Source organism: Equus asinus, chromosome 12 (assembly GCF_041296235.1).
Source record: "Equus asinus isolate D_3611 breed Donkey chromosome 12, EquAss-T2T_v2, whole genome shotgun sequence".
In the NCBI taxonomy this organism is placed as follows: Eukaryota; Metazoa; Chordata; class Mammalia; order Perissodactyla; family Equidae; genus Equus; species Equus asinus.
The window spans coordinates 33,720,529-33,864,707 of NC_091801.1; positions in this window are offsets into that span (position 1 = coordinate 33,720,529).

The following is a 144,179-nucleotide window of genomic DNA, read 5'->3' on the forward strand; positions in this document are numbered from 1 at the left end:
TCGTACAGTTGTAGGAGTTCTTCATATAGTCTGGATATCAAGCTGTCATATCAGAAAACATTTCCTCTATGTTTTATTACAAGATATTTACAGTTTTAGGGACTTTCTTTGAAGTCTCCATCAATTTTGAGTTAATTTTTATATAAGGTTCAAGGCAAAGATCCAACTTCACTCCTTTGCATGTGGATATCTAGTTTTCCCAGTATCATTTGCTGAAAAGACTGTTGTTTCCCCATTGAGTGGTCATATAACCCTTGTTGAAAATTAGTTTAACCACATACAAAAGTGTTTATATCTGGGCTCACTATTCTATTCCTTTGGTCTGTCTATGTGTCTTGATTTATGCCAATACAATCTCGTCTTGATTACCATAGTTTTGTAGTATGTTTTGAAGTCAGGAACTTTGTTATTTTTCAAGATAGTTTTGGCTATTCAGGGTCTTTGACAGTCCACGTGAATTTTACAATGGATTTTCCATTTTTTATTAAAAGTCCATGGTATTTAGTAGGAATTATATAGCTTGTTTTATAGTATTGCTATCTTAACCACATTTATTAAGTCTTCCAATTCGTGAACACAGAAAATTTTTGCATTTATTGGTGTCTTTATTTTTAGCAATATTTTTTATTTTTCAATATACAAATCTTTTGTCTCCTTGGTCAAGTTTATTATTTTTCACGTTATTGTAAATGGGTTTGTTTTCTTAACTTCCTTTTCAGATTGTTCACTGTTAGCATATGGAAACACAACTGATGTTTGCAGACTGATTTTCTATCTGCAACTTCGCTGAATTCATTTATTATTTCAAACAGTTTTCTTGTGGAATCTTAAAGGAATATTTAATGTGAGATTATGTTGTCTCTAAACATGAAATTAGAGATAATTTTATTCTAATTTGGATGTCTTTTATTTATTTTTGTTGCCTAGTGTCTCTGACTAGGAATTCTAGTACACTGTTGAGTAGAAGTGGCCAAAGTGGGCATTCTTGTCTTATTCCTGATGATAGATGAAAAGCTTTCAATCTTTCACCATTGAGTATGATGTTAACTGAGTTTTTTACACACGGTCTTTATTCTGTTAAGGTAGTTTATTTCTGCTCTTAGTCTCTTGAATATTTTTTTGTTATGAAAGAGTGTTAAATTTTGTCAAGTGCTTTTTCTGCATTTATTAAGATGTCATGTGGCTTTTTTTTCATTCTGTTAAGGTGATGTATTACATGGATTGATTTTCATATGTTGAACCATCTTTACAATCCAGGAATAAGTTCCATTTGGTCATTTTGTACAATTCTTTCAATATGCTGTTGGGTTCAGTTTGCTAACATTTTGTTGAGGATTTTTGCATCAATATTTATAAGGGATATTGGTCTATAGTTTTCTTGTGTTTTCTTTGTCTGACTTTGGATTTGGGTACTGTTGGCCTCATAGAATGAATTAGAAAATGTTACATTCCTTTCAAGTTTTTGTAAATGTTTGATGTTAATTATTCTTTAAATGTTTGGAAGAATTCACCAGTGAAGCCATCTGCTCCTGGGTTTTTCTTAGTTGTGAGATTTTTGATACTTATTCACTTTTCTTACTTGTTACAGGTCTATTCAGATTTTCTTTTTCTTTGTGATTCAGTCTTGGTAGACTGTGCATTTCAAGAATTTGCTCATTTCATGTAGGTTCTCCATTTTGTTGGTGTACAATTGTTCATAGTGTTCATTTATAATCCTTTTTGTTCCCCTGCAAAACTAGTTATAATTTTACCAACTCATTTCTTATTTTAGCTATTTTTGTCTTCTCTCTTTTTTTCTAAGCTATCTAGGCAAAGCTTTGTCAGTTTTACTGATGTTTTCAAAGAACCAACTCTTGGTTGCATTGGTTTGCTCTGTTGTTTTTCTATCCTTTGATTTATTTATCTCTACTAGAATATTTTTTATTTCCTTCATTCTGCTAGCTTTGGGTTCTGTTCTTTTTATTTATATAGTTCCGTAAGTGTAAAGTTAGCTTGTTGATTTGAGATCTTTGTTCTTTTTTAATTTAAGAATTCACAGTCTAAATTTCCCTCTTGGTACTGCTTTCATTGCATTCCTTAGGTATTGGTGCGTTGTGTTTTTATTTTCATTTGTATCAATGGATTTTACAAATTCTCTTTTCATTTTTTACATATTTATTGTTTATAGTTTAATATTAATTATTAATTGTTTCACAAATTTTACTTTGTTTTCTGTTTCTTTTCTATTTCTTTTTCTAATTTCTCTGTCTCTTTTTTCTGCCTTCCTCTGGGTTATTGAACATATTTTTAGAATTCCACTTTGATTTATCTATAATGATTTTGAGTATATCTCTTTAAGATATTTTAGTTGTTGCTCTAAGTATTATATTATACATATCTAACTTATCACAGTCTGCTAGTGTCAAGATTTTATCAATTTCAGTGAAGTATAAAAATTTTACTTCACATTATATCCTTTTTTCCTTTTACCATTTAGACTTGTTTCATATGTTTATCTGTATATATTAAAAATTACAGACAATGTTGTAAGCTTTTGCAACTGTCAAACATAATTTTGAAAACTCAAAGTAGGGAAAATTTATTGTATTTACCCATATTTTTGTTCTTTAACATGTAGTTTCTTCCTTCTGTATATTCCAAAAGTTTCTTTTTCATTGTTTCCTTTCTATTCTGAAAGTGTCCTTTACTCATGTTTTTTCGCATAAGTCTTTTGGTGAGAAATTCTGTTAGTTTTCCTTTATATGAGAATGTCTTGATTCCTTCTTTATTTGTGAAGTTTGTTTTCACTAGATATAAAATTCTAGATTGATGGTCCTTTCCTTCAGCATTTGTAAAAATCTGTGCCATTTCCTTCTTACCATGGAAGATTTCAGGTGAAAAATTCATTGTTAGTCAAATTGTTTTTTACTTTTTGCTGAGGCATCATTTTCTGTGGTTGCTTTTATAATTTCATTTTTTTCTTTTTTAAATTTTTAGGTGTTTGACTATGATGTATCTTGGCATGAATTTTCTTGTGTTTGTCTTGCTCGTGGTTTGCTCATCGTGAATCTGTAAGTTTAGATTTTTTGACAAATTTGGGAAATTTCTGACCATTATTTCTTTAAATAGTTTTTCAAACCCACTCACTTTTTCTTCTCCTGGGACTTTGAAGACACAATGTTACCTATTTTATTTTGGTCTCACAATTCCATAAACCTCTGGGTTTTTTCTAGTTTATTTTCTCTGTTTTCTTTTGATTGTGTAATGTATATTGTGTTATCTTCAAGTTTACTGATTATCTCCTCCATCCTCTTTATTCTGCTGTTGAGCCAATCTATTGAGTTTTTTCTTTCTATCATTAAATTTTTCAGCTCTAAAATTTCAATTTGATTTTTCTTTATATCTTTTATGTTTTCCAGTGAGACATGATTTCTTTGCTGAAACTTTTTAACTTTTTTATTTGATTTGGCATATTTACTCATTGAAGCATGAAAGATGCAGTTTTAAAATTTTTGTCACATATTTTTAAGATTTGCATTATCTTGGTGTTGGCATCTGTTAATTTTTTTGACTCTCAATCTTTTTGAGGATTTCCTGGTTCTTATTATGAAGAGTGATTTTCCACTGAAATATAGATTTTTAAATTTTTTATGAGGCTTTGGCATTATTTAAATCTTGTGTTTTAGCAGGCCCTCTTACACCACTCCAGAGAAGGGGAAGAGCTGTCACCTCATTACTGCAAGGTGTGTCTGTAAGCCCAGGTTTTCCATTTGGCCTCACTGAAACCTGGGGTGGGCGAGGTAAAAGAACCTGCTCTTTGCTGAATGAGTTTGGTACTACAAGTCTCCACTGAACTTCTTCTGATACCACCCCCAGCAAGAAGAGGAAGAGGTGTCTCTTTAACAGTGGGTTGTGTGGAGGTCTCAGGTTCCCATGTGGTCTCTACTGATCACGGTAGAAGGAGGTTTCTTATCCCTCAGCAGGGATAAAAGTCCCAGCCTCTCACTTGGCCTTTCAGGCATCTCCTTAACAGCTGAACAAGGGTGAAATCCAGGCTCCTCTTTCAACCTTTGCTGGTATGGGTAGAGTGGGGGTGCAGTTTTTCCATGGTGCTTGGCTGAGGTGGAGTCATTATTGTCTAAAAGTTTTCTGCTTTGCTAGGCTGTCCCTTTCCTGGTCTTTTGGCTGAAGACAGTAAGCTTCTATGGGCATTTTTTGGTCTGTGCTGTTGATGTTTCCTCCTTGTTGGCTTCTCTGCACTCAGAATGGAAAATATAAAGCAAAGAGAACACCAGGGAACTCTCTACTATGCATTCTCCAAATCCCTTATTTTATCTACTTTTCAGAGTATTTTGATGTTTGTTTTATACAGAATGTCCAGGGATTTTAGGTGTATTAGCAGGAGGTATATGGAAAGTATTTCTATTCCATCTTTCCAGAAGTTTGCTTTTTGGAATAGCTTTGAAAAGCAAGATATTTAATGAGTTCTTAATCTGAATGACTTTGTTAGTACTATTATTTCAGAACTGCTTTTATTTTCTAACGTGTATCACCAACTTTAATTTTTAATGATGACTGATTTTGTAGTCTTTAAAATTTGGTTATAAAGTCACTTCTATGAAGACCATGATTCTCAAAAATATTGGTTATTCTATGAAAAGGTTTTTAGGCTCCAACCAAGGTCTTATAGACATGCCAATAATAAGCTTAATTTTATAGAATTATTTTGTATGCAGATGTATTGGTTTATACATTAGCATTTTATTCTATTATCTGGAAGTTTCAAATCATAAGACTAAATTCTTAAGCCTATTTATAATATTATGTTCAAAATTTCTCCCTCTGCTTCAATTTTATTAACTACTTATAAACTCCCATAAGAGTAATCTGAAAGCAGAGAGCTGTGCTATGATTTAAAGAAAGTCAAGAGGCCAGGCCGGTGGCATAGTGGTTAAGTTCAAGTACTCTGCTTCAGCAGCCTGGGGTTCATAGGTTCAAATGCCAGGTGTGAACTTAGCACTGCTTGTCAAACCATGCTGTGGTGGCACCCCACATAAAATAGAGGAAGATTGGCACAGATGTTAGCTCAGGGCCAATCTTTCTCACATACACACACACACACACACACACACACACACACCAAGAAAGTCAATATCAAGTCCTTTCATATTTTGTAACTATAAATGCAAATTAAATACACTGGGCAGAATGAAAAATTTAGCCAGATAATTACATTTTTAATTATTACAAAAGTAATACCTTTGTAAGGAAAAAAAATATTTGCCCACTATTCCTATTTTCACACACCAGGACTGTTAAGTTCCAGGAATTAACTGGATTTTGTATTGTGCTCTTTATGAATGCATCACTCATGTAAGTGCTCACTTTTTTCGTCTTAAGACAACAGAGAAGCAGAATTTGTTATCAGATCCTGTTGCAAATGGGCATTATGTAATGATATTCTAGCAGCCTCAATAAAGCACTATTACTCTATTCAAATTTTTTTGTTTCTCACTAAGATACTTTTGAAGAGTATTGGTAAAATAATTTGAATACATCCCTTAATTTGAATTTGTCTGATGATTTTTGCATGGATGGGTTATACAATTAGAGAAGCATACCACAAAGGTGAAGCATCCTTTTATTACATCCTTTCAGGTGCATGATACCAATATAACTTAATTTGGTTATGTTAAATATGATCAGTTGGATGACAGGGTGTCTTCCTGGTTTTTCCATTGTAAAGTCAGTATTTTTTCCTTTTTCCAAAGATTATTCCTTAGAAATGAGTCACCTGTCTCCAGCGACACCCAAAGTGGATTATGGCCCACCTCCTGAGGGCAGTAATATCTAAGAATTTGTGGACCTATGCTAAAACAATCACAATATGTAATACATATTTGTGGTACTCACCTTGGTGCTACTTAGCTATCCTTTTTCTCCTTAAAGATTTGTCCACTAACTTTAGCATTTATTAGTGGATCTTGGTTGCAGCTACTATTATGATGGTCTTTCAATAGTGATTTTCTACTTCTCTCATTCTTTTCAAAGTTAATATTCATAATTCTCCTGTAAGAATGACTTTTCCTTTCTCCTTCATTTATTTACGTAATCATTTATTTACATCAGTATGGACTCATGGATATTTATTTTACTCTTTAGGTTATAATTTAATACTATCATCATTTATATTTTTGCTCAAATTCTTACAACTTTGGCCATTAAGAGCTCTTTCAGATTGAGTCCTGTGTCCTTTTGACATGACCCCATTACCTGCCTGTCTTTTATTCTTTTTATTATCTCCTTAATTTCTTGTACTATAAGATGTTCCAGGGTCATCTTATATTTTTCTTGCCATAGCCTTAGAGTTAGCATTTCTCCAAAGATTCCTCTTTGCCTTAGTTGAAAAATGGCATTAGAAACCAGTGTCTGGGCTCCAGGTGTTTTCCTTGTTACTGGAGTGTCACCTCTTCTAGGACTACACAGTGACAGAGCTAAAAATATAAGTGTGTATACTAACCCATATCTGTCTATAATTACTTTTGTATTCTCTCTGTCTTTTTATACATTAAGATACACAAGAGTTCATACTAATATGACTGACTCTAACCCAGTTCCACAGGATTCCTTCTAGCATCTCATCCCCCCTTGTTCTTTCATTACTTCTTTCTCTGACAGTAAAAAACTGGGCTCCCATATTCTACTGTATTTACTTATTTTTTCAACACTGTAAAGTAGTGTAGTAATCTACCAAGTAAAGTAGAGTGCACTGTTTATGCATACCTTTTTCTTTTTCTTTAGTCTTAGATGTGTAGTCGATATCCCAATATTCTGGTTGATTTTTAAAATTTACGTACAGTAATATTTTCTGTTTGTGATACACAATGGTATGGAAATTAACACATGAATAATCATATATGCCTCACCTCAGTACCAGTCAGTTTCATCATCCTAAAAAGTCCCCTGTATATCTTTGTTGTAAAGTGCTCCAATCTTTCTGAACCTCTAGCAACTACTGAACCATTTACACCCCTATTTCATATTGCTTTTTCTTAAAGAAATTTCTTTAACTCTCTTTATAGAATGTATTTTGGTAATTAATTTGCTCGTTTTGTTTGTCTGACAAAGTCTTTATTTCTTCACATGGTTTTCTGAAGAGATGCCTTGTGTAATTCTTATCTTCCTTCCTCTGTAGGTAATAATTATGGTTGTAATGCCTGCCTCCCCCGACTGCCCAGTTCCCCTTCAAGATTTTCTCTTCATTATTATATTTATTCTTTGGAAGGAGTGTTTCTTTCATAGTTACCCTTCTTGATGTTTTCTGAGCTTCTGTACTTTGGTCTCTGCCACTAATTTGCAATTCCTGAGCCAATTTTTCTTAATATAGTTCTTAGGTTTTGTTCGCTTCCTCTTCTCCAGGTAGGAATCCAATTTGTTAAACTGTTGATATTGTTCCATAGCTGTTGAGTTCTCTGTTTATTTTTTTCACTTCTTTTTTTCTTTTGCATTTTATTTTGTAAAATTTCTATTAACCTACCTTCTGCTTCACTGATTATTTCTTCAACTGTGTAGAGTCTCTTGATAGGCTTATCAAAAGCATTCTCTATTTGTATTTCTGTGTTTTTTAAATTTCTAACATTTCCATTTCAATTATTCTTATAGTTTACATATCTCTGCTGAAATTACTTATATTAAATCTTGCATACTCTCTACTTTTTCCATTAGAGATTATTGTATATTAATCATAATTATTTTAAATTCACTTTTTGTTAGTTTCACGATGAGCATTTTATTCGACTCTGATTTTCAAAATTGCTTTGTCTTCAGAGTGTTTATTTCTTGCCTTTTGATATGCAATATTATTTTTGGTTGAAAACTTTTTGAGTTATATAGGACAGTAGATATTGAGGGTTTTTTTAATGCTTGAAGATGAGTGTGTCTTTCCTTTTGTTAGGACTCTAGTGTTGGGATTTGTGTTAATGTAGTCAGTTTTGGGGTTGAGTCAGATGTTTGCTATTGCTATAGTTACCCTCAGTGCACCAGAGGTTTCAAATTGCTCCATCGATATCTTGTGTTCATTAATTGAACTAATTTGCCAGAGGGTTTTGTTTAATATTTGCTCCTTGCTTTTCTTTGGGTCTCTCCACCAGGTTGTGTGTCTTCCTCTTGCACTGCTCCTCAGGGAGGATCTGTCTTTAGCAACCAATACAGCTCTCTCAGCTGCTCCCTTTACTCCATATTTATTGGTGTAGTGGTAGAGGTAGAGAAAGAGTTGTTTTCCAGTGCCTGTGTCTTAGCAGACACTATGAAACTGGATGTGGTCTTCACAAATGTCCCTGTCCCTTCTCTAGATATAATGCTGAGGCTGATAACTGTTTCTGTTACTTTCCCTTCTCCTTTTGGCAGTGGGTTTTTACCAGTGCTCTCCCAGCTATGGTTTTTCTTGTCCATCCCCTGCATATTAAGGGTTTCATTACTTGGTGAAGGTGGAGAGCTGTGTCTGGGTAGAGACGCAGCAATAGTTGCTCTATCCCTCCTCAGCAGCACCATGGGTGTAGCCTCTTGAGATTCTCTCTGATCTTCCAGGGAGCAACTCCTCCAAGGATTCCTGGAGAAAAACCCTGTAAGAGATATGATCTGTCAAATGTATACAGCCATGGGGGTTTAATATGCTCACTATAGTCCTTACTAATTCTTAGGCAATTTATTAAAAATGTCTAGATCAATTTTTTTATTAACTTATTTGGTATTCAGCAGCATCTCCACAAAATGTGTTGAGTTGTATTTCCCCTCCAGGTGCTCTTACTAAGTTTGTATATCTCTGAGCTGAAACTTTAAGTCCACGAAAGCATTCAGTTTTATAATGTCAAATATTGAGCATGTTTTCTTTTGCCAAAGATGCATCTTCTCTCATTTTATTGGTCTTAGTCAGTGATATTGATATGGAGTCAATCATTTTAGCCTGGAAACCTAAAGTTGCATTTAACTACTTTCTGTCCACATCTTTCATCCTTACATTCAAAGTCTTGCTAATTTTTGACAATGAATTTTGTTAAAATATATTTCTACTTTCTTTCTCTCTATTTCCAGTTTCTTAAGTGAGACTCGTATAATCTCATTCCCAAATTTCTGTAGTGTCTGCTTTTCCTTGCAGTGGTCTCTCCACAAAACAAGCCATTATCCACCAAATTACTAGTGAAGCTCTTCAAAATCAAAATTTGATCACACTGCACTCCTACTCAATGTTTCTCAGGGATTTTTGTGTGTGTGTCAGGAAGATTCTCCCTGAGGTAACATCCGTTGCCTATCTTCCTCTTTAGTTTTTATTTTGCTTGAGGAAGATCTTCCCTGAGCTAACATCTGTTCCAATCTTCCTATATTTTATATGTGGGATGCCTCTACCACATGGCTGATGAGTGAAATAGGTCTGTGCCTGAGATCCAAACCTGTGAATGCAGCTTGCTGAAGCAGAGTGTGGAACTTTACTTGGCCATAAGGCTGAGTAATGTCGATTTTTTAAATACAAGTATAACATTTAATATTTCTAAGTGGTATGTAAATTCATTGTAGCTACTGATTAGAGTGGCTTCTTAATATCCAAAGACTTATCCATGGACTAAATTTCTGCTCTCTGATCTTGTTTTTCTGACAATTGATGATCTAGATATCTGAACAGCCTGGACAAATGACAGTCTCTCTAGTGATAATAGAAAACATTAATAGAGAAATAGTTTCCGGCAATCAAGTCATTTTAATATAAAGAGACACTTTTGAGAGTGAAAGAGATCACTATTATTATGTTATCACAAAAATTACAAACTGAGTAGATTGAGAAAGTCCCAGGCTAACCCTACTTAATCTAGTATCAGTATAGTTGAGAGGGGTCCACAAATCCATATTAGTGATGCAAAGCATCTCTTACTCTGCCCTTCTTAATATTTATATATTCAGTCTCTCTGCAATTTTCTGCACTACTCAAATGTGCTTTCAATGAATTAAGTTTTATTTTTGTTTATCTGTTTGTTGTTGCTTTTTCTTTATCTAGCCAAGTTGTTCAGTTTTATTCCATATTTTCAGTTTTTTGTTTTGATAATATAAGTGATATCCTGGTCCTCTGTTAGATTTCGAACTAAGCCTTGGTGTTACTAGCTGTTCCTCATGAAGACTGGAGATTTTACTATACCTAAAGGTAATCATTGATACCCTGCTACTTATGAATATCCTCTTATACAGATTGGATCCATGACCATAATACTTTGTTACTTTGTAGAATTCTGGGAAATTGTTGAAGGTTATTCTACTTGCTTATTGTTGGATTTTTGTCTGGCATGATCTGTTAGGGCCCCAAGTAGGATAAAAAAGGCACCCGCAGCTGGGGTTTAAAGAGAATTTAATGAAGTTCCTATTATAAGAGTGTACGAAAAGTTTAGGGAACCAATAAGTCGTCTAAGGGCTAACTACAGCATCAATCCACTTTTTCCCTGGGCCTGAAAGGGAAAGGGTAGGAAATGATGTTATCGGTGCCTTATGAGAGCTGGAATTATGGAAGCAGAGCAACTTCAAAAGGCAGTAACATTGCATGATGGATTTGAAACAATATATCTTCCTCTTCTCCTGTTTTACAGTTGCCTCCTTGTCTCTCTCCTTGGTAGAACTAAAGGAGAACAGGAGGTGTGTGAAGCAGTATGCCATAGTCGGATTTCCAGGGCACAGAAGGTGTGATAAGGTAGAAAATAGATATGGAGGTGGAGCAAATGGAGAATAACTGCCATACCTATAAATTACTCTCATAGCCTTGGATATCATGGGTTTTAATATAGTCAGCATCAAAAGTAGGTCAAATTTCCCTTGAAATTTTCATATCGCAGGGGATGGGTTTGTTTCTAAGACGTGTGTCCCTTTTGTTTATCCTCTATTAGGGTGGTTTAACTGGAGAATTGAAAAAAAAAAACAGACTGGGCAGTGTGATCTTCTGTAGCAAATTTCAGTAGCCTAGAGGTTCATGGAGAGATGATATGCTAGAAGCACATAAAGTAAAGGTAGAGGAAAAATAAAGAATGTGTTTATAACAAATTGTAGGAGTGTATGGGTAACAGGGGGACACTGGTATATTTTAAATATTGGAAGAGGGCAAGGAACTGAAGTCCCTGATATTGGTGTAAAGCAGCTTCAGTGAGGCTTGGTGACTAGATTGGTAGTTAAAAGAAAAAGGGTTGTAGCTAGAGAGAACACAAAGTTCAGTCTATTGGAAGCTAAGTACTTCAAATAATATGTTTCATAAATCTCTATGAGGTTTAGTTTACTCATTTTTAAAATGGGCATAATACTATATACCTCTGTTTCACAAATCTCTGAATGTAGTTATGATATTTAAATAAATGTAATATAACATGATCATGCATAGATGTAAACAGAGTAATAAAGAGTGAAGGCTCTGGAGTCAGAATGCTTTGGATAAAATCCTGGGTTTATTACTTTTCTTATCACACAATCCAGAGAAAATGCACTTAGTATCTATATGCTTAAATTTTGTCATTTTATTTGGAAATTGGAGAAAATAATATGAAATAACTTTAAAACATATAAAACACAGAACATTGCCTGATTGAGAGTAAATGTTAAATAAGTATTCTCTTTACTTTGACATCAGGGAATAAAGCAAATAAAAAGAGAACAATTTGTTTCTGTCTGTGAAGGAGTAAACATTTTGACTTGCCGTCTCAAAAGGTAGAAAATTAGACAAATTATATGAAATTACTGTTTCTGGATATTGGGACCACAAGCAGTACAGATCTGTGCTTCCAAAGAGAAAGGAACTAATCATCACAAGGACAAATTTTGTCTAGACACAATTTACAGACAGAGACTTCAAAGAACGGAAGATCTGAACAGAGACCAGTACTTTTTCTGAATTTAGGAGTAGAAACAACATTCTGGGGAGCCCAGCTATCTAGATTTTGGGGGATAAAATAACGGAGAGACAGAAGTTCTGCAGAAAAAGCTCCAGAAGCCTGCATGGGGTTCCCTCAAGTCTCTGGCTGAACACCAATCTGCAGATGTGTAAACTACAGATCTTCACAGAGAAAATCTATCAAGTAAAGAATAATTACCAAGGATCTATTAGATAAACATTTGCAGAGTTCACAAAAGGCTGAAAATTTTTGAATTCCCACTTGCCAGAGAGGAGTGATCTCATTGAATACACAGAATATATAGTAGATATATCAGAAGGCTTACACTTAGTATAGTGCTTAGCAAGGCTGAAAGACTATTTTAGATTTGCCATAGAAAAAGCTTAATAGCTAGCCAGAAAAACATGTAGCTGTTATACAAGTAACCTAAATGTAGGCTAGAGTATCTTAAACACTCTGTAATGAAATACAACAAACAGAATGCTCAAACTTAAAAAAAAAATTGTCACATCCAATCAAAAATTACTAGACATGCCAAGAGGCAGAAAATATAAATATAAATAATATTAGAAGCAGGAGAAAAAGTAGTTAGTAGGAACAAAAAATAAATAACTAAATAAAGGACAAGCATGATGGAATTAGAAGACAAGAATTTTAAAAGAGCTATTATAAATATTGTTTAAATGCTCAAAAGTTTAAAGGAAAATATGAACATAATGAGAATAGAAATCGAAGATGTAGCAAAGAGTTGAATAAAACGTCTACAGATAAAAAAATACAATATTTGAAGCAAAAATTTCACTTTAAACTATTAATAGCAGATTAGATAGTGCAAAAGAAAAGATTAGAAGATGAGTAAACTCAAAAATGAACAGGGACTCAATGACATGTGGGACAATATCAGGTGGTCTAGTATATGTGTAATTGGAGTCCCAAGAAAGGTAGGGAGTGCTGAAAAAAAAATTTGGAGATAAAATGGTAGAAACTTTTCCAAATTTTATGAAAACTATGAAAGCAGAGCTCATCAAAATTCAAACAACAACAAAGGAACACAAAGAAAAAATACATCAAAAACACACCATAATTAATCTTCTGAAGGCCAATAATGAGAAGAAAAAAGATTAAAGACAACTAGAAGAAAAATAGCCATTATATATAGAAAGACAAATGTAACCATATTTACAAACTTCTCAGCAGAACAACAGAAGCTCTATGACAACGGAAATGGTGGCTTTAAAGTGCTACAAGGAAAAAGGTCTGTCAGTATAGCTCTCCACCACATGAAAATATCTTTAAAAAAGTATTAAAACATTTTAATACTAACAAGAGCTGAGAGAATGCCTCACTAGGAGACTGGCACTACAGGAAAACCTTCAAGCAGAAGAAAATGCTTAATATATAAAACCTTAAATGTATAGTAAAAAATCCTAAAAGAATTGGAAACATTGAATATATAAGTAAATATATAGATAAATTTTTTTCATATTTTAAGATTTCTAAAGGCATGTCAAATGTTTAAAGAAAAAACAAATGAAATTTATTGTGGGCTTTAAAATATCTGAAAAGTAAAATGTATGATAGCAGTAGTACAAAGAATGGGGGTGAGAAATTGAAATATACTGTTGAAAGTTTCTTACATCACACATTAACTTTTCACAATATCATTAAATATTATATGAAACTAAATTGTGATAAGCTAAAATACCACAGAGAACATACAACAAATAGGTATAGCTAAAATTCCAGTAGTGGAGATGAAACTTATTATTCCAAAGAGTAAAATAAGAGCAAAGTGCACATGGGGAAAATAAAACAAAAATGTCAAAATGGTTGACATAAATCCAATAATAGCAATAACTATTCTAAATGTAGACAGTCTAAACACCACAATGAAAAGGCAAGATTGGCAGATTGGATTAAAATGTGGTAAAGAAAACTTCATTTTGTGTATAAAGGCATAGATATGTTAAAAAACAAAAGAATGAAAAAAGGCATACCATGTAAACATTGATAATAATGCTATAGTAGCTACATATTATTATCAAAGTAGACTCTACAGCAAGGTATATTTCCATAGATAAAGGAAACATTTTATAATGATAAATGGGCATTTGACTAATTACAGAGTTTCAAAATACACGAAGGAAAGGTGATAGAGCTGAAAAGAAAAATAGACAAATCAGCAATTATAGATCTTTAAACAATCCTCTCTCAGTGTATCATAGGACAAGTGGAAAGAAAATCCTTACAGATACAGAAAATTTGAACCAAATTAGTAAAAAAGAACAACCTGACATTTATAAAAGGCCCAATTCAATAACAGCTTAATGCAGATTATTTTAAAGATCACATAGAACTTTCACTAAATTAAATGATATACTGGGGCAAAAAATAAATATCAAAGATTTTTGAAGGATCAATCATAGAAAGTATATTCTTTGACTTTAATGGAATTAATATAGGAATTGATGTTAGAAATGCACCTGGAAAGTTTTTAAATATTTGGAAATGAAAAATCACACTTCTTAATAACTCAATACTGGAAGAACAAATCATAAGAAAATATTGTGAATTGAATGAAAGTAAAGACATAACATATGATTCGTGAGATGCAGCTAAGGCTGTGCATAGAGAGAGATGGTAGCTTTAAATGCTTATATTAGTAAAGAAGAAATGTCTAGAATAAATGATCTTCCAACTTGAGTAGCTAAAGGAGAATATTTTAAATCAAAAGTAAGGAGCTAATAAAAACAATAGAAATTAACTAAATGAAGTACAAACAATAACAAAACTGATAAATCTCAAAGCTAACCAGAACTCTAAAATTACAAAACATTGGTGATGTGAAGAATACTTAGAGACATCCTTTGTCCCTGATTTAACAAGCTCAATATTGTTAAGATGCCAACTTTCCCTAAATTATCTACAACTCAATGCAATTCCAAAAAAAAATTGGGCAGCTTGTTTTTTTTGTAGAAATGGAAAAGCTTATTCAAAATTTATGTAAAAATGTAGTGTGCCTAGAAAAGCCAAAGCGATTCTGAAAAGGGCAAAATTATAAGATATTACCCAGTTTTAAGACAACAGAACTATAGTAACCAAGATATAATGTTATTGATAAAAGAATAGCTATATAGATCAATAGAATAGTGAGTCTAGATACAGCTCCACACATATTTGCCAATTAGTTTTTCCTTAAAGATCCCAAGGAAATTCTAGTCTCTTCAAAAAATGATACACAGGTGGGGCTGGCCCCGTGGCCGAGTGGTTAAGTTCGCGCTCTCCGCTGCAGGCGGCCCAGTGTTTCATTGGTTCGAATCCTGGGCTTGGACATGGCGCTGCTCATCAAACCACTCTGAGGCAGCGTCCCACATACCACAACTAGAAGAACCCACAACGAAGAATATACAACTATGTACCGGGGGCTTTGGGGAGAAAAAGGAAAAAATAAAATCTTTAAAAAAAAAAAATGATACACAGGTACGATAAGTCAACATATTCACAAAAGCTATGCACATACTTACAAATTTATGCATAGATATAAGTAAATAAATATTATTTATGTTAAATAATATCAAATAAAATATTCATTAATATATTTTCCTAAGTAATTTTTATTCTAACGTATTATATAGTAAAATATATATTACAGATTATGAAGTATATTATATGTACTTTATATTATTTTATGTAATTAGCATAGAAGCTGAATACCAGATAAATTCAGCTGCTGAAAGTTACTTTTTGAGGTATAATTGCCATACTACATAATACCAATTTCAGATGTACAAAATAATGATTTAATATTTGTATACATTGCAAAATGATCAACACAATGTCTTGTTAACATCTATCACCATGCATAGTTACAAAGTTTTTTCCTGTGATGAGAACTTTTAAGATCTACTCTCTTAACTTTCAAATATGCAATACAATGTTATTAACTATAGCCACCATGCAGTACATTACACCCCCATGACTTATTCATTTTACGGCTGGAAGTTTGTATCTTTTGACCCCCCTTACCCATTTTTCCCACCCCCCCAGGCCCTGCCTCTGGCAACCACAAATCTGTTCTCAGTATCTATGAAGTAGTTTGAATTTTTTGTTTTATTTTTTGTCTTCTTAGATTCCACATATAAGTGATATCATATGGTATTTGTTTTCTCTGTCTAACTTGTCTCACTTAGCATAATGCCCTCAATGTTCATCTGTGTTTTTGCAAATGGCAAGATTTCATTCTTTTTTTATGGTTGAATAATATTACATTGCATAGATAAATCACATTTTTTAAAATCCATTCATCCTTTGCTGGACTCTTAAGTTGTTTCTACATTTTTGCTATTGTAAATAATGCTTCAATAAACATGGGAGACATTTTTCGAATTAGTGTTTTTATTATCTTCACATAAATACCAAGAAATGGAATTTCTGCATCATATCCTACTTCTATTTATAATTTTCTGAGGAACATCCATACTGTTTTCCATAGTGGTGGCACCAACTTACATTCCCACCAACAGTATACAAGTATTCCCTTCTCTTCACATCCTTGCCAAAACTTGTTATTTCTTGCCTTTTTAATAACAGTCATTCTAAACAGGTGTGAGGTGATATTTAATTGTGGTTTTGATTTGCATTTCCCTGATAGTGATATTCAGTATCTTTTCATGTACTTGTTGGCCCGCTGTATATCTTCTTTGGAAAAACGTCTATTCAGATCCTCTGCCTATTTTTGAATTGGATAGTTTGTTTGTATGTTTTTGCTACTGAGTTGTAGTAGCTCTTTATATATTTTGGATATTAACCCATTATCAGATATACGACCTGCAAATATTTTCTCCCATTCAGTAAGTTGGCTTTTTCATTTTGTTGATGGTTACCTTTGCAGTGCATTGTAGCTTTTTAGTTTGATGTAGTCCCACTCGTTTACTTTAGCTTTTGTTGCCTTTACTTTTGGTGTCAAATCCAAAAATTATCACTGAAACCTATGTCAAGGAGCTTATCACTTATGTTTTCTTCTACGAGTTTTATGGTTTCAGGTTTTACATTTCTGAAGCTATCAAATTTAATCCATTTTGAGTTAACTTCTGTGTATGCTGTAACATAATGGTCCCGTCTCATTCTTTTGCACATGACTGTCCAGTTTTCCCAACACCATTTATTGTAGAGACCATCTTTTCCCCATTGTATATTCTTGGCTCCTTTGTCATAAATTACTTGGCCACATATGCATAATTGTATTTCTGGACTCTCTATTCTTTTCCAGTGATCTATGTGTCTGTTTTTATGCCAGTACTATACTATCTGATTACTGTATCTTTGTAATATGGTTTGAAATCAGGAAGTAGAAGACTCTGTTACCACAAGTTCGGTCTCTGATCCCCATGTCAATCCAAATAACAAGAACAGAGTCTTGGGAGAAAAAGTAAAGCTTTACTTTGCCAGGAAGAGGGAGAAAAGCAAGGGCCAGTGCCCCCAAAATTACTTGCTCCCCTTTAAGAAATGGGTAGGGGTTTTTATTTGGGGTTGTAGGTAGAGGAGTGGGGCTGTGGACTTCTTGGTCAGCATTTTCCCATTGGCCTGTGTCTGGGGCTGCTACCAGAGGAGAAGACAAAGGATTTCTCAGATGAATATCCTTGGCTGTTTATCTCCATGGTGGAAGGTAGACCCTGATGTCAGGAAGCCGAGGAGTTGGGCCTGGGAAGCTTCGGTTTCTTGATATTCTCTGGACATTAGTTTCTCTGTGAAAGAACTTCAAGATCCTGGGATTAGCCACAACTTTAGTGGGAGCCCATCTTGAGGTCATTTGGGTTTAACAATATGTAGCTTCTATTTGGTTGTAAAGCTCAGGGAGTTAGAGGTTAAAGACACAAACATTTACATATGAGTGTAACTAAAGAACCAGGGAACTAGGAATGCAGGTTTTTATTTTTAACCCCATACATGCCAGGTTCACTGTAGGAGAACCAAAATCAGGGCTGATATTAACTAAGAGCTGGTAACACCTCCATCTTTGTTCTTCCTTCTTAAGATTGCTTTAGCTAGTCAGAGTCTTCTGTGGTTCCATACAAATTTTAGGATTGTTTTTTCTATTTCTGTGAAAAAAGCCACTGGAATTTTGATAGGGATTCATTGAATCTGCTTTGGGTAGTATGGACGTTTTAATAATATTACTTCTTGCCATCTATGAGCATGGGATATCTTTCATTTATTTGTGTCTTCTTCAATTTCTTTCATCTATGTCTTATAGCTTTTGGTGTACAAGTCTTTCATGGTTTTGGTTAAATTTATTCCTAGGTATTTAATCTTTTTGAAGCAATTGCAAATGGGATTGTTTTCTTACTTTCTCCTTCTGATAGTTCATTATTAAAGTGTAGAAATTGAACAGATTTCCGCACATTGATTTTGTATTCTACAACTTCATTGAATTCATTTTTTACTTCTAACAGTCTTTTGGTTGTCTTTAGGATGTTCTATATATAATACATCATCTGTAAATAGTAACAGTTTTGCTTTTTCCTTTCCAATTTGAATGCTTTTTAAATCCTTTGCTTTTCTAATCACTCTACTTACATCTTCCCAAATTAAGTTGCATGAAAGTGACAAGAATGGGCATCCTTGTCTTGTTCCTGATATTAGAGGACAATCATCCAGCTTTTCACCATTCAGTATGAAGTTAGCTGTGGGCTTGTCATATATGGACTATATTATGTTGATGTACGTTCCTTCTATATCCACTTTGTTGAGAGTTTTTATCAAAAATGAATGTTGAATTTTTCCAAATGCTTTTTCATCTGTTTCAATGATCATATGATTTTAGCTTTCATTTTGTTAATGTGTTATAGCACATTGGTTGATTTCGGGTGTTGAACCATTCTTGTAACCCTATAATAAATCCCAGTCAATCATGGTGTTTGATGTTTTTAATGGATTGTTGAAATCAGTTTGCTAATATTTTGTTGAGGATTTTTGCACCTATGTTCATCAGGGGTATTGGCCTGTAATTTTTGTGTGCGTGAGATGTCCTTGTCTGGTTTTGGTATCAGGGTAATGCTGGTTTCATAAAATGAGTTTGAAAGTGTTCCCTCCTCTTTTTTGGGAAGAGTTAGGGAAGGATTGGTATTACTTCTTTGAATGTTTGGTAGAATTCACCCATGAAGGCATCGGGTACTGGATTTTTGTTTGTTGGGAGGTTTTTAATTACTGATTCAATCTCCTTACTAGTAATCAGTCTCTTCAGATTTTCCCTTTCTTCATGATTCATTCTCGGAAGGTTGTATGTTTTTAGGAATTTATACATTTCTTCTAGATTGTCCAATTTGTCCACATATTATTTGCAGCAGTCTCTCGTGATTCTTTGTATTTCTGTAGTATTGAGTGTAGCATCTTCTCTTTCATTTCTGATTTCATTTATTTGAGTGCTCTCTCTTTTTTTCTTGGTAGTCTAGATAAAGGTCTGTCAACTTTGTTTATCTTTTCAAAGAACCAGCTCTTGGTTTCATTAATCTTTTCTATTGTTTTTTAACTCTCTATTTTATTTATTTTTGCTCTGATCTTTGTTATTTCTTTCCTTTGCTAACTTTGGGCTTTATTATTCTTTTTTAGTTCCTTAAAGAGTAAAGTTAGGTTGGTTATTTGAGATTTCTTTTTGTCTCTTGAAATAGCCATTTTTCACTATGAACTTCACTCTTAAAACTGCTTTTGCTGTATCCTATAAATTTGGTGTATTGTAATTACCTTTTGATTTGTCTCAGGTATTTTTTGATTTTACTTTTGATTTCTTTATTGACCCATTGGTTGTTTAGTAGCATGTTGTTTAATCTCCACATATTTGTGAATTTCCCAGTGTTCTTTTTGCAATTGATTTCTTATTTTATTCCATTGTTGTTGGAAAAGATGCTTGGTATGATTTCAATCTTCTTAAATTTGTTAAAACTTGATTTGTTACCTCATATATGATCTATCCTGAAGAATGTTCCAGGTGCACTTGAGAAGAATGTGTATTCTGTTGCTTTAGGATAGAATATTCTGTATATATCTGTTAAGTCCCTCTGATCTAACATGTTGTTTAAGGCCAATGTTTTCTTATTGATTTTATGTCTTGAAGATCTATCCATTGATGTAAGTGGGATATTAAAGTTCCCTACTATTATTTTATTACTGTCTATTTCTACTTTTAGATCTATTAATATCACCTTTATATATTTAGGTGCTCTTGTGTCAGATGCATAAATATTTACAGGTGCCATATCCTCTTGTTGGATTGACGCCTTTATCATTAAGTAATGTCCTTCTTAATCTCTTATTAAAGTCTTTGTTTTAAAGTCTGTTTTGTCTCATATAAGTATAGCTAAAACAGTTTTCTTTTGGTTTCCATTTACATGGAACACCTTTTTCCACTACTTCCATTTTAGTCTGTGTATGCCCTTACATCTAAAGTGAGTCTCTTATAGGCAGCATATAGATGGATCTTGTTTTTTTCATCCATTCAGCCACTTTACATATTTTCATTGGAGAATTTAGTCCATTTACATTTAAAGTAATTATTGATAGGTATGTACTTATTGACATTTTGTTAATTGTTTTCTGGCTGTTTTGTAATTCCTACGTTTCTTCTTTTACTCCTGCTTTCTTCCTTTGTGGTTTGATGAATTTCTTTGTTTGCATGCTTAGATTCTTTTCTCATTATCTTTTGTGTATTTACTATAATTTTTGCTTTGTGGTTACCATGAGGTTTACGATAACTTATACTAATAATATCCTATTTTAAGTTGATAGCTACTTAAGTTTGAATGCATTCTAAAGCTCTACATTTTTACTCTTCCCTCACCATGTTCTATACTTTTAATGTCATATTTTACATCTTTTTATCTTGTGTATCCCTTAAGTGATTATTGTAATTAGAGTTACTTTTACTACTTTTGTCTTTTCACCTTTATAATAGCTTTATAAGTGATTAATCCACTACCTTTACTGCACATTTACCTTTACATTGAGATTTATACTTTCATATGTTTTCTTTTCCTTCTTTAAAAAAATGAGGTTTTTTTTAAAACATTGGCACCTAAGCTAACATCTCTTGCCAATCTTCTTTTTTTTCTTCTTCTCCCCAAAGCCCCCCAGTACATAGTTGTATATTCTAGTTGTAGGTCCTTCTGGTTGTGCTATGTGGGATGCCACCTCAGCATGGACTGATGAGCAGTGCCATATCTGCACCCAGGATCTGAACCGGTGAAACCCTGGGCTGCCAAAGCAGAGAATGTGAACTTAGCCACTGGGCCATGGGGCTGGCCCTCTCATATGTTTTTATGTTACTAATTAATACCTTTTCTTTTCAGCTTAAAGGGGTCTCTTTAATGTTTCTTATAAGGCCAGTTTAGTGGTGATGAACTCCTTTAGCTTTTGCTCATCTGAAAAACACTTTATCTCTCCTTCAATTCTGGATAACTTTGTTGGGTAGCATATCCTTGGTTGGAAACTTTTTCTTTCAGTACTTTGAATATATTGTGCCCTTCCCTTCTGACCTGCAAAGTTGTGCTACAAAAATCTGATGATAGTCTTATGGAGGTTCCTTTGTATGTGAGAAGTTGATTTTTTCTTGCTCCTTTTAAGATTTTCCTTTTGTCTTTAACTTCTGACACTTTAATTATAATGTGTCTTGATGTGGAGCTCCCTGGGTTCACTTTATTTGTATTTCCCTGTGACCCCTGGCCCTGGACATCTGTTTCTTTCCCTGGTTTAAGGAACTTTTCAGTAATTATGTCTTCAACTATGTTTCCTCCCCTTTCTCTCCCTTGCTCCTTCTGGGACTCCTAGAATGTGGATGTTAGTATGCTTGATGTTGTTTCAAAAGTCCCTTAAGCTATATTATTTTTTTAAATTCTTTTTCCTTTTTGCTGTTCTGATTTGGTGAGTGTCTCTGTCCTGTCTTCAAGTTCACTGATTTTTTCTTCTACTTCATTTGTCTGCAGTTGAAACTCTCTAGTTTATTTTTAAGTTCAGTAATTGTATTCCTCAGCTCTGAGTCTTCTGTTTGGAGCTTTCTGGACATACAAATTGACTTTTTTCTGAGAAAGACTGATGATGTGTTTCAGTTTGCTATCTGTGCAGTGCCCTGGAAGTGACAGTCAGCCAGAGCTGAATCTCTGAATCTAACAGTCCCATGGGACCTCCAGAGTAAGGAAATCAAAGGGCATCCCCTCGGGTGGCAGCTGCAAAAACCAGGTCACCAAATGTAAAACCTAGGGCACCAGAGGTGTCTAGAAGCTCCCCTCTGGGACACACTGGTGCTCTGGAGTGTGGCAGAGGGAGAGGGTGAAGATGGTGCCCACTGGCTGAAGTGAGGTAGAGTGCAAAGATAGCACTTGCTGAAAAAAGAAAAAGGGAAAGAGAAACAAAACAAAACAAAAAGATGGCACACACCTGCTTTAGCAGAGGGAGAGCCATAAAATGGTGCCTGTCAGTTGGAGCATAAAGATGGTCTTCACCATAAACGAAAAAAAATGAAAAGAAAAGATGGCACCCACAGAATCTAGCAAGGCAGAGGGAGAGCAAGAAGATGGTGCCCACCAGTCATCGTACCTGCCAAGTAATCCAGCAGGATCCTCCTTCTCATGCTGATGCTTTAAAATTAGCAAGTGAGTCTTTTTCACATAGAGTCTAGCCACTTTTCAAAGGGTTGCTTCTGTACTGTATGCTGTAGTGGGTGAATCTGTGCAGGAGCCCCATTGGTCTTCAAAGCTAGATGATTTGAGGGCTCATCTTTCAAGTTCTAGTCTTAATAGTTGGGGTGCCTCATGTGAAGCAGGAACCCTTTGCTCCTCAGGGAGAAGCTTGGGGTTTTGAGTTCCCTCCTGATTGTGGGGCACTGGGCCCAGGGTGGGGTTTATGGCAAGATCATGTCTCAACCTTTCTCACCCATTTCAATGTGGTTTCCCTCTTGTTTGCCTGTTGTGAAGGGGTTGTTCAGCCAATTTTTAGTGTTTTTTTTTCAGATAAAACTCTTTCATATATATAGCTGTAGATTCAGTGGGTCCATGGGAGGAGGTGAATTCAAGATCTACCATCTTAAACTGGAACTCTGCTGCTGAAAGTTACTTTTAGGTAAAACGAAATATTACACTGGCTGCTCAGGAGGCATCAAATTTCTTCACCTGTTATTTTGTTTTTCTTACTGATTTTCAATATGATTATTTTTGGGTTTGTCTTTCTGATTTAACTTCTAGGAAAATCTGCACTGGAATTAATCTGAGCTTGTCAATTAAAAATTTCTTGTATATTCTAACAACCTGACAGTGATATCAATGGATGGAATGGTAATAAATATGTCTTTAGATGATAAGCTAAAACATTCAAAAATAATTTTTTAAAGGCTCAAAATATAGGAATTTTCAACTTAACAGACCTTGACATTATGATTTCCTGAGTTAGAGTTAAGATAATGACTTTCATTTATTGACCTGAAGAATGAAGAGAAGCAGATGACACACTGTTCACTCAATCTTCTTTTTGGATCCCAATTAGGCCTTCCACTCAGATTTGTGGCACTAGCAAATTTGATAAGCATGCAATTAGCTTCTTGAAATCCTCCATAAGATTAGCGCATAGAATAGAGCTAAAGGCAAGGTCTTGGCTCTTGCTTCATCTTTTATCTAACTATATAACAATGGTTAACATATTTCAACTATTTATACAGGGTCACAAAACCCTAAGTATATGAATACTTTGAGGCTTATGAGAAAGCATTTTGAAATACAATACACCATCCATGTTACTCTCCTAATTTATTGGCCTTATAAATCTGATTAAAAGTGATCATATGAGATCAGTTTGCTGTGGTCTTTTTCTATGAACCCACACTGGATAATTGTTGTTGTTTGTTCTTTCTAAGACCAGAATGGCACATTAGCCTAATTTAAGAATATGGGATACAAACAAAAAAAAATATGACTTCCTTTTTCTGTTGCTCACAGACTATCCATTTAATAATGTGTCACAGATTTGGCCTAGGATCTATGTTGTGGCTTCTTCAATAGTTAATGGAGTTTACCTTATGTAAGGGCAACAGTTATTTACCTTCATTCTTTTTGTTCCTCTGTTGTTCTAAATCACTCTTCAAAGTTTACACAGAGAAACTCAACCATCATTTGTAGGAGGTCTTGGAGGCTTGGACCAACAGGAATTTCTCTGGACGGAGGGACAAAATCAATCAGAAAAGATAAGTTCTCTCTTCCTGTTCCTCACCTTCCCCAGCTTGATTTCCCCCTCAGCAAGGTCATCTTTCTGTATTTAGGCTAAAAACCGAAATCCAAGAGTAACACATACCTCTCAGTCGGTAAGCCTATACATTCTTTGTTTTATTTTCTATGTGTATAGTTTAAATATGCTCAGACCTCAAAGCTGTCTGTGTTGTTCTTTCTTACACATCCTTGTTTGTATCCACATGCTTTCATGATTCTTTATAAATACTTATAGAAGATTTTTTCCTCAAATTTCCAAAATTTAGAAAATACATTTCACATATTTGAAGAATATGAGATTAAAAAAACAAGGAACATAAACCTCAGATGATCCAATAATGTAGATGTGTCCATTGCATATTTGAATGTCCATATGTAAAATATATTTTATTTGTTTATACATTGTTTATATATATGCACAAATAATGTATACTCAGAAAAATTTTGTGGCAATAAAGAATAAAGAATTTTAATTTACCTTTTTCACTTTTCATTCAATATGTGATAAATGTTTCAATAAATGTTTTTAAACATAAGAAAGACTCATTTCTATAAGATGTACATACACATAAAAAATTATGACTCACATTTTACACTTTAATAATTCTTTGTACTTTTGAAAGATTATGTTTTCTCTGGTTGCAGATCTAACTGAGGGGTCTTGTGGTCAGCAGTAAGCCTGGGTGAAGCAAGGCAGGAAGTCATGTTCATAGTCATTTGGGAAAAAGAGGGAGAAATTTTTATAGGTGGGTGTCTTTTAAGACTTCATTACCAGAACTGGCTCATGGAATTGTGGAGGCTGGCAAGTTCAAAATCTGCAGGATGTACCGGCAGGCTGGAGAACCAGGGAAGAGTTGCAGTTCAAGTCCCAAAGACAGTCTACTGGCAGAACTTCTTCTAACTTGGGGGATGTCAGTCATTGAGCTTTTAAGGGCTTCAACTGATTGGATGAGGCCCACTCACATTAGAGAAGGTGGTATGCTTTACTCAAAGTCCACTGATTTAAATGTTAATCTCATCCAAAAAAACTCCTTCACAGAAACAACTAGAATAATGTTTGATCAAATATCTGGCCATTGTAGCCCAACCAAGTTGACAGATTTAATTAACTATCACAATATAAATACAGCTACTGGTAATTGTGTTCAGGGCAAAAGCTTAATTTAAAAAGAATGAACAGGATCCCAGGTAAGCAACAGCTGGGTTGTATGAAGCATCATCAGATCTAACAAACTCCTTAGCTGCTTGCCTATGGGTTCAGTATGACAACTGGTATATGCTAGGTGGTTCCCTCTACAGGAACTAAGTTGACTACAGTGTTGGATAGTATTGTAGGCAAAAGAAGCTATCAGGTCTGTAAAACTTGCTGCCAGTGGTAAAACTAGATGTAACCTAGATAACTGAGGCAGCATGGATGCAGACATTTCTTCTGGATGTTTCTGTCTCTGTGTTCATCTTAAAATAAAAAAAATAAACTAATTTCACATAAAACTGTCTATAAAAAACAAGATAAATACACACATATACAAAGATACACAAAGATATATACATGCACCACTGTTGAAACAGAAGTACAGATTGACTGTATGTCATAATACTGGAAAATTTTCTCTAACTTTTGTTTTCTAAGGGGCATAAGTTCAAATTAGTTGGTAGCTTAAGAGATAATCACCATCTTTAGCAGAAGGACAGAGGCTGGGAAGCAAAAGACAAAGCTCACTCTCATTGGTGTCACAGTTAGTGATTAAAACCTATAACAATAAAAATTTTTGTGAGGCCTGCCCAGTGGTGCGGCAGTTAAGTGTGCACATTCTGCTTCTCAGTGGCTGGGGGCTCGCCGGTTCGGATCCCGGGTGCAGACATGGCATAGCTTGGCACACCATGCTGTGGTAGCCATCCCACAAATAAAGTAGAGGAAGATGGTCATGGATGTTAGCTCAGGGACAGTCTTCCTCAGCAGAAAAAAAAGATGAGGATTGGCAGCAGTTAGTTCAGGGCTAATCTTCTTCAAAAAGAAATTTTGGCAACTGGCCTCCTTCACCCCTAATCATGACAATTACATGCTGGGCAATCTGAGTTAATTACTGCTGCTTTCTAGTTCCATTTGAAAACTACATTTTTCAGTATTTAGGTATGGATGAGTACAGTTAAGGACTGAAGAATATAGAAGGAATCCTCAGTTACAATGGTAGAGACAAAGTATATTCATGTCTATTGCTGCATAACAAATCACCACAAACTTAGTATCTTAAAACACATGAATGTACTATCTCATAGTTTCCAAAGGTCAGGAGTCTGAGCATGGCTTAGCTAAGGACTCTATTTAGGATTTTAACTGAAATCAAGTTGTTGGCTGGAGCTGCAATCTCATTCATGACTTATAGTGTTCTTCAAAGCTCACTAGTTGTTGGCAGTACTTATTTTTTTGCAGTTATATGAGTGACATCTTGTTTTCATGCTACTGTAGTCCCTCTCATCTACAGACTGCCCTCAGATCCTGCCCACATGGCCCTCTCTTTGCAAAACATGGTTATTTGTTTCTTCTAAACCAACAGGAGAGTCTGTTTCGCTTCAAATCCTCTAACCTCTTTTAAGGGCTCATTTGACTCGGTTAGGATAGGATAATCTCCTCTTTGATTACCTCAAAGTCAACTGATTAGGAGCCTTAATTATATCTGCAAAATCCCTTCTGCCAATAATGTAACATAACCATGGGGTAGTATTCCCTATCATTTACAAGTCCTGCTTAGACAAGAATGGTAGGAAACTAACAAGGCGTGAATACTAGAGGACAGTTTGCATCTCAGAATTCTGACCACCACAGCACGGAGGGAGGAATGAGGAACTCTGAAACTCTGAGAATGGGATATTCAGAAGCAGTACTAGCACCATAAACTGAGGCAGTGAGTGGCAACAACAAGCAGCCCGGATTCTCCAGAACAGATATAATCTTCCTCGTGTCGAAAAACCTGGAAGTTAGGGCAGAAAATCTGTCTTAAATCCATGAATGTCCTGCAAATTAAAGCCTTTGGTGCACATTTTGGTGCTGCCCAAAAATGGGCCGCTCATCTCTACACAGAAATCAATCTGAGAAGGCAAAGATACCAAGGTCAATTGTGAACTTTTTAGTGACTTCTTCAGTTCTACACTTGTTCTTCTTTTGGAGTGCATTTATTTTGTTTGTTGGTTCTTCTCATGACGCGTGACTCATTAGAAGAAATAGCCAATCACTAAAGAATAAGAATCTGAAACCTGAAGAGATTCATAGCTGATCAAAGTGATAGGAAAATTACTTTAAACTGAAAACTTCTGCACAATCAGCAGCCACAGAGAGAAATATTATCTACACTTACACAGAAACTCCTGAAGATACGGCTGCCCTTGACCCCCTCTGAAGGAGTTTCCTGATTTGGGAAAAGACTGATCATTAGCACCTGTATCTGTGAAGCCAGCTGCCCATTAGTATCAAAGAGGACAGTAGAATCTTTCATACTATTCCACTGAAGTCTTGACCGCCCCCCCCCCACCCCGCACCACCTTCTAAGTTAATATATAAACGGTTAACTCTGGCTATTCAGCAAGTGAGTTACTCATTACTTAGCAACTTGCACATGCACATGTAAACAAATTTTCTCTTTTCTCCTGTTAATCTGTCTATTGTCAGTTAACTTGCAGGCCCCAGTCACACAGGCAAGTTGGAAGAGGAAAAATTATTTCCTCTTAAGAAAACTGACAAAAAATAAAGAAATTCAGTGCAAGAAAGGTTGTAATAAGGTTACAGTTATAGAAAGGAATTCTCCTATATTCAGTCTTGCTGAAAATAATTTTCAAATGTAAAATTCTGAAAATAAAAATAAAACATAAAATAATTACAATTAAAATCAACAAAAGTTAAGAATTCAATAATGGGAACTTGGCTGAAAAAAACTATAGGAAAAAAATAGCTAAGTACCAACATCGAATGCTTCTATTTTAATTATTTTTAAGCGGATTCCACAGAATATTGGTCTTTAGAGATATTCCATGAAAAGAAAAAGAAAAAGAGTATATCTAAATAGATTTAGGAAATGCTACTGATGTCTCTGATGTTGAAGAGTCACACTGGTACATAAAATGTTTAAGAGGTTCTGGGCTAAAGAATCCTGCATAGCTTTGCTTCATCTAGTGTTTCCCAGAATCCTTGATCCAAGAACCCCTTTTCGGTTTTCACATAATACCTCCTACACTATTTGTCAGTTTATAAATTCCATTTTTACTCAATTGTGCAAAAATGCTTACCCCTTGTGGTGAACCAAGCAACACAAAATGTCATAGTAATGATGAATATCATTTATTATTAAGCAGTTTTGTAAAATTGGGATAAGAGGCATTTATTTTGGATTATCTTACATTCTGACAATTGTGATATATTGTGAAAATTGCTTCTGTTAACACATTTGGAAGACATTGAACACATAATTTTAGCTATGAAGGAACATTTGGGTGTAAAAATCAAAGTTAAATCTGAAAAGTGCATCTTCAGAATGAGAGAGAAAGGACAGAGAGAGAGTGAGAGAATGCTCTAAAATTTCAGTTAATAAAAAGTGAAATTGACAGAATTTAGGGGATGGAGAGGAGCCTGAAATTATTTCTTGTATCTGAAAGTGGAAGAGATTTTGGTTCATACATGAATAACTCTAATAAATTTTTTAAAATACATGTAAATATGTATATATCTGCATACTAAAGATTTAAATAATATTAGAATTGAGAATTATCAGAAGTATGTAACATTTAAGACCATCACAGATGAGAGGAAAGCAATAAAATGTAGTCAACATTGTCAATGACAGTAATAAATGGTGATAAATCAAGAAGACATCAAATAAGTTAAGAAATCTTTTATATACTTTGATTAAAAAATGTTAATGATTTCAACTTTCCACTAACAAACTAGATTGATAAAATAATGTTTAAATATTCATACACAAAGGAATATTGTTCTCAAGTTGAAAAATTAATAGGCAGGAAATGTTATATGACATCAATAAATCAAAGGATTAAAAATCTGTGGATATCTTAAAAGCTCCTGAAAGAATTTAATAAAGATTGAAACTCATGTTGATAAAAAAAAGCATTATTACTAAGAATAGAATGATACTTCCTCAACCTGATACTTAAAATTTACTGAAGTAATGGAAACGTTCTAATAATTATCAGGAATAAGCATATATACTCCATCAAAATGATTATTTAATATTGGCCTTGAATTTCAGGCAATACAATAGAACATTACACAGAAATAAAAGATATATCTATCAGAAAGGAGGGACAATTATAATTTTCAGATGTATACTATTATCTCAGCTTAAAAGAATTGTTTAAAAATGACAAAATTAATCAATATAATTTGATCTGATATATGTATACTAAATGAAAAGTTTTCTCATATATCAAAATTGCCAGAAAGAAAATATGATAATAAAATGATTTTATTGACAATAGAAAAAGAGCTGATAAACACAATTGCAACAAGTTTTCTAAATATTGTGGAAACAGACATGAAGAGGACTTTAAAAAGTAAATGAGAGAAACTGAACAAATAATAAGAGAATACTGTGCCCCTTGAAGGCAAGTCTGAATGTTGTAAAGACTGTTCAATATTTCACAAATCGGTTTATATTTCTTATAAATCACAATTCCTGTCTTCTTTTTCTTCTATTTTCCTGAGTGGCTCTTTAAAAATGTCATATAATGTTTAGATTTGCAGTCTTCTTTGCCTTATTCTCAATGAACTTCTATCTTACAGAGACGTAGACACTGTAAACTAACCCTTGCCTTAATTTTCTGCCACCAGATCTGCTCTTTCTTCCAGATCTATCTGGTTTAGCAAACAAGGTTATTTTCATCTCAGCCTGGCCAGTGTCCTGGAATGTAATCCCAAATCCATCAGCCTTCTCACGGAGAGTTCTCCGCAGACACTCATGTCCCTATTGTCTTCAGTGATTTCTCTGTCGCTCAATCCAATGCACATCTTTAAGAACACATCTTACTCAATATCTGTGTCAGATCTTGTGTTTTTTGCTATAAGTTTCTCTTTCAAACCATCCCCTTCCAGACACATGGTTAAAATTGGCTATAGACCCCTGTGGTTGGGTGGGGTTTTGTGCCTTGTTATGACCATTGAGTTGTTTGCTAAAGAAACATTGTATTTCTGGGCCTAATATACATTTACAGGTGTACAAATCTGAAAACATTTGTCTCTCTTTGGTGTGGCAACAGTTAACATTCAAGAAGTGAGTGTTCCATAGGCCTGGGTTACCAAGAAAGTATGCTGAGAGTCTGGGAAGAATAACTAGCACACATGGAAGGCACCTTTGTTGCTTATGTCACTGAGATTCAGGGGCTGTTTGTTACCACAGCATAACCTGGCCTATCCTCACTGATACAACTCTTCAGCAAAACTCAACACTGCAGACCAGTCTTTTTTATGGAAAACTCTAATTTTTCATTGCTTCTTATGATATCATATTTTTCCCTCATATATATTTCTGTTCATCCATCTCATAAATTCTTGCCAAGGTTCTGTGCCAAGTCTTTCTCTCATATCAATGGCTTCAATGATCATTTACAAGGAAATAACTTTCCAATGTCTGCCTCTAGATTTGAAAATAAACAAATACAAACGTACACACAGTCTCCCTTTCTCTCCCTCTCACACACACACAGGAAATTTTATATCTAATTGCCTAACAAGAAAATTCTACTATTCCACTTAGACATCTGATGGGCATTCCTGTTCTAAACTAAATTTATGACCTTACCTCATCCAAAACTTTTAGACCATTCTCCCATGTGATTCAAGTTTAGATAAATTAGATAATCCAACATTTACGTGCCAAACACTATGCATGTGTATGGCTTATAGTCTACTGAGAAGGGCAAACTAATCACAATAACAGATTTTCAAGCTTTAATAGTCGCACCCCTCATATGTGAACAGGATAAGGTCATTTCAGTTTTACAGATGAAAATAAGTAAAGTCTACAGGTGCTAAGAAACTTACTCAAAAGACATATGGTAGCAAATGCTAACATCAAGAATAAAATAGGAATCTAGTAATGCACGGCACACACATTTGCTATTTTCTGTTATGCAAGGGAGCAATGTAATTCCTGCCCAGGTGTGTTTCCCGGCTCTGCAGGTTCTACCCCTTCTTTCCTATCCCTGGATTTGGGGGTCTATGACAATATAGAGCAGAATTAAAGACTCCAGTTTTGTGATCCTGACAAGCCTAAACAGTACGTGAGAAGATGAAATACTGATTTTCATAGAATGGCCAGTGCTGGGACACATTTCTTCTAACTGATAAGAAGTCCCCTTTTAAAAAGAGAACGAAAATTAATTATGACTAAATTTGAGTTTCTTGCTATTTCTCACAACCAGGAGTTAAGTGGTTCCTCTATAGAGATTAAAATAAAAAAATAAGTGAATCAAAAATAAGATGCACTTATTTTACAAATCTGCTATTTAATTGTATTTTCATTGGAATAATATTTTTTGTACATAAAGCATTGGTGCTAGATTCTTTACTATTTTGCTTGAAAATCAAATATACATGAAAACATGATGTAAATGGATGAATGTTTTCTGAAATTACTAAGTATAGTAAAAAATGTAAATATAGAGGAAATACAAGTGTGTTAATCATAAATCATGTAGAAATAACAGTATCAGTCTGATGATTTGACTATTTTAATACTTGAAATATATATATACTTTGTCTTTTCAAAGACTTTTAATTTCTTTGTCGTTTAATACTCGTGTGTGTGTGCACAAACATATGTGTGTGTAAATACTACCCACTTAAATCTAATACTATCTTCAGTCTGTATCAGTTGTATAAGACATTCTTGTCTCATTAATTGAAAACACAAATTACAACAATTTATAGCATAACAGACTACTGTACTAAAGCAAGTAACTATTACTCATAACTAGTTCAGGCAGTGAACTGCTAATTGTTTGCTGGATTTCAATTTGAATTAAGGGGGACATTTTATCTCTTTTTCTTGCAGAGATAGACACAATCCATATTTTGTGATAACAATGCCTACGCTAAAAAAGACCTGCGTCTTTGGTAGCTATCAGAGTCTCAAAAATTAAGGGTCAGTGGTAGTAGACCAGCGTGTCAGATACAAATATTTTTGTGTGCCTATTAATTGGTTAAAAAGACAATTGTAGCTGTACTTTATATGAATAGTAATATTCCACTCCAATTTTGACCTTGGTACATTCAAATCTTTTAATTTAATTTTTCAAAACATATAGTATTGACTTTAGGAGATATTCATCAAAGAAAATAATGGGGTTTTTTTCCTATTTAACTAGTGTGTGTATATAAATTATCTACAGAAAAGTAATGACTGTGCCACTGCTAAAACATCAAACAATGTATCTACCTTTATTTATATTGATAAAATTGGAGAAAATTAGCTTAATGTTCATTTATCATTATTGTGTGTTTATTTGATTCTCTCTCGTTTGCAGAGATTATGAGTTCAGACTCACAGCTCTTGAATCACTAGACCAGAAGGGTAAGTTAAGCAAATTTCTATTTCGTTTTCCCCACACAATCATACAAAACAGTCTCACAAGTCTCCACAGCACAGGAGCATTTGGGATGTAATTGGAAGTGCTTTCTGACAACCACATCTGCTCCCATTACCACACGCAGGCTGTGATTTCTGGAGCACTGTTTGGAGGGTACAGAATATTTAGTGTCCTGCTAGGAAAAGCAGTATTTGTCTTTTTGTGGTAGTTTTGTGTTCTATCTTGAGAAGGTATCCAGAGGTAATCTGATCTGACTAGGCAATGTCATACTCAGCATCCAAGTCCACTTCTCTTACTCTCTAGCTCTTTCATCTAGTTAGCTTTCTTAACTTCTCCTGCTAGTTGTTTTTTCTTTTATGCAAAACCTATCATAATTGCACCATTTTCACTTAGTCCAAAATGTTCCCAGTACTTGTACTGATGACCTTAGATATGAAGCTAGTTCCTTAAATGTAGGAATGGTTTATCAGTCAGTCTGTATAATGCAAAAAGTAAAGGGTCAATGGAATATATTTGAAAAATTTCATGACTAGAAAGTTTCTTGAAGAAAAGGGATTCGTGAAAGAATGTAACATGTAAGAACAGCACCAAAATTTATCCTCCCAGACTGCTAAGTTTACTTTTTGCCCTCTGATACTCAGAGATCATTGTTCTTTTCTGGATCTCAATTTTCTTTACAGAATCGAGAACATTTTGCTAGTTACCTTAAAAGCATGTTCTGCTTCAATAACAACAACAATAACCCTAAACCGAGCATTACCCAGCACTAAGTGCCAAGTACTCTTCTCAGTGCTTTGCGTATACTACCTTATTTAAACCTGAAAGCTAATATTGTTATATCATCCCATAAGATGAGGAAGTAGAACACATGACAGTGAGGAGCTGCTCCAGTTCCTATATCTAGTGCTGGGTAGAGCAGGGACATGAGTCAAAGAGCTATGCCTCCAGGTCCTTTACTCAGAGTCCCTGTGCTATACAGTGATTATATGAATTGATTTATTTACATGTTTGTGCCTTTTATAATTCTGGCTTCATTTTCTCAATAAAAACATATCATATTTTTATTATATTTTCTTATCTGTTATATTGGGGAAAAAATGACATTCCTAAATTTATTATTTAAGAATTCTCATTAAAATTATATTTTTAGTTAACGATATTAACTGGTTTCAAATTAGAAAAGAATATGCCATATTTCATCTGTAGTTTTATATTAACAATGTTTTCTATTAAATAAATTATTATTCTATAATTAACCACTATTTTATCATTGTTAGCTTTTCCTTTCATGTATATATTTTCCAGAAATTATGTTTTATAGTTAGATAATGTTTTAATTGTATAATTTCAGTACATCTAGTCTAATTCTGTGCAAAATGTATAAACTTTCTAATGGTTTATATGGTTTGTGTTGATTTTATTAACAAACCTGACATAAGAAGAATATTGTGGTGAATTCTTAATTAGCAGACTGAGGGCAGTGTATATGGATGTTTTCTATCCTGAACTGTGAAATAAAAGACAAGTGAGACAGGGTTGATGAATATGTAAACTGACAGAGTAGAACATAACAATCAGTAATGCTTTGAATCTAGGATCCTTCATGACCAACTGATTTGAAAGAAATAAAATTGAAAGAAAGAAACCAGAGAGGGTGTTCATTGCGAAAGCAGTAGGTGGCATATAGTGTACAACAAACATTCTCTTAATGTTTTAGTAATTTTCCAGATAAGCTTTTTAGCTGTAGTATTTGAATTGCTGTAACATTTCCTGGGAATATTTACCTATTTCGTTACTCAACACAAAATTTCTTAATGGCCTGGTTTATACTATGGCATGCCATTTACCAAAAGGACAAGTGTTGTCTAGTTGCATTTGTAAGAGATAATTTTACTATTCTTTGTTTCTTCTAAAGCTGACACAGAATATAGAGTTTTCTTTTCTTTTTTTTTGTATTGAGTTAATGATAGGTTACAATCTTGTGTGATTTCAGTTGTACATTAATGTTTGTCATTCGTGTTGTAGGTGTACCATTTCACCCTTTTTGCCCACCCCCACCCCACCTTTCCCCTGGTAGCCACTAATCTGTTCTCTTTGTTCACATTTTTAAATTCCTCATATGAGTGGAGTCATACAGACATTATCCTTCTCTAACTGGTTTATTTCACTTAACATAATTCCCTCAAGGTCCATCCATGTTGTTGCAAATGGGATGATTTTGTTCTGATTTGCAGCTGAGTAGTATTCCATTGTATATATATACCACAATTTCTTTATCCGTTCATCTGTTGATGGGCACTTAGGTTGCTTCCATGTCTTGGCTGTTGTAAATAATGCTGCAATGAACATTGGGGTGCATAAGACATTTGGAATTGCTGACTTCAAGCTCTTTGGATAGATACCCAGTAGTGGAATGGCTGGATTGTATGGTAGTTCTATTTTTAATTTTTTGAGGAATCTCCATACTGTTTTCCATAGTGGCTGCACTAGTTTGCATTCCCACCAGCAGTGTATGAGGGTTCCATTCTCTCCACAACCTCTCCAACATTTGTTACTATTAGATTTAGATATTTTTGTCATTCTTATTGGTGTAAGGTGATATCTTAGTGTAGTTTTGATTTGCATTTCCCTGATGATCAGCGATGGTGAGCATCTTTTCATGTGCCTATTGGCCATCCGTATATCTTCTTTGGAGAAATGTCTGTTCATGTTTCTGGCCCATTTTTTTTATCAGGTGGTTTGATTTTTTGTTGTTGAGTTGTGAGAATTCTTTATATATTATGGATATTAAGCCTTTGTCAGATATATGACTTGCAAATATTTTTTCCCAGTTAGTGGCTTGTTTGTTTATTTCAATCCTGTTTTCATTTGCCTTGAAGAAGCTCTTTACTCTGAGGAAGTCCCATTTGTTTATTCTTTCTATTGTTTGCTTTCTCTGAGAAGACATGGTGTCCAAAAAGGTCCTTTTAATACTGATGTCAAAGAGTGTACTGCCTACGTTTTCTTCTGGAAGCCTTATGGTTTCAGGTCTCACCTTTAGGTCGTTGATCCATTTTGAGTTTATTTTGGTGAATGGTGAGAAAGAATGGTCAATTTTCATTTTTACATATGGCTTTCCAGGTTTCCCATCACCATTTGTTGAAAAGACTTTCTTTTCTCAATTGTATGCCCTCAGCTCCTTTGTCGAAGATAAGCTGTCCATAGATGTGTGGTTTTATTTCTGGGCTTTCAATTCTGTTCCATTGATCTGTGCACCTGTTTTTGTACCAGTACCATGCTGTTTTGATTTCTGTAGCTTTGTAGTAAGTTTTGAAGACAGGAATTGTGATGCCTCCAGTTTTGTTCTTTTTTCTCAGGATTGCTTTAGCAATCCGGGGTCTTTTGTTGTGCCATATAAATTTTAGGATTCTTTGTTCTAATTCTATAAGGAATGTCATTGGGATTCTGATTGGGATAGCATTGAATCTGTAGATTGCTTTGGGTAGAACGGACATTTTAACTATGTTTATTCTTCCAATCCATGTACATGGAATGTCTTTCCATCTCCTTATGATGTCATGCAATTCTCTCAGAAGGGCCTTGTAATTTTCATTATATAGGTCCTTCACTTCCTTAGTTAAATTTACCCCAAGGTATTTTATTCTTTTTGTTGCAATTGTGAATGGTATTGTGATCTTGAGTTCTTTTTCTGTTAGTTAGTTAACAGAGAATAGAAATGCTACTGATTTATGCAAATTGGTTTTATACCCTGCAACTTTGCTGTAGTTGTTGATTACTTCTAACAGGTTTACAATGGATTCTTTTGGGTTTTCTATGTATAAGATCATGTTGTCTGCAAACAGTGAGAGTTTCACTTCTTCCCTCCCTATTTGGATTCCTTTTATTCCTTTTTCTTGCCTGATTGCTCTGGCCAGGAGCTCCAGTACTATGTTAAATAAGAGTGGTGATAGAGGACATCCTTGTCTCATTCCTATTTTCAAGGGAATGGCACTCAGTTTTTGCCAATTGAGTATGATGTTGGCTGTGGGTTTGTCATATACGGCCTTTACTATGTTGAGGTAGTTCCCTCGTATGCCCATTTTGTTCAGAGTTTTTATCATAAATGGCTGTTGGATCTTGTCAAATGCTTTCTCTGCATCTATTGAGAGATCATGTGGTTTTTCTTCCTCAATTTGTTGATGTGGTGTATCACGTTGATTGATTTGTGGATGTTGAACCATCCCTGTGTCCCTGGTATGAATCCCACTTGATCATGATGTATGATCCTTTTGATGAATTGCTGAATTCTGGTGGCCAAAATTTTGTTGATAATTTTTGCATCTATGTTCATCAGTGATATTGGCCTGTAGTTCTCTTTTTTTGTGGTGTCCTTGTCAGGCTTTGGTACCAGCGTGATGTTGGCCTCATAGAATGTGTTAGGAAGTGTTCCATCCTCCCTAATTTTCTGGAATAGCTTGAAAAGGATAGGTATTAAATCCTCTCTGAACGTTTCGTAGAATTCCCCAGGGAAGCCATCTGTTCCTGGGGTTTTATTCTTTGGGATGATTTTAATGGCTGTTTCAATCTCTTTCCTTGTATTAGTCTGTTGAAATTGTCTGATTCTTCTTGAGTGAGCTTTGGGAGATTGTAGGAGTCCAAGAATTTGTCCATTTCCTCTAGGCTATCCATTATGTTAGCATAGAGATTTTCGTAGTATTCTCTTATAATCTGTTGTATTTCTGCAGAGTCTGTTGTTATTTCTCCTCGCTCATTTCTGATTTTGTTTATTTGAGCTTTCTCCCTTTTTTTCTTTGTAAGTCTGGCTAGGGGTTTGTCAATTTTATTTATCTTCTCAAAGAACCAACTCTTTGTTTCATTGATCCTTTCTACCACCTTTTTCATTTCAATAGTATTTATTTCTGCTCTGATTTTTATTATTTCTCTCCTTCTGCTGACTTTGGGCTTTATTTGTTATGCTTTCTCTAGTTCAGTTAGGTGTAGTTTAAGATTGCTTATTTGGGATTTTTCTTGTTTGTTAAGATCTGCCTGTATTGCGATGAAGTTTCCTCTTAATACAGCTTTTGCTGTATCCCATATGAGTTGGTATGACATGTTATCATTTTCATTAGTTTCCAAGTTTTTTTATTTCTTCTTTAATTTCTTCAATGATCCATTGCTTGTTCAGTAGTGTATTGTTTAGTCTCCACATCTTTCTGCCTTTCTCAGCTTTATTCTTGTAATTAATTTCTAGCCTTATAACATTATGATTGGAGAAGATGCTTGTTATTATTTCATTTTTTTTTAAATTTGTAGAGGATTGCCTTGTTTTCCCAACATATGGACTATCCTTGGGAACGTTCCATGTGCACTTGAGAAGAATGTGTAATCTTCTATTTTAGGATGAAGTGATCTATATATGTCTATTAAGTCCAATTGTTTTAGTTTTTTGTTTAGCTGCACTATTTCTTTGTTGATTTTCTGTCTGGATGATCTGTCCATTGATGTGAGTGGGGTGTTGATGTCCCCTACTATTATTCTGTTGTTTTTCACATCTTCCTTTAGGTCTGTTAATAGTTGCTTCATGAACCTTGGTGCTCCTATGTTGGGTTCATAGATATTTATAAGCGTTATTTCTTCTTGATGAAGTGTCCCTTTGATCATTATATATTGTCCCCATGTGTCTCTCTTTACGTGTCTTATTTTGAAATCCACTTTGTCTGATATAAGAATTGCAACACCTGCTTTTTTTTCCTAGCTATTAGCTTGAAGTATTGTCCTCCACCCCTTCACTCTGAGCCTGTGTTTGTCCTTGGGGCTGAGGTGTGTTTCCTTGATGCAACAAATTGTTGGATCTTGTTCTTTATTCAATTTTGCCACTCTGTGTCTTTTTATTGGAGAGTTCAATCCGTTTACATTGAGAGTGATTATAGATGCATGTGGACTTAAAGCTGTCAATCTGTTGCTCATTATCTGGCTTTCCTGCTTTACTCTTCCTGTGTGCTTTATCCTACCCATTTGATACTGCAATTTCTTATGCTGGGTTTCTTAGATTTTTGCTTATTTATGTTTTGAGTCTCTGTTCTGTTTTTTAGTTTAGTGTCTACCCTGATGTTTGTATTTAGAATCTCATGTATAATATAGTCTATTCTCTGGTGGTCTCTTACTTACTTGGCCTAGACTAATTTAGTCCCTTTGCTCTTCCCTTCCTAAATTATTATTTTCACTTCTTGTTCCAACTTGTGTTGTGAGTTTGTAGTTAGAGTGATAAGATCGTCTTTGCTTTGGTAGTTTCCTTACCTTTATCCTAATGCTATAGTTGAATATTTGCTATGCTATTCTGATTCTATTTATCTGTCTCCCTACTCTGTGTTTTGTGACCCCTTTCTCTCTTTTTTCTTTTTACAGGTATGAGAGCCTTCTTGAGGATTTCTTGTAGTGGAGGACTTTTGGTTACAAATTCCCTTAACTTTTGTTTGTCTGGAAAAGATTTAATTTCTCCCTCATATCTGAAGGATATTCTTGCTGGATAGAGTATTATTGGCTGAAGATTTTTATCTTTTAAAGCTTTGAATATGTCACTCCATTCTCTCCTAGCTTGTAAGGTTTCTGCAGAGAAATCCACTGAAAGTCTGATAGGAGCTCCTTTGTAGGTAATTCTCTTTTGTCTTGCAGCCTTGAGCATTCTTTCTTTGTCATTCATTTTTGCCATTTGTACTACTATATGTCTTGCAGTAGGTCTTTTTACATTGACAAATCTAGGAGATCTGAAAGCTTCCTCTACGCACATTTCTCCCTCAATCCCCAGATTTGGGAAGTTCTCTTCTATAATTTCATTAAGCACACTTTCTGCTCCATTTTCCTTTTCCACGTTCTTGGGAATTCCTATGATCCTTAAATTCTTTCTCCTCATTGAATCTGCTATCTCTCTAATACTTTCCTCATTCCTTTCAATCCTTGGTTCTCTTTCTTCCTCTGTTTGGAGCCATTCAGCCTGTCTATCTTCGATTATGCTAATTTGCTCTTCTATGGAGTCTACACAGGCATTCAGGGAATCTGTATTCTGTTTTTCTGGTCCATTGTGTTTCTCATCTCTAGTAATTCTGTTTGATTCTTCTTTATAATTTCAATCTCTTTTGTGAAGTAACTCCAGAACTCGGCTTGTTTCTCTTTCTCTCTACCTCATTGAGTTTTTTTATTATAGCTGCTCTGAACTCATTTTCATTTAGTTTATGTAATTCCAAGTCCTCAGGACTTAATTCTATGTTTTTATTCTTTTCCTTCTGGTCTGGAGCTTTTATAAATTGCTGGATGGTAGAGGAGCGGTTTTTTTGCATGATGGTAGAATTTGGTTGCAGTTACAGCCTGTCAGCACTAGATGGGGGTCGAGTGCCGCGCATTCTGAGCTCTCTGCCTTCGGGCAAGATGGCGGCGCCCAGTGTGCTTTGTCGGGATGGGGGGCGGGGGAGGTTTTTCTAGTTCACTGATCTGGAGTCGATCAGTTCTGTTCTCTGGTCTCCCAGGGCCCTGCGTTTATGGGGTCCCCGCATACGGAAGCTTTCCCCCATCAGCGGGTTTCCACTGTACTGGCGCCGGGAGTCCTAGATGATCCCCTGGTGGCGCCCCCCCCCCCCCCCCCCCCCCCCGCCTTCTTCCCAGACCTGCGTGGCAATCCCAGTTTCTAGAGGATGGAGCTATGTTGTCTCCTATCCGGTTCCAGCTCCTCCGAGGTGGGCAGCAGGGGCTCCTTCCTCTGTCTTTTGATACTGTAGGTCTCTGAGTCCTGGCATTAGGTTCATTAGCTGAAATTCAGGGTCTTTTTTCAGTCCTTTGCTGTACTTTGGAGGGGAGAGACTCCTGGGTCAGCTCACCCCACCATTTTGCTCCGCATCCCCTTCAAATATAGAGTTTTCTTATGTGTAATTTGTGAAGAGAAAATTATTTGTGAGGTCAGAAAAAAAGGTTTATTTCTTGAACAAAAACTGAACTTTTTTGGAAATAAATATCACTGGAGGTGGTGGTTGTAGCCTGGTCACCTTTACCCCTTCGCTGATGGTTGTGTAGGCAAGGCTACGTTCATAAGGTTGGGACCAAGATTTGAGTACTAAGCATTTCAAATAAGGCCAAGCATCCTACTTGTGGCAAATAAGTTCCCATAGAAAGATTCAGAGCATTAGTTGGAGCCGAGGCTTTCAGAGACAAGGAAAAAACCTAGGTTTGTTTAGAAAATTCAAAGGCAGTGGCAAGACTAAAGAAGAAATAAACTCAAGGTCCCAAATGGAACATAAGCAAGGAAGGATGCTATTGGAAGTGACTGTTGCTACAGGTGAAGAAATGTCCACAGCTTACCTTTGTGGATGGGAAGGACTACCTCAGAGGTTTGCTTTCTGAGTCAACCTAGGAAGTTCCTCTGGTTTACTCAAGATGCTTAACATTGATCTTAATGCTTTTTAGTTGTCTGGGACACCCTACTCCTAGAGCTCTGTGCTGATACAACCTGTGATATTGTTCAATTTATTCATGCATACATCTAACAGATAATGAGAACCCCAGTGATCAAAGAAATTTCATAGCATCTATTATATAATGATGACTATACTTTTATTATAATAATAAAACAAAAATAATAATAACAGCTAATATTTATGGAATCTTTCATTTGTTCCAGACACTGCAATAAGAATACCTTATGCATTGTCCCTTTTAGTTTTCCTAATACTCTTATGAGGTTGTCATTTTTTTATCATCATCCAGTAGGGTAGATATTATTGAGGCTTATGAAATGGGAATAACCTACTCAAGGTCACACAGCTTGTTAGTGGGGGATCCAGCTTTTGACCTAAATTTTATGACTCTAACATATGTAACAAGTTCTTCTCTTTAGATGTTGATCGTCATTTGGAAGATTGTTACCACAGTACTGTCCCATGGTAGGCACAATAAATTAGTGAATAAATGAATGAATGAATGAAGAACCATTAAATTTGTTTTCTCTTCTCTGGAAAAATAGATTCTATTACCTCTGCCACTCCTTCATGCGAATACTTTAGTAAAGTTTTAAAAATAGTTACTTGTTGCCAGATATGCATTAATTGTGATATGAAGAAGGCACACATGGGGACTCAGGGCTCAGGATAGACTCCCAGCAGTATGAAATGGTAGCATAGAGAGAACGAGCTGACTACAGGGAAATCCAGACAAAGAGTACCACAAAGAGCTGGAGATCATGATTGGAACAGAAGCTCCCTTACTGGTCTGCTCTATAGGAAAATTCAAAAGTATTCCAGGAGAAACTGAACTTGAATTTCCTGCTGTTGAATGTGGACAAAGAACTCAAGTCATTACATTTATAATAAAGGAAATGTCAACACCAATGATCGAGATATGGGGACATCTATGTACAAAAGTATTTACCACTTATTCAGTTTCTTTTATGAAGATGCAGTGTCAACATTTTCTTAGGCTAAAACAAGGAAATCAAACCCTTTCTTGTGTGTTTGAAAAATAATGTTCTAATGTGTGCAAGTATTAAATTTTCCAGAATTAGATTGATGAGATAATGCTTGAATTTTTATTTATCATTTAAACCTAAGGATTTAATTAAGCTTTGATAAATTTTAGCTAATTTTTTAACCCCGAGGAAAGCTTACAAAACAACCCAAAATGCCTTTTTCTAACTAATATGTAGTGTAGTAATAAATTTTTATTTAAACATTCATATGGTTTATTAATATTTAAGACTACTCTTATAGCTGCCAGCTCTCTTTTAATCAAACATAGTGTTTCAAATATATCAAATAAAATTAGAACTTTATTAAATGTTTCTAATATTTGATTGCACTATAAAATTCCCCCACTGAAACATAGCCAGTTTATTCTTAGGCTCTTGAAATTGAGGAGACAATATTTCTTGTCTTCTTACAACTTCATTATTAAGCTATATTATTAAGCTATACTTCACTAATATACATCCATTTCAATGGTTCTATTTAATTATAGTCTTAGTTGTTGTTTCTTTATTATTGTCCCAAGGATCTTTGGACCACTCATAGCATTATGATCATTGTAGATGCTCAGTGAATGCCAGAATCAAAGAATTTAACTATCTCATGAGATGTTAAACATTACCTCGTTCAATGACCCACACAATGTTTGAAACCCACTTAGTTAATTTTGACTCAGTGAAACACTGAAATAGTGCCCACAACAAAAGAACAACTCAATAAATCTCTGTAATATACCAACTTTACTAGGCAGTTTAAACTGGCCAAACTAACTTGATCATTTTCTTTGTTCCTGTAAAAGTTTAAAAGGCTTCCAGTTTTAATCTATTGCTGAAAATGGCTGAAACAATTAACAGTTTGAGTGAGTTGATAATTATTTACAATCTAGAAAATTCAGAGGTATAAGACAGATTCCTGAGAGTGTGATAGGGACTGAATGTTTGTGTCCCTCCGAAATTCCTATCTTGAAGACATGACCCCTAATGTGATGGTATTTGGAGGCAGAGCAGTTGGGAAGTCATTCGGTTTAGATAAGGTCATGAAGGTGGAGCCTCCATGATAGGATTAGTGTCCTTACAAGAGGAAGAAGCCAGTGCTCTCTCTGAATCTCTCTAAGTAAGCACAAAGAAGAGGTCATGTGAGCATGCAGAGAGATGGTGGCCACCTTCAATCCAAGTGAAGAGGCCTCAGAAAAAATCTACTTCTTTGGTACCTTGTTGTTGGATTTCCAGTCTCCAGAACTGTGGGAAATAATTGCTTGCTGTTTAAACAACAATTGACTAAGACACAACCTGAGCTGACCGGGACTGAGGGATAAGAATGAAAACTCAGAAGGCAGAATTTGATTAAAAAATGATACACAAACTTCTGAACCATAAGTTGAACAGAAACTGAAAGTAAAACAGGCTACAAAGAGAACAAGAAGAATTCTGAGAAACAAATAAAGCAGCTTATTCAAATAGAGCTCAAGTAGCTGAGTAGTTCAGACTAACATAAAGGTAAATAACTGAATTAGTTCAATTCAAAGAAGTCTCAGAGAAAAACATGAATTAAATTATTAAATGGAGTAGTTGATAGAAATAACGCTTGACCCTGAAAAACTTTCTTTTTTTTATATGGACATGTGGCCAAACTTGAATTAGTTGTTTTAACTAGTATGTCAGGATACGGTGATATATACTTTACATGTTTTTGTTCTTTTTGGTCTGAAATTATTGCTTAAAATAGTAAAGATATATTCTGCATATAGCTATGCATTCAAATTATTTTTTAGAATTATTCATAACTACTATTTTCTAAAAAGAATTTGGGATGATTCAGAAAGAGAGCGATATAAGGATACATATGAATAATTTAGAAGCAAGTAAAATATATAAATGCATAATTTTTCTTAAATTGCATTTACTGTGTTGGTAATAACTGAAGAAATCTAATAGATTTCATTGGAAACATGTTTACTACCTACTTCCAATTCATTAATTTTCTCCCCTACTGTGTCTATTTTGTTGTGAAATCCATCCTTTGAGTCCTTAATTATTACATTCTTCACATTGTAATCTCTCTTCTAGAATGTGTTAATCACAGCTATTTATAAGTTTGCTCTCAATATCTCTGATAAGTGAGTCATAATTATTATTTTCTTTGCATTTTATCTGACTTTTCTAGTTATTTTTAGTGAGAGTACTTTGCTGCTACCTCTTCCAACAGAGCAAGGCGCACATGTCTTTCCTTACTAACACTCTCTAGAGTGAATCTTAGTTTGGTTTTGATTGTCATGCAGGTATTAGTTGAGATTTTACTATTCTCACAGCTCTAAAATTCAGATTCTTTGAAAGACAACTATCTTCAGTTACTTTGAAATATTTCCATTGTTTTAAAATACCTACAAAACTAGAATAATTCCAGATCAAGTAATGGCTTCTAGTCAATGCTTTCACTTGGTAAATTCCTGTATGAATTATTTGAAAAGGCAACCCATGGTTTTTCTATATAATAACGCTATTTTCCCCTTGAAACAAATCTCTGTGGGCAGATATTTCAAGTTGTTGATGTGTGAATTCCACCTTCTTAGTCATTTAGTGTACTTGCCATAGATTCTATATCTTTCTTAAGTCTGAAATCAATATGAGATCACGGTGGATTTGTTAGTAATTTACAGATTGAGTTTCTAGCCCCAAATTTTCCAAGTGAAGCAGCTGAGTATAATGCAAGATTGGAGTTGCATCTCAGGCAAAATATACGAGTTTACAGCCATAAGTAATTATAAAAACATATTATGATTATGTCTTTGAGATATACCAAGGACAGTTTTATTTGTACTTCATTTGGCCTTCCCAGAATCATCTTCCCTCATGATTACACTTAGTAGCTTACAAATAGTCATCATTTTGGCAACCTATTCTTCTATGTCTCATACCTGTCCAAACTTTCATCAATCTTCTTGTGCCTTCTCTCTATTCCTTTAGCTGAATTGCTGAGTACAATGTCATCAAGACACAAAGAAATCTTTGTATTGGTGGACGCTGCAGGTTTATGCACTCAAATTTCAATTGCATCCTCAACTCCATTCAAAAAATCATCCCAGATAGTTTCTAAAAAGTTCCTTTCTTTTTACTTTGAAAAATAGTCTTTTAAAAGAATACACTTTTTTTAAATGGAAGAACATATCATTCTGAAGCAAAGTTGTGAACTAGTTAGAGAATCAATAGCAGTGATAAGTAGGTGTTCTCAATAGTCACTACTGGACTGTAATGAGCCTGAGCCTGAATTAACTATACCAAGTGTTTTACAATCATTTGGGTGGAAAAGAAGATATCTGAGTGGAAAAGAAAATATCTAGGTGAAGGAAGAAGAAAAAAATAGAAGGCATTAACAGAATATATCTTTATGCCCCTTCTTGCAAATGGTGCTATAGACTAAATGTTTGTGTCTCCCCAAAACCATATTTTGAAACCTAATCCTCAATGTGATTGTATTTGGACATGGGGTGCTTGGGAGATGATTAGGTCATGAAGATGGAGTGCTCATGAATGGAATTAGTGTCCTTATAAAAGAGACCCCAGAGAGCTCCCTTGTTCTTTCTGCCCTGTGAGGACACAGCCAGAAGACAGCCAGGAAGCAGCTTCTCACCAGACACGAAATCTGCAAATCTGCCAGCACCTTGATTTTGAACACCCCAGCCTCCAGAACTGTGAGAAATAAATTTCTGCTGCTTATAAGCCATCCAGTCTGTGGTATTCTGTTATAGCAGACCTAACTGGAAAAGACAGACAGCAACATTTTTAACTAGAAAACGACAATAACAACAACAAACCGTCCTTTCTTCCTGAAGATAGCTGGCCACTCACTGGGTAGTGTTTCTGAGTTCTAGGACCACAAAACCCAATTGGTAAGGCCAGATTGTCAACTCCTAGATGTGAACGATCACAGTGCCTAAACCTTGGAGTCTGTGCTCTGAATAGATTGGTGAACCACTAGGTGCAAGTGTGTTCCTGAGGGAAGAAACCCTCTTCTAGGGAAGAAATGTATGAATATTGTTCAGAACATAATTTAAAGTCCTCTGTTCTTGGTTTATAACAAGGTTGAGAAATAATGGAGCTCTTGCAAAACTGCAGTGGTTCCGTCATTAATTTGGCTGTGACATTAGCCCAGTGACTGAATACTTTCAAATAAGCCCTTGGGGACACCAAAAGCCTAAGTAATTGCAAGACAAATTCCTAAAACATCCACCAGGAGGTTGTGGAAACATTGCTTGATTTATACAGTGCTACCCACAAGACTGGGAAGATTTAGACTCAGAGAGTGGGTCTGGTTTAAGATCATGGTTGACTGGCACACAATTTTTCATTCCAGATCCAGTCAAGGCAGTCCTTAGAAATATTCCCAAAACTGAGATGATTTCAGTCCAGGCTGTTTTACTCCTTTTGTTAGTTACCCTAGCCCTTCCCCTTGGAAGTCTTGAACCTTAACCCAAGGTCCCCAGAGCTCTGCTGTGCTTTTCAGAAATGCATGCTTAGCTTTATCCTCCCTCCTGTTTGGATTGAGAATATGGCCAATGTCTTTGAGCAACTGTCTCAAGTCTTCATCTTTGTCTCTTCATCTTTGAGAGATGGTCAGAATCTTTGCTTATTTCTTGTCCCCAGCAGTGATGGTCTCCTGGTACAAATCTGTGCAAATTTGGATGGTCAAATGAGTAATTGTGATCAATATTAGCAAACGTCCTTGGGAAAAACCAGGGCAGGACTGTGATCTCAACTTGGTAGCTTGATCCCTCCCAGGTTCTTGCCCTTTAACATTTGTTGCTTCAGAAGATCTGGGACATTTACAAAAATGTTTGTATGTGGTCTATTCTATTTTCTTCGTTATTCTTGTCAAGAAGGGTAGTGCACCACAAGCTTCTCCCTCCAACTCCAGTTAAAGTATTCTGCATATATGTTTTTGAGATATACTACATCATGAGTTCATAATGATACTTGTAGTTCAAATGTAGGACAAGAATTTTTACATAATTCCACTCACCTTACATTGACATCTTTCTTTCCACCTTTGTAGAAAATTATGGTTCTTAGTTATAATAACATAATTACTAAGTTTGCTTTATCCTCCAAATTCATAAATTGAGGAATGAGATTAAAATGCCAATGTCACCACTAACAATATAATTACTGTAAGGAATTATTATTATTATTGCTATTATTATTATTGTTATTATTATTATTTTGCAGTTCTAGTTTTTCTTAGCATTGATCCCACTAGGATTATGCAGGCAAATATTCCATAGGGATAAGCTGAATTGAAAGTGAAATAAATACAGGTATGGTGAGTGATTTAAAAACCCTATCTGCTGCTACAGGAATTAGAATATATTTAAACAAATAGAATTATTAGGTCCTCCAATAAGTCATTTGGGAACAATTGAATTTTTTACTTATAAAACTGCATTGGAGAAGGTTAAATATACTATATATACTAAATATATCCTAGACACACATACAAACATGCAATAAAGACAAATGAACAAAACAAAACGGTAGCATAAACACTTCAAAATAATTATAAATTTGTCTTATAGCATTTCAAGCTAATTAAAAGCAATCAAATAAAAATAAGTTGAAAAGTGGGTGTTATGAAGAGGACATTCACAAAGAAGAGCTCTCAAATGGCTGATACAATAATAAAAAGTAGCTCAATTTCATTATACACAAGAATATTAGACATTAAAATTGTAATGAGCTAACTTTTTCCCTCAATTGTTGACATAAATGAACCCTTTTAACAATATTAAGTGTTGATGATGGAGTAGAGAGAGGAAATGGGTACTTTTTGCCTTTAAAGTAAATCCCTACATTACTTTGAAGAATAATTTAAAAGAAGACAGAAAACTGAAACTGGGCATACCCTATAATTCCACATTATAATCCTAGTATCTACCCTAGAGAAGCACTAAGGGCACATGAGTGTGAGGAGCATGTATAAAGCTATTCATTGGAGCAATAAGAAAAAGAAGAAAAAGTAAACAATTGTCGGGTAAACTGTTGACTAGTAGGTAAAAGGATGAATAAAATGTGGTACATTGATTTGACCGAGCATTAAATGTATAGTAAAGAAGAACAAGCTAGTATATATAAATTATGCTAATATATAATGCATATGCAGTTTTCTGGAGTTTTTAATAAGGAAAACAGCAGAATAAAAATAGCTAAGGTAATATAGCCATAATTTATTGACATTTATTTGTTTGGGTTATTGGACTTGATTTTTGTATTCTTCAATTCAACAAAAAGGTATTTTACTGAATATCTTTTAGAAACATGCTTTTAAACATATGGCTTTGGTATTAAAAATATAGGTAAATATATTGTCTCCCCATTAATTTCATCATCTATGCTCAAAATAAAGGAATATTTATAAAAATAATAATTCCTCCCCCCAAAAATTTCTTTTTTGGATGTATCTTTAAACTCATCCGTTTCCAATAAGACTATATCTCATGTAACAATATCACATGTAAAGATAATGGATACATTCAGTTATAACATTTCAGGCTGCCTAAAAGATTTGCTTAAAAAAGAGAAGACTGGGGCGAGCCTGGTGGTGTAGTGGTTAAGTTCACAGGCTTCACTTCAGGGGTCAGGGGTTCACAGGTTCGGATCCTTGGTGAGGACCTAGCACCATTCATCAAGCCATGCTATGGTGGCATCCCACACAAAATAGAGGAAGATTGGCATTGATGTTAGCTCAGCGACAATCTTTCTTGAGCAAAAAGAGGAATATTAGCAACAGGTGTTAGCTCAGAGCCACTCTTCCTCACAGGGAAAAAAGAAAGAGAGAGAGAGAAGGTGAAGAGAAAGAGACAAGGTTTGAAATCTTGAAATAGTGTAGGATATTAAATAATGACATAGTAATTTTTAATAATCAAAATTGATTAAAAATTCATGGATTCTAGAAATTCACTTTTAAGTGAGCTACTACTCAACAGGAGAAAATTTAGATTTACATATAACATTTTGATGATGTAGTTATTGAAAAAAGGTTAATATTCTTTTTATAACCCAATAAATTGTGATATATTAATATGCCAGTTACATGAATATTGTAGCTTCTTATTCATAAGAACATCTTGTTTGGATTTTTATATCCTAGTAATTATCCAATAGCACAATAGAGAATTTGTGTAATTTATATTGCTTAATATACCCAAATATTAGAAACTCATATGTGCTTGATGATCAACCTATTATATTCTGCATCAGCATTGCTCACACCTCTTCCCACTGTTGAACTTGTTCCACTCATTTGTAATCATTGGTTCTCTTTTTGAAAACTACCTTATCACTTTTCATTTCAAGCAGGCTGCTCTTCTGGCTGCCTTTTTGCCAAGAATCCCTGGATTTTATCAACAACCTAGGTCAATAGTTCACACTGATGTTTGGAACTCAACTCTGCAGTTGTTTAAATGTGTTGTTATGTTAGATCTTAGTAATCAATTATTTTCCTTTCTCATTTCAGTATTCTATTTTTCCAGTAACTTCTATTTATTGCACTACGTACTGCTATGCCAAATCAAGTATTTCAATTACAATGCTGCCTATGAAAATCTTCATTTTGTCTTTCTTCTGTATAATCTTTGGCCCAAGTCTCTTGGAACTACCTGCAAAATATGCAAGTCCATTTTACTGTCTCAATAACTGAGCACTAAAGAGGAAAATAGCTGGCTCTGGAGGTCTAGTAGTTAAGATTCAGTGCTGTCACTGCCGCAGCCTGGGATCGTTTCTGGTCTGGGAACAACTACCCACCTGTCAGTCATCGTACTGTGGTGGCTGCATGTTGCCATGATGCTGAAAGCTATGCCACTCAAATTTCAAATACCAGCAGGGTCATTCATGGTGGACAGGTTTCAGTGGAGCTTCTAGATTAAAACAGACTAGGAAGAGGGACCTGGCTACACACTTCTGAAATAATTGGCCATGAAGACCCTGTGAATAGCAGCTGAGCATTGTCTGATATAGGGCAGAAGGTCAGAGGCTGGCTCAGAAAGACTTGACAAGGTTCAGCTCTACTGCACACAGGTTGCTATCAGTTGGAATTGACTCAACAGGATTAACAATAAAAAGAGGAAAAATATTCCAAGAACTGTAGAATATAGCATGTATAACATTACAAATAAAATCCCTGGACACTTCATAAAAGATAATAAAGGATGTAAATAGGCAACTTGTTCTCAATATTTTATTTAACATGTTTTTCTTGATTTGACACAGATCTACGTGCATAATTTCCTTTTTCCCATGCCATTGTTCATTTTTAAAAATTATAAGTAGCATTATTGTATATTCTTTTCTTTCTTCTATTTAGGATCCTTTAACACTTTCTTTTACTAACTTTATTTCAATTTTCCATTCTTCAGTTATATTTTTCAACATATGAATGCATCAAATAAAATCGTATTACTTTGTTCTGGGTTTGAGCCTAGTCATCCTGAAAAGCTAATGAATGAAGCAGATACTCTCCTGTTTGTTTTGTATAATTAAACAGCCTAAAGTATAGCAACGGCATATTTTTAGAGTATTGACATTTTTCTGAAAAAAATGTTGATTTAGCTTCATTTATAGAGAAGCCCTAGGACACGTAGAAATATCCATTGTGTCCATGGTGCAATACACTTAAAATTCCTCAAATCAAACTATTGATAAGTTAACCTAAGTTAATGCTGAGAAATATCAAAACAATCATGCAAATACAAAAATTAATACTGAAATTCACAAAGTTTACTTTTTAAAGTTTTGTTACTTCCAAAATAAGAACTATGCTCCACAAGGACCAACTCATCAAAAAGCACAAGCACAGCTCCAATTACAACCCCATGGTCACATTACTTTAGAAACTCTATGTCATCATTATTAGTAATTCCAAGATATCATTGGTACGTCTAAGAGCCTTTAGAAAGTAACTGAGATGGCAGGCAATGAAAGGAAGCATATAAACAGATATTTTCTCAGATGTTTGTTGAGAAAATATGTAAAATTTTGCATAGATCAAAATATACCATGGCTGCACCTCATAAATTACATTCTGTGGTAAGCCAAGGGCACCAAAGCAGTAAAACACAGTGTAACATTTAATAAGTAAACCCCACAAAAATAAATTAACAATGAACATATTTTTTCTATCAGGGAAAAGTCAGAAGTCAAGACTTTGGGCCCTTGTCTCCCCACCACTCAACAGTGGCTATGGGACCGACTGAGATGGTGACACTCTTGGGCCTTCCTACAAAGTCACCACATGTGACCTTCTTACTCTTTCTGCATCTGACTTCTGGATATCAATGTCCAGGATAACCCTGAATACTTCCAGGGAAATATGGACACATTCCATGAGCCTGGTCATACCTCCAGTTCATCACCCAGTCCAATAGATTTGTATTGCTCTGTCATATGAACAAGAAATAAATGTTTACTCCCTTGAACTGCTGAAATGCTGATGTTTACTTGATATAACAGTTGGTCTGCGTTAACTAATACAGAAACTTATATCAGGAAAGGCATGTTTCTATAACAAAAATCTAAAATATGTGTCACTGGCTCATGATTGTTCAGTTGATACAAAAGGAATAGAAAATAGATTGGAAAGCGGCAGATCCATATTATATAGTTTGAAACACTGAATAATCTGCTGCTTGAAATAATTATAAGTAACAACATACAACTACTGAGACTATATTTTTAGTATGGTCTAGAAAAGTGGTTAGGAGAATGAGAGTCTTAGCATGTGTGGCAACCACTGGCCATTTTTAAAAACATATTGCAAAAAAGGGCAAGAATTGGGCAGCTTTCATAGACAGATAGATAAGAATAGAGAATAGAAAGAGTAGGATCATGTACTGTTCTAGATTCCAAATGGAAAGAAATAATTCTGGAAAGATCCCTCAGTGACAAAGGTCAGCGTCTGAGTTAGATACATTGACAGTCTTGCCAGAAATATAAGACAAATATGCTTCTGCAATGATGGTGCTTACATTCTTATGGGAAAGAGAGACAGAGTCAAGTAAAAAGGCAGCTAATAATAAATATGCTTAAGTAATTTTAAATGGGAATGCAGTTTGAGCATCTTTGGCTAGCTCATCTAGACACCTCTGAGATAACAGTTAAAATGATATCTGAATTGAAAATGAGGATACACATATGACAAATAAAGAGAAATATTTTCCAGGAAGAAAGAAGATTAAGTGCAAATGTAGAAGTTTGACTTTTCAAGGAAAAGGCAGATATCACAGCCTGAGAGAAGTGAACCAAGGGGAGAGCAGTGTAAGATGAGACCTCGAGTCACCTTTTGGAGAGTGATTTTCACTGCTGGATGAAATTTGTTTGTGATACATAAAGAGCAGCATGTCCCGTCAGCATACAAGACATAGACAGCCCTGTGATGTCAGACAAAATATGCCAAAGACATTCTCAGTAACCAGTTGTAACAGAATTTGTACTTTCTAAATTTGTTTTTTTATTGACAATGACATATCTCATATCTGGAAGTTTGTTAATGAACATTTTAGAAGAACTCATGGGAGAATAGATCACTTATAGATCTTTTAATTTATTTCACGTGGAATATGACTGAACATCAGATTATTATTATATTCAGTCACATTTGGCCTGATTTATAATCATTTTACATTCAGATCTCATCTGTAGATACAGGTGAAGTAAACTAAAGATGTAAATTTGCTCAAGAAAATCAATAAGATATTTACTTTTACAAGTAAAAGATACTGTTATTAGAGTGTAAAATTAAGTGTTGAGGCAATAAACTTTATTTAAAACCTCCTTGAGTCCGTTTGCTTGGGTGGCTGAGTCAAGTTGAAATTAAGTAGGTGCTTAGGGAAGCATATTACTTCAATTGAGTGGGGAACAAGGGGCAGTAAGACTTTAATTCCCTGCTTTGCTTCCAAATACATGCAAGCTCTTTTGGAGCACTCTAGGGGCCCCACACTTTCTCTGCCTCTCACCTCCAGCCTATTTCCTTCTCCTTCCTTCTCTGCCTCTTCACAGCACAACCAATGGGGCAGATCAGTAGGAAGAAAGGCATGATTATATTTGGTGAACTGAAAGCAATTTTGGCTCCTTTTTGCCCCTTTGAACCACAAGTTCTACTTTCCACTAGGCCCCAAAGTGTCAAAACTATGTTAGATGTGTTCCTGGGTGCCTTCCTCATTTCCCGCACAGACGATTTCCTGTGTCCGAGGATGAGCAGAGTTAGCCTGGAGGACGACAGCACAGTAGTAATGGGACAGTTCACAGCATGGTGATTACTTCCTCATCCTCAAACACTGTGGAAGGCTGTTACCAGAACTTTCCTTTGTGAAAATCATAAGCCATAGTAGTGATATGCCTTTGAGGAGACACATATCTTCACTTTCACAGCTAGTAGTCTTAATGCCACCCCTAAATTTTGATGCTGACAGTAGATGCCATTTCTTTTTAATAATCTACACTTTTTAACCACAGATAATCAATCCTCCTTTAAAGATACATTTACAAGTTTTCAGGGAAAAAATACTTAAGTGGTTTAACTTCTATGGAAATATTTTTAAGCATCAAGAGTCATTTATGATTGCACCTACCTTCTAATCATAATTATCAGAGTGGTTACATGCAACTGTTATGAATAATAAATGCACAGTGGGATAAATGGATACTCCTTTTAAACTGTAAGTGATATACTTCTGGAGGCATAAATTTATTTTTGTAACAGCTTTTTAGATAAATGCTGCGAATACATGATATTAGAATATCAAATATTTATCATACAGTAGTTATCATTGTTTTTAAATGTAACCCAGCACATGCCAGGGAAAATGCCATGCTGATGATGTTAGGAAATAAAGTGAGTGATGTGTTCTGAATAAAACAATAGCAATTAGAAGTGAAGACACTGAAATATATGACCAACAGTAAACAATGGTAGAATAAAAAGAAACTCATGTTACATTCTTGTTTGGCGGTGAATTAAAGAGTTTAACTGATTTATTCACTACAATTTTGCAAAATTGAAGGCATTTGCTAAAAATTTAGGATTTTAATGGAACCTTTAATCTAACAGAAGAAATTATGTGTGGACATTTGAATATATTTGGAGAAATCAAACAGTATAAAATTGAGAGGAAAATCTTCTTCTCGAAACATCATCTAAGCCTCTTAAATCAGAATAATCTAAATCCTGAAAAATAGACTATATTGCTCATTCTAATTCTTTTGCCTTTGAAGGGGAATTCTTGAAATTTGGAGAGCAGTTTTCAAGTGAGAAGAGTATATGGTCCCTAGCCTATACAGTGTTTAGTTTTTTAAACAATTATTTAATATGCAGTCCTAGCTTTGGGGAACATTTGTTGTGGAAATTTTTTGTGTAAATTTCACTTAATCTCTCAGGTGCAGAGCTGTACTTGTATGTAGAATTGTCATATGAAGAAGGTCACCACACCCTCTTGGTCTTCTCCATAGGCTTACTATGGGGGAACACATGAGCTAAGCTGTGTACAGTTCTTGAGCACTTTATAAATAGTTCCTTGATGGAGAATGAAAGGAACTGTTTTCCCTTGTTTCTCTATAAAAATGAGATTTAAATAAATTTGTTATCAATTCAAAATGATGGATTAAAAAAACCCAACCTTGTTTTTGGATTGTCGTTAAGTAGAAAGTGTGAAATCCAAGAAGAACGAACAAGTAAACAGTCATACTTATATCTGATATTGATTGACAAAATAGTGTGACTAGTTCAAAAGTTAAGAATTTATTAAACCAAATATTTCATTTAAACAGCAGTCTAAACACACAAAAACTCTAAAAATATTAAAGAGTTCCCTCCCTAAAAGAATTCTCATATATAGCTGATAATGCCTTTCTTCAATAAGTACTTGAGTGACATTCAAAGTGTGAAATAAGCCTCAGGATCCAAAAATCAGGGCCAAAGAGAAAAAGTACAGTTGTAAAGTATGGATTACAAAGGAGAGAGAAGAAATGGTTGCTGAATGAAACACTACAGACCAACAAAACAAATCAATGAATAAATGTGCAAAGTTAAAGGGAGAGGAAAGCAGTTATCTGGTGAGTCTTGTGAAATTGGCTAGGAGTTCAGAAAATAAGTCCCCACAGGAAACCGTATGTGATAAGTGTGATCAGGAATAAGTAAAGAAGCAAGTGTGTGCAGAGCTTCTAGGTGTGTATTAAGCAATCTGTATCAATAATATGCCCTGATATGTGTCTTGCTCTAGGGGTTTGTTCCTTGTGTGGCATTGATGACATGGTACATAGAAGTTACTATGTCTGTAGGTCTAAGTCAAAAGCGAAAGTTACTGAGAGAATTAAGATCTTCTGTATAAGGAAATAACCTAATTGAAGAATTAGGGGATTTAATATACTCTGAAATAATGAATATAAAGGAATAATAAAGGGATAAATTTGGGAACCATTTACTCTTACACTCAGCCTGGACACTGAGTATCAAAACCACATTTTACTGTCTACATTAACATTGCTTTGCTATAAGACTGTCTTCAACAGCACCTATTTTCAGACACTGTGTCAATCAAGCAAATGGTTTGATTTTTCATTCCAGGAACTTCAGAAATGATCCACAAACTCTTCAGTGGAAGGCATCAATAGACAATTTGTTTCAAAAGACTGTATGAATTCCTCATTCCAAAGTCCTTGCCTTACTGTTTCCACCAGTACTGGACTATTGCATCATGATCCTTACACAATCCTAATCAAGCCCCCACAATGAAAGGCATGCTTTAAACCAAACTTTCAATTCTCAAAAATTCGTACCTTACCTTCACCCTCTAAAGCTCTGACAACACTTTGTGGGGTGGAATTCTCCCTTAATGAGCAAATAATATACTCAGTTTTGGCTTATCAATAGGATAAGCTGGTGATATTTAGGGAATTAGGTTTGACAAATGCCTAGAAGTCTCACAAAAGCCTCCATAACAATACTTTATTGTAGAACAAAGTTTATTGAATCTAATTTCACAATACTCATTTTATTTCCTCTTCCTGGAAATAAAACATTTGTAGAAACATAGGAGTTTTATTGGTTTATTTATTTATGTCAGTAGAAAAATATTTGGTGAATCTTTTATTAAGTCAAAAGCTTGTCAGAACATCAGTCATCTCACATTTTTAAATATCTGGCAGTGAAAATTTTATTAGTCAAGAACTACTAAAAATATAAAACCCTACTTATGGCTATAGTGGTACAAATGGAAACTGGCTTTTAAAATTTGCCATTAAGAGACACTGAGTTCTTCAACATGGTATGTGTAAGAAAGTTTTTGCATATATGGTGCCAGGTTCTTCCTAGTGCCCTATACAATCTAAATCTTTAAAACAATGAAACGATTTCTATATGATTCTTGTCATTAGAAATAAAGATAGAGATGTGTGTGTGTGTGTGTATGTGTATTAAATCACAGGTGGCCTATCTTGAACATATATCCATCTAAAAATATAGCCTCAAAATATACCAAGCACCAACTAAAAGAAATATAGGAAGGAAAAGATAAATAAAAATTCATGATGATGTTAATACATCTCTACCAGAAAGAGATCAATTGGGCAAACAACAATCAGAGCTTTTGGAGATAAAAATAATACAAATATTATGTTCAAGTTATTAGATTTTGGAGAATACACATTCTTTTTGAGAAGAAAGGGAATATTTACAAAAATATTTCCACATCTGTTACAGAACTTAGGAACCCTTAACAAATTCCAAAGAATTGATGTTCAGGGCCATAATGCTGCATACATTTCAGTGGGTGCCATTCACATAAAATATGGTTGAGGCTACTTAGAGTTAAACAAGGTTGTAGTTCTCAGTGTCATAGAGTATATGTTCTCTAACCAAAAATCAATAAGACAATGGAAAGATCTTCTGTGCTCATGGATTAATATTGTTAAAATGTCCCTATTCCCTGAAGCAATCTCCATCAAACTTCTAATGGCACTTTTAACAGAAATGGAACAAACAATCATAAAATTTGTGTGTAACCAGAAAAGATCCCAAATAGCCAAAGCAATCTTGAGAAAGAAGAAGAAAGCTAGAGACATCACACTTCCTGATTTAAAACTATATTACAAAGCCACAGTAAACAAAACAGTATAATATTGGCATAAAACGGAGACAAAGATCAAAGGAACAAAATACAGAGCTCAGAAATAAAATCATGCATATATGGTCAAGGAATTTATGACAGAGGAGCCAAGAATATACAATGGAGAAAGGATAGTCTCTTCAACAAATGATGTTGGGAAAACTGAACAGCTGCATGCTAAAGAATGAAACTAGACTATTTTATACCACACACAAAAATCAACTTAAAAATGGATTAAGGACTGAAACCATAAAACACCTGGAAGATGACATAGGTGATAAACTCCAAGATGTTGGTCTTGGCAATGATATTTTGGATTTGACACTAAGAGCAAAAGCGACAAAAGCATAAATTAAAAAAAAAATGAGACTACATCAAACTTGAAATCTCTGCACAGCAAACAAAACTGTCAGCAAAATGAAAGGGGAACCTATGGAATAGGAGAAAATATTTGCAAATTATATATCTGATAAGGGATTAACATTCAAAATACATAAAGAACTCATATAATTCAATAGCAAAAAAATAAAAAATCTGAGTAAAAATAGGCAAAGGAACTGAATAGATATTTTTCCAAAGAAGACATAGAGATGGCCCATAGGTATATGAAAATGTGATCATCATTAATCATCAGGGAAATGCAAATCAAAACCACAATGAGATATGGCCTAATACCTGTTAGAATATCTCTTATCAAAAATATAAGAGAAAAGAAATGTTAGTGAGGATATGGAGAAAAGGAAATCCTTGTGCACTTTTGGTGGGAATGTAAATTGGTTCAGTCACTATGGAAAACACTAGGGAGTTTCCTCAAAAAATTAAAAATAGAACTACCATATGATCTAGCAATTCCACTTTGGATGTAGGAAATGAAATCACTATTTCAAAGAGATATCTGCACCTTTTTGTTTATCACAGCATTATTTACAATAGCCAGGATATGGAAACAACCTAAGTCCATCAACAGATGAATAAAGAAAGTGTGATACACACACACACATGGGATATTATTCAGTCATAAAAAACAAAGAAGTCCTGCCATTTGAGACAACATGGATGGACCTTGAGAACATTATGCTCAGTGAAATAAGTCAGAAAGAGAAAGACAAATACTGTAAGATCTCACTTATATATGGAAACTGAAAAACTGAACTCATAGAAACAAAGAATAGATTGTTGGTTGTCAGAAGTGGAGAGTGGGAAATGGAGGAATTGGATGAAAAAGGTCAAAAGATAAAAAAGAAAAAAGCAATAAAATTAGAAACTAATAAGGAAGTATAGCTGAACAAATTCAAGAGGTTTGAACCTAAATACCATTTTATTAAGCAAACTTTGAGTTAACAAGAGCAGAAAATACATTTGAAACATAAGCACAAAATAATAATGAAAATGCTACAAGTTAAAGTGTAACTTAGAACAAAATAATTTTGAATAAAATTGTCAAGAAACTTAAAAATGATAGAGCTAAACAAAACTGTCAGGACTGAAAAGAAGAAGAACTGACAACACTTAAGAAACAAATGAAGAAAAATAACAAAGACCAACATCAATAAATAGGAAAACAAGAAAAAAAATAGATGAGATGAGCAGAACCAAAGTCAAATTATCTGGAAAGTCTAGTAATATGGATAAATATCTGACAAGGTTGATCAGTAAATAAGAGAAAAGATGGAAAGAAATCAAGTAGAAACATTTAAAACTATTAAAAATTCAATCACATATAAAATTGAAAATTAGGTAAAATTGGAAAATTATAAAACCAAAAGAAAATTGTAAAACACCAAATTGATGCGGGAAGAAAACTTAAGTAGACTGATAACTAAGCTATTAAAAATGAAATAATAAAGCTCAAAATGTTTCCTTCCAAAAAACTCATATAAATGAGTTTTATTAAACTTTTAAAAAATAATTATTTCCTATCCTTTGTGAGTTTTGTCCTAGATAACGGAAATAAAAATAAAAAACTACTCAAATTATTTTAAGAAGCTACTATATTCTTGATTCCAAATCCATATAAAGATATAAGGATATGCAAGAAAGTAGAACTATAGACTAATTTTTAAGTGCAAAATGCCTAAACATTAGCTGAGCAAGCCCAGATATATACTTGAAACAATAATGCATTTTGATCATTTAGGCATGATTTCAATTAAAACATTATTCAAAGAAGAGAAAAAAAGAGTCATTGTATTCACCACTGTAATACATTAAAGAAGAAAATATAAAATAGATGCTGAGAAAGTATTTGATTAAATTCAATAAATACAATAAAAATTCTTAGTAAATTAAGAAAAGAGAGGGAATGTGCTAATACTGTAACAACTATTTCCCAAATCCTATATCAAAAACTTTAGCTGAGGAAGAAACTTTAGCAGCACCCCCTAAGATCAGCCACAGGAAAAGTATGCCCATCATCAAAACGATTATTTACTGTGGTCTGAGTGTCTTTGCCAATGCTATAAGAAAATTACAAAAATCACTCATGAGAGTTACAAGGAAGAGCTGTTGTGCAACAGTGACAATCTATAAAACACTGTCCTTGTGGGTTTAATATTCCACAAAAGAAATGTTGAATTACTTAGAGTTGAGTTTTTAGTTTTGATAGAGTGAAGACTATGTGGTTAAAACAGAAAATAAAATAATAATTGCAGATGCTTGGGATGAGGTACTTGTGCACATCACTGTTTAGTAGCAATTCAATTCTCCTTCGAAAAAAATCATGGGCAAACATTTTACCTGAAATCCACTTTTATACTGCAGACTACTAATGAGAACTACCACGGCTGAATTTGTTACAGTATCTGTCTATATCTATCTATCTGTCTATCTATCTTTGTAGCTATCATCTACCTACAGCTATGTATTCTTTACTTGTGTAGCTTATATAACTTATTAGGAAATTCAGAATGGTTTTATTCAGAACCTCATGTGAATTTCAGCTGTACCACCAATTTCCTGCATGGCTTTGCACTGATTGTTAATCCTTTCAATTCAGATTTCCCATCTGCATCTCAAATGAAGATTTCAGCTTAATTTATCATTTACTGAGATGCTAAGAGTAGTAATTAAGTACTAGGTTTGATTTGTCTTTCTATCTGGTCTCAGGCACCTACTTCTCTTTCACTAAAAACAATTCATACATCAATGTCAGAGGTCACCATGGATTTTAATATTTATCCTTTTTACAAAAACACAGCCAGAAATGATTTGCAGGAAGAGCCATAAAATATGAATAGGCACTTAAGTAACATCTTATTATGTATAAGAATTGTTATGTACTAAAACTAGAAAATAGAGAGAATCTGGTATAAGCAATTGATTGGAAACAGCCATAAACAATATAGAAAAGTAGTGCTGGATTGTGATGCTGAAAAAGCCAGTCCACACCACCATTGAGAGTTTAAAAGTAAAAAACTGTCAAAGATGTCTAAACGTATTTATACATTTACTTGGTTCCACTTCTCATGTATTTCAGCTAAGACATGCTCAATTGTGGAATGGCTGAATCTTCCCAGCAATGTTGTCATCAACTCCATTTCTCCCCTCTGAGCAGCTGTTGCCTTTGACGTAGGAATTGTCCCATTCCCACTCCTCCAGTGAATTTCTTTTTCCCAAGATCCCTCGAGGAAAGACCTTTATAGACGATACTCTCTCCCATCCAAATGCATGGAGGGGTCATTTTTGATTGGTGCCAGGAGAGGCCTTCTATGAACTTTTCTGTTTGGGTTATATTCTTTCTATGGGAGATTTTGAATTGACTGTGAAAAACAATTGCTTGTAGGTAATTGAGTGAAGATTCAAATTATGGGGTATAAAAATAAACCAAACAGAACAAGGAAAAGCATTATAAGTATGAGCATGCAAGTTATAAAGTTACTATGGTGCCAGAAAAGATTTGTAGAGACTTTACAAAAGGAGTCCTATATATCTCTAAGTAGAGAGAGAAAATCACCTAAGAAGTCTCCCTCCCTCCTTACTTCCCTCCTTCCTTCCTTCTCCTCCTCCTTATACTTCTCTCTCTCTCTCTGCGTTTCTCTTTTTTCCTTAATTTCTTTATTTCCAAAAAGAGTCACATTTGTGTGCCCACCTTCAAGTTTGCAAATTTGAGTGGGCATTCATTGTTATAGGATGCCACAGGTCTTCACACCTGATCATAGCTGCTTTTCCTAAGAGCTCTTATAATGTGAGTAGGGATTGTGGAAATAACACACCTGAAGATGGTCCTAGGAACCTTTGGGTAGGAAAGAGGTTGGGAATCTGACACTTTCCATTTTGAGGTTCAATATTATCGGTACTGACTCTGAGTTTTTCTAGCAGACACAAGTCTTAACGTTCAATTCATCATGATGCAAAGAGGTGTCAGGCTTGAAACTAAAACACCTGTAGATTAAATTTATTTCTATGATAGTATCTGTCTGTATTTAGCAACCACAGACGTATCCATCCTTGCAGAGCAGCTATGTTTTGAAATCATTATGGGAACAATGGTTGAACACTGGAGGGTAAAATAAACAAATCATGAGGCATCACTACCACCTATGAATAGATAAGAACATAACCCCTACAGTGGACATTTAAGACATGCCATATTTTATAGGTGCATTTTCAACAACTAGACATGGAAACTCAAAAGCAGGGCAAGTTAGTGGCCTCATCATACTTCCTAGAACTCTTGTCAACTGCTGTTTGTAATCTCAGTTGACAAACCATCTCAAGGTGGAGATGTTGGACTTTGTCTTATATTATAGAAATGTGGAGGCCTGAACAATTAATTGAGGTTGAAAGAAATAGAAATTTTGGAGAAATGATTATCTTAAAAATTGTATGTCTACAAGTACTTATTCTATTAATGTATCCAGGATCTATGTGATTAAAATTTTTCATTGTGAGTAGACATCAATTACCCTAACACTGTCCTTCTAAAATCATACACCATAAATTTATTTATCAAATGAGTTAATCACAACTTAGCAAATATGCTTAAATTTTTAGATACGATAAACTTGTAATACAAACTTTAATTGAAAATGTGTACTCATTTCCTATGATGTCTTATGAAATTCTTAGATTATTTACTATTTTAATATTTTATAAAGCTTCATCACAATTACATAAAATTTCCCTTTGAAGCTAGGCAGGCTTTAGCCCTACTCTCTGGCAAAGCAGAAGGCAGCAGCCTAGAGCTTAAGAACGAAGAGTTCTTTTAGTCAAACTGCCTAGGAATCCTTACCAGTTATGTAACTTTGGGCAAGTTTTCTAACTCCAGTTATTCATGGAATGTGTTGTGAAGATTGAATAAATTAATTCTTATACAGCTCTATCCTGGCAAACAGTAGACAATTAATGAGTGGTGACTGTTACTAACAGGCAGGCCTGGATCAAGATGTAAGGCAGTAAAAAAATTACTCTTTCTGAACAAATACTTTTGGCAACTTCACTTTATATTTGTTGGATAGCCTACTACAGGCTGTGAGGGATGAACAAGGAAAGCTGTGCTTTAACTGTGTTTTCTCATTGCCTTCTCTCCTCTTCCAAGACTAACTCTGCTTGAAGAGTAGTATATTACAACAACCACAGGAGTCTGAATATTTAGATGATTAGTGGTAGTGTGAAGCATCATAGTTTGGTGTGAAAACAAACAAAACTAACCTGAGATTTTGGAGAATTTAGTTCTAGTTTACCTTTGCCATTGTCTTTGTGGCATTCTATATATTTAATTTTTCTAATTTCTATTTTTCTCATATTTAAAATTAAGGATGTTTATCATTGTTGTTATATGTAATATTTTAGGAGGTATTATTCACTATTATTGTGAGACAGAAATAAAAGGTAATGTTCAGGAAAAAATAAATTTATAATTCTTTCCTGACGATATGATTACTTTTAGTATCTTGAATCAAGTGAAGATGATGAAAAATATGCCCATCAAATTGTTATTCTTTGTATGTAAATTGTTCTTTCTTTCTAAATGGCTTTTGAAATTTCTTTTTGTGTTTGGTATTTTGAAAGTTTATTGTAATGTGTTTAAGGTGGATTTTTCTTTTGGCACTCTATGGATCATTTTAGGGAGATAAGGGTAAACTGTGATAATTACTGCTGAGTCAAGAGGCAACAGAAAAGTGATTAGACAGACAGAGAAGTGACCTTTAGATTTTGTTCCATTGAGGTCACTGGTAACACTGACAAGGACTATTTCAGTGGGAGAAAAGGAGTTCAAAACCTGGTATAAGACAGAATGAGTTGGGAGGACAAGTAAGCCCGTAGAACATAATCAGCTTGACATCAGAGTTATTTTGTTTTATTACATTCTTTTGTTTTTCATCCAGAATCCCAAGGCCTAGAATAATGCCTACTCAGAGCACTGAATAAATGAATGGAGACAAAGACTTCTATTTCAAAAAGCTTGGGTGAGAAAAAGTAGAGAACTGGAACTGCACTCTGGTTAGAAGAGAATGTTAATTCAAAGGACAAATTTTTTTGGTTGTTTTTGTTTTATTCTGTGTGCTGAAGTAACTGCTCTTACTAGGAGAAGTTGATGAAAGTGAGAGAGTATAATCATGAGAGTAAAACTTTGAGAAACTGCGAAAGAGTGGGATCCAGAGGCAAAGTGGAATGGTTGGTCATCTTGGATGAGAATATATTATAAGAGGAAGTAGTTAGAGAATATAGATTCAGGTAAATGCTTATGGATAAATTCTGTGACGCAAAGATGAAAGAGCTCCAATTTGGTTGCTTTCATTGTTTCTTTTTTATATTTTTAGTTGTATATGTATCAAGATCATATGGCCCAGGGATGGATAGTGAGTATGGAAATGTGGAGCAGGAGGATACTAGCAGTTTGAGATGGAGGAGGTCTTTTCTTTTCTATTTCCAGAAAATGTATGCCCTTATTCTTTAACAATATTTTCCACCTAATTTTGATTGCTCTGTTTTTATAGGATTTTTATTACTAAATCTTAGAACTTCTATTTCTATCTTCCATACCTCTTAATATTCTCTCTCATTATTATCTTTCTCTCACTCTCTTTCTAGTTATCTGCTTTTTTCTGGGAACTTATCTCAATCTGGTCTTCTAATTGTCTAATTAGTTCCTCTTCTGTATCCATTTACTCAGCTTTTTAATTTCACCATTATATTTTTCATGACTACTATATCTGCTTTGTTCTTTAGCGTGTTTTCTTGTTTTATATTGCTAACGTCTTCCTTTACCTTTTAAATAGCAGGTAATTTTTCTTGACCTATGTATTATACCATTTCTTCTAGAATATACTATCCTGTATAGTGTTAGGTCTGGTTCCTAAGGCAATACACCTTGAGTCCCTGAGACTTGAATATCGAAGGTTTATTGAAGAGTGCTCTTGAGAACACCTGAAGGTGTAAGGAAAACAGAACTGAGTAGAAGAAGAGGTTGAATTGTGATGCTGTTGCTGGGTGGCCCTTCTGATGTGTCTTGATTTGAGGCAAGAGGGCTGGGACATCATGAACTCCTCAAAGAACAGGCACTGGGGAGTGGTTGAAACCTCAGCTGAGGTACTCCCTATGGCCAAGAGCAAGTTCTTCAGGACTACGTAAAGAGCAATTGGTGTCCAACCCTCCCAGCAGCTGGGGAAATGACCACCTCAGTCTTGCAGGGGTACATGGGGGTGCACCCACAACATCCAACACAGTATTGTTATTTTCTTTTTATCCTATGTTTTCTTTCAAAATCTTTCTATTTTTGCCTGCAAGCTCTTAACCATTGGAATTATCAGCTACTTTGTTGGAAAATGAGTTAGGAAAAACCAGACAACCTCCATTTGAGTCAGCTCAATAGAGACTCTAGATAATTTGGCCCACCACATACATACAACCACTCCTCAGACTTTCTTCATCTTCCCATCCTCTGCACCTAGTGTCCCAGTGAGAGCCAGTATTAGAAGTGGACTCTTCTCAGACTACCATTTTCTTGTCCTGGGTGTATGTCAGTCTTGATCTGAGCATTTATTAGTTGGTTGCATCCTGGATATTTATTGTTGAGTTTTACTTGGATATCTCTGAGTTAATCCAGCATTGGGCATTTGCCAGTAAGTCTTAGGCTGTTTTTCCCAGTTCTTCTGAATTCCAGATGTGTCCTGATGTTACTTGTGGGGGCATACAGACTCAGACCTACGTTTCCAGCAGGTGTGGAGAAAGGCACAGCTTGTCCCCAGGCCCTGCAATGGGAAGGGCCATCAGGACTCCCACAAGCTTGTTCACGTTTGATCCTCTGCCCGCTGCACTGGGCTGCCTTTTCTTTCTGGCCAAAGACACATTCGTCTTTTCAAAACATCTCTAGTTTTCCTATATATTTCTCATTTTACTCCTTGTTCTGCTCTACTGTCTTGGGTGTTAATCATAGTCATCATAATTCAAGACAGACAATCTAGCAGAACTTCTCCTAGGTATTTATATGACAGAAATGCTGACACTGATAGGAAAAGCACATATACACAGGAGTATGCCTGGCAGCATTGCTTGTACTAGCAAATTATTTGGAACAAAATAAATACCCATCGATCAGGGACTAATTGAATAAATTATGTTACAATCCATATATTGCCTCTTAAAATGAATGAGACAGTTCCATATATACTGCATATACTGAATAAGGAAAGGCATATAGGACACATTGGCAGGGATACAGCCAAAGTTGAGAACAAAGTTTTCAGCAAATAACCACTTGTGTGGAGAATCACAGAAGAAAGGAACCGGTGATTAGGGAAGAAGGAATAGAAAGAGGTCTATTTTCAGTATATTGTAGCTTTTGAATATTATACAACACACACACATGTCCATCCATTTACTTTTTAAAGTAATGAATGAAACATCATAAAAAACAAGTAATTCTATAAAAATAACATCAAGGAAATAGCTTGTAATTAACAAAGTCTAAATTCCTCCCTAACCACTGAAATAAATGATATCACAGGATAAAATAATAAATCAAAATGCTGCAAATGTCTAGTTCTGCAGTCTTAGATGGTGCATTAATTGTTTTGACTTTATAGAGCACAAATAAGTAAGTTTGTTTTCCAACATGCTGAATGACACATTTATAGCTTGTAGGAATTAATAATTTCCAAAGCAGCCTCATTAGCTAACACTGAATGCTTTAGGCACTGGAAGAATTGGGTTAATACACTCACTTTCTACTCTTAGGCATATTTTCAGATTCAATTAATGTTGAAAATGTGCATTGAATTTCTATGTTGAGACTTTTTTAAAATGCAAAGAATTACTAAAATTTGCTTTAAAATTACGAAATACTCAAGAAAATTAGCATTTACATGATATTTTCTGCCATAGAGGAGATTTGCAAGTATCAACATCTTAATCTTTTCAAAAGATCTTTCTAATTCCAATTACAGAGAATAGCAGCAAGATGAGTTTATGAAAACAGGAAAGTAAGCAGAAATTTATGTGATCATACATACCACTTTAAGCATGGATAATTATTGAAGGTTCTTCATACAAAAATTGTTTTCCTGTTTAATTTTGTCTTTTTTTGTTTTGTGCACTATGGGATAGATTAGTTTTATGTTTTTATGAATATTTTACTCAGTTATACACCAGGATCCTTAGTTTGAAGAAGTTTATCATTATCAAACGGAGGTATCTTTTCTTTTCCATTGTAAATACTCATTATAACTATGATTCAGTGGATGAGTAGCATTCTAGCAACAATACAAACATTTGAGAAATGTTTTGCTTTATTCATTTCTTTATCAGTGGACCTGAATTTGTCCTACTTAAAGTTCAGGAGTCTGTCACTTCTTTACTGCCTATAATAGAAATTAGAGATAAGCTAGGCAGGAATAAAAGTGTAATGACTTAGTGGGAGGACATTATAGGGGCCTGGAATTGGCCACCCCAAGATATGTCTCTTTGGCATGATGATTATTTGAGGCTGGTTACTTTGCAGACAGGAAAGAAACTGAAAAGTAGAATTTACTTACCCTTTGTAAGAGACATTTACATTGTAAAGGAAATCTCCATCTGTAAAGATATCTCCCTCTCTACCAGGAAGAAGGGGGGATGGCCTTATCTCTAGAAACTCTTAATCAATGGGGAAGGCAAGGACTTAAATCTGCATTTCTTTATTGTGCTTGTCTGGTAACCTCCTATAACTGACTCGCCCCAACCCCCAACATCCTCCTTTGTCTTTAGCTGGATATGATATTTAAGTGGGGACTTCAGCCATTTTGGCGAGTTGCTCAGCTTGCCTGAGCCTCCCATGTATACATGTTGTAAAGCTTTGTTTAATTTTCTCCTGCTATTCTGTCTCATGTGAATTTAATTCATTCTCTGGCCAGATGAACCCAGAGAGGGTAGAGGAAATGTCTTCCTCCCCTACAACATCAAAGATTCCTTCACCCCAAACTGGGACATATATTTCTAAAGAACTGAATGTACTAATTGGTTAAAACAGGAAATTTTAGACTATATATTATTATCAAATCTAGGACACATACCCCATTACTTAACTCTCTCTTCTCTGTAATTTATTCACAAAATTAAGAAGTTGTATTTTCAGGTTTTAAAAGGTATTTTGTAAACAGCTTTATTCAGATATTTTAACGTGATAAACGGACAATTTCATAAATTTTCACATAAGAAAACACCATGAATCTATCATCACAATCAAGATGACAAACATACTCATTACTTCCAAAATATTTTGTGTCATGATTGCATTAAATAAAGCTGCTATGAACATTCACATATAAGACTTTACCTACATTTCTCTTGGGACAATACCCTGGAGGAGAATGGCTGAGTCGTATGGTAGATGTAGTACTTTCCCAGAGCAGCTGCAACAAATTACCATAGACTTGGTGCCCCAAAACAACAAAAATTTATTCTTTCACAGTCCTCAGGCCAGAAGTCTAAAGTCAAGGTATGAGAAGAGCTGGACTCACTCTGGAGGCTCTGGGGAAGAAATCTTCCTGGCTTCTTCCAGCTTCTGGTGTCTGTCGGCATTCCTTGATCTGTGTCCACATCACTTTAATCTCTCATCTGTGTTCACATTGACTCCTCTTCTCAGTGTGTTTTCTATGTGACTCTCTTATAAAGATATGTGTGATAGCATTTAAGACCAATCTGAGTTATCCAGGATGTGTTCCATTTCTCAAGATCTTTAATTACATATTTTTTCACAAAAAGTAATATTTACAGGTTCACAGAATTAGGATGTGGACATATATTTTGGGGGGCTATCATCCAATTCACTACAATAGTTGTATATTTAATATTTTAAGAAATTGCTAAACTGCCTTCCAAAATGATTGTGTTATTTAATTCCCCAACAGCAGTGTATGAGAATTCCAGTTGCTCCACAACCTCGTTAGACTTGGTATGGTCAGTCATTTTAATCTTAATACATTCTAAATACTGTGCAGTGATGTTTCAATGTCATTTTAATTCACATTTCCCTCATGACCAATAATATCCAGCATCTTTTCAGGTGCTTATTTACCATTCATATATCTTTTATTTATCAAGTGCCTTTTCACATCTTCTGCCTATTATTTTTAAATTGTGTTTTGGCTTATTATTGAGTTTTGAGAGATCTTTGTATATTCTGGATACAATTTCTTTAACAGATATATAGTTTGAAGATATTTTATTAGTCTGTGGGTTGTCTTTTCTTTGTCTTAACAGTGCATTTTGAATAGCAGAAGTTTTTGGTTTTTGAAAAGTTTATCATTTTTTCTTATATGGATTGTGTTTCAGTATCATAACTAAGAAATCTTTGCTTAACTCAAGTTCACAAAGGTTGTTTTTATATTTTCTCATAGGTTTTACATTTAGCCTGTGATTTATTTGACAATTGTTGATTATAATGCAATATATGAATTAAAATTCATATTGTTTGCACAAGGATAGCTGATGTTTTTAGCACATTTGTGGAGAATTGTGCTAGAGTTATCTTCACAACTTTTCTGAAAACTGATCGAACACGCATATGTGTTTATTTCCGAACTCTATTCTGTTTTATTGAATTACTAGTCAATCTTATTCCACACCACATTGTCTTGATTATTGTAGATTTATAATTCTTAAAATCATTTAATTAGCATAATTTCTCCAATTATGTTCTTTTTCATTCAAAGTTGTTATGGCTAGTCTAAGTCTTCTGCATTTCCATATGAATTTTAGAATCAGCTTCTCAACTTCTACAAAACATGCCTGTTGAAACTTTGACTGGGGTGGCATTAAATACATATCAATTTGGGAAGAATTGACATCTTACCAATGTTGAGTCTTTTCATCTATGTACAAAGTATCTCTCTCTATTATTTAGATCCCCTTTACTTTCTCTTAGCAGTGTTTTAAATTTGTCATTCTACAGGTCTTGCACTTTTGTCAGATTTAGTCTAAATATTTGGTATTTTTTATACTATTATAACTAGTATTATTTTAAAATTTCTATTTATTCTGGTTTTTTTTTTTTTTTTGCTAATATATAGAAATACAATTGAGTTTTGGACAGTTATTTTGTAGACTGCAGACTTCCTAAAGACATATTAGTTTCTGGGGTAGCTTTTTCATAGAATCCAAAAATGTGCCTTCTTGTTTTTGACTTCTCATTTTATTCCATTACAATCAGAGAACATAATTTGTATTACTTGAATCTGTTTAAATTAAGATTTGTTTTATGGCCAAGAATATTGTCTTTCTTGGAAAAATTTCTTGTGCACTTGAAAGGAATGTGCATTCTGCTGCTGTTGACTGTTCCATAATTGCCAATTAATTCTAGTTGGTGAGTAATGCTGTTCAAGTCTTCTATATTGCTACAGATTTTTTGTCTGTTTTTTCCATCAACTGTTGGAAAAGGTTGTTGAAAACTATAACTGAAAGTTTGTCTGTTCTTGAAGCTCCATTAGATTTTGCTTCACAATTTTTAAAGCTCTGTCATTAAGAACATGGATCTTATGTTTCCTCTTTCATTATGAAATGACCACCAATATCCTTGGCAACATTTTTTGTTCTGAAATCAACTGTATTTAATATTAATATAGGACGTCTGCCTTTATTTTCATTATTAGTAGCAGTGGTATATATTTCATCCTTCACTTTAATGTATCTTTGTCTTAATATTTAAAATGGATTTCATGTAGAAAGCAAATTTTTTTTTATCCAATCTATCTGTTACTTAAATGGAATACTTAAAGAATTTAAATTTAATGTCATTGACAACTTAGTGTTTAAATCTTTCTTTTCTCCTATTTTTCTATTTGTTTAATTTGTCCTGCTTCCTTTTTTGTTGGTTTTCTGCTTTGTTTTGGATTAAGTATCTATGAAAAGTCCCTTTATGTCCTTTTTTTGGGGGTTTATTTGCTACAACTCTTTCTGTGTTATTTTAGTGTATTTTTAGGGTTTACTTTATACAGATTTAACTACTACCATCTATAGTCAAGTAATATTATATCACTTCACATATAATGGCTTACAAAAGCATGCTTCCATTTCTCCACTCTTAGCCTTTGTGTTTTTACTGTCATAGATTTTACTTTTACCTGTATTATAAACCCCACACTATAATGTTACCATATTTTTCTTTAAATAGTCAGTTATCTTTTAAACAGTTTTAAATAATAATTTTTATGCACCTTTGGATTACCAATGGGGTAATCAACATTTGGTTGCTCATCATCCCTTTGGGTAAAACCAGATTTCCGTAAAGTAACATTTTCTTCTGCCTGAATGGCTTCCTTTAATACTCATTGACAGGTCATTCTGTGATGAAGTCTTTCAGATTTTGGATGTCTGCAAAGTCTCTAATTCATATTCTTGAGGATTTTGGGGGGATATAAAATTCTAAGTTGACCACTTTTGTCTATCATTGCTTTAAAAATATGATCCAGGGGCTATCCCGGTGGTGTAGTCATTAAGTTCATGTGCTCTGCTTTGGCAGCCTGGGTTTCAAGGGTTCAAATCCCAGGCATGGACCTAGCACTGCTTGTTAAACCATGCTGTGGCAGCATCCCATATAAAATAGAGGAAGATTAACAGACATTAGCTCAGCGACAATCTTCCTCAAGCAAAAAGGGGAAGATTGGCAACAGATGTTGTCTCAGGGCCAATCTTCCTCACAAAAAAGAACAAAAAAGCTCCAAGGCCTTCTGGCTTATGCTTCTTTTGATGATAATTTATTGTTATTCTTACCTATGTTCTTCTGTATATTTTTTTCTAGCTACTTTAAGATTTTTATTTATTGCTGGTTTTAAGCAATGTGATCATTTTTCTTGATATTTAGTTTTTATCTGCGTTTCTTGTGCTTAGATTGCATTGAGTTTCTATAGCTTTCATTAAATTTGGAAAACTTTTGTCATTAGTTTTTCAAATGTCTTTTCTGTCTCTCCCTTTCTTTCCTCCTTTGGAAACTCCATTTACACAAATATTAGTCTGCTTGATCTTCCCACAGCACACTGATGCTCTGTTTATTTTTTCAGAATTTTTCTTTCATTTTGGATAGATTCTATTACTATGTCTTCAAGTTCACTACTCTTATTCTGCAATGACTAATATTTTTAATTTTTTTTATCTCAGACATGTTTGTTTTATCTCAGACATGTTTTATCTCAAGAAGTTTATTTAATTTGGTTCTTTTATGTATCTTCCATGTGTGTACTTAGCATGGCAATATTTCCTCTAACTTCTTGAGTATATAAAATAGTTATAATAATTCTTTTAATGACCTTTGAAATTATTTCTATCATGTATACTTTTTCTTAGTAATTTTCTATTGATTGATTTTCCTTTCCATTATTGATTTTAATTCCCAGCTTCTTTGCATGCCTATTAGTTTTTGTTTGGATCCTAGATATTGTTGATTTAAGTTTTAGGCTATTTAGTATTTTTATATTCCTATAAATGTTCTTGATGATTTGACTGGTAGCCTTTGTTTGTACAGCTTATAAGTTAAAAATGGTTTTTACAATAAAATTTTGCATGTGGTCCTCAAAATATACAATATTTACTCCCTGGCCCTTTGGAAAACAGGTTTGCTGAACCCTTCTCTGCCTGATGCACTATGAATTATGTGGTTTTCCGTTATGGCTGGTAGGAACAGGAACTATTCACAGTTCTATTTGGGCCTCTTATTGTTCCTTCTAATCCTTTCGAGTGGTTCTTTCTCTGGCTTCAGGTGGTTTCCTCATATTGATGCATTAATCATTCCCCAACCAAAGTCTCAGAAAAGACCCTCTGCACATCTCCTAGAGCTCACTCTTTTGCAGCTGTCTCTTCTCTCGTGCTTGACCCAGAAATCCAGCAGCTTTAGCTTTCCAGAACTCCCACTTTCACCTGGGTTTCCACTTCTTGCTTTAGGCTGTAATAGTAGACCTCTCCACTTGGATTCTCATATCTCAGGGGGCACTATCCTTTACTTCCAACATCTCAAAAACTGTTATTTCATATATTGTGTTTTTTTTCAGTTGTTTCAGGTAGAAGGGTACGTCAGTCCCTGTTACTTCATCTTGATGAGAAGCAACAGTCTCCAGGTTTGGTTTAGTAATTTGGACTCTCAACATTTCCCATTTTATAAGCAATTTCACTACAGTTATAAAAACCAAAATTTTCACCATGTAGTATGGTGTTCATCTAAGGCAGGAATCAGCAAACTAGCGCTTGCACACCAAATCCAGTTCATGACCCTTTTTTGTATGACGCACAAGTCAGGAATGATTTTACAGTTTAAAAAGTTGTTTATAAAACAAAAAAAAAACACAGAAAATTATATAACAAAGGCTGATATTGTCCAAAAAGCACAAAGTGTTAATTATTTGGCCTTTTAGAGGAAATATTCTTATCTATAGATGAATGGACATTTAAATTAGAAAAAAATCTTAGAGATTATTACAAGAGAAAGTATTGTGGTTCAGCTTTGCTTCATGTATTATGCTTATTTGCTGCATACATCAATTAACCACATTAAGCATCAACTACCTTATCTGTAAAAAAGATATGAGTGATACCAATTTCATAAGACTTTTGAAGAATTAAATAAAGTAACCCATATGAGTACTTATTATTGTCTGAAGTGGTAAAGGCTCAATACCAAATATTAAATATTTGGTGTTATGAGTATTTGAGCATTTTTATAAATGTAACAGAGCCAAAAATACTGCATGAAAATATGTCTGGTACTTATATCAGAGTCTCCTCATTATCATATTGTGATGTCCATTGTGCTTTCCAGTAGCACATAGTAATATACCAATTAATTATTGCAGGTGCATTTTACATATTTTATCTTAAATTTATAGCTATCTATAAAAGTTAATATGATTGATTCAGATTCTTAACAGTTTTGGAAACATTGTTAATACTTCCTATGACTTCATTCATTCATATTAATAGCAAAGGCTTAATAAGATTATTTATTTGCTCCTTTAAGAAAATGCTATCTTTCAACTTACAGATTCACCAGAATAATGAAAATAATACCAGGAGGAAATAAGCCCCCTTAAAAGTTCTTACACCTGAAATCCAAATGTTGTCAGCCATAACTAATACTACAACATGCCATTCAGTGACTTTGATGGTTATTTACTGCCACACGCTATACTTATTTACTTAAGTACTTGTTGCCATCCAATATAAGCATACATATAATTTTTTTTGTTTCATTAAAAAAATACTTACCCTAATATAATGAAATTTACTCTAGTTTATGTTTCATCTTTCTTTTTATCATAAAAAGAAACTTTGTTGTTGTTTTTGCAACCACCAAATGAAGTCCATGATCCACTAATGAGATATGTGATGCAGTTTGAAACACATTGTGTTAAACTATTTAGATTGACTCACTTGGATTCTTTAATGACAATGAGTTTTTATTGCTGTTTTTTGCATTACTAACTGTTAGCTTATATAACACACACACATACACATACCACCCACCAAAAACACAGCCTGATAATACATTTAGTGGACTTCTGTGCCCAGATGATAAATTTAACATTAGTCCCATGAGAGACATTGTTCTTGGTGGAGTTTTGGTGTTCAATAGATTTTGGTAGAATAAATAAAGCTCAGAAAAGAACCCTAAATCCATGACATTACATACTTGGTCATTTTTCTTCTCTCTCTCTCTCTTTCTTCAACAGTCAAGTAATTTATGCCTCTCTCCTCATGCATGCCTTTCTCATATAACCACAGAGTATCCCTCATATTCCTTTAAAGTGGAAAACTCACCCAGGCCTGGTAGATGTACCAAGAAAGACAAACAGATGGCCAAGTCCTGAAAATTAAATATCTCATATTTAGAAAACCTGAAGAGAGGAATCAGTTAAGGGAACAAAATAAAAAGACTTTAGCATAATCATGATAGAATAATTTTTATAACAGTATTGTCACAAAAATCACAAGAATATTTTGATTTTCCATTTAACATTTTCTCATGCTTTCTTAAAAGCATGCTTGTGCATTGAAGAAAAATTGCTTCAGGGATTTTAGACCATGATCTTGGCTTCAGACTGACCAGGTGTTGCCCCTGTTGAGACTGAAAGATTTGGTTTATTCAAGATAGCAAACCATCTAGAAACATGAGAAAGAAAATACACTCGGAAATGCCATGTAGTATATATTTTCTATCATCATTTAATGCCCACATCACATTTACAGATAATCAGATTTAGAAGTTCTATTTTATCTTATTTATTTTGTGTGGCAATAACTCAGATATGAAGGAATATATTGTGTAAGTGCACAGAATAAGAATTTTATTATTCCAGTGATAACTGTTATCAACACAGTTGAGCAAGAAAGGGTAAATACTGATATTTACAGATAAGATAATTCTCTTACATTTCAACTGTACAAAGTCTTTACTCCTTATAAATAGTATGGAAATTTTATCTTATAATATACCTTGGTCTTTTTAGCTAACCTGATTAACTTCTGAACAAAGAAAACAATATGAAGGTTAAGATTTTAATGCCAGAAATGGCCTTTGGATATGTTCTTCCCAACTTTCTTCTCACCAAACCAATCAAATTGAGCACTAGGTAGACAGGCTCACATACCAGCTTAGGTGACTAATGCCTTGAGGAACATACTCCCTAAGAGAAAAATAATGTGTCATCTTAGGAGTGTAACCTCTTTCACATGAAGCAGATTGAAGAGAACTAAAGAATATATCAAAGAACTGAGAAGTCAGGTCAAAGTATTAAACTAAAAGTTATCAGGAAAGAATAAAATAAGAAATGGCAAGAAATATGGATAGAAGCAGAATGTCAACTTTTTTTTAATAGTAGTCCCATAAAGATATAAACATAAATCTAGAAAATATTTGAAAAATAACTGAGAATGAAGTGATGTTTTCAATTGAAGGAAAACAACTTCAAATATACATTTTTATCTTGAGCTAACATAGAATTTAAATATGAAGGCAAGGTCAAAATATTCTCAGGCGTATAAGGCATTAAAAGTTTTACCTTCCCAAAACTCTGTCTTTTCAAAAGCAAGTCAACAAGGGGAGAAGCAAATCTAGATGGAGCTTGCAAGATAAGGGAAATAGACTAAGTTAAAAAAAAAAAAGCCTTAGGAAAACTTACTATTGTATAAATACACAAGATGTAGAACAAAATTAATAAAGAATATTCATGATTAGAATAAAGGACTATGAAGTTCTAAACGGTATCAACATAGTTACAGTTAGGGTAGAGGTCTAATGTGAGATGGAGACCTAAGGGAGTGAAAGTATGCCCAATCCCTGTGTAGTACAAGTTACAACACTAGTTAGGAACTTTAGGCGAAGCAGTGTCGTGACGGTAACATAAAGTTTGAAATCTCTATAAATTCTCTCAGAAATGCAAACGGAACAACAAGAATGACAAATAAATATGTCATTGACCTCCTCAGGGAAACTAGGTGGAGTGGTGTCCACACAAACCCCAGACTACAATTGGTTGGGGAAAAATTAGTAATAAAAGCAGGACTTATATGGGTTTAATGTCTGTACAAATTAAGCAAAGGAAGAGAATGAGCTGTTTCTTATTACTAAAAGTTTTATTTTGAGATCATTGTAAATTCAAATACAATTGGAAGAAATAATGAGAGATTCCTAGATACACTTTACCCAATTTCCCCCAATACTAACATCTCACAAAACTATAATACAATATCATGAGCAGGATACTGACTTGATACAAAGTACAGAACATTTCTATCACACAAGAATCCTGCATGTTGCTCTTTTATAGGCACTCTCGCTTCCTACCTACACCCTACTCCACCCATCAAGCCTCTCAACCCCTAATCTATTTTCTGTTTCTATAATTTTTTCATTTCAAGAATGTTATATAAAATGAATCATATAGTACGTGATGTTTTAAGGTTGCCTTTTTTTCTCTCAGCACAATTTCCTGGAGATTCATCCAGGTTTGGAGTGTATTAATAATCGGTTTCTTTTTATTTCTGAGTAGCATTCCAAAGTATTAGTATACCACAGTTTATTTAAGCATCCACTCATTAAAAGGCTTTTAAGTTGTTTTCAATTTTTGCCTTTTACAAATAAAGCTAATAGGGACATTCACATAAAAGTTGTGTGTGAACTAAAGTATTAATTTCTTTGAGATAAATGCCCAACAGTGCAATTGCTAGAAGGGCTAGTAATTGCATATTTAGTTTTATAAGAAACTGCCGAATTGTTTTCCAAAGTACAGTACCGTTTTACTTTCCTATTGACAGTGTATATGAATGATCCAGTTTCTTAGCATTGTCACAAGTATGTAGTATTGTCACTATTTTTTTTTAATCCATTCTGATAGGTGACATTTCATTGTGGTTTTAATTTAGTCAATTTCTAATTGGAATTTTTTAATTGTTGAATTTCAAGAGTTATTTATATATTCTGAATATAAGTCCTAATTTTTTCCCCCAGTCTGTAGCTTAACTTTTAACCCCTTCACAGGGGCTTTTGGAGAACAAAAGTTTTTAATTTTGTTGAACTCCTATATATCAACTTTTTCTTTTATGGGTCATCCTTTTGATGTAAAATCTAAGAACTCTTCAAATAGTTCTAGATCCTGAAGATTCTCTCTTGTGATTTTTCTAGATGCTATAGATATTTACATTTTACGTTGTTTGTAATTCATTTTGAGTTTATTTTGTATGAAGTGATAGTTTGAGGTTGAGGTTCATTTTTTTTGCCCAAGGATGTCCAAGTGCTCTAGCAAAATTTGATGAAAGGATTATCCTTCCTTTACTGGTTGTTTTGCACCATTGTCAAAAATATGTTGGTCATTCGTGTGTTGAGCTATTTCTAAGTTCTGTGCTTTATTACATTGATGTGGGTCTATCCCTCTGAAATATTATATGATCTTGATCACCGTAGCTACATGGTAGGACTGAGTTTGGGTATATTGACACCTTCCACTGTATTTTTCTTTTTCAATATTGTTTTTAGCTATTCCAGGGCTATTCCTTAGCTATTTCTATATAGATTTTTTAATAAACCTATCTATATTCAAAAAATAATGTGCTGTGATTTTGATAGGAATTGTATTAAACCTGTGTATCAGTTTGGGGAGAATTGACATCTTTTCTAGGTTGAGTCTTCTAGTCCATTAACACTCTATTTATCTCAGATTTTTAAAAGTTTCTTTCATAAGTATTTTGTAATTTTTTGATATAGATCCTGAACATGTTTTATTAAGTTTATACCTAAGTACTTAATTTTCTTTGGAGGAATTATGAATACATGTTTAATTTTGATTTTCACATGCTTATTGTTTGTGTACAGAAATGCTTTGGATTTATTTTATTCTTCCTTTTCTAGTTTCTTAAGATAAGAGCATAGATTATAGATCATACGTATTTTGATATCTTATATTTTCATTTTCAAAATTTCCTTTAAGACTTCATTTGTAGCCAATGGGTATTTAGAAGGCTGTTGTTTAATTTCAAACTGTTTGGAGATGTTTCTGTTGTCATTATTTTATTGATTTTTAGTCTGATTCCATTATGGTCACAGATACAATTGGTACATTTTAAATTATTTTAAATTTGTTAAGGATGTTTTATGACCTAGAATATAGTCTCTCTTGGTGAATTATCTATGAGTGCTTGCAAAAAATGTGAATTCTTATGTTGGTGGAGTGGATGAAGAGTGTTCTGCATATGTTGATTAGGTCATGTGGGCTGATCCTTGATCATGATGCTCAGTTCTTAAATCCCCTCACTGATTTTCTGTCTAGTAGTTTTTTCTAGTCCTGAGAGCAGGGTATTGAATTTCCAACTATAATTGTGGATTTATATTTCCTTCAGCTCTATCAACTTTTACTTCATTTATTTTAGTTCTGTTGTTTGGAATGTACATGAGTAGAATCATTATGTGCTCCTGGTGGATTGACTGTTTCATTATTATGCAATTATTTACTTCTAGTAATTATCTTTGTTCTGAAATCTACTTTATCTTGTATTAGTATAACCACACGAATTCTTTCTGAATTAATGCTTGTGTAGTATATCTTTTCCTATTCTTTCACTTTCAACCTACTTTCTTGTTATATTTCAGGTCAGTTTCCTAAAGACAGCATATTGATAGATCATGATTTTTATACACATTGCCAATCTTTGGCTTTTAATTTGTGTGTTTTGATCCTTTAAATTTAAGGTAATTATTGATACACTAGAGCTTAAATTTGTTATATTATTTATTTTCTGTTTGGTTACACTGTTGCTCTTCTTACTATCCTTTGGTATATTTGAATATTTTTGAGGATTCTATCTTGATTTATTCATGGTGTGTTTGAGTATATTACTTTGTTTTATTTTTTCAGTGTTTGCGCAAGGTATTAAAATTTAGTTATGTGACTTATCACAGACTACTGTATTGACATTTTAAAGCCTTGAGTTACAAATTTTATTTCCATTTTGATATCTTCACTCCTCCACAATTACACTTTTTAAACATGCTTGTCTTAAATATTTCCTCTGTGTAAATTGAGCACTACTTGCGATGTGTTATAATTTTTGCTTCCATGGTCAAATATCATTTAAATAACTCATGGGAGAAAGGTTTTCAATTTAACCTTAGTTTTTAATCATTCTGATGTCCTTTATTCCTGCATGAAGTTCCAAGTCGTCTTCTATTATTATTCCCTTTCTGGTTAGAAAATTTCCTTTAACCGATCTTTTAAGGATTGGATTGCTTGCAACAAATTTTCTTAGTTTTTACTTGTTTGAGAATGTCTTTATTCTTCTTTTATTCTGAAGGATAATTTTTGCAGCTGTTGAATTCATGATTGAAAGTTATTTTTTGTTTTGTATTGTTTTTGAGTATTTGAAAACATTGTACCCCTTCCATGGTTTCAGATGAAAAATCCAGTATAATTCAAATTGTCATTCTCCTATAAGTAATGTGTTGGGTTTTTCTGGCTATTTTCCAGGTTTTTTTCTTTGTTTTAGTTTTCAGAACCTTAATTATGAGGTGTCTTCAGGTGGATTTCTTTGAGTTTACTTAGGATTTACTCAGCTTCATGAATCTGTAGGTATATGTTCACCAAAATCTAAAAGTTTTCCACTATTATTTCTTCAAATGTTTTTTAGTCCTACTCTTTTGCTTTCCTCTCCTTCTGGGACACCAATGATAAAAAAATGTTAGTTCTTTTTCTATTGTCTCCAAGGTATCTAACGCTCTTGTTATTTATCTTTTTATTTCCAATCTATTTTCTATCTCTTGATCTCAATGAGTAAATAGATCTGTCCTCGCACTCACTGATTTTATTTTCTTTAATCTCCACTCTACTCTTAAGTTCTTGAAGTGAGATTTCTATTTTATTTATTGGCTTTTTCAATTCTATAATTTATATCTGTATTTTTCACACCTTTATTGAAGTATAATTCAAATACCATAAAATTAACCCATTTAAAATACAGAATTAAATGATTTTAATATATCCCCAGAGCTTTGCAACCATGACCAAAATCTAATTTTAGAACATTTTCATAACCCTGAAAAAAATGTCATTCCCATTAAGAGTGACTCATCAATTGTCTTCCCTACCTCCAACCCCCTAGGCAGCTGCTAATCTGCTTTCTGTCTCTTATTCTGGATATGCATCAGAATAGAATCAAACAATAGTTTTTGTTGAAATCTGAACATTTTGTATCATGACCACCTCTCCTCTGGACATCAGATCACCTTTCCTCTCCAGGGTTTGTTACTGTTTCTCTTTTCTTTTGCTGTAGTTATCATTTGTTTATTAACTTTCTGTGACAAGTTCTCTAAAGTCTATATTCCCTGCCTTGTTGGTAATTTGTGGCCACAAATGTCATGCACCAATGTATGAAGGTTCCTATTTTTCAGCATCTTCACCAATACTTGTTATTGCCTGTCTCTTGATATTGGACTCCCTGCTGTGTATGAAGTGAAATATCATTGTGCTTTTGATTTGCATTTCTCTAGTAACTAATGATATTGAGCATCTTTTCATGTGCTTGATGATCATTTTCATGTCTTCTTTTGAGAAGTGTATATTCAAATCCTGGCTCACTCTTAATCCTGTTATTTATCTTATTAAAGTTGAGCTGGAAGAATTCTTTATTCAGGATATTCTGAATACAAGTCTCTTCTTAGGTATATTATTTGCAATTTGTTCTTCAATTTTGTGCATTATCTTTTCACTTTCTTGATGGTGTCCTTTGAAACACAAAGGCTTTCCATTTTGATGAAGTCTATTTTTTCTTCTGTTACTTATGCTTGTGGCGTCATACCTTACTCAAAGTTGTGAAGATTTGCTCTTCATTTTCTGCAAGTTTCATAGTTTTAGCTTTTACATGGATAATCCATGTTAATCAAATGGTCTGCAATCCATTTGGAATAAATTTTTGTGTATGGTGTGAAGTGCATTCTTTTCATGTACATACCCTTTTATCCCAGAACCGTTTGCTAAAAAGTCTATTCTTTCTCCCATTGCATTGTATTTCTACCTTTGGCTGTTTTAACATCTTTGTCAGATATTTTCAACATCTGATTCATCTCTGTGTTGGTTCGTAGTCATTGTCTTTTATCATTCATGTTGCAATTATTCTAGTTCTTGGTATTATAAGTGATTTTTGATGAAATCTTGGGCATTTTGGATACTATGTTATGAGACTATGAGTCCTATTTAATCTTATTATTTTTAGCAAGCATTCCCCTGTTGAGGTATGGCACCAGGGCCAAAGGGTGTGTATGTTCACCTTCCCACAGGGCCATGCTGCACCATCCCAAAACATGTGGAGCACTGAGTCACATCCTTCATTGCTGACAAGTAAAGAGGCAACAGGTTGAAGTTGGGATTGTTGTCAGACCTCAATGAAAGTCTGGCCCCAAGTGAAGGAGAGAGGGAGGAAGGTTGAGTAGAAGCATCTTTAGTCTGAAGTACAGTTCTAAGACAGTTTGGGCCAGCACCAGGGATCCCTCTTCCAGTCACTTGTCAGAGAATTTCTGCATCCACCAGGGCCTGCCTCAATCACCTGCTCATCGTGTCCCTGGCTAGGACAGAATGCACATAGATGTTGGGCCTCAGTCAGCGTACTCCTTCCAGCAGGAGGTCAGAGAGCACATGCTCATGGTCACCACAGGCCACCCCTGGCACTGCAATATGGATCTAATTTTAACACTAGCCCAAGCAGAATCTCCTCCATAGATGTTGTGAACTTCTTCCTGAGGAAAATAGCTGAAGGAGGTTAAGGGACATACTGTGCCCTGTGACTGAAATTGATACTGAGGCTGCTACTGGCTGTCATGCTTTCACCTTCCACTTTCATCCCAAGTTCCCTTCAACTTCATTTATGATCATGGCTGGTTTTGGAGGCTGAACCCTTGATAGTTATATGTGTTTGAGTCCAGGGTAGGTGTATATGTCAGTTCACAGTTGAAATTAGTGAAGGGATTATTGGGAGGCACCTACTGGAACATGTGGGCTCCATGATACTCCTCTTTGCCCCATATTATGAGAGCAGCTCTATTTCCTTCTATTGATCAGGCCAATTGCCCCTGTCAGGATGGGTTACTCAATTTTTGCCTGCTAGGTCTTCGTCACGAACATTCCAAAATGCCCTTGCAGCAACTACATCTTTTAGCTCAATGGAAACCTTACTATATCTACTAGCAAGACTGCATCCCCTTTGGTACCAGACCTCCAGCCTTGAAGAACTAAGATTTACAGAGATTGGAAGCACAAAATTGTGGGTCATTGGAAGTAATGGTAATTGGGTACACTACCGCTTCAATTTCCTGGCTTCCATACCCATTACTCTTCCTATTGGGACACAACATATATAGAAGTCTCCAACTTTCCGCATGTTCTGAGGGATAGCACCTTCAGCTCTGAAGGATTGCCCTCCCAGAGTCTTGCCTCTAAAGCAATGTCTTTAGAGGGTCAGCCTTTGGTTCAATGAGGCAGACATCCTATGGATGGCAGCATGTTATATGATTAGGGAATCTTATGGGCACTCATCCCCTCTGGCTGGAGGCTATGCTGTTTGGATTCTTGGTCTGAGGAATAGGCATCTTGTAAGCCCCAGGACAGGGGCACTGGCTAAGGCTCTGTGGACAGTAAAGCAAAGCTATATCCTTAATAGACATCTATCTCTTTATGGAGGAATCTGATCTTAGCACAATTTAGTTAACTTGTCATCAAGGAGCTAGTTGGGGTCTTTGGGGAACCATGTCAACTAGAGGCCCAGTGTTGTTCTCTGTCATGAATATGTTAATGTTTAGAGGCAGCAGTATGTTGAGAATATATGTTGCTCCATCCTTATGCCTATTGTGCCAGATCTGGGGAAGGTGACAACAAAGGCTGGCTGACCTCAGCTGAATGTGTTATTTTATCCATTTGATTGTTCATAGGCTCTTTCATGGTGGATAATTTCTGATGGACATTAATGTATAATGCAAACATTTTGACACTGTGTCCCCCACCTCCCACCTTACATCCCTCCATGTAGGGATGTACCTCAGACCTCTGATCTCTAGTAACTTTCCTCTGAATGCCCCAATCAGATAGCCAAGTTATTGGCTATGCCCAGAAATCTCCATGGAGTTTCACCTCTAGCCACTTTTCCTCCCAGGAAAGTGGGTAACCAGGTGCACTACTCAAGCACTGCCCTCGAGAAGATTTCCCATTCAGTGTCTTTCAGGGTCACCTCTGCATGTGGCTGCAATGCGGCCCCCGTGTCCATTCCAGCATTCACTCACAGACAGGTCATCAACCCATTTGTAAACCAATACAGACTTTTCCCCTTCTCTTGTGGACTGTCTGACTCTATAAGAACCACACCCTATACGGCCACAAGTGTCAGCTGGGTTAGGGACACTGGAGAAGGAGATCTGGAGCACCTATACGTGGAGTGTATTTGTACCCTCTGCCCAGCTTCCACCTGGGCTGTGCCATTTTCCAGTTACAATGGAGTGCTTCTGGGCCTGACAACAATTTACCAGATCTGGCAGGATCCAGTTCAAAATGGTCAGTTCTAGATATATAGATACATAGTATGTATTACATGCTCAAGTGACTTATTTCCACCAGAGCCCAGGAACACACCAGAAGATTCTTTTCAAAGGGTATATAGTTCTCTGCCACAGATGAGAATTCTGCCTAGATATCATCCTGTGCTGTGACTCTCACTGGAGCTTGTGCACCTTCCATGAGGTTCTTCTCCTACACATTGATACCTCCAGTGTCATGGGACCAGTGAGATCTCATGGCCCAAGGAGAAGGCTACATAAATAATGCCATTCCCTCATCCAGGCCCCACTTGGGGCTGGCAGTATTCTATGGCCAGAGCAATATTCCTAGAGACAGAATGTGCTGCCCTCAGAACCCGCAAAGACTACTAAGTGCTGTGCTTTCTTTTTCTATATAAGGGTGAAAGATGCAACATTTAGTCTTCTATTTTGGAAAAGCTATCCTGACATGTCCCTGACCACTGGTTCCCTAAATCTTCTCTGAAGAGGTCAGCCCTCAAATCCTTGCAGGGTCTTTCTCCCATCCTGTGTGGCACATGTGTTTTACCAGGGCCTCCAGAGGTCTGTTCAGTTCTTTCTCATCCTATACAATTGGCACAATATTGTCAATGTAATAGATCTGACATATATCCTTTGGGATGACCAGATGGTTGTAATTCTTCAGACTATATTATGATGGGAGAAGAAGAGTAAACATAACCCTGAGATAAACTTAAAAGAACAATGCTATCCATCCAATAGGAATAATTACTGTATCTAATCCATTTTTCTAATTGGAATTGAAAGAAGCACATTTGCAAAATCAATAGCCACAGACCAAGCACCTGACCTTATTAAAATACTCTAGTAAGGAGAATCCATCTGGCACAGTAGACTTTTTGGTAAAGTCTGCCAGAATCTACAGCAGGGCCAAATCTGGCCCACCACCTGCTTTTATATGACCTGTAAGCTAAAAATGGCACATACATTTTTTAAAATTAATAGACTATTTGTCAGAGAAGTATTAGGTTTACAGAAAAGTGAGCAGAAAGGACAGAGAACTCCAATATACCCTCTCATGCCCACCTAGTTTCCCCTTGTATTAACATTTTGCATTAGTATGCTATATTAGTTACAAGTAATGAGACGATATTGATAGATTTATTAAATAAAATCCATAGTTTAAATTAGGGTTCACTATTAGTGTTGTACATTCTATGGGTTTTGACAAATGTATGATGCCATGTATTAACCATTACAGTATCACACAGAATAACTTCACTGCTGCAAAAATGATCTATACTCTATCTCTTCATTTCTCTCTCCTTTTTAATCCCTGGCAACCACTATTCCTTTTACTGTCTCCATAGTTTTACCTTTTCCAAAATGTCGAACGGTAGAAATCATACATCATATAGCCTTTTTGGGTTGGCTTTTTACACCTAATAATATGCATTTAAGGTCCTACTATGTCTTTTCATGGCTTTATAGATCATTCCTTTTTAGTGCTGAATGATATTCCATTGTATGGATGTATCACAGCTTATTTATTCATTCACCTACTAATAGACATCTTGGTTGCTTCTAAGTTATGGCAATTATGAATAAAGCTCCTATAAACATCCTTGTGCAGGTTTTTGTGTGGATGTAAATTTTCAACTTCTTTGGGTAAACACCAAGGAGCATGATTCCTGGGTCATATGGTAAGGGTGTGTTTAGTTTTGTAAGAAATTGCCAAACTGTATTCCAAAGTGGCTGTACTGTTTTGCATTCCCACTAGCAATGAATGAGAGTTGCTGCTCCACATCCAATGCCAGCCTTTGGTATTTTCAGTGTTCTAGGGTTTTGGGGGTTCTAATACCTGTATAGTGGTATCTCGTTGTTTTAATTTGGAATTCCCTAATGAAGTATGTTATGGACTGAATGTTTGTGTCCCCCCCCAAAATTCATATGTTGAAATCCTGACCCCCAATGTGATGGTATCAGGAGGTGGCAGGGGGAAGGTTAGGAGGTAAATAGGTCATGAGGATAGAATCCTCATGAATTCTGGATTAGTGCTCTTATAAGAAAAGACATGGGAGAAATTTATTTCTCTCTGCTCACTGCCATGCGGGGATACAAGAGAAAAGAGTCATCTCCAACCCAGGAATCAGTTCCCCCCAAGACACCACATCTACCAGCACCTTGATTTTGGACTTCCTAGGCTCCAAAACTATAAGAAATAAATGTTTCTTGTTTAAGCCACACAATCTGTGGAAATTTGTTATAGCAGCCTCAACCAACTAAGACAATATGTGATGTTGAATAGATGTTTATATGTTTCATATTCTTTTTCTTTTCTTCCTGAGGAAAATTTGCCATGAGTTAACACCCATTGCCAATCCTCCTAGCTTTTTACTTGAGGAAGATTAGCCCTGAGCTAACATCTGTGCCAATCTTCCTCTATTTTTTTGTTTGTGGGACACTGCCACTATACGGCTAGTGAGTGGACTATGTCTTCACTTGGGATCCAAACCTGTGAACCCTGGGTTGCTGAAGTGGAGGGCATGGAACTTGAACCACTTGGCCACGGGCCAGGCCATATGTTTCATATTCTTATCAGTCATGTGTGTCTTCTTTGATGAGGTATCTGCTCATATCTTTACCTCATTTTTAAAAATCTACTTCTTATTGCTGAGTTTTAAGAGTTTTTTGTATATGTTAGATAACATCTGTTCATCAGATATATCTTTAACAAATATTTTCTCCCAGTCTGTGGTTTGTCTACATTTTCTCTTGACATTGTCTTTCACAAAGAAGTTTTTAATTTTAACAAAGTATGGCTTATCAATTATTTCTTTCACAGATCATGCCTTTAGTATTATATCTAAAAAGTCATCCTCATACACAATGCCAGCTACAATTTCTCCTATATTTTCTTCTAAGAGTTTTATAGTTTTTCACTTTACATTTAGGTCTATGATGCATTTTGAGTTAACTTTTGTGAAGGATGTAAAGTCTGTCATTAGCGTCATATTTTTGCATAAGGGTGTCCAGTAGTTCCAGCACCATTTGTTGAAAAGTCTATTTTGAATTCCTTTTGTTCCCTTGTCAAATATCAATTGACTATATTTGTGTGGGTCTATTTTTGGGCTTTCTATTCTATCTTCACTGACCTATGTGTCTATTTTTTTCAATATCAAACTCTTAATAATGATAGCTTTAAGTTATTAAGACTTAAGATGCTATAAGTCTTGAAGTTAAGTAGTGTTAGTCCTTTAACTTTGTTCTTTTCCTTCAATATTGTGTTGGCTATTGTAGACCTTTTGTCTTTTCTTATGAAATTTAGAATGAATTTGTCATTATTTATCAAATTACTTTCTGAACATTGAGATTGCATTAAATCTGTAGATCAGTTTGGGAAGAACTGATATCTTGACAATTTTGAGTCTTTCTAACCATGCATGTAGAATATCTATCCATTTATTTAGATCTTCATAGATTCCTTTCAGAGTTGTTTTACTATGCTCGTATACATCTTGTACATATTTTGCCAGATTTATACCTAAGAATTTTAATTTTTGTGCTAATGTAACTGGTATTGCATTTTTAATTTTAAATTCCAATTGTTCTCTGCTGGTATATAAGAAAACAATTAACTTTTCTTTATTAACCTTATTTCTTGTAACTTTGCTATGTATTTTTATTAGTTACAGGAAGATTTTTTCATTGTTGACTCTTTGGGATTTTCTACATAGACAGTCATGTCATCTGTGAACAAACATGGTTTTATTTCTTCTTCCATGTAACTATGGCTTTTATTTCCTTTTCTTGTCTTATTGCACTAGCTAAGACTTCCACTATGATGATTAATAGGAGTGGGGAAAGCAGATATTATTGTGTTGTTCCTGATTTTGCCAGGAAACCATACGGTTTTTCACCATTAAGTATGACGTTAGATGAAGGGGTTTTTTTTCCTGATATTCTTTGTAAAGTTAAGGAAGTTCCCCTGTATTCTTAGTTTTCTAGGAGTATTTATTCTAAGTGAGTTTTGGATATTATCAAATGTTTTTTCTACTTCTATTAATATGACCATGTGATTTTTCTTCTTTAGCTTGTTCATGTGATGAGTTATGTGAATTGATTTTCAAATGTTGAACTAGCCTTGCATACCTGAGACAAATCCAACTTGGTTGTGGTGTATAATTATTTTTAATATTTTGTTGGATTTGATTTGCTATTTTTTTTAATACTTTTGCATTTATATAATGAGAGATCATGGTCTGTAGTTTTCCTATCTTATGATGTCTGATTTTGGTATAGGATGATTCTGGCTTCATAGAAATAGTTAAGTATCCCCTCTACCTCTATTTTGTGGAAGAGATTGGTTGATAATTGGTATAAATACTTCCTTAGTTGTTTGGTAGAATTCACTAGTGAACCCATTAGACTTGGTGCTGTTTTGGAAGACTATTAATTATTGATTCAATTTATTTAATAGATACCAATCTATTCAGATTATCTATATATCCTTATGTGAGTTTTGGTGGATAGTTTCTTTCAAGAAATTGATTTATTTCATCTAGCTTATTAAATCTGTGGGCATAGTGTTTTTCATAATATCCCTTTATTATCCTCTGTTTTTTAGGAAGATTAGCCCTGAGCTAACATCTGCTGCCATTCCTCCTCTTTTTGCTGAGGAAGATTGGCCCTGAAATAACATGCATGCCCATCTTCCTCTACTTTATATGTGGGACACTTGCTGCAGCATGGCTTGATAAGTGGTGCATGGGCCCATGCCTAGGATAACAATTGGCAAACCCTGGGCCACTGAAGTGGAGCATCCAAACTTAACCTCTGTGCCACTAGGCCAGCCGGCCCCCCTTTATTATCCTTTTAATGTCCATGGGATTAGTAGTGAATTTTTATTTCTGATATTAGTAATTTGTGCCTTCTACCTCTTTTTCTTTGTTAACCTGGCTAGAGTTTTATTAATTTAATTAATCTTTTGAAAGAACCAGCTTATGATTTTCTTGTTTCTCTATTGATTTTCTGTTTTCAATTTCATTTAGTTTTGCTCTAATTTTTATATTTCTTATTCTTCTGATTACTGTGTATTTAATTTGCTTTTCCTTTTCTAATTGCCTCAGATGTAAGCTTAGATTATTGATTTTAGAACTTACTTTTTTATAATATATGCATTCAATGCTGTAAATTTCTGTCAGTTAAAGATTTGCTACCTCCCAGAAATTTTCATTTCCATTTATTTTGATACATTTTTAAATTAATCTTCAGACTTCTTCTTTGAACCATATGCTATTTAGAACATTTTGTTGATTAATCTCCAACTATTTTTCCAGCTATCTTTCTGTTATTTTTTTGAGTTTAATTCCTTTTGGTCTGTCATTATACTTTGTATGATTTCTATTATTTAAATTTCTTAAATTCTTTATGATAGCCCAGAATATGGCTTATCTTAGTGAATGTTCCATGTGAGCTTGAGAAGAATGTGTATTCTGCTGTTGTTGTATGAAATATTCTATAGATACCAATTAGATCCAATTGATTAATGGTGCTGTTCATTCAACTATGTCCTTATTTATTTATTTTTAGCTTGCTGGATTTGTCAATCACTTATGAAGGGGTGTTTAAACCTTTAACTATAATAGTGGATTCATTTACTTCTCCTTACAGTTTTATTAAGTTTTTTCTCATGCGTTTTTATGCTCTGTTCTTAGGCACATATATGTTAAGGGTTGTTTTGTCTTCTTGAAAAATTGACCTTTTAATTCTTTTGTAATACCTTCCTTAACCCTTCATAATTATCCTTGCTCTGAAGTCTAATTTGTCTAAAATTAATGTGTCAAGTCCAGTTTTCTTTGATTATTGTTAGCATGATATATCTTCCTCCATTCCTTTATGTGTAATCCATCTGTATCTTTATATTTAAAGTGAGTTTCCTCTACACAACATATAGTTGGCTCTTGTTTTCTGTCCACTCTGACAGTCTCTATTTCTTAATTAGTATATTTAGTCTATTGACTTTTAAAGTGATTATTGATATAATTTGATGAATATTTATTGTATTTGTTACTCTATTCTATTGCCTGCTTTTGTTCTTTCTTTTTTTGGTCCTCAACTCTTTTTCTAACTTCTCTAGTTTCACTGGAGCATTTTACAGGATTCAATTTTTTCTCCTCTCTTTGTATATCAACTATAGTTCTTATTTTATATTTTACCAGTTGTCATTTAGTTTTTAATATACATGTACAACCAATCCAAGTGCTCTTGCAAACAATATTATACCAATACATAGATAGTGCTAAATACATTATACATAATGAAGTAGTCTCAATGTTTCTCTTATAGCCCTTATAACATTGTGGTTATCCATTTAACTTACCTGTGTTATAATTACCAAGGACTTTGCTTATATTATTATTTTGAACAAATTGTTATCTATTTGATTAATTAACAATAAGAAAAATAAGAGTTTGTGTTCATTTATTCCTTGTCTAATTATCTTTCTTTTTTTATGTAGATCCTAGCAATAAATTTTTGTTTGTCCGAAAACGTCTTTATTTTTCTTGTACTCTTGGACTATAGTTTCACTGGATATGTGATTCTAGGTAGATGGCTTTTCTTTTTCAATGCTTTAAATATTTCAATCCACTCTCTTCCTGTTTGTATGATTTCTGATGAAATATCCTTATCATGCTCCTCATTAGGTAAGGTGCCCCTCCACTTGACTTATTCAAACGTTTTCTAGAGTTTGAATATCATTTGCCTTCATGTAGATTTTTTTTAGCCTTTATCCTATTTGGTTTTCTATGAGCTTCTTGTGTCTGTGGTTTGAAATCTGTCACTGACTTTAGGAAGTTCTTTACCATTATTACCTCAAATATTTCTTCTGTTTCTTTCTTTCTTTTCATTCTGATATTCTCATTTCATGTATGTTGTATTTTTAGTAATTGTTCCACAGTTCTTGGATATTCCGTTCTGTCTTTTTCTTTTTCTATTTCCATTTTAGTTTTGTAAGTTTCTGTTTACTTATAAGTTTCTTCAAGCTCACTGATAAATTCTTTGGCTATGTCCACTTTATAGAGGAGACCATGAAAGGCATTCATCATTTGTGTTGCAATGTTTCTGATCTCTAGCATTTCCTTTTGATTCTTTCTTGGAGTTTTCATCTCTCTGATTACATTGCCCTTTGTTTTTACTTGTTGTCTACTTTTTCCAGTTCTTTTAGAGTCATTGGCATATTAATCACAGTTATTTTTAATATCCAGTCTGAAAATACCAACATCTCTGCCATATTTGAGTCTGGTTTTAATGCTAGGTCTGTCTCTTCAAATAGTGTTTTTGGTCTTTTAGTTTTAGTATGCCTTATCACTTTTTATTGAAAGCTGGAAATGATGTACTGGGTACTAGCAACTGAAGTAAACAAATCTTTTGTGAGATTTTATGTTTATCTGGCTTGGAGTTAAGCTATATTTACTATTTGCTGTAGCTGTAGGTATCAGAGGCTAAAATTTTCTCTGTTGTACCTTGTTTTTCTTCTCCTCAAATGTCTTTTGTGTTCTCTACAGGTTTTTTCTAAGGTAAGGTCTGAGATGCACAGTTCTTTCAGTTGCAACAGAAACCATTATTATACAGGTCCCCTATTGATATAGTGGTAAGGTTGGGGAGGGAGGTACATTCTATAGTACTATGATTAGGTTTCACTCTTTTAGTGAGCCTATATCCCTGTTCTGTGACCTTCATAGGTGCTTTTCAGTCCCCCGTTTTTTAAATGAGACAGGAAGTCTAGAAGAGGTTGGTTTTTTATTTTTGGGTTTTTTTGTCCCTTATGTGGAGGGCTGGATGATGGCTGGTGTTGGATGCTTTCCTCCCCTACTGGCTTGTTAGACTGTGGTAAAACCCCAGTTATTCAGGCTCTGGTGAGGTAGTTTCTTTTGAAGGCATGCCTTGCTAAAAAGTTTAGAATTCTCTAAGTGTGTTTCCCTTTCCCCTATTAGAAATATGCAGGGATTTTTCTATTATCTTCACTGTGAAGACGGGTAGGTCTTCTAGAGTTAAAACTCACAAGAGTTTAGGAATTCCATTAAGACTGGAGCCCCTGGAGTTTGTAACTCTCATACACGTCCACACTGAGCATCCAGCAACTTGTCAATTAGAGTTTAGTTTTTCCTGTTCCAAGACTGCTTCTCATGGAGGTTTCTGCTCATGGTTTTCAGTAAGTTCTGACTTTCTATATCTACCAGTCTATCTCTAATTTTCTGGACAGTGGTTTGCCCCATGATTTCATTTCTCTGATGTATATGAATAATAGTTAATTTTCTAATCTATCGGTTTTGTTGTTGTTGTTGTTATTGTTCTGTAGACAGAAGTGGCATTTCAAAGCTCCTTAAATACTGGACCAGAAACTTGACGACTCATTTTTTATGTTTTTAAAGCATTGTAGAAACCACAAAAGAAAAAAATATAGAAAAATAATATATGACAAAGACCATTCTTGGCTAAAAGAGACCCAAATATTTATTATACAGACCTTTAGACAAAACAGTTGGCCAACCCTTGGCCTACAATAATTCTTCAGAATCCTTCTGGCTTTTGCATGATAAACAGTGGTAACTTAAACAGAGATATCAGAGGGGACATCACCCCTGAATCCTCTTGGTCTTTGTTTATGACAGTAATGTCCACCTCTCTCCTGCTTATTGTTTTTGAAGTACTTGTTCTGCCCTTTGACTAGAAGAGATGGAAAAGGAGTGTAGTGTTTGAGGCTTTCACCTGGCATACCTTCTGTGAAAGCCTTTGCTCTATGGGACCAGGGACCCAAAATGAGGATCACTAATACTACATCCATCAATTCCAATTACATACTTTGGAATCAGGTAAATGAGTACTGGTGTGTCAATGAACACAGGGGGCCTACTATGAGCCAGACATTAGCCAGAACTCGGTGTGTTACCTGACATCCAAAATCCCCCCTCTAATAGGGAAGCCATACTGATCCTTTGAGTTCCTTGGTAACAATGTCAATTCAGACTATGTGGCCCAAAGTCTTTGATGTGTCTACTTATGACCTTTTTCTCAGTGTAGATTCCTTCTAGTAAACGATCTTAGGTCCCGTGGTTGAGGAACCAGGGCCACCATCATGACACATGCTTATCTTGGTTTTGCAGAGTCATAGATGACTGCTATGGGTTAAACTTGCACTTCCTAAATTCATATGTTGAAGTCCAAACCCCTAGAACCTCAAATGTGACCATATTTGGAGATAGGGTCTTGAAAGAGGTAATCAAGTTAAAATAAAATGGGCTTTAATCCAATATAATTGGTGTCCTCATAAAAAGGGAAAATTTTGTCACAGACACACATAGAGGGAAGATTATGAAGAAAACCAGGGAGAAGACAACCATCTACAAGCCAAGGAGAGAGGCCTGGAACAGATTCTTCCCTCACAATCCTTGGAAGGAACTAACTCTGTCCACAAGTCAACTCTTTCAGGGGTATCCATCTAAGTGCTCCTGTCCCAAGTTTCAGGGTCTCCGATTTTTACCACCAGGGCCCTGATCTATTCGTAACACATCCATGTTGGCTGAGCATTTAAATACGTCTGAAGCCCTGAGCCTCTAACAGGGAGGTGACCAGTATGCTGTTCAGCTGTCTCTGTCCATCCTCTACAAGAGACATGAGTTCTTTTTGAGCTGTCACTGATGCCCTGTGGCTTTCAAACTTCTCTGTTAATGCTTTTAGCAGCCTTTAGTCTTTCCTTGTTTTTCTTCAGGGAATAAGTGCAACTTAGCAATGGCTACCCAATTCTGCTCTTTATATCCATGTTCTTCCCATAATTTTTCAAATAAAAAATTATCTCACCTGCTACAGCATTCTTCTCTACTAGGATATTTTCCCAGTTAATCTCCAGTGAAATCTTTAGCTATTAAGCCACCAAATTGTTCTGTGGACTATCTCTGCCCCATGTACCTAACAAAGCAATGCCTTCTTTGCTCACTGGACAATTGGTGAGCCAGTCACATATCTATACAACCACTTGTTTTCTCAGACCACTCCTAATGCCATCCATTGTATCCAAGGCATTTAGTAACTTTGAGGCAAGGAGCAGAAAGGATTAAACACACAAGTAGTTTATTAGAGGAAATGTCTGTGAGAGAAAATGATGAAGGAGCTACAAGACAGTGGGAGAGCAATCAGACTACATAATATGTCTAATTTTGGGTGAAAAGCGGAAAGAATTTTGAGGGGAAGCATCCTACACTACAGTGAAATTCTCGGGAAAGCTCAGCAAGGCCCGTGGGGAGTCCTTAAGCCATCAGAGAATTCCAGAGTCTCCTAGCAACAAGTATCCCTTAGCAACCTACCACATTCAGTCACAGCCTGACTGGTTTGGAAAAGCCCATGAGACCAAGCCTCATGCAAATACAGCAATCAATCTCATAGTGTGGCAACTGAGGTCCTCTAGCACTACCTGCATTCAGAAATCTGGAAAGCACAATTTCATGAACACATCTATTCTGACAGAGTTTGTATAAAATTGTTATTTTTTTTTTTTTGAAAACGTTTGATTGCATTCACAGTGTGTCTGGACCAAGGCTTTTTTGTGGGAAGATTTTAAATTATAAATTCACTTTATTTACTACATAAAGAGCTATTAAGATTTCTCATTTCAAAAACTGTTTCAATTTTATCTACATTATCAAAGGTGTTGATATATAATTGTTCTAATATTTCCTTATTATCCTTCTAGTATCTGTCAGAACTTTTGCACTACTGCCTCTTTCATTCTTGATTTTGGATATTTGTGTTTTATCTCTTTGAGTTCTCATTATTCTTGCTAGGTGTTTACTAATTTGATGTTTCCAAATAACTAACTTTTGCTTTTTTAGATTTTCTCAATATTTTCCTGTTTTATTTTTCTATTTCTGTTCTAATTTTTATTACTTTACTGTGATATTATCTTGAATATATATGAAATGGAATATAGAATATGGAAAAAGATTATATATATGACATATATATCAATTTATTATACATATGTATAGTCAATTTATTTTCAACAAAGGCACAAGGGAATTCATTGGAGAAATTATAGTCTTTTCAACAAATAGTACTGGAACAATTGGATGTTTACAGGCAAAAAGAAAAAAGATTCATTTGTCACACCAATTACAAAGATAACTCAAAACGGCTCTCATAAACCTAAAGGCAAGATCTAAAACCACTTGAATAAAACATTGGAGAAAATCCTTGCGACTTGGAGTTAACCAAATAGCTGTATGTTATATCAAAAGCGCAATCTATACAATAAAACAATTGATGAATTGAACTTTATTAGAATGTAAAATTTCTTGTTGTTTGAAAAATACTGTTTAAAGAATGAAGGACAAGCCATATCCAAGGAAAATATACTTGCAATTCATATATGTAATAGACAACACTATCAGAATGTAAAAAAAAATCCAAAAAGAAAACCCCTCAATCTTAATAAAATAGCAAGCAACCCCAAAAAAATTGAACAAAGTATTTGAACAGACATTTCACAAAAGAAAATAGTTGTGTGGCAAGCAAATACATAAAAAGATGTGCAACATAATTAGGTATTAGGGAAATGCAAGTTAAAATCACAATGGGATATCCTTATTCACATAATAGAAAGTCTAAATTTAAAAGACTGACCATACCACGTGCTCTCAAGGCTATGAAACATGTGAAGCCACTGAAATTCTCACACATGTAAAACCACTTTGTGAAACCATCTGACCATTTCTTAAAATGATATTATACACTTACCCTATGATCCATCATCCAGCTCCTAATTAGTTAGCTAAGAGAAAATCATATGTCCCTATATGTCTTGGAGTAAATGTTCACATCCCCAAAGTGGAAACACCTCAAATACCAATCAATATATAAATGGACAAACAAATTGTGGTACATCAAACAATGGAATAGTACTCTCCAATAAAAAAGAATAAAGTATTGACACACACAACATCATGGAGGTATAGTTGTATATAATAAATTCTGGAAGATGCAAACTAATCTGTAGTGGCTACAGCAAATCACTTGATTGCCTGGCACTGAGCTTGAAGGGACAAGGAGAGTTGGGAGAGAAGAACTGCAAAGGGGTACCGAGAAAGTTTTGAGAGAGATGGTTATTTTCATTGTCTTTGTTATTGGAATTATTTTATGGGTATACACATATGTTAAAACATCAAGCTGTATACTTTAAATATGGACAGTATAATGTATGTCAATTATACCTCAATAAAATTGTTTAAAAAACTATTATAAACAGTGTCTCAAAAATTTGAAAGTTACAGAGGTTTATTTATAGGCAGGAATTTTACTTCTGTTGATGAATGTCCCATGAGCACTTCAAACTAATGTGCATCTCAAGTTCTTGGATAAGGTGCTTTATAAATTCAAATTGGGTCAAGATGATTGATAGAGTTCTTCAATTCTGCTGTAACTTCAGTTATATTTTGACTACTTTTCCCAACACCTACTGATAGAGATTTGTTAAAATCCTTAATAATGATTGAATATTTCTCTAGTTTACTTTTTCTTCAATTTCCAACATCTTTATTTTTCCTAGAAACCAGATATAGTTAACTTTTAAAAGTAGGCCACTTGTCAATACTCCAAGCTTAAGGCTTCAGGTTCTTTTAACAAACTACAGTGCATCATTTGTACCTGTTAAGATGGATTCAAGAACTGGCTAACTAAGTTGAAGTAGTTATACCAACAAATTACTCAATACTGATAGGACTACACAAAACAAAATTTTATAGGCAACACATGGCCTTTATCATTACAGAACGTCAGTAAGCCCTCATATAATAGTTTACATAAAATTACAAGTAGGTCTTGCTTTTCTATCCTAAGCAATATGAAGTTATTAAAAGTGACAGACCACTCCCATAGCTTTTCACCAAATATTTAAAGCAATACTTAGAGATTATCCCTCCACTTCACATAGACATAGGTGAAAATACCTCGATTTCTGCCCTGAAAATTCAGTTAACCCTGAAATATCAAATCCTCGTCACCACGTTTCAACAGACAGTATACCAGAAATAGACTGGAAAACTCTTGCACTTAAATCTTTTGTCTAGGCAATTCTCTTGGAAGTTTCAGTGCCCAAAACACAAAAAGTTAATTCCACTCAGCCTGTAGTCTAGCGCCATCAGTTCGGTAGACATCCAAACAGGCTGATTCAAGGGCTTGCAGTTGGATTAACTGGTGGCAGGATGCAATACAAAGCTACAATCAGGGTGAGTCCACTGGCATTGCCCTTTTTATGGATGAATTTCCATTCCTTGAACGAAGGCGTGTTAACTTTGACATTACTGTGTTTTTACTATTTTAATGAGAAAGTGGCTACTGTGTTGAGGGTGTCACCAATTTTCTTAATGTAGATTTAGACTTCCAAAACAATTTCCTTGGATCTTTATGACTCTAGAGTGACTCAATGGAATCCATTTTGTTAACACCAACAACTAGTTTTTTCACATCCACTGTGGAATCCAGAAGAGCATCCTCATAGGTCAGCCTACTCTTGGAAAGATTAGCTTCAAATTCACCAACACCAACAGCAACAATCAGCCTGAGACAGCAGAGTCAACCAGAGATGTGCCTGTATTCAAGTTTGTGACAAAGTCTCTGTGTCCTAGGGCATCAACGATAATCAAAAAACACTTTTTTGATCTAAAATTCCAGTAGAGAGCTATCAATGTTGACCCCAAACTCACACTCAGCAGTCAGTTTACCCAAGATGTAGGCATATTTGAAAGAGAACTTTCTCACCTTAGTGGCATTTGTATTTTGTCAATTCTGCGACATTAGAGATCAGGTGGGTAGCAGCTGTTGCTCTAGAGACTGACCTAGTGAAAGCTGTGTGCATCCTTACCTTATCACAGTCTATCTTGTGTTACTATTTCACACCCCAAATTTCATATCTGATACTTCCAATTTCCCAACAGCATAGTTCCATTTACCCATTCTTCATACTTTATGCTATTTGTCATATCTTTACTTCTGCATACATTGTAACTAGAAGCATATAATGCTATTGTTTTATGCTTTAAATACTCAGATATCTTTTAGGGAAATTACAAAAAGAGCAAAAACCCACATCCTTTTATAATTTTTTAATGATTTCCAGTGATCTTTTGTCTTCCTGTAAATGTATTTTCTTCAACCCTAAAAACGTGTTTTAGCAATTTTTTGTAGTGTAGATTCATTGAAAAGATCTCAGTTTTTGCTTATCAGAAAAATATCTTTATTTAATCTTCTTCTTTTTTCTTTTGCTGAGGAAGATTCATCCTGTGCTGTCATCTGTGCCAATCTTTCTCTATTTTGTACATAGGTCACCGCCACAGCATGGCTGATGAGTGGTATAGGTCTTCAGCTAGGGTCTGAACCCACAAACCTGAGCCTCAGACATGGAGCATGCTGAATCTAACCACTGCGCTGTGGAGCCAGTCCCTGGCCTTCACTTTTGAAATGTGTTTTCACTGGATATGGAATCAGATTTTTTTTTTTCTCTAGTACTTTAGAGATGTCATTCCATTGTCTGGCCTTTATAGTTTCTGCTGAGAATTCAACTAAAACATGTGTCACTGTTGCTCTGAATATAATGTATGTTTTTTTCTCTGACTGATGTTAACATTTTTTCTTTATATTTTTTTCAGCAATTCTACTCTTATTTTCCTAAATTTGATCTTTCCTGTTTCTCTTCCTTCTTTCCATCCTTTCTCCCTCCCTCCGTTCCTTTTTCCTTCCTTCTTCCCTTTCTCCTTCACACTTTCCTTTCTTCCCTCCTCCTCTCTATCTCTTTTTATTTTACTTTTTTGCTTGGGTTTTGGTGAGGCTCCTGGAGCTGTAAGTCAATGTTTTTCATCGAATTTTGGAAATTTTCTGCCATTATATCTTCTATTTGTTTTCTCCCTCCTTTCATTAAGGAACTCCCTACACTATTTGATATTGTCCCAAACATTCCTGAAGCTCTCCTCATTTTTATTTTAGATCTTTTTCTTTGCTTTTCAGATTGTATAATTTCTATTAATCTATTTTTAGACACTTTCTTCTGTCATCCAAAAGCTCCTGTTAACTCTATCCTGTCAAATGTTTAAAGTATTGCTCTCTTCTAAATTCCCATATAGTTCGTTCCTACACCTTCTATGCTGTTATTTTCTATCTGTTCACTCATTAAGATTATATTTATATTTATGTATCAAACATATATATAATAGCTGCTTTAAAATCTTTTGGTGCTTATTTCAAGTTTTGGGTCTCTCAATCCATTTCATTTGACATTTTTATTTCTTGATTATCAATTCTTTTTTGCTGTTGTTTCTTTGTATCTATAGTAAAGTTTGTTTTATAATAGACATTTTGGACAATACATATTCTTCCACTGAACAGTGTTTATGTTTCATTAGTAGGCAGGTCAGTTGCTGGCTAATCATTTCAATTTGTATGGGGTTGATTTTATACTTTGTTAGATGAGATCTGTGAAAAGTGTGATGTCTGTGCTACAATGTATCTTTGGTAGGACTCAAAACTCTGTAACCACCGTGGGTCTTGTTAAAGCTTAATATTAGCCCTTGTAAGGGAAATCGAAGGCATTCCCCCCTTAATCTGGGGTATTTTCCTTAGTCCTAAACTATGACCTTTCTGGTGTCTCAGATGCAGCATGGAAGTGTTTAAAGGGGTTTCTCTACTCCACAGAGGCTGTAATGTTAACAATCCTTGTGAATGCTTGATCTCTAACATCTGCTTTCTCGTCTGAACTCTGTTGTAACCACTGTTTTCTTCAAAAAGCATTATTGCTTTACCTTTCACATTTAAATATCCAATATATGAAGAATTAATTTTCTTTAGCACAAAATAAGAATCAACACATATATATATTTTTTTCTATAAGGTTGTCCCATTGACTTAGCACAATTTGTTTTAAGGACAATTTGTTACTCACTGTACTCCTATACCATGTTTTTTGCCCCATAAATTAGATTTCTTTAAATGTATGATTCTGTTTCTTAGCCAATATTTCATTGTCTTATTATTGTTTTATAATAGTTCTTAATATCTGCTAGTGTGAAAAGACTTGCTTTCTTTTTCTTTTTAAATTTGTTTTCTTTGATTTTGCACTCTTCTCATTTCCATATGAATTTGGAATCAGTTTATCAATCCTTCAGAAACATATGCTGTCAATTCTAATAGTCTGTGGTGGGATATTTTAAATTGTCTTCAAAGGCAATCATGTCATATATGAGTAAAAAAATTATTATTTTTTCTTTGCAATGCTTGTGCTTTATTTTTTCTGCACTTGACAAGATCTGTTATTAGAAAGAAAGCTTTTAAAATGTCCCAATTAATCTTTATTTTCTGCTGATCTTTTCTGTGTATAGTGGTAAATTCTGGTTCTTCTATGGGAGCCACTGCTGTAGCATGTCCACTGACAGACAAATGGTGTGATTCCATGCCTGGGAACCAAACCCTGGCTGCTGAAGCAGAACACATCGAACTTTAACTGCTGGGCCATCAGGGCTGGCTCTCCATCTTTTGACTCTGGTAATCAATGGTGCAATAAATATTGGCATACTAGTATCTGTTTGAGTCCCAATTTTCCATTCTTTTGGATATATACCTAGGAGTGGAATTTCTGGGTCATATGGTAATTTTTTTGTACAACTGCTAAACTGTTTTCCACAACTATACTATTTTGCATGACTACCAGAAATATATGAAATTTTCAGTTTTTTCACATTTGCCAACACTTATTTTCTTTTTCTTCTTTTTTTTAGTGATATCTATCCTAGTAGGTATGGAATGACCTCTCATTGTGGTTTTGATGTGCATTTCTTTACTGACTAAGAATGTTGAGCATGTTTTCACCTCCTCATTGCCCTTTTATATACCCTCTTTGGAGAAATATTTATTCAGTCCTTTGCCCATTTGTTAGTTGAGCAGTTTGTCTCTTTTGTTGCTGACTTGTAGAAGTTCTCCACATATTTTAGTATTCAACTCTTATCAGATATGTGATTAACAAATATTTTCTCCCATTCTGTAGGTTGTCTTTCACTTTTTTGATAATGACTTTTGATGCACTAATGTTTTCATTTTTATTAAGTCCAATTTATTTCCTTTTTGTTTTATTGCTTGGGCTTTTGGTATCATATCTAAGAATCCATTGGCAAATCCAAAGTCGTGAAGATTTACCTTATATTTTCACCTGAACATTGTATGGTTTTAGCTCTTACATTTAGGTAATTTATAAATTTTGAGTTAATTGTTATAAATGATATGAGCTGGGAATCTGACTCCATGCAGTTGCATGTGAAATCCAGTGGTGCCAGCACCGTTTTTTGAAGAGTATTTTTTCCACATTGAATAGACATGACACTTTTCTCAAAAATCATTTAGCCATAAAGGTATGGGTTTATTTCTGACTCTCAATTCTATCCTGTTGGTCTGTGTCTATTCTTATGCCAGTACCATATTGTTATAATTAGTAACTTTGTAGTAAGTTTTTAAATCAAGAATTGTGAGTCCTTCCACTTTGTTCTTCTTTTCAAGTGTCACATAAAAACTTGAGAAATGACTTTTCCATTTCTGCAAAAAGGCTTAGGAAATGGGTAGCTTACAAACAACGCAGATTTATTTCTCATAGTTCTGGAGGCTGAATGTCCAAGATCAAGGCATCAGCAAACTCACTTCTAGTGAGGATCCTGTTTCTGGTTTACAGATGGTACCTTCTCACTGGGTCCTCACATAGTGGAAATAGTTAAAGATCTCTCTAGAGCCTCTTTTATAAGGCATTAATCTTATTCATGAGAGTTCTACCCTCAGGACTTAAGCACTTCCCAAAGGCACAACCTACTGACACTATCACCTTTGGGGGTTTGGATTTCAACATAAGAATTTGGGGGTAATACAAACATTCAGACCACAGCAATTCCCTTTTTCATGTTGAGATATGCCTTCTAGTTTTTGTTTTTTGACTGTTTATATCATGAAATACTGTTGGATTTTGTCAAATGACTTTTCTGCATCAATTTAAATGATCTTGTGCTTTTTTCTTTCATTTTACAAATGTTTGATTACATTGATTGATTTTCTTATATTGAACAATTCCTACACTCCTGTGATAAATCCCACCTGATCATGGTGCATAATCCTTTTAATGTGCTATTTCATTGATTTTCTAATATTTCGTTAAGGATTTTTGCGTTTATATTCATCAGGGATATTGGTTTTCTTTTTTTCTGATGTCTTTGTCTGGCTTGAAAACAGGGTATTGTTGGCTTCCTTATTAAGACATGTTCTCTCCTGTAACATTTTTTGGAAGAGTGTGAGAAGGATTAGTATTAATTCTTCTTTAAATGTGTGGTGGAATTCACCAGTGAAGCCATCTGGTCCTGGACTTTTCTTTGTTGAGTGACTTTTATTATTGATTCAATCTCCTTACTAATTATAGGTCCATTTAGATTTTCTACTTCTTCTTGTGTCACTTTGGTAATTTCGTGTGTTTCTAGGAATTTGTCCATCTCCTCTTGGCTATCTATTTTGTTATGTACAAATGTTTATAGGATTCTCTTATAATCCCTTTCAGTTATGATGTCTCGCTTCTACTTCTGATTTTAGATTTTGTATGTTCTTTTTTTTTTTCAATCTAGCTAAAGGTTGGCAATTTTGTTGATATTTCCAAGTAGCCAACTCTTGGTTTCATTGATTCTCACTACTGCTTTTATTCTCCATTTTGTTTATATCTGTTGTAATCTTTATTATGTCCTCCCTTCTGCCAGTTTGAAATTTAGTTCACTTTTGTCTCCTAGTTCCTTAAGTAGTAAAGTTAGGTTATTGATTTGAGATCTTTCTTTTTTTTTTTTTAATGTAGCTATTTATTGTTATAAATTTCTCTGAGTACTAAATTTCCCTGGGTACTTTTTTTCACCCATAAGTTTTGGTTTGTTGTGTTTCCTTTTTCATTCATTGCTAACTATTTGCTAGTTTCCATCATAATTTTTTCTTTGAATCATTAGTTGTTTAATTTCCAAATATTTGTGAATTTTCCAATATTCCTTGTGCTGCTGATTTCTAATTTCATTCCACATTGGTCAGATAAGATGCTTTGTAGTATTTCAGCCTTTTAAAATTTATTGAGACTTTTTTGTGGCATAGCAATGGTCTGTCTTGGACAATGTCAATTTTACTACTCTTCAAGGAAACTATTTTAACTTTGTTCTTTTCATCTATTATGTCTATCTATCTATATTATATATTATAATACATATCTATTTTAATGTATTTCATTGAATTCTCTTCTCAAAATTAAATATTTCCTTGAATTTGCTTAGTTTTTATTTTCTGTGCTTTTATTTTCTTCAGCTGGAATTTTAATTAAATAAGCTATTCAAATTTTCTTTTCTAAAGTCAATGGTTTGAATTATAGGAAATATTAAAAACTTAATGTCATTATAATTCTGAAAATAGATTTTTAATTTCTTTCTTGATTTTATATTTGAATTATGACTTGTTCAGATATGTATTATTTAAATCCTTGTCCTTCTCTTTCTTCTATTGATTTCTGTCATAATTTAATTGTGCTAAAATTGATAACTTAAATGTCCCCAATTTTGAATGTCTTCCAATTTTATGAAATTTCAGATTTTTTTAATGTGGTAAATTTCTCATTTGCACTTTAAAAATGTGAATCCATCTCCATCAAGTATTCAATATATATCAATTAAATTCTTTATTTATTGTGTTACTCATATCTTCTATTTCCTTACTTACATTTTTCTGTTTATTCTATTAGTTATGTAAAGCCACTGTGATTGTAGATTTTTTCTTCTTTGTGAATTCTTTAACATAATTTTAAAGTCAATTTATTGAGTGGATATTATTTAAGGTTGTAATGACTTTCTGTTAATCTTTCTACTAATATTAAATGCCTCTATTTATTAACTTTAGCTTTACTATTTGCTTTATACTTGACAAATCTATTTTATTTTCCACTTTTGTTCATTCTTTGGCTTCTTTTGCACTGATGATACATTGTTTTTAGTACTCCATTCTTATTCTCTATTACCTTTTCAGTTTTACATTCCTTTATTCTTCTTTTAGTGGATAGCCTAAAGATAAAAATTGCGACTTAAGATATGCTTTCTTCTACTAATTTTGGGCTTCAATTACATTTACACTTTCTCTCTTTTCATGTTATTATTGCCATGCATTTTAATTGTGCATCTATATTAGCCTACATAAAACATTAGTATTTTTGTTTTGTAGAAGTGAGTATTCATTTATATTTACTCACATTCTTAGTCTTTCTTTGTATACTTCATTAATTCCTTCCTTTCCATGTTTTTATCTGGGGCATTTTTCTCTTGCCTCATAAGTCTCATTTTTGTTATTTAGTGAAAAACCACTGATAAGAAATTGCTTCAGTTTTCTTTTCTGAAATCAACTTTATGTTGAAGGATACTTTTGTAGGTATTGAATTGTAAGGTAACAATTATTTTTTCCAGCTCTTTATATTCTTCATTCCATATCTGCCACCTTTAAGCTTTATTGATGTTCCTTTGAAGATAAAGGGGAAAACATGCTGATTTGCTCTGTAAGCTTTTACTCTTAGTCTTTGCTTAGCAACAGTGTTATTTTCTTTATATTTACTTTGATTGTGATTGTTGAGGTTCCTGAATCTGTAAGTTAATATCTTTCATTTGGGAAAATTATCAGCCACAATTTCAAATGTTATTTCTATCACATACTATTTCACACCTTTTGGAATTCCAGTTACACATATGTTTTGCCCCTTGAGCGTGATCTTAATGTTTCTTACAATATTTTTTATTACATCTTCATCTTAAGATTCAGGACAGTATGTTCTATTAACCTATCTTCCAGGTAAATTCTTTGGGGTCTGGTATGTTCAATCTGTTGTTAAGCCCATCCATTAGCAAAATAAATTTCAAATATTTTTTTTTATTTCTGGATTTTTTTAAAGATTCAAATGTTGTGGTTAAGTTCTCCATTATTTTATCTATATTATCTTTTTAATTTTCTGGAAGGTATTAATTATAGTTTAAATTCTTGTTTGCTAACTTTAATATCTGGATCATTTGTGGCTCTGCCCTATTTTCTGTTTTGTTTCTCTTACTGTCAATTATATAATCTTGCTTCTTTTAATGTCTATCACTTCTTTTTTATTGTGTACTAGGCAGTGTGTAAAATTTGTAGATGCTTTATTGGCTGACATCTTCTTCTTCTTCCATAGGCATAGATTGGATTTATTTGACTCAATCAGATTAGGAACATGGCAGAAACACAACAGTAGTGTAGTCTTACTAAAACTCAATCAGCCTTTAATAATTCTTGATTCTAGAGTATAGCCTTCCAGGTCTTTCAACTGCCAGCTTGTCAGGTTTTTGTCTCTCAAGACTTAAACAACTATAGAAGAAACAGTTCCCCTTTGCAGAGAAATTTAATGTAGCTCTTAATGCTTCTACTCCATAAAGCTGATAATTTTCCAAATGTTTAGAGTAGAAAAGTGGCTACTTTAGAGTTTCCTTAGGTCTCTAACATTCTCACCCTGGCCCAGATGAATATCAGCGCCTTTGCTCTTTTTCTGTCCTGCAGTAGTGTCTTTTTTTCAGCAGCTGAGAACCCAGTTTTGTATTTTCTAGCAGCAATGAGAATTAAGTTCCTCTAGGTAAAAGTAACTATAGATCCTGTGTACAGTTCACCACTTTTTCTATGATTTGGCTATTTTGTTTCAGGACAATGCTTGCATTAAGTCTTTGTTTCCTAACAATCGAGAGAACATGGAGTCTCCCCTCTAATTCTTGGAAGTTTTCAGGCCAGCAGTGATGCCTCCTATGCAGTTTCAGAGTGCAATAGTATTTTGTGGGGAGACCCATTTCTGTGTTGGAGGTCCCTCACCTCTCCATGCTCAGCTATATATCCCCAAAAAGTTTGGTGTTTTTTCATTTCCCTAGTAGTTGTCTCTTTCTAGACTAACTAGTGATCCTTGTAAGTTAGCCCAGGAATATAACCCAGGCCCTGGTATTGGTAAAAATGCTGTACCCTTGGCTTATCTTGGAACAGTTCTCCCTTTTCCATAATTTAGTCTATTAGTTTTCCTAATTACTACAGCTCTTTCAAGCCTTCAAATACATGATTTTTAAGTTTGTATAGCTAATCTCTTTGTTGTTTTTGGAAACATTGACCTTATTACATCTCACCCAAAAGCAAAAATCATTGATCTGGACTATATTTTAATTTGAAATTAGCATTGATACTGATTTTTTCATGATCAGCTGCACTTAGAGGGAAAAATGCAACTTGTAAAGATTTTCTTTGCTCCATCATTGTAATACACCTCCTTTAATCCTTATGAAGAGGAACTATGAGAGGGTACAACTAATTCTCATTAATTTGTAAAAGACTATGAGACCCATTTCAACAATTTTTTTTCATACTTGATTATATCACTATGAAGGTTCTTGTCTTTCCTGGTTGCTATATTTAAACAGAATATGAATAGAACACCTTTCCCTAGGGATAGCCTATCCCAAAATTAAAATCTCAAGAGCAAGATCAGTTCTTTAAAACTTCTGAAGGTTTCTGCATGAAGGTGTTAAAACACAAAGGAAGTTCCATCTTGATGAGTTTGCATTACATGGAAAATTACATTATTTTAAGAAACAAATATCAATAGTTTTCTAAAACCTAAACAGACTGAGGCTGAGAAAATGTTAATAATATCTGTTCCTAATTCAGCTTTATATCCTTCTTAATTTTCCTATAAAATTGTTCTCCAATAATTACTTATAAAATGTTTAAGTATTTCAGTAAATATTTCCTTATCTATCTAGAAATTATGTTAATTGGATTGTGATCTAAAGTATGACATTTAAAAAATATTTTGTGATATTTAATAATATTAGATGATGAAACTCTCATAGGGTGAACTGTACCATATAAAACTACCACACTCGAGACGAAGATATTTTAGAGACAGAAGATGATTTATTGTTTAAAGGTAGCAGAATGTGTCATCCCCAAATATGCCTATTTGGCATGAGAATTATCTTGAGCTGATTATTTTTAAGAAAGTGCAGGTGCAAGAGAAGCTCTGAAAACAGAGTAGAAATTATCCTTTTAGTAAAGGAAATCTACAATTACAAAGGAAATTTACATCAGAAAGCAGCCTGTACCAAGAGGAAAGCACTTACCAGAGATAAATTTTCCGCCTGAGAGACTGATCTGCAAGGCAGGGCAACCTTTGTTTAGCAAACATTTCCCTTTCTCACCCTTCCATGAATTGCCTTCCCCTTTTGAAGCCCCTAACCCTTATTTATTTTCTTAGTTCAGAATGTTATATATAAACCCCAAGCATTTGGCTGTTCTCTGAGTCTCATATCATTGTGAGGTTTTCATACAGACATACGTAATTAATTTTTTCTCCTGTTAACCTATCTTTTATTACAGGAAGTTTTCAGTCAAGAACTCAGAGGGGTAGAGAAAAAATTATTTTTCCCTTACACTTTGCATGTCCTAAATCAGTTGTCAATATGAATATCTAACTCAATGAGCCTTTCAATTTGCCTTCCATGAAGACAAATATTTGGGTGTGTCAGTCCTTATGATAGGAAGCATTTCACCAGCATATACTGGTCTAAAATAAAGTGTGTGATAATCTGAAAATAGGTAAAATTAAAATAACTTTCCATCTTACAGAACAATATAATAGACTTTATGGAAATTAATTATATTGTATAAATTGATATTTTAATTTAGTAAATTATGAAACTATAAATAAACAAAAATCATATTAGAATTTCAAAAGTAGAGTGAATAAAAATGTATTGAATATTATTGTTAGCAAATTAGTGCTACAAATTTATGAGTTTAATTTAAATTTCATTTTATTGCAGTCTTTTGAGAATGTACAGTACTATGATTTTATCTACAGTTACAAGGCGTCTTGCTAAAAATTGTAACCATTGTCACTTATCCTATAGAAGACAAAGTAATTTAAACTGAGAGACAGATTTCTAATCACCAATTCAGCAGGTTCTGGAGCCATAGTAAACACATATGACAAATTTTTGGAAAAGACTGAATCCTACTTCTTCCATGTTGCTGGTTAATTTCTCCCCTAACAAGCTGCATGACGAATTTTAGAGATTTACTCTCCTATATTTTAATAAAATGCTCAGAAATTCACTATTTCTACCCTTTAATTTCCTGTACCTGTGGTGATAATGTTGAGTTTAAGAAAAATGCATTTATGAAAAAGGAAGACTCTATTTACTAAGATAAATAGAAAAATAGAGTAGAAAATGAAAAACAGAGTTTTGTATCCCCAGTCCAATCTGTCTCAGGGAAATAAACATGGTTGATCCCATCAAAGGCCTGAGCAATATGTGGATACCAAGTACCTACTGCCCATATTTAGGCCACTCTTTGGGAGGGGGGCACAGCATAGTCACATATCTCTTTTCTCTCTTAGGTACACAGCACCTACCTCTACTCTGGCTAGTTCTGATGGAAAAATGTCTTTCCTGAAGATCATTTTTCTTTCGATTTCTACATATACAATATGAAGGACTATTATCTAATCCATTATCTCTGGTATAAACCTCTCTCTAAACTCCTTACCAGAATGGTCACATATTTAGAGTAGAAAGAAGTTTTCCTTTACTTCTCTGAGTTTTTCTTACTGGTCTAAAAATTAAATTGACATGAGACAGAATAAGAGGAGAAAATCAAATAAAGTTTGATAACATGCACACATGGGAGAAACCCAGGTAAACTGACTAACTCATCAAAATGGTAGAAGCCACAAGCTTAAAGCTTAAATTTCATCTTCAGCCAAAGATAAAAGAGAATATTGGGGGTAGTGGCTTGGAACTTCAAAGGAGAGAAAGGCAATTCACATGGAGATAGAAAAGCAAAATATTTGGTTAACAAAAAAGTGGTAAACAAACATTTGTCATGCCTGCCAAGACAATGGGATACGATGAGAGCTTTGAGCAAATGGGCCTTGCTGGGTTCCTCTCTGTCTACCACACCTAGTTTATACCATACTGTAGCTATCTATGGTGATAGCTCTTAGAACAAATCTTCTATCTTAAATTCTTTCAGATAGTCATGGGAAAGGTCAAAGTTTCTTCCTGGATCTTTTGTTTTCAAATAAAACCAATGAAAGACATTTCATGAAGGTAAATTCTGCCTCCCTGCAGTCCTAGCTTTGAAATTCCTCCAAGAAATTTCACAGTTCAGAAGCTGAATTGATATGTTGTTCCATCTCATTGAACTAGTCTCTTAACCCTGTCAATAGTTCAGTCCAGTTAAATTCACTTCAGGAGGTGGTCATGCAGGTGGGCTTCCAAAGTTAGGCCTATATTGTGTAAGCAAGAAATCAGATATTTAACAAGAGGCATTTCTAAGGAAAAATAGAAAAATGAAGGTTAATGGTTGGAACAAATTATAAACCAGTTTCTGAGTCCAGGGGACAGCCAACCTAAAAGATTTATGCATGTCAGTATCAAAGCATCTTTTGCAGTTTTAAATGTCTCTGATGATGTTATCATGTGTTCAGGTAACTTTCTGAGTGGCTTGCACAGCAACAGGCCAAAGATTATCTAAACGTGGGCTATTGTGGTGATCTCTCTTAAGTTTATTTTAAATTGTTCAGTTTCGGTTTGTAGGGCTTCAGGAAAAAGGGTGATTTCAGGTCTCAATGATTCCAAATTAAAAGAATGGGAGAAAATTTAAAACATTACTTTGGAGACTTGTAGCCATATATTTGATGAAGAAACTAAAAGAATTTAGGATCTAGTCCAGTTTACAGGTGGAAAGCAAAAACCTCAAAAACAATTAACAGAACTAGAATTTAATATCCACAAACATGTGCTACTGAACCATAATTTGTCTATCTAAAGTCACCCTCATTTCTAGCAAAGATAACCAAATTAAGACTAATTTGTTTGCAAAATGTCTGGTTTCAATAAACTTGGTCTGTTTATTTACATAAGTACAGCAAGAATAGTGATTGATCACATAGGTTCTTTTAAACCTGCTTGCTGAAACTTTTCAAAAGAAATCACAGATTAAAGTTTTAAAGACTTCTTGAGGCCAAGAAAGAGAAGCCAAGGACTTGCCATCAGACTGTGTCTGCAATACCTATTGATTTAGGTGAATTTCTGTTTTCTTGAGTTCCCAAAAATAGCCTTGAGGTTATTGTACCTGCCAGAAAGTGACCTTCTTTACTTACCTGGTAAGATTATTGGGAACCGTGGAAGCAAGATCCAGCCTGATATTTCCAAAGAGCTTTATTTTGTTCAATTAAGTTAGTCTTTGTTCCTTAAAGCTCTCTGGTCAAATCCGAGTCTATGCATGTCTCTCTCAAATGTGAAATTTATTGGTAATATAACCAACGTTCTCAATTATCTCCTATTATAAGGAGAGCAGATTTTTATTGAACTTATATAAATTAACTATATTGCTATGAAAATAAGAACACTCACTGAGAGTTTCCAAATTCTGGAGGGATCAGGTAGGGAGAAAAATAGAAATGTTTCAATTCTGCTAGCAGAGGCATAATTTACCAAATTTCTGTCACTGTTAAAGTCATAAGTAGCTTAAGAGAAAAAAGTTTTTCTTAAATCTGGAAAAACAAAGCATTAAAAGATCAGCAATATTTCAAACAAAAAGTCATAAAAATTATAATCATCTTCGTCAGTTCATTCAGTCCTGTAAAATCAATTATTGACCTTGATCTTTTGTTAGTAGTTTTATGATGTCATCGGTTTCTGCATTAGAGTTCTGTAAGTTCTTACCCAGTTCAGCCTTATGATCTGAAAGTTGATTAAAAACCTGTATTCTAGATTAAGTGTCAGAGTCCTTTCCATAAATCCCTCTGAAGATGAAACATATTTGCAAAAGCATCAAAGTAAAACAACTGTATGGAAATGACAAAACTTAATAAGGCAATGGTTAACCATGATTAAAGATTTGACTACAATGCAATTGACAAGAAAATTTCATTATTTCAGAGAAATAAAACATTTTAAGATAATAATTAGAAGTATTACTGAGTAAATTATATCATATTTTTAAAAAGTCAATGTTTTAAAAAATCACAGTTTTAAGAAAAAATATCAGATTTAAAAAAAATTCATTCAACTTCTTAGGACACATATTAATAACATACATGCATATAAGAATATCCATGAAGGAGTTCTAGCATCACTTATTTGACAATGTTTCCCATGTAATTTAACATACCAAATAATTCTAAATAGTTAAACAAAATTTTAGTATGTTCCAGTGGCCCTCCAGATAAACCTCAAAGTTTCTTATAGTTAAGAAAATTTTATTTTTAGAATTTGATTTTGGGATGTTTCTTAAAGATATCAAAGATTTAGACACTTGACTAAATAGACGTACAGATTAATATGAAACAATACTTACCTATTTAACCAGAAGGACAATAAAAGAGTCTAAAAGCAAAAACAGAAGGTTACATAGCTGTAAGTAAACTTTGCTATTTTAATATTGAGAAGACTCAGTTTTCATAAGTAATCAAAGACCTGATAAAGACAGCAAACACAAGAAATTATTTTGATAAAACATAGAATCTTCATTTTCTAGGCAGATAGCTTAAAAAGGTAGAGGACAGCCCTGTGGCATACTGGTTAAATTCACATGCTCAGCTTTGGTGGTCTGGGTTTGCAGGTTAGGATCCTGGGCATGGACCTACACACCACTTATCAAACCAAGCATCTACGGACAGCTAATCTTCGACAAAGTAGCTGAGGGAATACAATGGAGAAAAGAAAGTCTTTTCAACAAATGATGCTGGGAAAACTGGGAAGACACATGTAAAAGAATCAAAATTGACCATTCTTTTTCACCATTCACAAAAAAGAACTCAAAATGGATCAAAGACCATTTTGGTAATGGTAAAGGTAAGACCTGAAACCATAAGGCTTCTAGAAGAAAATATAGGCAGTACACTCTTTGACATCAGTATTAAAAGGATCTTTTTGGACACCATATCTTCTCAGACAAGGGAAAACAATAGAAAGAATAAACAAGTGGGACTTCATCAGACTAAAGAGCTTCTTCAAGGCAAGGGAAAATATGATTGAAACAATAAAACAGCACACTAATTGGGAAAATGCATTGGCAAGTCATATACCCAACAAAGGGTTAATCTCCATACTATATAAAGAACTCACACAACTCAACAAGAAAAACTCAAACAACCTGATCAAGAAATGGGCAGGGAACGTGAACAGTCATTTCTCCAAAGAAGATACATGGATGGCCTATAGGCACATGAAAAGATGTTCATCGTCACTGATCATCAGGGAAATGCAAATCACAGATAGGCTAAGATATCACCTTACACCCATTAGAATGGCAAAAATAACCAAATCAAAATGTATTAAATGTTGGAGAGGTTGTGGAGAAAAAGGAACCCTCCTACCCTGCTGGTGGGAATGCAAACTGTTGCAGCCACTATGGAAAACAGTATGGAGATTTCTCAAAAAATTAAAAATAGAAATACCATATGACCCAGCTATCCCACTACTGGGTATCTATCCAAAGAGCTTGAAGTCAGCAATTCCAAAAGTCCTATGCACCCCAATGTTCATTGCAGCATTATTTACAATAGCCAAGACATGGAAGAAAACTAAGTGCCCATCAACTGATGACTGGATAAAGAAGATATGGTATATATATATTCAATGAATATTATTCAGCCATAAAAAGGAATAAAATCATCCCATTCTCAACAACATGGATGGACCTTGATGGAATTATGTTAAGTAAAATAATCCAGATAGAGAAGGACAATCTCTGCATGACTCCACTCATATGAGGACTTTAAACATGCAGACAAAGAGAACAGGTTAATGGCTACCAGGGCAAAGGGATGTGGGGGGTGGGCACAAAGGGTGAAGGAATGCACCTGCAACACGACTGACAAACAATAATGTACAACTGAAATTTCACAAGATTGTAAACTATCATAAACTCAATTAAAAAAATCGTAGACATTAATGTTCATACTTTTTGCTGTAAATTTCTATGGGTTTTGAAAAATGCAGTGCTGTGTATCCATAATTACCTCCGTTGAATGTTTTATCCTTCTTTATGCAGAAGCAGAGTGTGCCTTTCAATAATTCATGTACCTTGGATTCCTATCAGTCATCTCAGCAGTGAAAGCTCAATCTATAACATTCATCATGAGAGTGAACACACCACTGAGTTTATTGATGAAGATCTATTATATTCAGTTTGCAATTTAGCAAAGTATAATGTTGATTGAAATATGGACAAGTGTAGATTCTATGCTAGTATTGTCTAAAATGTGCACTTTACGATGAATACTAGCTGACCATCCTTGCACTGTGAGTTTTTGATTGGCAGGATTGACTTACCTTAGCTTGACCCCAATTAATTGATAAACTCACAATATCACAGAATATTATTGCAGAAGTATTTTAAATGTGAATTAGAGGCTACATATTTATACAGACTTTCTTCCAAACTAGACATTTTAAGGATGCAAAGATTTACTGTCTGACAAAAGTAACCAATGAACATTATAGTCCATAAAATATTTTAGAACACATAAGTTTATTCAAAATTGATGGTCTTAACAAAATTCAACATCAGAATTGCTCACCAGTAGCTTGTTCTAGTTCAATAGGGGCTGGTGCTCAGTAACTATAGCATATTTACTGTCATAGGAACCTGAAGTGGTGTTTTAAAAAAGAATAAATATATTCAACAATTCACTATACATTGAAAATTCCCACCCTCTAAATATAATGTTCCCTTTCTGAGTTTTATGAAAGACAAACCATTAGATACTTTCCATTCTCTGACATACTAGTGAAGAAAAGATTCTTATTGTTTTCTCCTTTAATTACTTTAGGGTAATATTACAGGAGTTTAAGTGAGATGTTGAATTCTGGGTTTATTGAAGATTATTTAATTTTTAGTTGAAAATTTTGAGGAATATAGAAATATGTATCAGCTAGGTTTGGAGCATGTACTGCATGTAGAAAGAACTTGATGTATTTTAAGGGCCTCTGAAATAAGAGCCATCATTCTTTAAATCATTCTTCTTTATAATTTTCTATTGATATCCAAAGATCACCATGTTTTTTACATACTGATAACCTGGAGGTGGTAAGAAAGTTGGGAATATTTAATTAGGCCTATTTCTCAGTTTCTATTTCTTTATTACCATCCTCCTTTGCCCACCAATCATAGGAGTCCATAGTACAAGGACCAATCATGAGCTTCCCTCACTCAGCTGAGAGAGTATTATCAAGTGTAGTTTAGAACATATGTAGAATGTGGACCAGGAACACAAAAGGTGAGTCACTTTTTGTTTCATCACCAAGTGTTGTTTGATACGTATTAGTATGCATCTTTTCAAGAAACGGCAATGAAATCAATGTTTGTTGCCTTTTGGAATCAGTAAATGGGTGAAAGAGTTACTGCCTGTGAGAGCTCGTGTAAGTTCTATTTGGGGACTTTCTGTGAGGCTGATACTGGTCTGCGGCTTATCCTGTCTACAATGAACACATAATCATAATTGAGTTTGCATAGCACTATACTCTGAATTCTTTAAAATATGGAAATATTTTACATAGTCCCATTAAGAGAAAAATAGAAAAATTAACATGTGCTGAAATTGTCACACATTACTTTTGAATGTCAGCCTAGAATTAGAATTGCAAAATTGGGCAAATTTAAATAATAAGCAAGGAACCATCTTAAGAACAGTTTTTGAATTGTTTTGTTGCTAACAATACATTCTGCATGCACACTGTAGTTTAAAAAATTTCAAGTCCCCATTGCTAAAATGAAACTAGTAATGTGAACATCTTTTATGAGGCACTTTAATCCTTGGTTTCAGAAAGATAAACAATAGATAATTACCTTAGAGGCCAGATTATAAAGTGTACAGGCTGAAAATTGAAAGACACAATATAAATATTTAAAGAGATGTCTCATTTTTAAGGTAGCTGAGACTTGAAAGTGTAAATTATAAGAATATTTCCTCCCACACTTTAATCAAAATATTGCTATGAAGAAACAATTCATAGCATAGGAAAACCTTAGAATGGAATGTGGTGTTACTGAATTATCTTACTACTTAAAAATCAATATGAAGTAATGTAGGAATCAGCAAGAAAAAAGTAGATGGCATAATTTCAAGGTGGTGAGGTAGATTCAAAAAGCTGTGACAATCCAGAAAGATAGAAAGAGTCTCAGAAAAAGGTATAGATTCTGTGTTCAAAGTTGGGGAAAGTAGAGAGCAGATGGTTCTTTAGTCAGTTGGTGAATTTTGAGCATCATGCTTTTTGTTGTGTGATCTTGTTGTGTAGAATTAAGTGAAGGCCAGTGATTCTAAATGCAGGACATGTAGCAACCCCAGTGCTGGCCCATCAATGGTCAATAGGTCTCCCAATCTTAGTGACAAAAATCCTCCCTAAATATGGGTACACAAACAGGTATGAGGCCTTAGGAAGGAGCACACAGCGCTGATCTGAAGAGGCTGTGATGTGGAGAACTAACAATATCTAGAAACAACAGTGTCTAGATGTCTAGGACATCTGAGAGCAGTCCTGAGAGGAGGAGTGTAATGAACCCCCTCTTGGGGTTCATGGTCACACAAATGTCATATTTTACAATCGCTAATACTGAAAACAGTTAAATACTAATACTCTATAATAAGCTTAGACATCAAATGCTAATATTAAATATACAAATTTCAGCCAAATTAAATTAAGCAGGTAGAGAACCTTGAACAACAAGAAGGGAAATGACATTCAAGAAAACCAAAATGCTGGACTGAAAAATCAATATATTTGCCTCTATATTGTTTAACTTTTTGTTTTTAAATAATGTTGATGCATAGGAAGTTGCAAAATAGTACAAAGATGTCTCATACATCCTTGACCCAGTTTCCCAAATGGTTACATTATACATAATTATATTAGAGCCAAGAATTTTAAATTGGTACAATGTGTGTGTTTAGTTCTATGTCATTCTATCACTTGTGTAGAAGTGTGGAACCACCACTGCAATCAAGATACAGAGCTATTCTATCACCACAAAGATTTTCCTAGAGTTACCCCTTTATAGTCACACATGACTCTCTCCCACAAAATTCCTAAGCATTGGCAACCTCTGATTAGTTTCCCATCGCTATAATTTTGTCCTCGCAAGAATGTTTAATATAAATAAAAATACACATGTGACATTTTCATATTGGCTTTTTTCACTCTGCCTAAATGTCCTTGAACTCCACTCAAGTTTGCATGTACTGCTATCTTGGTACTTTTCATTGCTCAGTAGATTCCATGATATGGTTGTACCACAGCTTGCTTGTTCAATCACCCATTAGAGAAATTTTGGTTGTTTCCACTTTTGGCTATTAAAGATAAAGCTGATATGAATAATCATGTGAAGGTTTTTGTGTGAAAATAAGTTTTCATTTATCTGGGCTAATACCCAGCAGTGTGACTGCTGTGTCATATGGCAAGTATAGTTTCTTAAGAAATCACCAGGGGCTGGCCCGTGCCTGAGTGGTTAAGTTTACACCCTCCACTTCAGCGGCCCAGGGTTTCACCAGTTCGAATCCTGGGCATGGACGTTGCGCTGCTCATCAGGCCATGCTGAGGTAGCATCCCACATGCCACAACTAGAAGGACCCACAACTGAAAAACACAGCTGTGTATCAGGGGGGCTTTGGGAGAAAAAGGAAAAATGACAAAAAAATCTGAAAAAAAAAGAAATCACCAAACTATCTTCCAGTTTGGCTTTATCATTTTACATCACCATCATTTGATGTTGGTACTATTTTTTTTGTTCTAGGTATTTTAATGAGCAATATCTCATTGCAGTGCTAATCTGTATTTCCTTAATGGCTAATGATTTTGAACATCTTTTCAAGTGCTTATCTGCCTCTATAAATCGTTTTTGGTAAATGTCTGTTCATGCCTTTTGTCCATTTTGTAATTAGACTACGCTTTTTTCAATATTGAGTTCTGAGAGTTCTTTATAAATTTCAGATACGAATGCTTTGCTAGATATGCTGTTTGCAAATATTTTCCCCCAATATTTATCCTGAATTTTCAACCTCATATGCTATTTTTGAGGACAAAAGTTGTTAATTTTTGTGCAGTCCAATTTTTCTATTTTTTTTCTTTTATGCATTGTGCTTTTAGTGTCACATTTAAGAACTGTTCACCAAACACTAGGTTCTGAAGACTTTCTCCTATGTTATCTCCTAAAAGTGTTAGAGTTTTACACTTTACAGGTAAATTCATGATTTATTTGTGAGGTTTAGGTTGAGGAATTTTTTGCCTATGGATATCCAGTTGTTCCACCACTATTTAAATTCAAATTTACTTGAGAAATGCAAACACAAGTCACTCAAAAAAGCAGGTCATATTATGTGTGAGAATAAAAATGCAATTTGTTACATGTTATGTTCTTAAATGTTTTTCCAGTTGTGATAATCAATTGTATACATTACCTAAACATAAAGTCCACATCTAAATGTCTGTTTTAAAAGTTTTTCTTTTTTTCTTTTGAGGAGAATTAGCCCTGAGCTAACATCTGCTGCCAATGCTCTTCTTTTTGCTGAGGAAGACTGGCCCTGAGCTAACATCTGTGCTTATCTTCCTCTACTTTATATGTGGCACACCTGCCGTGGCATGGCTTGACAAGCAGTGCATAGGTCCACACCTGGGATCTAATCTGGTGAACCCTGGGTAGCCCAAGCAAAATCTTCAAACTTACCTTCTGTGCCACCAGGCCAGCCCCCGTTTTAAAAGTTTTTGATTGAATTTTGTTACTTAAAATTTCTAACATTTGCCACTTAATATGATCCTTTCCCACTGTAAATACATACAGCATGTTTGCAAATTTTTTTATGTAGAGATTTTAACAAAAGCTCTTTTATGGGAACTGACCACTAGTTAAAATCATAACACTTATCTCAGGGAGTGAACAGAAAATTCATGCTATTACTATTAAATAACTATTTAAAAATGATAATTCTAAGAACTTATTATTATAAGCTGTTCATAAGGAACAGTATATCATGAATTTTTAGGAGTATTTCTCTAAAAAGAGCTAACCAATTCTATCAAAATAGCAACTTCACTCATTAAAACATATTTTTCAAACGTTCACTGATAACTAGTACTATAAACCTATTATAGTTCTTAGATATTCAAAGAGAAGTGAAATTCAGTCTAGCCCTATTCCACTTAGTAATAAAGCTGTCATTATACAACACAAGAAGCAAAATAAGACATTCTCTACTTTTACCAGTCTTACGTTAGGTTAAGAATTTTGACTTTGGGAGAAGGGGGCGGAGCAAAATGGCAGGGTGAGCTGACCCGGGATTCTCTCCCCTCCAAAATACAACAAAAGATTGGAAGAACTGAATTTCAGAGAATAAACATAATGCCAGTTTGTTAGAGACCTACAATACCAAGAAGGCAGAGATCGTAAACCTTGCTTACACCCTCGGAGGCACTGGAACGGTAGAAGAGAACATCGCTCCCTCCCCTAGAGTTTGCGATCGTTGTGGCACGGGTCGGGAAGGAGCGGGGGAGGGGCCGTGCGGCGTGGGGATCATCCAGGACTCCTGCAGCTGATTCGGTGGAGACCTGCTGATGGAGGGAAAGCTTCCGTCTGTGGGGACCCCATAAATCAAGGGCCTTGGGAGACCAGAGAACAGAACTGATCTGAACCCAGACCGGTGCATGTGAGTAACAGCCCCTATGCCCCGGCAGAGCCAGTGGGCACAGCCATCTTGCCCCAAGGCAGAGAGCTCATAACACGTGGCTCTTGACCCCTCCATCTAATGGCGACAGGCTGTAACTGCAAGTGAATTCTACCACCATGTGAAAAAAACACTCCTCTACCATCCAGCAATTTATAAAAGCCCCAGACCAGAAGGAAAACAATAAAAACGTAGAATTAAGTCCTGAGGACTTGGAAGTAGGTAAACTAAGTGATAATGATTTCAGAGCACTATAATCAAAAAACTCAATGAGGTAGAGAGAAAGATAGAGAAACAAGCCTAGTTCTGGAGTTACTTCACAAAAGAGATTGAAATCATAAAGAAGAATCAAACAGAATTACTTGAGATGAAAAACACAATGGACCAGATAAAACAGAATACGGATTCCCTGAATGCCCGTGTAGACAACATAGAGGAGAAAATTAGCATAATCGAAGATAGACAGGCTGAATGGCACCAGACAGAGGAAGAAAGAGAACTAAGAATTAAAAAAAATGAGGAAAATCTCTGAGAGATAATGGATTCAATGAGGAGTAAGAACATAAGGATCATAGGAATTCCCGAGAATATGGAAAAGGAAAATGGAGCAGAAAGTGTGCTTAACGAAATTATTGAAGAGAGCTTCCCAAATCTAGGGATCGATGGAGAAATGTATGTAGAGGAAGCTTTCAGATCTCCTAGATTTGTCAATGTAAAAAGAGCTACCCCATGGCACATAGTAGTAAAGTTGGCAAAAAGGAAAGATAAGGATAGAATACTCAGGGAAGTAAGAAAAAAAAAGAGAATAACCTATAAAGGAGCCCCTATCAGACTGTCAGTGGATTTCTCTACAGAAACCCTACAAGCTAGGAGAGAATGGAGTGACATATTCAAAGCTTTAAAGGATAAAAATCTTCAGCCAAGAATACTCTATCCAGCAAGAATTTCCTTCAGTTATGAGGGAGAAATTAAATCTTTTCCAGACAAACAAAAGTTAAGGGAATTTGTAACTAAAATCCCTCCATTACAAGAAATCCTTAAGAAGGCTCTCATACCTGAAAAAAGAAAAAAGGGAGAAAGGGGACACAATCCACAGACTAGGGAGACCAATGGATAGAACCAGAACAGGATAGCAAATATTCAATTATAGCATTAGGGTAAAGGTAAGGAAACTACCAAGACAAAGACGATCTTAGCACTCTAACCACCAATTAATAAGACGAGTTGGAATAAAAATGAAAATAATTATTTAGGAGGGGAAGAGCAATGGGTCTACATCAGTATTGGTCAAGTAAGTAAGAGACCACCAGAGAATAGACTATATTATACACGAGATTCTAAATACAAACTTCAAGGTAGGCACTAAAATAAAGTACAGAACAGAGTCACAAATCATAAATAAGGAAAAATCTAAGAAACCCAGCATAAGAAATTGCAGTATTAAATGGGTAGTCTAAAGCAAACAAGAAAAGAAACGCAGGAAAACAAGATAATCAGCAACAGATTAACAGCACTAAGTCCACATGCATCAATAATCACTCTCAATGTGAACGGATTGAACTCTCCAATAAAAAGACACAGAGTGGTACATTGGATTAAAGAACATGATCCAACAATTTGTTGCCTCCAGGAAACACACCTCAGCCCCAAGGGCAAACACAGACTCAGGGTGAAGGGGTGGAGGACAATACTTCAAGCAAATAGCAAGGAAAAAAAGGCAGGTGTTGCAATTCTTATATCAGACCAAGTGGATTTCAAAATAAGACAGGTAAAGAGAAACACAGAGGGACAATATATAATGATCAAAGGGACACTTCATCAAGAAGAAATAACACATAAATATCTATGCACCCAACACAGGAACACCAAGATTCATAAAGCAACTATTAACAGACCTAAAGGAAGATGTGAAAAACAACACAATAATAGTAGGGGACCTCAACACCCCACTCACATCAATGGACAGATCATCCAGACAGAAAATCAACAAGGAAATAGTGGAGCTAAATGAAAAACTAAAACAATTGGACTTAATAGACATATATAGATCACTTCACCCTGAAAGAGCTGAATACACATTCTTCTCAAGTGTACATGGAACATTCTCTAGGATAGACCATATGTTGGGAAACAAGGCAAGCCTCTACAAATTTAAAAAATTGAAATAATAACAAGCATCTTCTCAGATCATAGTGCTATAAGGCTAGAAATTAATTACAAGAAAAAAGCTGAGAAAGGCACAAAGATGTGGAGACTAAACAACACACTACTGAACAAACAATGGATCATTGAAGAAATAAAAGAAGAAACAAAAAAATACCTGGAAACAAATGAAAATGATAGCATGCCATACCAACTCATATGGGATACAGCAAAAGCTGTATTAAGAGGAAAATTCATCTCAATACAGGCACATCTTAACAAACAAGAAAAATCCCAAATAAGCAACCTTAAAGCACACCTAACTGAACTAGAGAAAACAGAACAAATGAAGCCCAAAGCCAGCAGAAGGAGAGAAATAATAAAATTCAGAGCAGAAATAAATACTATTGAAACGAAAAAGGCAGTAAAAAGGATCAATGAGACAAAGAGCTGGTTTTTTGAGAAGATAAATAAAATTGACAAACCACTAGCCAGACTTACAAAGAAAAAAAGGGAGAAAGCTCAAATAAACAAAATCAGAAATGAGCGAGGAGAAATAACAACAGACTCTGCAGAAATACAACAGATTATAAGAGAATACTACAAAAAAGTATATGTCAACAGAATGGATAACCTAGAGGAAATGGATAAATTCTTGGACTCCTATGATCTCCCAAAGCTCACTCAAGAGGAGACAGACAATTTGAACAGACCAATCACAAGGAAAGAGATTGAAACAGCAATCCAAAACATCCCAAAGAATAAAACCCCAGGACCATATGGCTTTCCTGGGGAATTCTAACAAACGTTCAGAGAGGATTTAATACCTATCCTTTTCAAGCTATTCCAAAAAATTAGGAAGGATGGAACACTTCCTAACACATTCTATGAGGCCAACATCATGCTGATACCAAAACCTGACAAGGACACCACGAAAAAAGAGAACTACAGGCCAATATCACTGATGAACATAGATGCAAAAATTCTAAACAAAAGTTTGGCAACCAGAATTCAGCAATTCATCAACAGAATCATACATCATGATCAGGTGGGATTCATACCAGAGACAGAGGGATGGTTCAACATCTGCAAATCAATCAAGATGATACACCTCATCAACAAACTAAGGAATAAAAACCACATGATCATCTCAATAGATGCAGACAAGGCATTTGACAAGATGCAACAGCCATTTATGATAAAAACTCTGAACAAAATGGGCATAGAAGGAAACTACCTCAACATAATAAAGGCCATATACGACAAACCCACAGCCAACATCATACTCAATTGGCAAAAACTGAACGCCATCCCCCTGAAAACAGGAATGAGACAAGGATGCCCTCTATCACCACTCTTATTTAACATAGTACTGGAGGTCCTGGCCAGAGCAATCAGGCAAGAAAAAGGAACAAAAGGAATCCAAATAGGGAGAGAAGAAGTGAAACTCTCACTGTTTGCAGACGACATGATCTTATATATAGAAAACTCCAAAGAATCCATTGGAAAACTGTTAGAAGTAATCAACAACTACAGCAAAGTTGCAGGGTATAAAATCAATTTGCATAAATCAGTAGCATTTCTATACTCCAGTAATGAACCAACAGAAAAAGAACTCAAGAATACAAGACTATTCACAATCGCAACCAAAAGAATAAAATACCTTGGGGTAAATTTAACTAAGGAAGTGAAGGACCTATATAATGAAAATTACAAGGACTTTCTGAGAGAATTGGATGACGACATAAGGAGATGGAAAGACATTCCATGTACATGGATTGGAAGAATAAACATAGTTAAAATGTCCGTTCTACCTGAAGCAATCTACAGATTCAACGCCATCCCAATCAGAATCCCAAAGACGTTCTTTACAGAATTAGAATGAAGAATCCTAAAATTCATATGGGGCAACAAAAGACCCCGAATTTCTAAAGCAATCCTGAGAAAAAAGAACGAAACAGGAGGCATCACAAACCCTGACTTCAAAACATACTACAAAGTTGCAGTAATCAAAACAGAATGGTACTGGTACAAAAACAGGTGCACAAATCAATGGAACAGAATTGAAAGCCCAGAAATAAAACCACACATCTATGGGCAGCTTATCTTTGACAAAGGAGCTGAGGGCATACAATGGAGAAAAGAAAGTCTTTTCAACAAATGGTGCTGGGAAAACTGGAAAGCCATATGTAAAAGAATGAAAATTGACCATTCTTTTTCACCACTCACCAAAATAAACTCAAAATGGATCAAAGACCTAAAGGTGAGACCTGAAACCATAAGGCTTCTGGAAGAAAACGTAGGCAGTACACTCTTTGACATCAGTATTAAAAGAATCTTTTCAGACACCATGCCTTCTCAGAGAAGGGAAACAATAGAAAGAATAAACAAATGGGACTTCATCAGATTAAAGAGCTTCTTCAAGGCAAATGAAAACAGGATTGAAACAAACAAACAAGCAGCTAACTGGGAAAAAATATTTGCAAGTCATATATCTGACAAAGTCTTAATATCCTTAATATATAAAGAACTCTCGCAACTCAACAACAAAACATCAAACAACTCAATCAAAAAATGGGCTGGAGACATGAACAGACATTTCTCCAAAGAAGATATACTGATGGCCAATAGGCACATGAAAAGATGCTTATCATCGCTGATCATCAGGGAAATGCAAATCAAAACTACACTAAGATATCACCTTACACCCGTTAGAATGACAAAAATATCTAAAACTAATGGCAACAAATGTTGGAGAGGTTGCGGAGAAAAAGGAACCCTCATATACTGCCGGTGGGAATGCAAACTGGTGCAGCCACTATGGAAAACAGTATGGAGATTCCTCAAAAAATTAAAAATAGAACTACCATACGATCCAGCCATCCCACTACTGGGTATTTATCCAAAGAGCTTGAAGTCAGCAATCCCAAAAGTCCTATGTACCCCAATGTTTATTGCAGCACTGTTTACAATAGCCAAGACGTGGAAGCAACCTAAGTGCCCATCAACAGACGAATGGATAAAGAAGATGTGGTACATATATACAATGGAATACTACTCAGCTGCAAAACAGAACAAAATCATTCCATTTGCAATAACATGGATGGATCTTGAGAGAGTTATGTTAAGTGAAATAAGCCAGTGAGAGAAGGATAATCTGTGTATGACTCTACTTATATGAGGAATTTAAAATTATGGGCTAAGAACAGTTTAGTGGATACCAGGGGAAAGGTTGGCATGGGGGGTGGGCACAAAGGGTGAAGTGGTGCACCTACAACATGACTGACAAACATTAATGTACAACTGAAATTTCACAAGATTGTAACCTATCAATAACTCAATAAAAAAAAAGAATTTTGACTTTGGATTCAGAATACCTTAGTTTAAATTTCAATACAGTTCATTTTCAATTTATGTGTTGTTTGTTAAATTATATAATCAGTCAGAACTTACATTACAGCTCTCTAAAATGGGGAATTGAATGCTTAGTACAAACAGTGAATAACAAATGACAATATCTTAAGTTCATAGCCCCTGATAGGCAGTTAAGTAACAGAGAGGATAGTTAGGAGAACATGCTTGGGTTCAAGCCCTGACTCTGCCTCTTATTAACTGTGTGGCCTTAGGAATTACTTAATATCACACTTTACTTACCTGTGAAGTTGATTAAAATGACAGCACTTTTCTCACTATATTTTTGTGAGAAATTAATGAAGACATTATACATAAAACACTTTTAGGTTGTTTGCCAGACAAGCGATCTATAAACATGAGCCATCATTGGACTTTGAGCTAAATAAAAGTGAGTGTAATTTTATTTTTCTTATCAGATCAATGTGCAATGTATCTGTTACATACTATAAAGAATAACAAGGTAAAATAAGACTTTTTTTCGTCAAAATATGAGCAATATTTTAAACACATTTTTGTAAATATCAATTGACCTTATCCAGATATTACATTAGTCTGTTAGAAAAAAACATTAGTTCTTCTAAAACTGTAAGTATGAAGTTAAAAAACATGATAATTAAAGTTTATAAACTAGAGTTCAGCAAGAAGTTGGCTAAATATTTTAACATACAATTTAAGAAATATATAGATGATTTTTTGTTTGTTTTTTCTGAGGAAGATTTACCCTGAGCTAACATCTGTTGCCAACCTTCTTCTTTTTGTATGTGGGCTGCCACCACAGGATGACCACTGATGAGTGGTGTAGGTCCCCACCCAGGAACTGAATCCTGTCTGCCAAAGCAGAGTGTGCCGAACCTAACCACTAGGCCACCAAACCTGGCCCTAGATGATTCTTTTTTCCAAGTGTGCATCATTGCATTTCAACTTCTATACAGACTACATTATGTTCACCACTGAAGGTCTAGTTTCCATGCATCACTGAACAGTTGTTTCCCTTTATCCCTTTTAGTATCCCCCTCCTTGCCCTCTGATACTCACCAGCCTGCTGTCTGTAACTATATGTTTATTTGCTCTGGTTGTCTTGTTTATTTGTTTTTGATATTTTTTCTCTTCTACATTGGAGTGAAATCATAAGGTGTTTGTCTTTCTTTGCCTGACTTACTTCGCTTAGCATAATACTCTAAAGGTCCATCCATGTTTTCACAAATAGCAAGATTTCATTTATTTTTATGGCTGAGTAGTATTCTACTGTGTATATATCCACCTCTTTATCCTTTCATCCATCCATGTGCACTTGGGTTATTTCCAAGTTTTGACCATTGTAAATAATGCTGTTATGAACATAGGGGTGCCTATGGTTTTTCAAATTAGTGTTTTTTCAATAAACACCCAGAAGTGGACAATCCACGCTGTTTTGCATAATCACTGAGCCAAGTTACATTCTCATCAGCAGTGTAAGAGGGTTCCGTTTTCTCCACATCCTCTCCATAGAAACTTATTTCTTGTCTTTTTAATATTGCCATTCTGACAGGCATGAGGTGATATCTCAATGTGTTTTTGATTTGCATTTTCCTAACTATTAGTGATGTTGAACATCTTTTCATGTACCTGTTGGCCATCTGTATATCTCCTTTGGAAAAAAGCTTATTTAGATCCTTAGCCTATGTTTTAACCAAACTCTTTGTTTTTTTTTTTTGTTGAGTTGTATGAGTTCCTTATCCATTTTGGATATTAAGCCGTTATCAGAACTATGATTTGTAAATATCTCTTCCCAATCAGTAGGTTGACTTTTAATTTTTGTAGATGGTTTTCTTTGCTGTGCAGAAGTTTTTTAGTTTAATATAGTCCCATTTGTGTATTTTTTATTTTGTTTCCCATAACTGAAGAAACATATCTAAAAAGATATCTATAAGATCAGTGTCAAAGATTACACTTCGTAAGTTTTCTTCTAGAAGATTTATGGATTCAGATCTTACATTTAAGTCTTTAATATATTTTGTCAATTTTTGTGTATGCTGTAAGATGGTGGTCTACTTTTATTGTCTTACATATGGCTATCCAGATTTCCCAACACAAATTATTGAAGAGACTTCCCTTTCTCCATTGTATGTTCTTGGCTCCATCATCAAAAATTAGCTATCCATAAATCTTTGGGTTTAATTCTGAGCTCTCAGTTCTGTTCCATTGATCTGTGTGTCTGTTTTTCACTAAAACCATGCTGTTTTGACTACTGTATCTTGGTAGTATATTTTGAAATCAAGGACTGTGATACCTCCAGCTTTGTTCTTTTATCTCAGGATTGCTTTGGTTATTCAGGGTGTTTTATTGTTCCATATGAATTTCAGGACTTTTTGTTCTATTTCCACGAAAAATTTCACTGGTACTTTGATAAGGTTTGCCTTGAATCTGTAGATTGCTTTAGGCAATTTGGACATTTTCACTATGCTATGTCTTCCAGTCCATGAACACAGAATATGTTTCCATTTTTTTGTGTCTTATTAAATTTCTTTCAACAATGTCTTATAGTTTTCAGTGTACAGGTTTTCACCATCTTGGTTAAATTTATTCCTAGATATTTTATTCTTTTTGTTGCAATTGTAAATGGGATTGTATTCTTGATTTCTGTTTCTGATTGTTTGTTGTTACTATATAGAAATGCAAATCAGTTTTGTATGTTGATTTTGTTCCCTGCAAGTTTACTTTATGCATTTAGTGTTTATACTAGTTTTTTAGTGGACTCTAGGGTTTTCTATGTGTAAAGTTACGTCACCCACAAAAAATGTCAGTTTTATTTCTTCCTTTCTAATTTGGATACTTTTAATTTTTATTTTTTTTTGCCTAATTGCTCTGGCTATGATTTCCAATTACTGTGTTGAATAAGAGTGATGAGAGTGGGCATCTTTATCTTGTTCTTGTTCTTAATGGGATAGTTTTCAGTTTTTCATAATTGAGTATTACATTAGCTGTGGGTTTGGTATATGTGACTTTTATTATGTTGAGGTACTTTCCTTCCATCCCCTTTTTATTGATAAATTTTATCATAAATTGTTGCTGAATCTTGTCAAATGTTTTATCTCCTTCTATTGAGATGATGACGTGACTTTTATTCTTCACTTTGTTAATGTGGTGTTTTATGTCAAAATTGTAAACCTTTAGCCAGGATCACTAAGAAAAAAAGAGAGAAGACTGAAATAAATAAAATCAGAAATAAAGAGGAGAAATCACAACAGATACCACAGAAATACAAAAGATTATAAGAGAATACTATGAAAAATTATATGCCAACAAATTGAACAACCTAGAAGAAATGGATAAATTCTTAGACTCCTGCAACCTCCCAAAATTGAATCAGGAAGAAATAGAGAATCTGAATAGACCAATAACAAGTAAAGAGATTAAAACAGTAATCAAAAACTTCCACAAAAATAAAAGTCTAGAACCAGACGGGTTCTCTGGAGAATTCTACCAAACATTCAAAGAAGATTTTATACCTATCCTTCTCAAAATATTCCAGAAAATTGAGGAACATGGAGCACTTCCTAACGCATTCTATGAAGCCAACCTTACACTGACCCCAAAACAAAATAAGGACAACACAAAGAAGGAAAACCACAGCCCAATATCACTGACGAACATCATTGCAAAAATTCTCAACAAAATATTGGCAAACTGAATAAAGCAATACATTAGGAAGATCATACACCATGATCAAGTGGGATTTATACCATGGACACACAGATGGCTCAATATCTGCAAGTCAATCAACATGCTACACCACATTAACAAAAATAACATAATCTTATCAACAGATGCAGAGAAAGCCTTCAAGAAGATTCAACATCCATTTATGATAAAAAAAAAACATTCATTAAAATGAGGATAGAAGGAAAGTACATTAAAATAATGAAGACTGTATATGACAAGCCCACAGCCAACATCATACTCAATGGGCAAACACTGAAATCCATACCTCTGACAACAGGAACAAGACAAGCATGCCCTCTCTCAGCACTCTTATACAACATAGTACTGGAGGTTTCGCCCAGAGCAATTAGGCAAGAAAATGAAATAAAAGGAATCCAAATAGATAATGAAGAAGTGAAACTCATGCTGTTGGCAGACGACATGATCCTATATGTAGAAAACCCTAAAAAATCTATCGCAAACTACTAGAAGTAATCAACAACTACAGCAAAGTTGCAGGGTACAAAATCAACCTACTTAAATCAGTAGCATTTCGGTATTCTAGTAACGAACTGACAGAAAGTGAAATCAAGAACACAATCCCATTCACAATCACAACCAAAAGAATAAATATCTTGGAATAAATTTAACAAAGGAATTGAAAGATCCATACAATGAAAACTACAAGACTTTCCTGAGGGAAACTGATGACGACATACAGAGATGGAAAGACATTCCATGCACTTGGATTGGAAGAATAAATATAGTTATAATGTCCATGTTACCTAAAGCAATCTACAGATTCAACACAATCCCAATAAGAATCCCAATGACATTCTTTACAGAAATAGAACAAAGAATCCTAAAATTCATATGGGCCAACAAAAGACACCGAATTGTTAAAACAATCCTCAGAAAAAAGAACAAAGGTGGAAGCATCACAATCTCTGACTTCAAAATATGCTACAAAGCTATCGTAAGCAAAACAGCATGGTACTCATACAAAAACAGGTGTACAGATCAATGGAACAGAATTGAAAGTCCAGAAATAAAACTGCACATCAATGGACAGCTAATCTTTGAGAAAGGAGCTGAGAAAATACAATGGAGAAAAGAAACTCTCTTTAGCAAATGGTCTTGGGAAAACTGGACAGCCACATGTAAAAGAATGAAAATTGACCATTCTTTTACACCATTCACAAAAATAAACTCAAAATGGATCAAAGACTTAAAGGTAAGATCTGAAACCATAATACTTCTAGAATCAAAGATAAGCAGTAGACTCTTTGACATCAGTCTTAAAAGGATCTTTTTGGACACAATGTCTTCTCAGACAAGGGAAACAATTGAAAGAATAAGCAAAGGGACTTCACCAGACTAAAGAGCTTCTATAAGACAAGGAAAAACAAGATTGCAAGAAAAACACAACCCACCAATTGGGAAAAAATATTGGCAAATCATATATTAAACAAAAGATTAATCTCAATAATATATGAAGAACTCACACAACTCACCAAGAAAAAATCAAACGACCCAATCAAAAAATAGGCAAGGGAGATGAACAGACATTTCTGCAAAGAAGATTTATGAATGGCCAATAGGCACATGAAAAGATGTTCATCATCACTGATCATGAGGGAAATGCAAATCAAAACTACACTAAGATATCACCTTAGACCCATTAGAATGGCTAAAATAACCCAAAGAGTAACAAGTGTTGGAGAGATTGTGGAGAAAAAGGAACATTCATACACTGCTGGGGGGAATGCAAGCTGTTGCAGCCACTATGGAAAACAGTGTGTAGATTTCTCAAAAAATTAAAAATAGAAATACCATATGACCCAGCCATCCCACTACTGGGGATCTATCCAAAGAACTTGAAATAGGCAATTCAAAGAGACCCACACACCCCTATGTTCATTGCAGCATTATTCACAATAGACAAGACATGGAAGCAACCTAAGTGCCCATCAACTGATGATTGGATAAAGAAGATATGGTATATATATATATATATATACAATGGAATGCTACTCAGCCATAAAAAGGATAAAATTCCCCCATTCACAACAACATGGATGGGCATTGAGGTATTATGTTAAGTGAAATAAGCCAGATAGAGAAAGACAACCTCTGTATGACTCCACTCATATGTGGAAGTTAAACATGTATACAAAGATAACAGATTAGTGGTTACCAGAGGAAAGGGCATTGGGGGTTGGGCCCAAAGGGTGAAGTAGTGGACCTACAATATGACTTACAAATAATAATGTACTAGTGAAATTTCACAAGGTTGTAAACTATCATAAACTCAATAAAAAATAAAAAACATCGCATAGCTAAGATACTCCTTGGTCTGTTGATAGCCTCTTATCTTCACTTGCCTATGCAGCTTCCATTCTTTTCCTCCTCTCCTTCTATATTTTTGTTGTCACCTTATATCCTTTTTGGTATTGTGAGTTTGTTACCAAATCGAAGTGATTACAGTTATTTTTAAGGCTTCCTTTCCCTTTAACCTTTATGTTATAATTGAGAATGTTTATTTTATAATAGATATATATCTATTCTGATATAGAGTACAGTTTTCTAATTCTGTCTATTTATCATCTCGTGCAAATCTTCGTACACCTTCGCCTTTTCATTTTAGGTAGGAGGATTCCTTTCAACATTTCTTGTAAACCAGTTCCTTTTGTGATAAACTCCCTCAGTTTCTGTTTTTCTGGGAAAGCCTTTGCTTCTCCTTCATATCTGAAAGATAGGTTTTCCAGATAGAGTATTCTTGGATGACAGTTTTTATCTTTCAAGATTTTGAATATATCATTCCACTTTCTTTTGGTCTATAGAGTTACTGTGGAGAAATCTGCTGATGGCCTAAATGGGCTTTCTTCATAGGTTATTGTTGTTTTTACCCCTGGCTGCCTTTAACATTCTTTCTTTGTCATTGACTTTTGACAGTTTATTATCATTCGTCTTGGAGAAGGTCTTTTTCATTAAGATAATTGGGTGCTCTATTAGCTTCTTTTAATTGTATGTTCAGTTACTTCCCCAGGTTTGGGAAATTCTCAGCTATTATTTCTTTAAATAAGCTCTCTACTCCCTTCTCTCTCTCTCTTCTCCTTCTGGCATACCCATTATCTCTATATTGCCCTTTCTAATGGAGTTGACTATTGAAGAATTTCTCCAGTTTTGAAAAATCTTATCTCTCTCTCTTCTTTTATCTGCATTATTTCTGGGTTTCTATCTTCAAGCTCACTAATTCTGTCTTTGATTTTGTATGTTTGATTTCCAATGCTTTCTGATACTTAATCTTATTTATTGAGTTCTTCAGCTCTAGTTTCTTTTTTGTCTTTTTTAGAGTTTCAATCTCTCTGATAAATTATTTCTTCTGCTCATTGATTTTATTTCTGAGACATTGAAGTGCCTTTCTGAGTTTTCTTGTAGTTTGTTGACTTTCTTCATGATAACTATTTTCAGTTCTTCGTCAGTTAGATCAGTTCCAGAACTTTAGATTGAGTTTCTGGAGAATTATTTTCTTTTGTGATGTCATGTTACCATTATTCCTCTGCTGGGACATTTGTTGTAGTCAACATTTTCCTTATTTAGGTATAGTTTTGTTCGTTAAGATTCAAACTTTTTGACCAATTGGGGATTAGAGGCCTTTCTTTTGCTTTTCAATAGGTGACACTATAGCTCTAGTTTTTAGTTTCTCTTGCTTGTGCTGTCTCTGGTTATGTTTGAGGATCTGAACATTCCACCTTCTACTGCCTCTATTCAAAGTATTTTTAGTACTCTTGTCATCATTGTCTGCACCTCTGGGGGTCACTGATACCTTGCTATTGCTGGTTGTTGCTGTGGTTGCTAGATTTTCTGCCAGGAGCACAGGGACGGCTGATGCCTCAGCCGTGTCTGGGATCACCTGTTTTGGAAGCTCCAATGCTTTAGTAGGGGGATAGAAAAAGTGGCAAGGAAGCTGGTTTGGCACTGCCTCTGCTGTTGCCTCTTACTTTGTTGCTGTAGGCACCACTACAGTTGTGATGTTGTGTTTTGTGCCTACCTCTGCTGCTGCTACTAAACTCTGAGTCGATACTAGGTGCCAGGATCATGTAGCTCCTCCTCTGGTCCTGCTTCACTCTCAATGGATGCAGGTGCTGTCGTGGCTGGTCGGCCAGGGTTGCACTTGCACCTTTTCTGCTGCTCACCAGGTTCTCTGGGGTAAAGGGTGGCTAACTTAGCCACTGTGGCCACGGTTCTGGGGTGGTGGGCTCTGCCTCTTCTTTCCCCCTATTTTGCCACCTCTATTATTCCAATCCATCCAACTTAGTGTGTAACAATGGATGGATCTCTGCAACACTTGTTGGGCAATGTAGCCTTGTTGGGTTATACATGTTTTACTTGCTGTAGATTGAAGGGGAGAGGGAAAGGGATCTTCTTAAGCCACCATGATTATCTAGATAATTTTCTTAATTATAGTTATGGGGCAGGATTAATTGCCAAAAGCAAAAGATTTTACTCAATTGGCTTGTATTCACAAATAACATAAGTAGTCATACAGTTATCTTAATATCATAATAACCTAGAGAAAAATGAATCTAAGGTGACTATCTTGAAAGGCAATTTAAAATGATAAAATTTACTGGATTTCTTGGTAATTTAAAAATAATATATGGTTTGATTCAATAACACTATTATGAAGCTATTTTCTTTATTATGTGTATCATCATTTTGGAGTATATTTCTGAAAATAGAAACCAGAAACATTAAATTGCAACAGTGATAGTGACATTCCAACTAAAATCATCAGTAAACTTGTAAACACAGACTGCTGCAGTGGAGTGCAGGGAACTTTAACCACCTTGCCACAGGGCCAGCCCTAAAACACATGGATTATCTTGCTTTTCTATTCAAATGATGTTTACATGAAGTTATATCTTTGGTTAACTAAAGTGTAAAGATTAAGGGAAACTCCCTTTAAAGCTTCATATTTGAAGAATTACAATTTTAATAGGTGGCATTTGGTAATTGTAGAAGTTATCTTCTGTAAGGCCTTTTGAGTTGTCTCTTTAATTAATGATTTTTAAAATATATTTCGCTTGTTCTAGTTCAGAAATACCAAGTCATTCAGGTGGGAAGGAGTGAGTTTAGAATTTTATGGTCTAAAAAAGATCTAATTAATAATCAGGTTTTTATTATATGATCATTATTTTTAAATCATGGTATGCAATAGAAAAATTAGCAGCTTAATTTTAACATATCTGCTTCATTTTTTATTCTGACAGAAAACAAATCTCAAAACACATGGCTAGTTAAGAACCATTTGATAATCATGAGATAGAAAACTTAGTAACATCAAGTTAATTTCTGATAAGGTCCAAGTTTACATTCTTTTGGAAATGTTGAGCTGAAAAATTTTGGGGACAGTAAATTTTGGGAATATTTACTTACTAAAAAGTTTTATTATGCATAAAAAGGATAGACAAAGAATTGAGATGGAGGTGGTTTACAAGCTGTTAAAACTGAATAAAGAATTACTGCATGAATTATCTAACGTGGTAAATAGCTGTTAACAATAGTCCACCAACAATATTATGTTGTGGTGTTCGTGTGAGAGAATTATGAAAGTTAAATGTATGAACATACATTTGAATTATTCAATAGACTATGAAAAACTGTATTGATATTTTTTTAAATGTTTAGGGTCATATAATTGCTAATTACTTTACTGCTAATGCACTAAAAAGTGGCATTTTTATCTCAGAACTTTGTTTGAAGTAACATGAGACAAAGTTCCTAATCTAGTATTTTGGGTTAATCAGAGAATAGTATACTTACATGATATTTAAAATTTTATGCTTAAAAGCATCAGATTAATGGTGGTTTTGTTCCCCTGCTGGTCCCCAGTCTTACTGAAAATAATTTTTAAAAATATGATCACATTTTCAGGGAAGCCAGAAAAAAGTCATCCTCAAACCACAAACTATGGATATTGTACAGAACATAGAACAAAAGTGGAACAAATTATGAGAAGATGACAAGAGCTGGCAGTGCACAAAGTTCACTAAAGGTAAATAGGAAAGCTTTGAAGATTTTACTGTGGCCAATCTCATCTCAGAGAATAATTCATGAAACAGTTTATTTCAAAAGATTGTCCCAATATGATATTTCAGTTTTTCATTTCCAAATGGGAAGTGGAAATGAAAAATTTCATTTCTTTAATGAAGTCTATTTCTAGATCAGGCAATTTTAGACACATTTGTTAATGTATATAAATTTCTAACTTGAGTACACAAATGCAAATTTTCTCAAATGAATAAATATGACTATGCCATAAGCATTCTTTTTTTATATAAAAGCTCATGTGCTCTTTTTGTTGTTTGCATCCTTTTTCTTCACCATTGCATTCTTTCCATTACATTATTACTCCCACTAGTGACAATCGTTGACTGCCTTTCACTTAGCTTTCTATATTTTATTTATTGCTCACATAATAAAACATTTATTCACTTGTGAATATATGATTTACATCACTATCCTTGAAATACATCCTCTAATATTGGATTGGAAGGAATAAATGGAAAACATCTTGTTTTACTTTTTATGGTGACGTTGAAGCCTCTCCTTGTGTAGGGTCATAGCTTTTGACCTAGTAATCTATCTAAGGCAGTGCTTTCAATTTTTTTGTTATCTACACAAGGAGCTCTTTTAGACATTTGTCCTATTATCCCAACTCTCATAAATTAAATACTAAGGTACATGATTTTGTTGTGTAGGGAGTTTTGGAGGGCTACAAACCATTGCAATAGCTAAAATTCTTTCACCCCTGAAGAGCCTTCAAAAATTCTGGAAAATCTGTAGGCACTAAACTTTCAAACACTGTCTTTTGCTCATCTACCATTTGCTTGTTTTGGGGGGACTTTATTTAGACATATTAGGCTTATTTGCCTTATCCTGCACAAAAGTTATGCTGTGCATCATGTGTTGTATGATCTCCCCATGGAAAGCAGGGTCAACCCCTACTCCCATCCACTCAAAATTGGTTCAGATGTCAAGACTGATGATGTCACGCCTATGCCAGAGGATATGAAAAGATTTATTACTCACATTATGAGGCACTCTGTAGATAGCACAGTGGCACTCAAGCTGGCCAAAAATGGCTTGAGTGAGGGAGGTGCCAGTGGCTCTCTTCTTCTTGTGGTGGGGGCTGGACTGAGGTTAGTGTTCCCAAGCAATTTGCTTTATTTGTAGTTCCCCTCCAGCATCAAGAGAAAGATCTCCTGGGTTTTCTAATCAGCTTAATGAGTTATGGGAAAAAGTGAATTAGGGGAAGTGGATCTTGAAAGTATCAGGAGTCAAACATCAAAAATAGAGTTAAATTCTTTCTTATATCTTGCATTCTACATATTTTACTCTCTGCTAATTAAAGGTTTTTGTTCTATCTTATAATCCAGTGATTTTTCTCTTCACCAGAGTAATTTCTTTTTAATTACTTGAAAATTCAGTTCAGCAATGACTTACAATTTAAAATCTTTTTCTAAAATCTTTAGTGCTTTCAGCAGAAGGTTAGTTCAAGGTATCTCATTCATAACACTTCTGTAGTTGGAAGGTCTTGTGATATTTATGTAGGGGCTTCTCCCCTAAGAAAAGACATATGGTTGGCCCACTTTGCTGTAACTAGTGTGCTAGGCTTTCCTAATCCTGGGGCATTTATTAGCAATCCTCATTGACTAATGGACTTAAATCTATATTCCCCAGTGTAGATGTCATCAGTTATAAAAGTGATGTTTTGTTCTCCATCTGTTTTATTTCTTTGTCTCTCTATGTATTCAAGTTCCAGGTAGGAGAAAATGACTATATATAGAGACCCCCAAATCTTGTGTGTGGGCTGGTAATGCTAAATGAAAGAAAAATAGTTTCAGTTGGTAACATAATGCATGTAGATAGAAGTTTCAATTCAGCCAGAGTTGGTAACAATCTTTTCTCTTGAGGTATTGTGAGAAGATCATGTATAAATGTATTATTCCAATCAATTTTCTAGTTAGTAAAATAACTACATTGAAAAAAATTGTTGTGGATGTCTCAAAACAAAATAGAAAACGTAAATGAAATGTTAATAAACGGAAAATAGGAGAAGTCAATTTGCCTTTGAGTGCATTTATCCATTTGTCAACTGGAAAAATATCTATAAAGTTTACACAACGGTTGATAGAATTATATCAAAGGCAGTTTCCTGATTTTGATAATTATACTGTTTTATGTAAAAGAAAAGAGTTTTTTAGGGAACACATGCTGAAATATTTAAGGTAAAGGGAAAGCAGGTCTGCAACATATTTTCAGATGGTTTAGAAAAAATAGAAAGATAAATTACAGATGATTGTTATATAGATAAAATGATAAAAGACTTAGTGAAATGTTAACACGTGGGGGATCTGAGTAAAAGAGACATGGAAATTCTTGATGTTATTTTTGCAACTTTTTATAAATATGAATTATGTTAAAATAAAAAGTTTAAAGCAAGAGTAATGTCAGAGGAGCTGCTGACTTTTTTTTAACTACTCATTTTAAAACTTATTCTGATACAATATTTAAATGAAGCAGGTAATTCTTTTATTGGAGTATTTCTCATCACAGTTATTATACTCCAAGAATCATCTGATTTAGTGCAAAAGCAAAAAATATAAAAAACATAAAATAAACCAAACAAATTTTCAGTGATCTTTCTCTCACTTGAGTTAATAATATTCCAACTATTTTTAGACACTTTCATCTGTAAAAACACCCCTATTGATCTTCACTTGCAGATATTTTATTCGTATATCCAGCTATTAAAAACATCATTTTATATCAATTCCCATGTTGTCTCCATTCTCAAGGTAACCAAGACTTATTGTGTGCAGCATTTTTGGGGGGAAAGTGTTTGTGTTACTGTGCTTTGGTTTTTCAAAAGATTGTTTCTCATTTCTAGCATTATTAATTTATACAATGATATAAAATACAATCAGGGATTTAACTTAAACAGATATGATTAAATGTTGCCTCTCTCGTTATATCTCTAAGTTTAATGTTATCCATTTTACTTTATTTCTTTCCTATTTTCATGTGCAATAAGCCATTGGCACTTCTCTTGGGGAAAAAAGAATTTAACTATGTAAATTGTAAGGAATTAGCACTTATAGATCATTAATTAAGCTTACATTTTGTGTATTTTAAACTTAGTGTTAAATCATCTATAATTTGAAATCTAATATACACTTGATGTTTTTATAATTATCAGAAAACTACCATATATCTGTCCCCGAAATTCTCTTCCCTGTGTCTATCTTACACTTCTTAAAGGTAACAATAAGTAGCTTTCTGAAGGAAAGCTCTAGTGATCATTCTCATCCTTGTTTTAGAAATTAGGCTGTAGTTAACCATATATAAACCTTCATTATGTATTATGTAACTTAGAATAGTTTTATAATATAAAGAAAACCATAGATTAATTAATAAAACAATTTTTTTCATTAATAACTGACCTTGATACCAAACCTGAAGTGAGTTAGCTCACCCGTTGTGCAGCAAGCTAATCTCTGATACCAGATGTGGTGGAAGAAAGTAGGAATTTTATTTTTGCACAGTATTGAGCAAGGAGAGAGGGCAGCTAACGCTGAAATCCCAAACTTCCCGAAAAGCTAAAAGGAAGGGTTTGTATTTGGGGTTTTAGGTAGGGGACGGGGAGCATATGGCCTTCCTGGTCGGAGCTTTCCCACCAGCCTGTCTTTGGCCTTGAGACTACTTGCAGAGAGGAGGGAGCCCATGACCTTGCTGGTCAGCAGCTTTCCCACCAACCTGTATCTCTTTGCAGGGAGGAGATAATCCAGGTGCTTGTCTTTGGCGTTGTCTGTCTCCATGGAGGATAGTGGATTCTGGATCCAAGAGGCCAGAGAGTAAGCAGGGAAACAGTGTTTTGGTTTTAACCCCATATATGCTGGGTTTAATGTGGGAAAACTGATATCAGGGTCGATATCAACCTTGCCTTAAACAAGATATTTGACTATTAGTATTTGCTCTTCATACAGAAAGAGCATGGGCTATAGCTTCATGTATGCCTATTCACATATTCATATTTTTATTTTGAAATAAGTTGTGATCCCCCTTGCTGAAATCTGAGAGAAATAAACCAATTATAAAGCTCAGAAGTTAAATGTAGATGTTGTATCTCCATAAGACTTCTCGCTGTGGTATTTTGTCACTAGAATTAAGCAATCTGTCATTTTCCTTGATCATTAATATCCCATCTGCAGCTGACAGTTTCTGTCATAAAAGGCTAGAAACAACTGCTTACTAATTAGGAGGCATAGGAAGAGAGAGATGTAAAGAAGTCTAAGCTGAATAATTCATGGGGCTACTAAAATCTGATTGCTATGACAGAATGCAACAGCCAAGTAAATTCTGTACAAGTATTTCATCCACAGATGAAGAATCTGCATCAGTGTCTATTATAAAGATGTATTTAGACATTCTTCTAAATGTCAAGTAAACACAACCAGGTTATAAAGCTTTTATTTATGAATTTTTGTTTAACTAGAAATGCATGGTCTCTAAGCAAAAAATTTCAAAAAATGTTCTCTTTCAGGATTGTTTTTATTTATTCTGTTTAAAAACAATGGATTGAACATACATTATTTCAAAAAGACAATGGCTATCATTGCTTGTAACAAATGAAAGAAGAATTTTGTCAAGGCAATTACCTCTTATTCTGTAATTTATTATTACTTGGCTGTTCACTATCTCTTTTGAAATATAAATGAGCTTTAACTAGGTATGTTCAACTCTTACATATTACTAATGGGAATGTAACATGGAACTTGTATGACTAATGAAGAAGAATTTGACATATCTAATAAAATTATGCACGTATTTACTCTTTGGCCCAGAATTCTCACTTCTAGGAAGCTAAATCAAAGATAAGATGCCAAAAGATGAATAAACAAAAGTATGTATAATACATTTCATGTAACACTATTTTTAAATGCTAAAGATCAGAACTAATTCAGATGTCCACCTATAGAATACTGGCTTAGTAAGTTATGATATAGGCATACAAGGTAGTAGACAAGACTGTAACAAGTATAAAAATATCTTTATAGACTATTATGGCAAAACCTCCATGAGATATCATTAGGTTATAAAAAATTTGAAGATATCAAATTGAAGATATCCACATAATTTGAGTATTATTGTTTTGAATATCTAAAAACTGGGCAATTTAATTATAAAGATGTATTCATTTTTATTTTTTTAATGGTACTTACACCTCCTGCCATGACAGAATAACTGTACTAGAATTTCCCCACGACTGTAAACGATTTGACAAAATATACAAAACAGTTATTTTTGGACATTAAAAAATTAGAAGCACAAGATGATGACTTCTCAGAGAAGGAAAATCTATGAGGTGAGACACATATACTCTTTGGATCTCTGCAGAGGTAAAATTTCCTGGAATTGAAGCAATGTATAGACAGGGAACACAAGGAGAGTGTGATAATCCATTTTTACTGAGGATATACTAATCATAAGTAGGGGCCCTGAAACATCTGGATATAGTGGGATAGTTTACTCATGAAGGACCAGAGCAAGGAGAAGGGAAAGAAAGAAATCTGTAACAGCACTCCCCAAGGATACTTTGCTGAGTCATATTGGCTGTACAGGTGCAGCTACTATTGGATTGACAATAGAAGGGAAATAGTAAAGGTTGTGCACAATGGGAAACATTGGCGTTTCAGACCACCCAGAGTGGAAAGACTTCATTGTGTATTTGCTGTATTCAAATAAGACAGTAGAATAACCACACTTAAGAATAAGAAATCGTATGAAAATAAGTACCCAAGAAATCTTAAAATGAAGGATCAACAAGATAAGTAAACTAACTGTCTACAAGAACAAAATTCAACATCTCTCAAGACAAGATAATTCAGACTCTTTACAAGAGATCCTGCACAAGACTGATCATAGAACAGAAACTAATCAGACACAGGAAAAGCAGAAAAATATGGCCCATATCCAAGAATGAAGTGGTCAATAGAAATGAACATTGAGATGACTCAGTGTTTGAAATTAGCAGACAAGGACTTCAAAGCAGCTGTTATAAATATGTCAAAGTCTTAAAGTCTTAAATGGAGCATCTCAGCAAAGAAATAAAACTATAAAAGAGAATTAAGTGAAAATTGTAAAATAGAGAATTACAATATCTGAAACTGAAAAAATAAAGTTTGATGGGTTTAACAGTAGACTGAGACCACCAAAGAAAGAGTTAGTAAATATCAAGAGAGATTAATAGAAATTATCCACTACAAAACTAGAAAAAACATGATTTTACTAAAAGGAACATAGACTTACTGATATGAGATAATATCAACACACGTGGCATATATGTAATTGGAGGCCCAGAAGAATGGGAAGAAGATGGATCACATCAAACTATATGGTGAAATAAGATAAAAAATTTCCTAAATTTGGCAAAGAACATTTACCTATAAACCTAAGACATTCTGTGAATCCAAATCAAAATACACACAAAACAAATAAAAGCACAACTCAGCATATCAGTGTCAAACTGCTGAAAACAAAGGTAAGAAAAAAAATCCTAAAGTTTTTAGAAAAAAGTTATATTACATATAGTGAAACAATTGTTTGAATACATCTGACATTCACAAGTAACAAGAGGAAGCTAGATATAAAAAAAATAACATTTTCAAAGTACTGAAAAAAAAATGCTAGCACAGAATTCTATGCCAGGGAAAAACATCCTTGAAAAATGAATATGAAGTCAAGATAAGTCAGATAAATAAATTCCTCAAATCCATGCATCATAGAGAACTCACAAGTGTAATTCAAATATATTTCTAACTGAATGAAAATAAAATAAATAGAAATTTGTGGGAAATCAGAAGTGTCATGCTAAGCTTTTCATGGACACACAAAAGACACACTGCAGCAAGGACTTAGAGATCTGAAAAGAGCATCTCTTGGCTCTAACTACAAGAAAAGTTGGATAATCAACAGAATGAAACCTTCACGTGAATTCATCAGAGATTTGAAAACACAGTGCAATTATCTAGATGAAAACCTAAGAAAAGACAAGCACTTCAAAGAGAAACAAAACACAAATGGGGAGAAAGTAGGGATGCTTTGTAATAGGAAGAAGGCAACTAAAATTTTTAATGAATTTTGAAAGGCCAAGTCTTGGATAGCAAGAGAATATAGAGCCTTTAAGGCTATACACAAATAGAATTTGCACCACTAGCAGACTTCTCTCCACTGAACCGAAATGTACTCATGAGAAAGGTTAGTGTCAGGGCAAAAGGCCAGAGAAAACTCCTGTTTGTGATTCAGACCTAGAGGAAGGGATCTGCCACTACAATGGGAAAGGCATACAGCCTCACCGGACCTTTCTGCTCTATCTCCCTTAAGAATAAAAAGTCTTAAGGCATTGGGGAAAAGGCAGCAAAAATTATCATCCTAAGGCACAGGTGGAGACTAATACTGGGAAAAAAGAACAAAAATAACATTCTACCTCCAATAAATGGGGAAATAAACCACCAGAAACCCCATACCACCAGAGATTCATTACTGCTAAGAGGGCAGAAAACTCTCCTGTGAAAGACTCACCAAAGATACAAAGAAGATTTTCATTACCATTTGTAGGAAAGGAAGAATCCCTGAGAAATCCTCACCCCCATGGGCCAGGATCTCATGATCTGTCTAAGACTGAAACTGAATTAGAACAACATGAACACCCTCTCTCTACCCTCTACCACTTGAAGAGTACACATTGGGTAACAAAGAGCAGGAGTCTACCTCTGAGGATATGGCAAGAGGATAGATAAAGACATCTTTTTTGAAGTGCAGTTTTGTAAAGAAAAACTAAAGTAGAGGGTGAAACAGCAACATAAAACCTTCAATCAACCCCTTAGTGCATGACAACACTAGACGAATCTGAAGCCTTGCACACACATCTTTCAGAAAAAGAGAAGAAATTCCTGGTAGATCACTTATGAGACAAGTCTAACCCTTATAAAAAAACTGACTGATGGGAGTTACATTAGCATCATGGCATAGTGAGTTCTCTCAGAAATCCCTCACATCCAATATACAACAAAAGGAACATCCATACCAACAGAGGACATCCAAACACAACACAAAAAAATGTCATAGAGACCCACACAGCCATATGATGGACAGAGAGGCTAGAGGCCCCTCAGAGGATGTGGAATAGGGTAAGAGAGATCTTTGCTCCCTCCCCTAAAGACTGTGATCTGGGACAGTGCGGGCCACTGAAAAGGAAGGAAAGGGGAAGGGGATATTCATTCATGGGAATATCAAGGACTCCCAAGGGCCCTTGCAGCCTAGAGGACCTTCACCTCTACCAGGGTGAAAGCTTTTACAGGGGGTGACCTTATCAAGCCAACATCCCAGGAAGCAGATAGTGACAGTAGAGGGAGAAAGCCCCACGAGCACACAGGAGAAAGCTCCCCTACCCCCACATGCTCAGTGTGGCTCTAGTGCCTGGGATTTCAGCTGAAGGCAGAGGGCTCAGAATACGTGACTTTTGACCCCCACCCAGTGGCAATAGGTAGTAACTGGGACCAAATAATGCCAGGATGTGAAAGAACAGAGCCACTCCCTATAGCAATATCAAACATTATATTCGATCTCCAGACCAGAGAGAAAATGACAAGTACCAAGAAATCAGCCCTGAGAATGCAGAAATATGTAATGTAAATGACAACGAATTTAAAACAGCTATCAGCAAAAAACCCAATGAGGTAAAAGAGAATGTGCAGAAACAATTCAATGAGTTCAGGAGCTACTTCACAAAAAAAATTGAAACTATGAAGAAGAATCAATCAGAAATATTAGAGTTGAAAGACACAATAGAAGAAATAAAACAAATGTGGATTCTCTGAACACTTGAGTGGCCACCATAGAGGAGCATATCAGCATAATTGAAGATAGACATGTTGAAATGCTCCAGATAGAGGAGGACAGAGAACTAAGACTAAAATGAAATGAAGAAATTACACAAAAAATATCCAATTCAATTAGGAAATGCAACATAAGAATGAAAGCTATTCCAGAAGAAGAGAAGGAAAATGGAGTAGAAAGCTTGTTCAAAGAAATAATAGCAGAGAAATTCCCAAACCTAGGGAAGGAAATCCATATGGAAGAGGCTGCCAGATCTCCTAAATATGTCAATGTTAAAAGACCTATGCAAGGCATATAGTAGTGAAACTGGCAAAACTGAAAGACAAAGAAAGAATACTAAGGGCACCAAGGCGAAGAAAATAACCTACAAAGAAACCTCCATTAGGCTTTCAGTGGATTTCTCTGCAGCAAACTTACAGGCTTGGAGAGACTGGAATGACATATTCAAATCATTGAAGGATAAAAAGTTTCAACCAAGAATACTCTATCCAGTCAAAATATCTTTCAGATATGATGGAGAAATAAAAGCTTTCCCAGACAAACATAAACTAAGGGAGTTTGTAGCCACAAGATCCCCCTACAAGAAATCCTCAAGAAGGAGAAACTTATGTACAGCCTGCAAAACTTGCTGACTTGAGGAGTCAGAGCTGAAAGTCTGAGGATATCAAGATGGCAAGAAGTTGCAGGAAAGAATTCTAGAGCAGAGAGAGATGCACAGGTAGAGGACCATGGAGATCTGCAGAAGGTTCCCCTAAAGTATTTAGCAAAGAACTGATCAGTAAATGTATATGAGAAAACTACTTGAGATCTGGGAAAGAATCAACCAGAAGGATAAAAGGGAACAGTGTCTGCCACCCACACAGGCCAGCAATAGTGCTTATTGCCACCAGCTATACTAACTTACAGGAGATCTGGTGGGTGCAGTACTAAGGGAAGTCTTGTTTAAGCAGGGAGGAATAATCAGTACAAGACTGAGACATGCTGCAGACATGTGCAACAGATTATGAAAACCAAGAGCCAAAAGGATCATACTATTTTCAATAAGTTAACAACTATTAAACATATATGCATATAAACTATATGAAGCACACAAAATATATCAATTAAAAATGACAAAATTAAAAGTAGAAATAGGCAATTCAACAATTGTTTTGGAGATTATACCTGTTTTTCAGCAAGTGACGGTATAAGTAGACAAAAACAAAGTATGCATATTGAAGACTTGAACAATGTAATCAAACTTGATCCAATTGTCTTTATAGAGCACTACACAAAAAAACACAATAGAATAAACAATATTT